This window comes from Mus musculus, chromosome 2 (genome assembly GCF_000001635.26).
Source record: "Mus musculus strain C57BL/6J chromosome 2, GRCm38.p6 C57BL/6J".
Lineage (NCBI taxonomy): Eukaryota > Metazoa > Chordata > Mammalia > Rodentia > Muridae > Mus > Mus musculus.
This window is the reverse complement of record NC_000068.7, coordinates 156,061,999-156,183,894: the sequence shown is the minus strand read 5'-3', so window position 1 is coordinate 156,183,894 and position 121,896 is coordinate 156,061,999. Positions and strand designations below refer to the sequence as shown.

The 121,896-nt window shown below is 42.8% G+C and overlaps 6 protein-coding genes and 1 long non-coding RNA gene across 56 annotated transcripts in view; 5 read left to right on the top strand and 2 right to left on the bottom strand.

Annotated features, from left to right (window-relative positions):
* The first annotated feature begins 3,656 nt into the window (after nt 1-3,656).
* On the top strand, nt 3,657-36,656 carry Rbm39 (RNA binding motif protein 39). Of its 43 annotated transcripts, none has more exons than NM_001362766.1 (20): nt 3,657-4,008; nt 4,655-4,718; nt 4,943-5,015; nt 6,510-6,559; nt 7,438-7,492; nt 9,727-9,798; nt 10,873-11,067; nt 16,145-16,210; nt 16,304-16,357; nt 18,972-19,089; nt 21,014-21,166; nt 21,930-22,067; nt 22,262-22,327; nt 24,654-24,858; nt 25,418-25,495; nt 29,606-29,656; nt 33,079-33,160; nt 34,554-34,659; nt 35,532-35,610; nt 35,704-36,656. In NM_001362766.1, the coding sequence occupies exons 10-20, from the start codon at nt 19,027-19,029 to the stop codon at nt 35,802-35,804; spliced, it is 1,122 nt and encodes a 373-aa protein (NP_001349695.1). In that variant the 5' UTR covers nt 3,657-4,008; nt 4,655-4,718; nt 4,943-5,015; nt 6,510-6,559; nt 7,438-7,492; nt 9,727-9,798; nt 10,873-11,067; nt 16,145-16,210; nt 16,304-16,357; nt 18,972-19,026; the 3' UTR covers nt 35,805-36,656. The 43 variants fall into 43 exon arrangements, with proteins under 43 accessions (NP_001349695.1, NP_001349694.1, NP_001349697.1 ...); XM_030247989.1 differs by having other exon boundaries at nt 3,662-4,008; nt 8,921-9,798; nt 35,704-36,646; NM_001362765.1 differs by lacking the exon at nt 9,727-9,798.
* A 1,444-nt stretch (nt 36,657-38,100) lies between these two features.
* Nucleotides 38,101-39,742, bottom strand: Romo1 (reactive oxygen species modulator 1). 3 transcript variants are annotated; one of them, NM_001164217.2, is made up of 3 exons: nt 39,615-39,742; nt 39,306-39,450; nt 38,101-38,293 (listed from the first exon to the last, which is right to left on the bottom strand). In NM_001164217.2, exons 2-3 carry the CDS (start codon nt 39,434-39,436, stop codon nt 38,185-38,187), a joined length of 240 nt encoding a protein of 79 aa, NP_001157689.1. In that variant the 5' UTR covers nt 39,437-39,450; nt 39,615-39,742; the 3' UTR covers nt 38,101-38,184. The 3 variants fall into 3 exon arrangements, with proteins under 3 accessions (NP_001157689.1, NP_001157688.1, NP_080222.1); NM_001164216.1 differs by having other exon boundaries at nt 39,306-39,436; NM_025946.6 differs by having other exon boundaries at nt 39,306-39,662.
* Nfs1 (nitrogen fixation gene 1 (S. cerevisiae)) lies at nt 39,693-60,258 on the top strand. Of its 3 annotated transcripts, none has more exons than XR_001781173.2 (13): nt 39,693-39,875; nt 40,437-40,528; nt 41,653-41,769; nt 44,083-44,166; nt 49,337-49,489; nt 51,169-51,262; nt 52,108-52,242; nt 55,300-55,457; nt 56,124-56,229; nt 56,803-56,884; nt 57,452-57,576; nt 58,525-58,614; nt 59,568-60,255. XR_001781173.2 is itself a non-coding variant. In NM_010911.2 (13 exons), the coding sequence occupies exons 1-13, from the start codon at nt 39,755-39,757 to the stop codon at nt 59,629-59,631; spliced, it is 1,380 nt and encodes a 459-aa protein (NP_035041.2). In that variant the 5' UTR covers nt 39,709-39,754; the 3' UTR covers nt 59,632-60,258. The 3 variants fall into 3 exon arrangements, 2 of the variants coding, with proteins under 2 accessions (XP_006498960.1, NP_035041.2); NM_010911.2 differs by having other exon boundaries at nt 39,709-39,875; nt 57,493-57,576; nt 59,568-60,258; XM_006498897.2 differs by lacking the exon at nt 49,337-49,489 and having other exon boundaries at nt 39,694-39,875; nt 57,493-57,576.
* Nucleotides 60,259-71,929: 11,671 nt separating this feature from the next.
* Rbm12 (RNA binding motif protein 12) lies at nt 71,930-89,013 on the top strand. 2 transcript variants are annotated; one of them, NM_170598.2, is made up of 3 exons: nt 71,930-72,109; nt 80,498-80,546; nt 85,523-89,013. In NM_170598.2, the coding sequence occupies exon 3, from the start codon at nt 85,545-85,547 to the stop codon at nt 88,521-88,523; it is 2,979 nt and encodes a 992-aa protein (NP_733486.2). In that variant the 5' UTR covers nt 71,930-72,109; nt 80,498-80,546; nt 85,523-85,544; the 3' UTR covers nt 88,524-89,013. The 2 variants fall into 2 exon arrangements, with proteins under 2 accessions (NP_733486.2, NP_083673.3); NM_029397.3 differs by having other exon boundaries at nt 80,466-80,546.
* Nucleotides 71,930-112,054, top strand: Cpne1 (copine I). 2 transcript variants are annotated; one of them, NM_170588.3, is made up of 17 exons: nt 71,930-72,109; nt 80,498-80,546; nt 104,431-104,556; nt 104,653-104,832; nt 104,921-104,995; nt 105,072-105,143; nt 105,241-105,321; nt 105,474-105,563; nt 105,662-105,748; nt 105,880-105,966; nt 106,061-106,120; nt 106,206-106,339; nt 106,442-106,496; nt 107,607-107,658; nt 109,586-109,719; nt 109,860-110,096; nt 110,234-112,054. In NM_170588.3, the coding sequence occupies exons 3-17, from the start codon at nt 104,431-104,433 to the stop codon at nt 110,372-110,374; spliced, it is 1,611 nt and encodes a 536-aa protein (NP_733467.1). In that variant the 5' UTR covers nt 71,930-72,109; nt 80,498-80,546; the 3' UTR covers nt 110,375-112,054. The 2 variants fall into 2 exon arrangements, with proteins under 2 accessions (NP_733467.1, NP_733469.1); NM_170590.3 differs by lacking the exon at nt 80,498-80,546.
* A 2,339-nt stretch (nt 112,055-114,393) lies between these two features.
* On the bottom strand, nt 114,394-118,707 carry Spag4 (sperm associated antigen 4). Of its 2 annotated transcripts, none has more exons than XM_006499540.4 (12): nt 118,243-118,707; nt 117,657-117,761; nt 117,262-117,328; nt 117,029-117,090; nt 116,763-116,806; nt 116,558-116,583; nt 116,332-116,440; nt 116,073-116,148; nt 115,843-115,958; nt 115,357-115,524; nt 114,669-114,758; nt 114,394-114,575 (listed from the first exon to the last, which is right to left on the bottom strand). In XM_006499540.4, the coding sequence occupies exons 1-12, from the start codon at nt 118,313-118,315 to the stop codon at nt 114,417-114,419; spliced, it is 1,095 nt and encodes a 364-aa protein (XP_006499603.1). In that variant the 5' UTR covers nt 118,316-118,707; the 3' UTR covers nt 114,394-114,416. The 2 variants fall into 2 exon arrangements, with proteins under 2 accessions (XP_006499603.1, NP_631890.3); NM_139151.4 differs by having other exon boundaries at nt 114,396-114,575; nt 118,224-118,682.
* A 573-nt stretch (nt 118,708-119,280) lies between these two features.
* Nucleotides 119,281-121,896, top strand: part of Gm39970 — a 3,705-nt gene continuing 1,089 nt past the window's right edge. Inside the window, exons 1-2 of the long non-coding RNA XR_866890.1 lie at nt 119,281-119,890; nt 121,768-121,896. The exon at nt 121,768-121,896 is cut by the window's right edge and continues 31 nt beyond it. This is a non-coding gene — a long non-coding RNA (predicted gene, 39970). The remainder of the gene's footprint in view (nt 119,891-121,767) is intronic.

Below are 121,896 nucleotides of genomic sequence, written 5' to 3'. Positions count from 1 at the left end.
GCTACACAGAGAAACCCTGTCTCAAAAAACCCAAAAACAGAGAAAACAAAACAAAACAAAACAAAAAAACCCTTCAGATCGTGGGCTGGAGAGTTGGCTCAGTGGTTAATCACATGGTAGCTCACAACCATCTGTAACAAGATCTGAAGCCCTCTTCTGGAGTATCTGAAGATAGCTACAGTGTACTTACATATAATAAATAAATCTTTAAAAAAAAAAAAAACAAAACCCTAAACTTCAGATTGTTGCTTTTCCAAGTGCTAGTCCAGCAGGCTTCTCTACCCCTCAGAATGATGCTTACTATGGTGACCAACGAGTTTTAGAGGAAGTGATTTTAGAAGATGACACCAGGTGGCTTGTGTTTATACTCCCAGCATTAGACGGGTAAAGAAGGAAGACTGCCCAGTATTTTAAGGCATGTCTGGCATGCACACTAAGACCTTGACAAAACAAAACAAGACAAAATAAAATAAAAAAAAACCCCAAAATCACCAAATACATAACAACAAATTTAAAAACACACCAAAGTTAAAGCAAAATAAAGTGATGTTTTGGGTTTTTTTTTTTAACGAATTATTTATTTATGTATGTGAGAACACTGTAGCTGTCTTCAGACACACCAGAAGAGGGTGTCAGATCCCATTACAGATGGTTGTAAGCTACCATGAGGTTGCTGGGATTTGAACTCAGTGCTCTTAACCCCTGAACCATGTCCCCAAAGTGATATTTTTTTGATATTTTCTATATGCCAGTTGTTCAGAGATTTTGTATTTCCTCTACTTCTTCTCTCCTAAAAAGTGAATGAATGTTTTATTTATTTATTTATTTATTTATTTATTTATTTATTTATTTATTTATTTATTTTCGAGACAGGGTTTCTCTGTATAGCCCTGGCTGTCCTGGAACTCACTCTGTAGACCAGGCTGGCCTGGAACTCAGAAATCTGCCTGTCCCTGCCTCCAGAGTGCTGGGACTAAAGGTGTGCGCCCGGCTTTTTGTTTTTTGTTTTTGTTTGTTTTTGAGTCAGGATTTCACTAAGTAGCTCATCTTGTAACGGGAACATGAAGTTTAGACCAGGCTGCCTCTGCCTCCCAAGCACTGAGACTAAAGGTATCCACCATCATCTTTGAACTTCGTACAACAATTTAAGGGACTTTCAGTCATCATGTGCCTTGGCCCTTGATTTCTCTTCTACTACCACCCTCATTTTTGTCCTTTGTTTGAGACAGGGTCTTACCCAGCTCAATAGCCCAGGCTAGTATCAAAGTATGTCAGTCAGGTGACCTTGAACTCCTGATCCTCCTATTTCTAGAACATTTGGATCCAGGCTTGCACCTTGGAGTCTGGCTTTAGTAGGTGCTAATATTAAACCTAGAGCTTTGTATCAACTCTATAGACCAGCTATCCTTGAACTCAGAGATCTGCCACCACCCAGCCATAACTTTTCCATCTTTTGAGTAAGACCTGGCTGTCTTGGAACTCCCTCTGTAGATCAGACTGGTCTCAACCCAGAGCTCTGCCTGCCTCTGTCCCCAAGTGCTGGGATTAAAGCATATGTCACCATGCCTGGCCTAAGTCTCAACTTTATTATTACTAACATTTTAATGATTTACTTTTATTTCATATGCATTGACGTTTTGCTTGCATGTATGTCTGTGTCTTGAAGGTGTAGGATCCTTTGGAATTAGAGTTACAATTGTGGACCATCACTGGGTGATGAGAATTGAACCCTGGCTCTCTAAAAGAGCAGCCAGTGCCTCTCACTGCTGAGTTCTCTCTTCAGTCCCCAGTCTAGCTTTTCAAGAACAAATTGTTTAACATACACATACACATTTAACATGCATGTGTTTGGCTTGCATGTAGTCTGTGCACCACCTGCATACCTGATGCCTGTGGAGACCAGAAGGCATCACCAGATCTGCTTAATGTAGTTGTGTGCAGCCAGTGAGTATTGGGAATCAAATCAGTGCTCTTACTCCTTTCTCTCCAGTCCCCCTTCTACCTTTTTCATAGCCTTTTACTGTGTGGCACGCGTTGTCCTTGACTTGGCAGCCCAGGACAGGACTATTAATTAAGGGCTCCTGTAGAGAGATAGAAGACAGAGAGGGGCTTGGTCTGACCTTAGTTAGGCAAGACCACTGCTTATTCAGGGTGAAGGGGCATCCCTGTCACCACTCACCCTATGGTTAACATTCCTATAGAGGAAGACAGGTTGTAGCCCCTTATAGGAGCAGAGAAGTTTCAGTAGTCCACAAGGGAAGTTGGAAAGCCTAATCTTTCAGCAGGAAACTATCAGTGATTTCATGCAGTGTGCCACATCTGAGAGAGAAAGCCAGATCAGCTAAATTTTTTGGAACTCATAAGGCTGACCTCAAATTCACAGAAATCCCCCTGCTTCTGTTTTCTGAGTGCATAACTATAGACAAGCTCTACCAGGCATGCTAGAAAAGTCACCTGCCAACTGTATTACATTGCCAGCCCCAAGAAGTTTCCTGTCATCATTCCACATGCTCTTCCTACTCCTCACGAGCTTTCAGGGAGAGTCCACCTGGACATACATCCCCTGCTAAACTTGGGAATTAGTGAATATTTGCAGTCTTGGCTAGTGTCAAGCTTATCCTTGCTACTAATTATAATATTCCCCCCTTGAGGAGGAATCGGAATATATGGAGAGCTTAATTTACTTGCTCAAGGTCACATTGTTGGAGTGGCTACACCAAGCAAGGTGTGACATTTTGGACCTTTTATACCCTCAATTATTAAGCTGCTGATAGGTTTCCAGACTGGTTTGATATTTTATTTCAAAACGTTTTCTATTATGTAAAAGTGGGAGAAAAAAAAAACCTTCCAATGATCACTCAGCTTCTCTACCACAGAATTAACCACTCCCAAATACACAAAAAGCAAACCAAATAAAATCCAACAAAAATTAAACAAAAGCGGTAAATTCACACAGTCAAAATCCTAGGGAAAAGTGAGGGGACCTTTTAAAGTCACAAACCACCCCGATTCAGAGCCCGACTAAATTCAGGGGTTAGAAAGCTACACACTGCGGTTTCTTCCCAGCCCGGCCACCGCCTCCGGTTTCCAAGGGTGTTGCGAAGCTTCACTATCGAGCCCACATCTAACTGGTGACACCAAACGACAAGAAAATCGTACTTTTTATTCCCATTCCCCTGTGTACAGCTCGTTCTTGTCTGCATGCGTTTTCACCACTGGTGGGTCTGGACACGACTGTCTTAGCCCACAGCCATATGTATTATAATAGGTTGCCTTATGGCGACCTTGACAGCCATCTGTGTGGGAGGGCGGGTGTCCGGGGTGGGGGTCGGCTCTGAGAGGGGAAACCTTCACACCCAGCGAGGAGATGACACCAGCCAGGATGACAGCAACGATGCACCACTCAGCAAGGAATCCTCCCAAAGATTGACAGTCAGGGCACCAACTGTCTTTGCCCGATAGAGGACGCACCCTCGCGAGACTTGGGTGCAGCTCTGGCGGGGGAGTCCGAGAAGCCTTTCGGAATTGGGGGAAGGGAAACTGTGATCATCTGTGGCGCAATCATTGCGCGAGATTGGGCCACGGTCGCCGGGAGCCGCGGTGAGAGATCTCGCGATAGTTCGTGCTTTCCAGTCTGGAACCCGGGGCAGTTTCTCGCGAGAGCCCGTGCTTGCGGCTCCGGGAGACCCCGGGTGTTTGTGTGTGTGTATGTGTTGGTGACTGTGAGTACGGAGGAGCAGCGGCCGCCATTTCAGGGAGCTAGCCGACGCTGTCGCAGGGGTGGATCCTGAGCTGCCGAAGCCGCTGCCCTGCTCTCCGTCGCGGGCTCCTTTAATCCCATTGTTTCTTTTAGATTCGCTTGGGCCTAGACGCCCTCGGGGCCCGATATTCGGGTTGGGCGGTACCGCGGCCTGGGCCTAGTGGCTTAACAGTAGCGACAGCAGCAGCGGCGGCGGCGGCGGCAGCCGACTTCCCGTGGCGAGCACAGGCGCGCGGAAGCCCGCACAGGTACGGGGCGTCGCGGCCGGCGGGGAGTGGGTCGCCTGCCCGAGCTGGGTGCTCCGCGATGCCGAGGCTTTTCGCCGCTTTGCTCGGCGCGCAGAGGGGGAGGGGGCCTTCCCGGTACGGTGGGGTCACCTCTCCTCGGCCGTGCCCTTCATCTCGGGCAAGGACGTCGTGGGCGTTTTTTGGTAGCGGCCGGGACCTCCGTGGGGACCTCGGTCAGATAAAGATCTGTCCTTCCGAGGGCCGGGGCTGGTCGCGACCTCCCAACATGGCGCCCGTGGAACGCCGCCGTGGTACACAACCCCTCCCAGCGGAGGGAGTCTCCCTCCGCCGCTAAAATGGCAGCGCGGGTTTTGTGCGGTGAGGAAGCGCTCCGCTGCATCCTTCCTGGGGGCGCTTTTAGCCGCTCGCGGGCGGGCTTTTGAAATTCGACCTGGAGTCCTGCTCCTGTCTTAGGTACAAGGAACGTGACACTTGGCGTACCCAAGGCAGCCTTGTCTGATGGGCGTCGCACAATTTTAGCCATCGTAGCGCTTTCAAAGGAGTTTTCTCAGGCTTTGAGGATGGGAGATCAAGGGGACATTTTATCTTATTTTATTATTTAGCAGAATTGCAGGTGTACTTACAGGACTGTCTTGTTCTTCCCCAGGCGAGTAGAGAAAATGGCAGACGATATTGATATTGAAGCCATGCTTGAGGCCCCTTACAAGAAGGTGAGAAAACACGCTAGTGAGCTTTAATATATTTCTTAATTTAGCATTATTCACGAAACTACTGCTGAAATGTAAACTAACCTTCCCGGAGCCCTCTTGATTACCTTATCAGAGATGCAATACGTGTAACTTACAAAAGTAAATATATGCTATTGATGTAATAATATTGTGCAGTAGTTTCACTTCAGCGTGATGAATAAATGCCCATCTATCTCTCTTTGTAGACTTGCCTAACGATATCTCACCTCTACTCCCATGAATTCACCTTTGATTCCAGTGTGAACTGTCAATCATAAGGTAGTAATTGAGTGACTTATCGCTGTACCGTGGTCCCCTAGGTAAAATGACTCAACTAAGAATTACCAGCTCCAGTTTGGTATAGCAAAAAGGTGAATGTAGTGGTTTGGGAAAACTGCAGGGGTCCAAGAATAATAAATTACAACCAGTCTCTGGCAAGTAAATCTTAGAAGTCTTGAAAGAAGAAATGGGTGAGATTTAAATTTTATTTTATATAAATAGATATAAGACTGGTGATAGTAAACCTGAATACAGGCAGGTATTGATCTGCTTTTCAGTTAATAATTATTAAGATTCTTGGATCCCTGAATAGAAATTGGCAAAAAAGAGGAAAAAAAACCAAGAAAAAGAACAGAAGAGAGAAAAGAAAAAAAGCAAGAGACAGTATCACAGCTTAGAGTCACTTGATGACTGTTTTACTGCTCTCCATAGTGTTTATTTTTAATTAGGCCCTGCCATAGCTTTTCACACTCAAAACTAGAAAGGAAGTATTTTGGCCAGTAATACAATATGACCCATTTCGGTATCACAGTAAAAGTCAGCACTCTTCATTCTTTGACCAGTTGGTGGTGAAAATAGCAGTGTGCATGCATGCATTGTCACTGGTGTCTCAGACCTTAAGCCTGGTAACTTAGAGATCCTACTATTGGTGATGTGTTCAAACTGTGGAATAAAAACATTGCGCTTAAACCGTTTATAAATAATACATTTGTCTTGGAGTGTAGCACGACCATGTGGTGCCTTTTGGATGAATTCTGATAGCTTTAAATAGTGTAATTTTGTAATGCTAGACTCTTGAAGCCATACTTTCTGTTTTAATGTTTCTTGTCTTAGTTTAACTTGGATATAATTCCATGTAAACAGGTATGGAAGTAGGAAATGTTTAGGCTGGACTGGTGGATTATTAATTAACTTTTCTTGGGTTCTTGGGAGTCAACATTACTAAAGCAGTGTGAATCCCTGTTTGCTTCAGGGCGAGATGTGTGACAGAGGTGGCATCAAGCTCTTACAGTCCCAACCCTCCAACGGAAATGGGCGAAGATCTCAGGAATGGCATCGGTCACAGGAAATCGATAGTGGCTGGCTGCTAGCATGGCCACTTGGGGCTTAGGCAGAAATAGAGCCATGGTACCGACAAAAGGGACAATAGCACATGGAATAAAACTCAAAATGACTTCATGTTTCATAGAAATCTTTAACCACTTCAACATTGTAATTCCGGATGACTTATTTAATACTTAAACAATGTAAGAAAGTAAAATATAACATATTAAATGTGGAAAGATTTTAATTTTTGTTTCTTGATGACTTAATTATTAGCAACAAAGTGGTTAAACGTATACCATCTAAATTTTATAGCCTTCCATGTTAAAGTAAATAAGTAATTAGTTTTAAAATTGTCTTGTATTTTCTTATTCCTATTCCCTTTACCCTTTGACAACTTGAAATGTTACCACTTCGTCCTCATGATGTTCTTCTATCAACCTTGCTTAGGATGAGAACAAGTTGAACAGTGCTAACGGCCATGAAGAACGTAGCAAAAAGTAAGTTTGACTAAGGAACCTGGGGGGGGAACTAACCTTGTGGAAATCTATTCTTGTGGTTAAGCATCAAACTATGGTTTTCTTTCGGTATCACAGTAAAAGTCAGCACTCTTCGTTCTTTGACCAGTTGGTGGTGAAAATAGCAGTGTGCATGCATGCACTGTCACTGGTGGTGTAGAAAACTGCTCAAAACACTTGAGATGAGAAAGTCCTTCAGAATATAAAGCCGTGGACTTTGTGGAATGTAGACTACAGGATATGGTTTCAAAGACCTTCTTGACACTTTGCCCTCCATTCTCCCATGATTCTCTTGAGTTCTGTAATGTTTTGAGTTTGGTAACTTTGGCTTAATTTTTGGAGATGTGATGAGAAGAATCATTGAATTCGAAGACGTTATAGAAAAAGGCCTTGGAAAGTACTGTTTTCATTCACTAAAGGAACCAGCTATGAGTTTCTTTTCTTGCTGCTTAAAGGCTGCTTTGATAGTAATGAAAGCATACTTATTAGTTTTTGATGGGATTTTTTTTTCTTTCCTTGGGCCTTTATCTCTAGTATATCCAAGGAGACCATTAAGAATATGTAATATATTTGAGATCGATGACTAGGTTGAAATAACTACATGCTGCAGACTCAGTATAGAATAAACAGGATCCAATTTACAAGGATGGGGCCTTTTGGCTGTTGTGAAATTACTATTCAGTTCCGAGATTAGTAATTCTTAACATGATAATGGTCATGTTATGTGCATCAAGAGGTCTATGTTTATAATGCCATACTAAAACATTTTGTCATATCATGACCACATAATACTTAATGAGAAACAAAGACAAAATAGCCACTTACTTGATTTTTTTTTTTTTGGCTCTTTTCCTCCTAAGAGCTCAAAGTGCTTCATAATAACTACCTCAGTCATCCTCACAAGAACTTTGTTAGGTAGGTTGATATGATTTCATAAAATAGATGAGAAAATTGTTTGATGTGGATTGCTTAGAATTTGCCAAGCAAAGATTTTGTAATCTAAATGTGGTAAGGGGTTAATTTTAAAATGTGCTTTGGGTGTTGTGGTTCAGGCTTAAAGTTTTCTCACTTAAGAAGAGGCAAAATGATCATAAATTACAGCTGGATTTCTTAGATCCTGTATCAAAAACTGTTAGTAAGAGAAAAGAAAGGTCTAATTTATGGAAACTTTTTTCATTGTATAAGCTTAGGGTGGGAATCACTAAAAATTTCTCACTAATCAAATCCACCAAAGTGGATATTGGGAATAGTTTACAGGGTACATAGCATGCATTTTTAATCTTTTCTGAATTGAGTTTCCTAAAGTTTCAGTTCCATGGTTTTATGGCCAAAAGAAAACCCAGCAACAGGTATTGACCAGTTTATAAAAATTACTCACTTTAGACTCTGACCTAGTGACTTAGAAAAGTTCAAAAGGATGACGATAAACTTGAATGCAAATTTTGCAGTGTTTTCTAATATCACTTGATCCCAGTACTATGTTCAGATTGTACTCTGTATCCTGTCTTAATCACTAGAGATCCCCAAGCTTTTTTTGAGGAGTTAGAGCAATAAGTGCTCACTGAAAGAATGGAAGAGCGAAAGAGCGCTCTGCTGTTCTGCTGTAGTCAGCTGGGCAGTTTAATATAAAAGTGTTCTACGAGGAGCTTTCCTACATACTTCATTTAGTAATATCTTTAAAATTTCCAAAATATTTCTGACTTAAGTTACAGCTGATTTAAATTAGGTGATTGTTTAATTTAGTCACAAAGTTTTTAATCTGGTGATTTGAAAGAACATGCCATTAAAAGTAATGAACATAATGTAGAAGAAAACATTTAACTCTGGGGTAGATGAAACACAAATACCTGTTCTTGTTTTAAGATAATTTATGTTAACCTAAGGTAGATGTCATTTTTATGTGGTTCATGCTAATACTATTGAATTTAAAGCCATTGAATGTTGGAGTTAACTGTTGCTGGTAAGGTAGTAAGGATAGGAAACTACATTCTGACAGGTAGCTAAGTATAGAAACTAATTGTGACTTGTCATACACTGTTTGTATCCCAATAGTAAGGGATCAATGTTTAATGTAACAACCTTTTAGCCTATTTTCTGAAGAGTTTTAAAACTTTAACACTGAGTTTGTCAAGGCCTCCAAGTATCTGAGGTTACCCCTCATGGAAGCATTTGTTACTGTAACTAGTTTTGCAGTCTCAAATCAAATTTCATTTTGTTTAGTCTTTAAAGAATCAGAAAAGGATAACAGTAAAAATGGCACAGTTAAAAATATATTGGCTACTGTGGTGTCGATTATCAAATTTTGGAATAAATGACTTTTCTATTTTTTTTCTTATTTTCCAGAATACTTTGCATTTAAAATTTAGATCTTCTTACATGGAAGAGGTCAAATCCAGTTATAGCAAAACACCTTTACAGCAGAGGCCATATAACCAAAAAGTCCAAAGGCCCAGGGGACCATTTACTTCAATGATGTTCAGTACAAAATTCCACTGCCACTAAAGACTTGGGAAAGTCCCATTTAAGTTGTAACAGGATTTGACTATTAGGATGGAATTTATGACCATTTCTTTAGTTGAAAAATGTTTTCTAATGCTCGAATTTGTTCTAAGTATGTTGGTTTCTTGTAACAATCTTATCTGGGCTTTTATATGGAAGATTGTATTTTCTGATTTCAAAGTATGTTGTCTATTTACCTATCTTGGGTTGCCTTCAGATGTGGGTGGGCATTTGCTTACGAAAAGTCTGGAAAGACATTGAGTAAAAATTAGCTTTTTTTTTTTTTTAACTTTTGGAATAAGGTTGGGGGGGCCTATGAGAGGTAATTATAGGCAGATCGACTCTGCTATCGGCCATCTTGGAGCAGAGCAACACTTACTGTCTCATTTTTTGGGGGAAATGGAATTAATTTTAACCTGATCCCCTAATTTGAAGTAATGTAGAAGACATGGTTTTAGCCATCTCAGAATTCTTTAGTCCTAAGAAGTAGTGTCAGGGTTTAAAACATCAGAGTTGGAATGTTAATTGTTGCCCTTCCTGAGCATTGGAGTTGCTGTGACTACTATATAAGTAATGAGTGTAGCCTAATTTTCTGTCATGTGCTACCTAGCATATTTCTGACAGTCAGGTGGATTATCTTGAAATTTTAGACAAAGTTTCTGCCTCCTTGGAAAGCTCTCCATCTCCTTGTGATTGGAGTGTGGGTTTCAAGATTCCAGAAGGTGGGTGTCTTCATTTTCTATTTTCAATGCACTCTAAGATGACCTGCTTACAGGTTCTCTGAGGCACACCTCAGTTGTTCTTGTGCTAACTTAACTTTGCTTTGATACAAATTAAAGCTCATTAATTTTCCTAATGATGTAGAGTTGTCAAAATGTTCAGATCTCAAACCACTTACAAATGGACATTTTGGTGGAGTAAACATATTTTTAAATAGATTTCAATTTACATTGAAATATCTGAAGGCACCTCTAATTTGGGTGATGATAGAGGTACAGATTTCAAGGTTTAATTGTTAAACCAGTGGGTGAAATACTGTGAGGAACCCAGAAGTGAGTGGAAAGATAACTGGCTTTTTTTTTTTTTTTAAACTTTCCAAGGAAGGAAGGTCAAATTGGTTTAATTGCATCCTACAGGCTTATGTAAATGAGCTTAAAAAGGGCATTTTCTATTTCATAATAGCTTTAAGTGGTTACAGTAAAATCTTGAATTGTGAGTGAATTTTACTGCATTCTTAGGATCCTTATTCTTGTAATCTTGCCCATAAAAAGCAAAATGATATGTATATTGTGTTTTGAAAAGTATAAAACATTCTTAAATGTATACAGTGTCAAGATTGACTTAAACTAAATTGTTAATGGAAAATTTTTTTAGGACAATTACTATTTCTTGATTGTGAACATGCTGTAACATAACCTATAGCCTATAAATCACTATAATACGAGTTGGTCTGTTATGTGAATGGAAGTTAAACTTGAATTTTTTAAAAGTTCAGGCTTGGTTTTCTACTTACCAGCAAGTCCTGTTTCTTCTTTCAAGCTGTAGCTGTCTCAGGAGATGATTGCAAATTCTTCCTCTTAATCCTGTCTCTCAATTAACTATCTTCAGTTAACATGAAGCAAAGGTTGGGGTGTTAAGTCTGGAACTCAGGAATTGTTTTCCCTAAAGTATGATTTTTGTACCTTTGTACAGTGGTAAAAATACATTAACAAAAGAATAAACATTTTAACCGTAGAAGAAAGTATATATTGGTTGGTATTTAAACCAGCATGTAATGGTACATTTTCCCTCCTCAGGAGAAAAAAAAGCAAGAGCAGAAGTCGTAGTCATGAGAGAAAAAGAAGCAAAAGTAAAGAACGGAAAAGAAGTAGAGATAGAGAAAGGAAAAAGAGCAAAAGTCGAGAGCGGAAACGAAGTAGAAGCAAAGAAAGGAGACGAAGCCGCTCACGCAGTCGGGATAGAAGATTCCGAGGCCGCTACAGAAGTCCCTAGTATGTAATTGTTATTAGGACTGTTGTTTCATGTGTTTAGGTAGCAATTTAACTGGAGTAATAGGAATGAATAAATCCTTAATTAAGGATTATGACATTGAAGCTAGTAAGGAAAAAACACAGTATGTAGACTCATACATAAAATGGACAATCTACCAGACTTAGCACCTTTTTCTACACAAGCTACAATTGTATGACAGTCCAAATTCAAACAAAGCAAAGCACTCGAGTACTTGATAGAGAAAGACTAAAGTTTATGAACTGAAAAGTACAGGTAACTAAATCAGTTATAAGAAAATCTTTGCCTCCCAGCACTTCGGAGGCAGAGGCAGGTGAATTTCTGAGTTCCAGACCAGCCTGGTCTACAAAGTGAGTTACAGGACAGTGAGAGCTATACAGAGAAACCCTGTATCGAAAAAAAAAAAAAAAAAAAAAAAAAACGAAAAGAAAATAAAATCTTGGTGTGTTGCTGTAGCTAGCTGAGATTCAATTTTTAGACTCATTGCTCCTATTATTTCTTTCTTTTTTTTCTTTTTTTTTCTTTTTTTTGGTTTTTTTCGAGACAGGGTTTCTCTGTATAGTGCTGGCTGTCCTGGAACTCACTTTGTGGACCAGGCTGGCCTCAAATTCAGAAATCCACCTGCCTCTGCCTCCCAAGTGCTGGGATTAAAGGCATGCGCCACCACTGCCCGGCCTATTATTTCTATATAAGGTTTTAGAGTAAATTGGAAGGGGTTTGTAGATAAAGTTACTGGAACTTATACGCATTATTTAAACAAGTGTATAATTAATTCATTACAGCTGTTAAAAAATAGGCATTTGGCTAGGAATATGATGGCTCATGCATTTAGTGACAACATTCAGATCTTTAAGTTCAAGGACAGCCATAGCCACAAACAGAAACTCTGTCTTGAAAACAGTCAAAAAGCCGGGCGTGGTGGCGCATGCCTTTAATCCCAGCAATCGGGAGGCAGAGACAGGCGGATTTCTGAGTTCAAGGCCAGCCTGGTCTACAAAGTGAGTTCCAGGACAGCCAGGGCTATACAGATAAACCCTGTCTCGAAAAAAACAAAACAAAAAAAGAAAAAAGTCAAAAAAGAAGTTTTTTTTTACCTGTATTAACAGCTTTGTGAAGAAACTGCATTTCTTTTTTTTTTTTTTTTAAGATTTATTTATTTATTTATTATATGTGTGTGCACTCTAGTTGTCTTCAGACACTCCAGAAGAGGGCATCAGATTTTTGTTACAGATGGTTTTGAGCCACCATGTGGTTGCTGGGATTTGAACTCAGGACCTTTGGAAGAGCAGTCAGTGCTCTTAACCACTGAGCCATCTCACCAGCCCGAAACTGCATTTCTAAGCAAGGATTAAATGAGTCTTTAATTCTTTACTAAGCACACCTTTTAAAACTATATATTTTTTTTTAGGTTTATTTTATTTATTACATGTAAGTACACTGTAGCTGTCTTCAGACCCTCCAGAAGAGGGAGTCAGATCTCATTACGGATGGTTGTGAGCCACCATGTGGTTGCTGGGATTTGAACTTCGGACCTTCGGAAGAGCAGTCGGGTGCTCTTACCCACTGAGCCATCTCACCAGCCCCCTTAAAACTATTTTTGAAAGTATTTATGCTTGTGTGATGCCAGGTGCCAGTCAGTCCGTATAGATTTCAGCTAGGCCAAAAGCTTTATTTCCTTTACCCAATATGTTTACAAGATTTAAGTAGTTTAGACTTGAAATTAAAGATGAGCAACTGAATCAGCCACTGAGCTTTTTTGCTAAGGAATATACTCAGCCGGGTGTGGTGGCACACGCCTTTAATCCCAGCAGAGGCAGAGGCCAGCCTGGTCTACAAAGTGAGTTCCAGGACAGCTACACAGAGAAATCCTGTCTCAAAAAAAAAGAATACACTTAAACATAAACTAATGGGCTGGTGAGATGGCTCAGTGGGTAAGAGCACCCGACTGCTCTTCGGAAGGTCCAGAGTTCAAATCCCAGCAACCACATGGTGGCTCACAACCATCTGTAACAAGATCTGACGCCCTCTTCTGGAGTGTCTCAAGACAGCTACAGTGTACTTACATATAATAAATAAAAAAATCTTTAAAAAAAAAACAAAAAAAACCCAAAAACTAATAATAGTCAACAAAATACTAATCAGATACTGGTATTAACTGAAGTTAAGTGTGTTTGGATTCTGGATCCTTTGTAGTCTAGTGTGTGTACCTAAGTATGGGTGCCCCTCTGTGTTTGTTTTTATGGCTTATGTTAATTGCCTTACATTATAGACTTCATGCTGGTAGTACTGCTATGATACTATTTTTATTCTTATTTTCTCTCTCTCAGGAGCTGAGGACCAAACCAAGGCTTTTTGCTTGCTGGGCAAGCACAATAGCACTGAGCTAAATCCCCAACCCCCATGAGACTATTTTTAATTCTGAGTTATATATTAGAAATTTTTTTGTTCCTTTCCTCAAGATTTACAGTCTTTAAGATTGTAAGTTTTCTTAACTGGGGTGAATTAAATAGGGGACAGATGCTTTAAAAATCAGAATGCTAGTTTTGTTTTTTAAAGATTTATTAACTTATTTCAAGAATGTGAGTACAGTGTCTCTACCTTCTGACAGACCAGAAGAGGACATCAGATCCCATTATAGATGGTTGTGGGCCTCCATGTGGTTGCTGGGAATTGAACTCAGGACCTTTGGAAGAGCAGTCTTAACTACTGAGCCATCTCTCCAGCACCAGAATACTTTTTTGAGAAGCTATTATTGATGGCTGCCTTTTATTCAAGTTTGAATTAATTTAAATATTTCTTGTTTTGGTTTAAATTGAATCTCGTGGTGGTTAGCTAGGCAGTTTTATTTTTTTTTTTTAAATATTTATTTATTTATTATATGTAAATACACTGTAGCTGTCCTCAGACACTCCAGAAGAGGGAGTCAGATCTTGTTATGGATGGTTGTGAGCCACCATGTGGTTGCTGGGATTTGAACTCCTGACCTTCGGAAGAGCAGTCGGGTGCTCTTACCCACTGAGCCATCTCACCAGCCCCAGCTAGGCAGTTTTATAACAAAGAGAAATATAATCAGACTGGCAGATGCAGATCTATGTTAGTTCAAGGCCAGCCTGGTTTACATACTGTATTTTTAATTACACCCTGTCTCCAATAATACTTTTCTGTATTATGTATAACAGAAGAGAAAAAATAGCTTGTTAAGTATTTATATGTACTTGATTGGACAGTAATCTGTCCAATAATTGTCTTACTATTATGGATTAGAAAGGCAAAGCAAGAGGATCACTGCTAAGTTTCAGCCCACATTGATTTACAAAGTGAATTGCAAAAAAACTCAGGCTTATGTACCCTATTTAAAAAAAAAAAAAAAAAGTCTGGCCTGGTGTTGGTGGCATACCCCTTTAATCTCAGCACTTGGGAGGCAGAGGCAATTTCTGAGTTTGAGGCCAGCATGCTCTACAAAGTGAGTTCAAGGGCAGCCAGGAAACCCTGACCCTGTCTTGGAAAAAAAAAGTCTGAGTTAGAGGGGACAGAAGAATTTTATTTGAAACAACTTGATTATAAGTTTTTCTTAAAACTAAATGTAAAATTTTAAGAACTTATTTTATTTATACATGAGTGCTCAATTTCCATGTGTTCCTGTATGGCAGAAGAGCATTAGACCCTATTTTTGAACGACAAGAGCCACCAAGTGGTTGCTGGGAATTGAACTCAAGACTTCTGGAAGAGCAACCAGCGCTCTTATCTACTGAGCCAGTCCTCTTTAATGACCATGATTGAACACTATGGGACATGTATCTTATGATCCTTTAAGAAGTAAGCTTTGTCTTTAAAAAGGTACCAAAATTACTTGTATTATGCTTTAATGTGAAAATAACCCTCTTTATTATTTTTTGCAATATTGGTGTTGGTCTGTGGATCAGGTATATTCCAAAACTGAACTGAAACTTCTCTTTGAATCATAAAAGCATCATTTTTTCTTTTTTTCTGAGTGAAATTGTCTTTACATTTAATACCTTCTACCCTAATCAATATAGTACTGTGAATGTTCTGATACTCGCTTAAGAATTACTACATGGAAACTGGGCAAGGTGGCACACATTTGATTTCAGCACTAGTCAGACAGGATCTAGGATAGTGAGTTCTAGGTCAGCTGAAAAGACATAGTGAGAACCTTTTTAAATTAAAAGACACACACAAAATCCTGGGTGCTTGTGGTAGCATACACCTTCAAACCCAATACTCAGAAGGCAGAGTCAGTTAGGATCTCTGAGTCTGGATTATAGTGAGTTCCAGTGTAGTCAAGTCTGTATCCTGCCTTGAGAAGGGGGAGGGAGTGAGGGAAGGTAAGAAAAAGATGAATAAGGGGGTTGAGGCCTGTAATTCAACATTGAAATCTCAGTTTGAGACAGGAGAAAAAACAGTTCTAGGTATTATTTGGATTTTATGAGACACTGTGTCACAAGTTTTTGAATGAAATGTGTAGTGTTTGTGTACATAAAAGTGCATACTTTTTAAAAATTGCTAAACCACTTTGGGATGAGAAAGTACAGAGGCAAGTATTTTTACTGTATTTTTTGTATTTTTAAAGGCTCATGCTCATAAATAATTTGAAAGTAGATATGATGGATTTTTTTTTAGAATCAAAAAGTTGCTGGGCAGTGGTGGCGCACGCCTTTAATCCCAGCTCTTGGGAAGCAGAGTCCAGTGGATTTCTGAGTTCGAGGCCAGCCTGATCTACAGATTGAGTTCCAGGACAGCCAGGGCTACACGAAGAAACCCTGTTTTGAAAAACCAAAAAAAGAAAAAAATTTTTGAGGCTGCAACTTTTGTTCTTTGTACCGTGAACCTGGTCCAGGATAGAAAAACAAGGGCTACAGGTCTGGGATAAGTCATGATTTTTCTAAGTTCTGTTCTTTCCTCTTTATAGTTGAGGTAGAAAAGAAGCAGCATAAACAGTGTTAGAATTGTTGGGGAGTCCATGAACTTGATCTTAGCAACACACCCAAAACCTGTAACTAGTATAATTTGTGTTTTTGGTTTTTTTTTTATTTTTAGCTCCGGACCAAAATTTAACAGTGCCATCCGAGGAAAGATTGGATTGCCTCATAGCATCAAATTAAGGTTTTTAAACATACTTCTGAATTGGTTAAATTATATTTCAAGGAACTAATGTGATTTTTTTGGGGTAACTTGTGAAACTTTTTATCCTTGCAGCAGAAGACGTTCCCGAAGCAAAAGTCCATTTAGGAAAGACAAGAGCCCTGTGAGGTAACTGTTAGCTTTTTTTCTTTTGCTTTTTTAAAATTTTTTTCTAGTAAAGTTCTACAAACCTTATTTTCTTGTTTTTTGTTTTTGTTTGTTTGGTTTTTGTTAAATTTTTTTGTTTGTTTATTTTTGAGACAGGGTTTCTCTGTGTGTAGCTCTGACTGTCCTGGAACTCACTCTGTAGACCATCTGGCCTCCATGTCAGAAATCTGCCTGCCTCTGTTCCCCAAGTGCTGGGATTAAAGGTGTTCAAAAACATTGACCAGCTAAATCCTGATAATTTTAAATAGACTTCATTTCATATAGAATCAATAACATGAAATATTCTCATTGTAAAATAACAATCACAAGTTTTACTGCTTGAAACTGTTTCATGAAAAGTACATTTCATCTTATGTATCTTACCAAATTGAATGGTTATATCTGTTTATGCCTCAGTAAGCTTCCAACTGTATAATGAATAATTTTGCTTCAGAGCACAATTTTGTCTTCTGGTTTACTTCACTAACCAGGTTGACCTTAACTAGAATATGTTAAATTTATTTTCATTAATCTATGTATATGAGGACACTGAAGCTATCTTCATGCACACCTGAAGAAAGCATCAGATCCAATTACAGATGGTTGTGAGCCACCTTGTTGTTGCTGGGAATTGAGCTCAAGATCCCTGGAAGAGCAGTCAGCGCTCTTAACCTAATAAGCCATCTCTCCAGCCCAATGAATTTATTTTTTTAGGCAGGGTATACCTTCATAGTCATAGGAGACTTGGAACGTTCCCTGTGGCCCACCCAGGAAATTTCACTTGCCCGTGCCACGATAGTGTTGGGTTAACTGTATGACCATGCCAAATTATTTTTTTGTAAAAAGATTATTTCATGTTTAGGAGTATGTGTTTCTAAGCATATTTATGCAGTATAACATGCCTGGTGGCCTCCTAGGCCATTCGAAGTGTTAGATTTCCTGGAACTGGAGTGATATTTTTGAACAGCATTTGGGTGCTGGGAAATGAAACCCTGGTCTTTGGTAAGCGTAGCCAGTCCCCTAGTTGTTAAACTTGTTATTAGACGTATTCTAATCATAAAATTCTTTCGGTTTTTCGAGACAGGGTTTCTCTGTGTAGCCTTGGCTGTCCTGGAACTCACTCTGTAGACCATGCTGTCCTTGAACTCAGAAATCTGCCTGCCAAGTGCTAGGATTAAAGGCCTGTGCCACCACTGCCCTGTGTTTTTCTAAATTTTTTGTGGTAGTATCCATTATGCAAATTTTGTTAATTCCTCAAATTTGTCTTTCAGTGGTGAAGGCTTCTGATTGTCACTTTAATATGGAGGAATAATCACTTTGGTGATGTAAGGACAGTTGTTTGCATTTTGGTGTCCTGCAGTCTGATTAGCAAAATGATTTTTCTCTATCAAAGGAAGTAAACTTTAGTGTCAACATTTTGTATATATTTAACTAAGTGTACTTAAAAGTTGACAACTAATTGAAACTTATTATTACTATTATTATTTTTTGGTTTTTTGAGACAGGGCTTCTCTGTGTAGCTCTGGCTGTCCTGGAACTCACTTTGTAGACCAGGCTGGCCTCGACCTCAGAAATTGCCTGCCTCTGCCCCCCCCCCCCCCCCCCAGTGCTGGAATTAAAGCGTGTGCCACCACGCCCAGCTGAAACTTATTTTTAAATTAATGTTTTTCCTGCATGTTTGTATTATGTGCACTATATGCTTGATGGTTTCTGGAGATAAGAAGAGAACTGGAACTGAAGTTTGGTTTCACAATATGCATGCTGGGAATAGAGCATAGCCTCTGCATGACAGCAAATGCCCTTAAATGCTGATTCATCTCTCTAGCCCCTTGGTTACATTTTTACTGAAGTTTATAGGTTAAAAATTACTTCAGTACTGGAAATTAACTTCACTGTAGATCATTTGCCTAATGTGTGCAGTGTGGGCCTCAAACCCCAGAAGAGTACAAATTTGATAAAGTTGTGTAGCACTGATGTAAAAGTGGTTGCCTTACTGGTTTAAAATTTGGGTTTATGCCTACAACAGCGTACAATGAAGCAGGTCTATAAGCCCACAACCTGAGAACTAAAAACAGGAATGAAAAGTTGAAGATAAGGGCTGTAGAGATGACTTCATGATTGTGAGTTCTTGACTGTTGAAAAAGCCTCAGTTCAATTTTAGCACTTAAATGGAATTTCATGGTCCTCTATAATTCAAGTTTTGATGGTTCTGATCTTCATGAGCTTGGAATGAGTACAGTTTTTGTATACACTAAGGAATACACTGGAGACATGTCAGCTAAATATATGTATGTGTGTATACATATAAATATGTGTATATAAACAGGGATATCCAAGGACCTTCTTTGTTTAGAAAGGAATTGGAGCTGGGCTGTGGTGGCAGGCAACATTTCCAGCTTTTGGTTTGAAAGAGAGTCGAGGTCAGGCTGATTCTTGCCTGGTCTACATAGAAAATTCCAGTCCAGCCAGAGTTACACAGAGAAACATTCTCAGGAAACAAATAAGGGGGCGTATTTGAGGACAGCCATAATATATTAGTCCCTATGTCCAAATAAAAAACCTTGCAAAGTTAATTTTATGGGTTTTCTTTTGTTAGGGAACCTATTGATAATCTCACTCCTGAGGAAAGGGATGCAAGGACTGTTTTCTGCATGCAACTGGCAGCAAGAATTCGACCGAGAGATTTGGAAGAGTTTTTCTCTACAGTTGGAAAGGTAACTTCTCAAATATCCAAAAAAGTAGCATATGGTTTCATGAGCCTTCAACCACAGCTCTCACGTGGAGGCAGGTCAAGATCTTGAGTTTGAGTCCAGCCTGGTCAACAGTAAGTTCTAGGACATCAGAGGTTACATAAAAGAAACCATGTTTGAAATTCAAAGCATAAGGATAAAACAAAACTCTTTTCCCCAAAGAAAGCCTTTGAATTTGGCACAATTGGGTTACAGATAATAATCCTTACTTCCCTTTAATTCTCACACACACACACACACACACACACACACATATATATATATATATTTTTTTTTTAATCAGCCAAGTTCACTTATTGGTCTTTGTATGTGTATAGCTTTAGGGTTGACTACTTAGTATTAGAAAACTAGCTAGGTCATTGGAAGGTCTTGTTTTCACCACTGTATTGTTGATATTTTGTGAGTGCAGTTTCTCTATCATATAGAAGACAGTAAATGTTCTGGTCGTCTAGCTTTTCTCCCTTAGGCAGCTTATTTAAGCATCTCCCAGTATTGTGAGAGCTAGTACTCAAGAGAAGAGGTTTCTATATCAGTTATTGCTGAAGTCCTCCAAGCCCTATTTATTTACATTGTACTTGTGCCATTAATAATAAGAACTTACCTTCAAGTTTTGGAATTTAGTCAATGATCACGGCAGTGTGCAATTTTGCACATTTAATAGGAGGTTAGGCAATGTGGCACCTGCCTCGCATTCAGGAGGCAGAGAAAGGTAGGTAGATGTACAGAACGAGGACAGGAACACAGGAAAACCCTGTCTCAGGAAAACACAATGCTAAAAAACGTTAATAAAAAAAAAAAAGAAAGAAAAGAAACAGTAGTAGGAAGTCACTTAAATTTGCAGGACTTAAAATAGTTATGAAATCTTCAATCTGGTTTTTGCATGCCAACTAACTATTGCTTACCACTGTGTTGCCTCAGGCCATTCTCTGCACCTTGTGTGTAATTGGTCCTATGAGGTTAAGGCAGGCATGTTGTTTGAGTTACAGGACAACCTGGCAAAATAATAATCATCATTTATTATTTTGAATCAAAAAAGTTAATCATAAGCTAATAACATTTTCCAAGCCTTCCATGATGGAAGGATTGAACAGGTAAAGCCCTAACACAAAATTTTACCACTTTTCCTCAAAGACAATGCAATAATTTACCTCATTTATTATACGGGCAAGTCTTAGGTGGGTAATATAATCCTAGTAGATGATATCTCTGTATTAATTACTGAGTTGTTTTATTCTTTTTTTTTAAAATTTTTTATTAGGTATTTAGCTCATTTACATTTCCAATGCTATACCAAAAGTCCCCCATACCCACCCACCCCCACTCCCCTACCCACCCACTCCCCCTTTTTGGCCCTGGCGTTCCCCTGTACTGGGGCATATAAAGTTTGCGTGTCCAATGGGCCTCTCTTTCCAGTGATGGCCGACTAGGCCATCTTTTGATACATATGCAGCTAGAGTCAAGAGCTCCGGGGTACTGGTTAGTTTATAATGTTGTGAGTTGTTTTATTCTATAGTCAGTCCAGGAATGTGTTTCTGTAAACCTGCCTAGACTATGCTTAGGAGTGCAGGAAGGCACCATCATGCACATCTATTACTGGTTATTTAGTCTCACTGTGTGGGGTAGCCTAGTCTCAAATTCAGATCCACTTCTGCCTCCTTCAGTGCTTTATTAAAACTTGTGCCAAGATCATATCTGAAATTTCATTCTTGCAACTTTGGAGGCAGAGGTTTCCATATTTATGTGAATTTAAGGCCAGTTTGGTCTGCACAATGAAGTTTAAGTATTGAGACAGTATTTCTGATTATATGTTGAAGAAATTATTTGTGTAGTTTGTACTGGATTATTTGACTACAGAATAGTAATTATAATTAATTTGTTTTCATCTTAGGTTCGAGATGTGAGAATGATTTCTGATAGAAATTCAAGACGTTCCAAAGGAATTGCATATGTGGAATTTGTTGATGTCAGTTCAGTGCCTCTAGCAATTGGATTAACTGGCCAACGAGTTTTAGGAGTGCCAATCATAGTTCAGGCATCACAGGTAACTTGATTTAGAGTTTTGTCATTGAGCTGGATGTTGTACCACTTAACACTAGTGTCAGCACTTAGGAGGATTATGCAGGAGGATTGCCATCCATTTGCCTCAGATCATCTGTCTGACAGATAACAATCTTTAAATTGATTTGGAAAACTAATTGTTGCCAAATGGCAAATCAGTGAGTCTGTTGTTTACATCAATGTAAATCTTGTAGAAAAGAAATCTTGTGTTCAGTGGGTGGTAAGCACCAAGCTGTGAATTGGACTACTCTTAATTTTTTTTTGTCTGTAATTTTTGATAGTACAAAGGTCAGTTGCACTGGTTTATTAGTTTTATATTAATTTTCTTTTTGTATATAACTACTGTATAGATTTGTGTATAGCTGCATATATACTTTAAACTTTATTAAAATGTTAAAATAGAAAATTGTGTGCATAATTTAGATATATAGGTTGGGGTTGGAATGTTTATATAACATGCGCACAAAAGCCTTTCAGTGTAATGTAGGGCCATTAATGACATTCACTATATGGTACAGCTATTATCACCATCCTTTCTCCAAACATTCCGTAGGACTAGACAAACCAGTCTATCCAAAGCATTCTTTCCCTTTCTCTAGTCCAAATGTTTTCTAACTAAGTCTTGTCTATTTGCAATGATAAATGTAAATTGATTTGGGATGACTTGAGTTTCTGCAATACCCTTTTGTTGTTGAATGTATGCCTGCTTTGTGTTACTTTTTGACGTGGGTTTTACTTGTTTATAGGCAGAAAAAAACAGAGCTGCTGCAATGGCAAACAATTTACAAAAGGGAAGTGCTGGACCTATGAGGCTCTATGTAGGCTCATTACACTTTAACATAACTGAAGACATGCTTCGGGGGATCTTTGAACCTTTTGGAAGGGTAAATTTAATACATTTTTCTTCTGTTTTTTTTTTTCCCAGATAGTTATTTCTCATCCAATCAGGGGAATTGGGGGTTTATATGTAAAGCATTGTTGTAATCTATTGAGTCCTAGACAATAAAAGCATAATCTAGATTTTTCAAAACTCTTAACTGAAGGAGTAATTTTGTCTAATTTATGCTTTTAATTCTAGATTGAAAGTATTCAGCTCATGATGGATAGTGAAACTGGCCGATCTAAGGGATATGGATTTATTACAGTAAGTAGTTGTCTTCTGTAAAATCTAACAAGTTTTGAGTATGGTTCATAGGTAATTGGGAATGAAGAATTAGTGTTTTCAAGTGATTTCATTTTTAAGCATGACTACATTTCTTATTAATTTTATGTCTCTGTGTGTACTTTTTGTTTTGATAATGTACATATAAATGCTGGTATTCATATAGTCTAACTTTGTCACATCTGCCTGGATCTGCTGTATTATGTATTTTTATGTCATTTTTTCTCAGTTTAACTGTGGCTATAACTCTCCATGTAGGCCATGCTGGCAAAAACCTGAGATGGCATTTTTTGCCTTTATCATGCTAAGATTAAAGGCAGAATGCCATGCCTGTCTTACACTCATTCTTATCCATGAAAGTCTAACCTTCCAAGACATATCTTACCTAACTTTAGTAGCCAGTCCTAGAATTAAGTCATAGCTACCACAATAGGCATGGTTACAGCCAAGTCCATGATCTTATGGTGTTTACAGACCCATCAGTTAGAAGAAAATTTGGATGTCATGGTTGAGGGGAGAAAATGAAATCACTGGAATGAACAAAAACAACAAAATGAGTTTGGGAGTAGTTTTAGTTTGCTTCTAGAAACAGTAATGTGAGGGTTTTCATTTGTTTTTATTGTTGTTGTGTTTATTTTGTTTTTGGCATATAAACTTGATTTTACTCCATTAAAACAAAGGGTTTTTTTCTTTTAAAGATTTATTTATTTTATGTATATAAGGACATAAAGCTTTTCCCGAACTTAGATATACATAATTTTAGCCTAGCAAAATCTAGGGAGACATGTGGTGTCAAACCTTGTCACTTTAGCTCATTTTGTATTATACATAGCTTTTTGAACACCTATGAGTTTGCTACAATTACTGACCCCAGGACAGTATTGTCTTTTTCTGGATCTTAAAAATTGATAAATGCACAGGAGTTTGGGAATACATAGTCCAGTTAGTAATGTCCTTGTTTTATTCATGAAGATTTGGTTCAATATCGCAGTAACTAGTTATATCAGTACTCATCTTTCATCTGTAGTAACTAACAAGAGGCCAGTAAACCTTCCCATTCCCCCAATCTTGTAACAAGATGGAATTATGTAACTCATACTGCAAATAAATTCGGGGACCTGCTTCCCAAAAGGCATGAGCCATGATATTCTGCAAAATTTGTCTTTTTTATGTGTAAATGTGTGTATGACACTTGTGTATGTTACAAGTGCATAAAGAGGTAAAGGGCATAAGATCATCTGGAGTTGGAATTATAGGTGGTTTTAAGCAACACAGTATAGATGTTTAGAACTGAACACTAGTCTTCTGGAAGAGCAAAACAAGTAGTCTTTTTTTTTTTTTTAAACAATCACAATGTTTATAAACAACAATTAGCCTGTATCTAATTTTTTTTTTTTTTTTTTTTTTTTTTTTTTTTTGGTTTTTCGAGACAGGGTTTCTCTGTATAGCCCTGGCTGTCCTGGACCTCACTTTGTAGACCAGGCTGGCCTCGAACTCAGAAATCCGCCTGCCTCTGCCTCCCGAGTGCTGGGATTAAAGGCGTGCGCCACCACGCCCGGCCACAAGTAGTCTTTAAACACTGAGCCATATCTCCCATTACTGTCAAGATTTCTGGGGAAATTAAAGGTAGTGGAATATATCTTGAGGCCACAAGAATCATTGAATGAGATACATAATAGAACCTGATTTAATCTGTTAGAAGATTAGGTCATAGTCTTTGAGTATATGGCAGAGAAAATAAATCTAGAGATTGAAGGAAAGAAAGTGTGAGAGATAGCTTTGTTAAATTTAGTGGGTGGGCTGATAATGTTAGAAATTTCTAGGAGGAACATGTCCTTTTCCAATCTGGACACTAAAATTTTTTTATAAATTCAGGCTTCTAGACATATTGTTACACTTTAAATCCCAGAAATTGGGTAGTTGGAACTCAAGGCCAGCTGCTTCTTCACAGTGAGTTCCATGCAAAAAGTTACAAAATGACACTTGGCCTAAAAATTAAAAAAAGCTTCAAAGTTCCCATGTTCATTAAGATGTCCTTCATAAAAATATGGTTTAAGCCAGGTGTGGTGATGCACACCTTTAATCCCAGCACTTGGGAGGCAGAGGCAGGTAGATTTCTGAGTTCGAGGTCAGCCTGGTCTACAAAGTGAGTTCCAGGACAGCCAGAGCTACACAGAGAAACCCTGTCTCAAAAAAACAAATCAAAAAAGTAATAATGATCTAATTTTATACATATATTGTAATTTTTTCAGGTATTTTTTGCACTTTCCACATATTAATAAGTTAAAAATTCTGTTGTCTATTCTAGTTTTCTGACTCAGAATGTGCCAAAAAGGCTTTGGAACAACTGAATGGATTTGAGTTAGCTGGGAGACCAATGAAAGTTGGTCACGTTACTGAACGAACTGATGCTTCGAGTGCTAGTTCATTTTTGGACAGTGACGAACTAGAAAGGACTGGAATTGACTTGGGAACAACTGGACGTCTTCAGTTAATGGCAAGACTTGCGGAGGGTGAGTCTTCAATAGAGCTATTGATTTATCATAGTGGTAGAAAGGAAATTTAGCTATGCAAACTACAAAATGGAAAAAAAATACTGTTATATTTTTGGTATTACTGTTTATGTATACATAGTTATCTTTACCATTGTCTTATTGAAACAAATGTCCTCATTTTGGTATATGGAAACACTATAGATTTTTTTTTTGCTTTATATATCACCAGACTCCTTAAGAAGTGAGTTGTGATTATTTTCCTTGGCTTTTACAATTTTTTTAGAGAAAGTTACTATTATTTCCTTTATTTTGTGTGTATTTATATTTATTTTGATGGTATATGAATGGCACAACATGGATTGGGGAGGTCAGAGCACTACTTGAGGGGAAAATGTTTTATCCTTATACCATACATGGGTACTAAAGAGTACTACAGGTTATCATCTTTGGTAGTAGGAAGGTAGGTCTGTTAGTGCAGAGACATATCGCAGACATCCCTTGAGTTTACCACATGAATTCCCAGTATTTGGTTTATCTCTGCTGTTAACATAGTAATTGAAGATTTATTCTTTTACAGGTACCGGTTTGCAGATTCCACCTGCCGCACAACAAGCATTACAAATGAGTGGCTCTCTGGCATTTGGTGCTGTGGCAGGTAGGAATTGAATCCTTTCTAATTTGAAATCATTGTATTTTCACCTAATTCGAAAATATGCCAAATTTTTTTGCATTTCAAAGGACTAACTGAGAATTCAATTCATTAAGTACTTCTAGCATTTTAATGATGGCCAAAGAAGAGTAGGTTTATTATTATATTTAAATACAACCATCCAGAGCACTCTGTGAGACACTATGTATAGATAAATTGTTAGTGTTAATTGATAAAACTCCAAGCATCTGGTAAAATTAAGTTTTGTTAAACATTTGCAATACCAGTAATAAAAAAGTTTTAATTATTTCCCCATGTTTCCATGCTAAAATTTCTTGAAAAGTGACTTAAGGGGAAAAGTGCTAATTTAGCCCAGTTATTCTCTTAGCACTTAGGTGCTTACAACAATCTAATAATTCCCATACCGGCACACCTATGTCTTTGCCTGACCTCTGCAGGCCACAGGCACACACAATACACAGACATACATGAAGACAAAAATCTTAAACATATTGCCCCAAATCTGTGATCTAAGGTTGTATTTCATTTGATAGGCCTGTCATAATTAGAAATATATGTAATACTTAAAGGATACATCTTATCCAGGAATGATGGTGAGGACCCTGTAAAATACCAACTTTGGCATGATAAGGCAGCATTAACATCTAAGGAGTAAGACCCTGTTGTTAAACTTTTATATATTGTGCCACAAATGTCCAGAAGTTCTAAGTATGGCAGTTTGTGTTCTAAAGTTTCTCAAAGTGAGACCTTGTGAGATTTTGTGCCCAGAAACCTGTGTGCTTGCTAAAGCACGCTCAGAAAACAATTCCAACATAAATGATGAAGATGGGAAAGTAAGCATTGAGATATTTCTGCAAATAAGATGTCTTCAGCTCAACACAAGTATCTGTTACCTGTGTTTCTGCTTGTCAGTTTTTTTAAACATTGCCTATTATGATTGATGTTGATCACTAGGCGACATTCTGATTTTTTTAATTGAAGTGAACTGTCTTCAGAAATAATCTGAAGTACTTAATGTTGAGATGATACAGCCAACTGGGTGTGGTTTCTTTTGGAGGATTTCAGTTCTGTTAGCCTCTAGCACAAGTGTTAGCTATATTACCTGTTAGTCTAATTGCAGGGAATCTCACACCCTCTAATGGCCTCTATACACCACACATATGGCTCACACTCATTTGCACATTAATAAAGATAATAAACTAATGATCTAGCCTCTGTAGGTTCATAGTATTAATCCCAGCACTTTGGAGGCAGGCAGGGTGATTTCTGAATTTGTGGCCAAGCCTGGTCTACAGGATAAGTTCTAGGACAACCAGAATGAAAATCTAGGGCAATCAGGATGTCTTGAACATCATTAAAAAGGTGATGATAATGATGATGATGATGATGATCGTAGGCCAAGTATAGACGTGTATACCTTTTATGGTAGCTAATACTTGTGGTTTAGGGGTTAGGACATAGCCAAACTGATCTACATAGTGAACTCCTGGTTATCCTTAACTATGTAGAGAAACTTTGATCTGAAAATGATTATTTAAGGCGGGCATTGTGTAATCCCAGCACTATGGAAGCAGAGGCAGGTGGATTTCTGAGTTCGAGGCCAGCATGGTCTACAAATTGAGTTCCAGGACAGCCAGGGATCTACAGAGAAACCCTGTCTTGAAAAACCAAAAAAAAAGAAAGAAAGAAAGAAAGAAAGAAATGATTATTTAGCCGGGCAGTGGTGGCGCATGCCTTTAATCCCAGTATTTGGGAGGCAGAGGCAGGCATATTTCTGAGTTCCAGGACAGCCTGGTCTACAGAGTGAGTTCCAGGACAGCCAGGGCTATACAGAGAAACCTTGTCTTGAAAAAACCAAGATAGATGAATGAATGAACAAACGAGTAAATGAATGGATGAATGAATGATTGTTTACCTTACTGCTTCTCTTCATTCAAGCTCAAAATTTCATGCAGAATAATTGTTGTAGACATTCATTACACTTGAGCAATCATTCTCACCCGTTCATAGTGCTGCCATTCTTAATTTCTCATGTAGGAACTATAAATGATGTCTCATGGGGTAAGGGCACTGGCTGCCCTTGCAGGGGTCCCACGTTTTGTTCTCTTTCAGTGGATATAGCTGTTTAATTATTTTGATAGAAGATGCTTTTCTTATGCCTCTGCCAATCGAGGCTAATGTGTGTTGTGTTATTATATTCTTCTACATTATGTAGAATATGTACCATATGTAGAATGGCAGTCGACCTGTTTATGTACTAGCATTATATCCAGATACTCATTCCTGAGGCTGGATGTTATTGGATATCCCTGGTCATCCTTCGCTTTGTTTTGTATTTAGTAACTGAGAACCGTCCTCTTCCCTTACTCTCGTGTCTTCTGGACTTCCCTTTTGCTGTCTTTTTGATTTATAGTAGGGATTTAGATTTTTATGTATATAGCCTAAGATGCCCTTGGGATGCCTTCTGTAGCTAACTCTGGCATTGAACTTAATTCTCCTGCCTTTCCTGAGTGCTAGGATTTGAGCAGTGTTCCAAAACCCTCAGATAAAGGAACTTTGCTCTAATACATCTTGTGTAGAATTATAATTTGTTTCTTTTTTCCTAATATATAGTGGAAGTAACCAAAGTTACTTATACTTAATAGCATAAATCCCTGATATGTGTATAATTTACCTATTATGTGTAGAAAGGAAACAGTATTGGTTACTCATATTGGTTCTATTTAGCATACATAAATTAATAATTCACCTCATTTTTAGCCCTGAGGGCCCAACTCTTTTGGTTGGTTGGTTGGTTGGTTGGTTGGTTGGTTGGTTGGTTGGTTGGTTGGTTGGTTGGTTTTTTATATATATGGTTTTTCTGTGTAGTCCTGGTTGTCCTGGAACTCATTCTGTAGAGCAGGTTGGCCTCAAACTCAGAAATTCTCCTGCCTCTGCCTCCCAAGTGCTGGAATTAAAGGCGTGCACCATCACGCCCGGTTGTTTGTTTGGTTTTTTGTTTTTTTTTTTGTTTTTTTTTTGGTTTTGGTTTTCGAGACAGGGTTTATCTGTAGCCTTTGCTGTCCTGGAACTCATTCTGTAGACCAGGCTGGCCTGGAACTTAGAAATCCTCCTCTGCCTCCGGAGTGCTGAGATTAAAGGCGTGTACCAGCAAGCTGGGCTCGGGCCCTAAAGTTTTAACCCAGTGAAATAAATATAAGGTTTAGATTTCCTTATTCATGTCCCAAATTGAATATGTTCATTAATTATGATCACTTTGGAGCAATACAGGATTCTGTTTTTTGTTGGGTTGAGACAAGGTCTCAGTATGATTTATCCCTGTCTGTTCTGAAATTCACTATATACAGATCAGGCAGATTGTCCTCAATGGCTAACATTTCCTGCCTCAGCCCCACTATTGCTTGGGCCGCACCTATTTTGTGCTTTTGTTTCCTAGCTCATGTAGTCTCCTTTACATGTCTGATATGTTTGACATACTTTCCTGTATAGAAACGCAAGTTTTCATAGTATTTGAGAAAATTAACATTGATCAAATTGTGAACCTGTTTTAAAAATCATCGACAGATTAATTCTGTGAAGTTCTTAAAAAGATGTTCCAAATTGTTGGAATGATGTCTTTCTCAGTGGATAATGCTAAAGTTGAAAATTAGTGTACATCATCCTAGCTCTTGAATGTGTGTGTTTGTAACACCTACAGTATTAATATAAGCTTCTGAAATACTGAATTTTTATTGAAATTAAGTATAAAATTTTATTTCCCAAGTACTTGGAATTGAATTCTCAATCAGGGTTTTTCGTATATTTTCTGACTGGTTTGCTCCTTTTTCCCCATTTCCCATTATTCCTAAGTGTGGTATTGTAATGGAACACAACATAGGGTAGAATGTATTAGGAATACAGTAGTAACTTTCTAGCATGACAGGAAACGAAAGGTCCCAAAGCCTTGTAAATGAGGAATGGGGAAGGAGGTTTTGCTGCCAGGTGTTACTAATTTGCTTTAAACAAACCCTGCTGTTGAAGTCCTCTTTTATTAATACTTTCCTGACATTTACCCTGTTAGTTGAGGCTCTTCATTGTTCCTGCACTGAGCTGTAGAATTCTCTTTTGTTATAGATTTGCAAACACGACTTTCCCAACAGACCGAAGGTGAGTTGCTTATATTTTAATCTCTTTTTTAAATACAATTAAATATGCAAAGATGTAATTTGTTAATTATCATATTCATAAAGTTTTGCCATATGTTGTAACCATTGTACTTTAATAGTGAAAGAAGAAAAGATGACATATGGTTACGTTTGTTGTGGATTGCTAGATTTTTTTTCATTCATAGCTTTAGTTGTTTGATTCCTGGTAAAGAAATAGCTTAACATGCTGTCCTTGACACTTCAAAAAGAAAACTAGAACTTAGTCTTATTTTATGGCTTTATTTAACTGTAAGGTTTATATATAAAAAAAAAGTAAAATTTGTTAGCCCACCAGACTTAAAACATCACAGTGTGGGCCTGTTTACTCAAAGGCTGGAGAGGTGGGTCAGAGAGATGGAATAGCTCTGACTGCTCCTCCAATTCCTCATGGTGGCTCGAATAAGTCGCACTGAGATCTTAGGCCCTCTTCTGATATTCATGCATCAGTGCATTCATGTTTCCCTGAGTTTAGAATTAAATGTATATTACATTTTGTGATAATGTTTTACTGATTGGTTAGTACTTGCCTATATTATCAAGCCAAGAATAGGGTTATGAGTTGTTCTAATTACATGCATCATGTAATCATGGCCATATGTATGGCCAATAGGCCATGATTTTATGTCATTCTGAAATCAAGAAAGAAAAACGTATTTTACTCTTCTAGTTGGCTGCCAAATTTGTTTTATTTTTTAAAGATTTATTTATTATGTGTAAGTACACTTCAGACGCACCAGAATAGGGAGTCAGATTTCATTACAGATGATTGTGAGCCACCATGTGGTTACTGGAAGTTGAAATCAGGACCTTCCGAAGAGCAGTCATGCCGGGTGGTGGTGGCGCACACCTTTAATCCCAGCACTCAGAGGCAGACGGATTTCTGTGTTCTAGGACAGCCAGGGCTACACAGAGAAACCCTGTCTCAAAAAAAAAACAAAAACAAAAAAACCCAGAAGAGCAGTGCTCTTAGCTGCTGACCCATGACTCCAGCTCTCCTGCCAACTTTAAACCGTTTATTGGTTTCTCTTTTTTAATATTAAAAATCCCGTGTGAAACATCTCAATTTTAGGTGAGAATTAAATGTGTTTGAAGTTTAAGCATATGGTACATTTGTACTGTTATTTGTAAATGATTAGCAGTATTATCAAAAGTGAAAGATTTCATTATTTGTTTGTTTGGTCTTTAGTACTCAAAATCTGTAATTCCCCTCAGGTGTTTCTTAACTTTTCTTTATACTTTTCTGTATACTTGTTCTGCTTTTGTTTGAGACAGGGTTTTATTGTGTAGCTTTGGCTGTTATGTAGAGCTGACTGGTCTGGAACTCAGATATGTTTTACTCTGGCTCCTGTCACTCTTTAGTTATATAAATTGGGTTGGTTTTTTTTTTTTTATGACTTTCATGTATACTGTTGTGTTTCTTAAGCAGTTCTGCCTTACATTTTAGGTAGCTCTTAGATTATGTCAGGTTATACTTGTTTATAGGGAAGAAATACAAGGAAAGGCTTCAAAAATTAGTAAAAGTGCCTTTATCTTTAAAGGAAATATTGAAGGAAAAGCACTTGTTACACTCAGAATAATTTTTAATGTGGTATTTTTTTGAATAGCTTTGTTCCGTGCTATTTGTCTGATACTTTCTTAGGTGATTATTCAAGTATCTCGATTTCTTAATGCATTATTTTATCCTTAGCTGTTTGTTTTTATGCATTGGAATGGGATTTGGTCAGATAATATGCTTACGGTGAGTTCTATAACAACTGCCATAATATATTTGGTAATTCCCTGAAAATTGGAGTTACGTGAGACCCTGTCTCTAGAATAGAAAAACCACACCTAAAGAACACCAAATAGAAACCATTGCATCACCTCACTTGAAAAAGCAATTGACTATAGACATGTTTGCTTTAAGGTTGAATACTGTTGGGTCCAGCAGTTTCACATTACAATAATCAAACTGTGGATAAGTTGCTGTTTCTGGTTTTACATTTTGCTAAGAGAAATCATTAAAATGTTAATTTTTTTAGGACATTTTTCCTAGTGTACTATACTTGGTCTTTTACATGTTTATTATATGTTGGTTCATATTTTTTTTTAAAAGTTGGACCAGAGAGAGAGGTCTTTGGATTTAAAGCACTTTAGACTTTTGCTTCATTATCAAGGTTTGATTCCCATCAAGCACATCATAGCTTACAATAATATTTAACAGATTTTAGGTTTTCTGGCCCCTGAGGGAAAAATCAATACCTGTGATGTGCTTGGATGCAGGCAAAATTCTCACACAAGAATTTAAATAAATAAATCTTTGGCTGCTAAAAGGTTTTCCAAGTTCTTCATAGTACCTACTATATAAAAACCTAACATATTGATATGTCTTTTACTTAGCTTTTTTTTAAAAAAAGATTTATTTTAAATATGTGAGCACACTGTCACTTTCTTCAGACTTGCCAGAGGAGGGCATCAGATCCCATTTCAGATGGTTGTGAGCCACCATGTGGTTGCTGGGCATTGAACTCAACCTCAAGTACTCTTATCCTCTGAGCCATCTCTGTAATCCCTTTGTATATATTTTAAACATAAGACTATATTCCTGGCAAAGAGGAGATATTAAAGATTTTTACTCTGTTTATTTAGGCTTTCCAACAATTTCACTTTGTATTAATGCTATCATTTCAGGATAAAACCAACCTTACATTTTTACTTTTTTTCTTTCTGGAATGATTTCTGGGGAGGATTTTTGTTTGTTTTTAATAGATTTAGATTGCATATATGTCCTTAAACCCTCATAGGTTTGGTTTCATTTAAGAAAATTGCCTCCCCATGAACTCTTACCTGTGTCAGAATTTGCTTTGTAGCTCAAGCTGACCTAAGAGCTCTGAGACGTTTTGCCTCTATCTCCCAAGTACTGTGATTAAAGCTATATGCCACAGTGCCCCCTTTTAAATATAATTTTTGCAGAAGACAAGGTTTTATATATTAGTCTAGCCTAAAAGTTGGTATGTTGGCTTCGATGACTTTGAACTTGTATTCATCTTGCACCTCCCTTTCTAACTCTTAAGATTATTAGCACAGTGAGTTTATGCGGTGGTTGGTGTCAAACCCAGAGCTTCATGCCTGCTAGACAAACATGCTTGACAAAAGTTCCAATCCCAGCTCCTGTAATTTTTAGGGACATGCATTTGCATCTGAATGAAATGTGTGAGCATTCCTTTCCCCTTCTCATTGTCTAAGTATTTGTACTTTTTGTTGCTATCATAAGTTAAGCTAAAGATGTTTTAAGGTAGTTGTGCTTAGCTTAACTGTTGTATTATGGTAAAGTGAATTTTAGTTAATTGTCCAGGGATACTTACACATTTTCCATGAACCTAATTTTTATTCTTCCTTTTTTAGCCTCAGCTTTAGCTGCAGCTGCGTCTGTTCAACCTCTTGCAACACAGTGTTTCCAACTTTCTAACATGTTTAATCCTCAAACGTAAGTACATTTGTATAATATGTTTAACATTTAGAATATTTCACATTTGAAAAATTATTAAAGTGATGGCCTTTTTTCACTTTTTAATTCCATTTATATTTTATTGGGCACATTGAATAAAATTTAATATTCATGAAATTTCTGTCACCAATCTTTTGCATACACTTGTTTTACCTGCTATGAGTATTTTGCTTCTATGTATGTGTACATGTACATATGTGTCTATCACTTGTGCTCAGGGAGGTCAGAATGGACATCAGGATTGTTGCTGTTTGCTGGTAACTGAAGCTGGTACTCTATAGGAATAACAAGTTAAATTTATCTACTACAGGATTGTTTTCTGTCATAGAGTTAAAACCTAGGCCCCTGAGCCCTGCATGCCAGGCAGTTCTGCCACTGATAAATCACAAGTCCTCTTTTTTGTTGTTTTTTTAAATTCCAACAGGGTCTTAGCATCAATTGTTAGAGCTGGCCTCGTGATCAATTAGTAGCAGTACTGTAGTCCATGCAGGCTTCTAACCTATGATAATTTTATCTGCTTTTAGTTTACCTATTTTTACTAATGTATGATGTTAATAATTTAATAATTTTTGTATATGTATCCCTCTGGCTACATAAGTCTATGGATTCCAAAGTTCAACATTTGGTTACTTCCTCAAAGTGGTTATTAAAAGGGTTTAGCTTGCTGCTTTATATAGAATTCTGGTCATTATAATAAAAAATAAAATAAAAAAAACACAGGTTCTGGTATGTCAGGTTTTTAATTTTGTTTCTTTATGTCTGTCTGTTTGCTTGCATGTATGTATGCCACATGCTTACCTGTATCTGAAGGAACAGAAATGTTACATTTTTATAGATTTTTGGTAGGTTTTAAGTAGCACTGTTGTTTTTAACCAAGACTTAAGTCCTCTGCAAAAGCAACAACTGCTCTTAACTGCTGAGTCAACTCCACAAAACTTACAGTAAACTTGGTAGTAAAAATTGATTACATCTTGTACATCTTTTTTATGTATAACCATTAACATCTTAAATTTAAAAAAAACATGTTTAGGTGTGGGTGGATAGCTGAGCATGTCAAATGCTTGTCATGTTTGCATGAATGTCAACTTGGTATAAGCAGATACATGGAGCAAGATAATTGGTAAGCTAGTCCAGTTAATTTGCTGTGTTTCATAAGGAGAGATACTACATAGTAAAAGGTAAACTAGATGGTTTACTGCGAGTAAAGTTGCTTGCTGCCAAGTCTGAAAGATTTGAATTTGATCCCTGGTATTGATATGGAAGCTGGAATGGATTCTCTGTTTGATGGTCCACATGCATCCCCATGTTCACACACAACGTACTTAATCATTATTTAAATACAATTTCATTATTTTTATTACTTTCATAACAGAGAAGAAGAAGTTGGATGGGATACAGAGATTAAAGATGATGTCATTGAAGAATGTAATAAACATGGAGGAGTCATTCATATTTATGTTGATAAAAATTCAGCTCAGGTAATTTGATTTTTGTTTTTCAAGACAGTGTTTATTCATATAATATGCTGCCGGAGCGCTGGGATTGAGATGTGTATTATTGCGTGTCTTTCTTTTCATACCATTAGTCTATTTAATTGTGACTGTATTCCCCCTGAGGTTTTATTTCCTTTTTGACTTGGTTTTGGTTTTTCTTTGGAGATGGGATTTTTGTGTGTGTGTGTGTGTGTGTGTGTGTGTGAGTGTGTGTGTAGTGCCACCTATCCTGCAACTCTGCAGACCAAGATAACCTCAAACTCAGAGATCCACCTGTTAGTCTGTTTTTGTTTTGTTTTTTTAATTTATTTTTTATCATATATCAGTATACTGTAGCTGTCTTCAGACACACCATAAGAGGGCATCAGATCTCATTAAGAATGGTTGTAGCCACCATGTGGTTGCTAGAACTTGAACTCAGGACCTTAATTCAGTTAGCTCTTTTCTGACTCACCTTCCCATATTCTGGGATTTATTATAGGCCTGTACCACTATGCTTTCTTAGTGTTTATTTCCTGAAAGTGACTTATATGTGCTAGCTAAATAACCAGCTACAAAACAAAGGCAAGTTCAAAATAATGAATATTTGATGAGAGTAGTGTTAACTGATGAGCTAATTTGCATCATGAACCCTGGAACTCTTAACAGCTTCTTTACTCTTTACTCTTTGGGGCCTGGGGAATATAGGGTGAAAAGATCAATGAGAAGATACTAGTTTTCAAAAACATTTGGGGTATTTACCATAAGCTATTAGAATTAATAGTTTCTAAAGAACATTTCTGCAAACATCTAGGATATACTTTTGAGAGTATGTGATCAGTGATTATTTTAATTAATTTTTCTTTTGATAATTTTAGGGCAATGTGTATGTGAAGTGCCCATCTATTGCTGCGGCTATTGCTGCTGTCAATGCATTGCATGGCAGATGGTTTGCTGGTGAGTAACTGCTACGAAGACTTTATGTTGAAACACCAAGTGATTAACATTGAGTAAAAACTGCTTACCCAACTTTTTTCTTTTTGTCAACAGGTAAAATGATAACAGCAGCGTATGTACCTCTTCCAACTTACCACAACCTCTTTCCTGATTCTATGACAGCAACACAACTACTGGTTCCAAGTAGACGATGAAGGAAGATACAGTCCCTTATGTATATAGCTTTTTTTTCTCTTGAGAATTCATCTTGAGTTATCTTTTATTTAGATAAAATAAAGAGGCAAGGGTCTACTGTCATTTGTATACAACTCCTGTTACCTTGAAAAATAAAAATGTTAACAGGAATGCAGTGTGCTCATTATCCCTAACTAGCAAATCCTACTTTATGCAAAGCTGTTCTCTTGTTCTGCTGTTTTAAATGTCCATGTAGAAAATGACATTAAGGATCTATAGAATAGCTCTAGGGGAACAAATGTGCTTTCTGTATAAAGGCAGACAGGTCACGTTTTAATGTTTCAGAAACCTAACTTTTTACACAGCAGTTACAATTCACATTCATGTATTTGGCTCATGGTTCAGCAAAGGTTTCCAGAATCCACATTTAGTGTGTGAAAAGTCTAAGTGGCTGTATGGCTGCTTGGCATTTGATCTTGATTATTTGGCAAGAATGGGATTTCAAAATAATATTTCTCGATGGTAATTTTTTCAATTAATGTCTCTGTAAAAGTTTCTTTGTAAATACTGTATGTTTTAGTGTGTCTTGAGATTCCAAACAAAATGATCCCTGCATTTCCTCAAGGTGGCTGACGTAACAGATTGAGTAAGCAGTCTTGGGCAAGAGATGGGAAATGCAGAAAAAGGTTTTGTCTGGTTGCATATAATCTTTGCTCTTTTTAAGCTCTGTGAGCTCTGAAATATATTTTTGGGTTACTTCAGTGTGTTTGACAAGACAGCTTGATATTTCTATCAAACAAATGACTTTCATATTGCAACAATCTTTGTAAGAACCACTCAAATAAAATTCTCTGAAAAAGGCCACAAGAAAATTTTCGTTTTTCAAATGTTTTCATGTTACAAACTTAAGCAAAGGCTATCACAATATCCTTTGGGTTTCTTTCCTTCTTTTTTTCAAGTTAGTGTTTCAGCATTACATGCCTCAGATCTACCAAAGACTGAATATGTTACTCTCCTAACCTCTGGGCTGCTCGGAAAGGGGAGCTGTGTGTGTCAGCATACATGCCTAGACTAAGCTTATTTCATTCTTAGTGATAGACATCACTGTTGGTTGTCTAATACCACTACTACCAAGTATGTCCTCTCCACTGAAGAAAACAAGTTGCCCCTTGAAAATGCTCTCATCCTTCTCTACGTGTTTATCATTGTCTTTAGCTCTATAGTTTACAAAGTCACAAAAAAATACATAAGCACTACCATTCCTAACTCGACAAAAATAGCACCTCAAACTACTTCCTGGTCCCCAGTTACTCCTTAAAATGCTGAAGTCTTCACTACCTCATTCTTCTCTTTTCTTTTGACACCGAGGTTTCCTAAAGTCTTGACTGTTAAAAGCTGGTCACAAACCAGGAGGATGTCCTCAAACTCAGCTCCTTCTTGTTTCTAATATCCCTATGTTTAAAAAACAATTTCAATGTTTTCTTTATGAACAATGTCTATAAACATTGTTCCTGGATATATGTATACCACATACATGCTTGGTACTTGTGGAGGTCCTCTGGAAGTGAGCTTATAGTTTGTACAACAGGTGCTACGAAGTGAAGCCAAGTACTGCCCCGTCTTTCAATCAATTGGCACAATATGCATTGTAATGAATTATTTAGCCTTTTAGCAGATAGCAACTGTAGGAGGCTGTGGATTGGAACAAGGGAACTTAATTATGAATTCAAAAAAAATAAAGTATGACCTACTTGGGTGTCTAAAGCTTGCCAACCAATATATCTTACATCCTAGATGTATCAAGAGAAAAATAACAAAATTGTTTCTTGAATAAGATGTTCAGTAAAGCGTTTTGAATTGTCAGTTGTTATTACCTAATGACATTCTGAAGATCAACCAGAAAAACTCACCAAGGCTAATCAGGTTTGTATTCTTGGCCATCACAGGGGTAAGGTAACAAAAATTCCTGTAAGGAATTTTGTTAGCAACCTAGATAATTAAAATGTTCAATGCTGAGGCTGGTGATGTTTTTCTGAACTAGACAATCTCATACAATGTGCTGTTAACAGGATACCTGTTAGTAAGCAACTAAAGTTTATTTAATTGGTATGCTGGACAGGTTTAACGACGAGTCTCCATCTTCAGAGTGTTTGGATAAAGTGTGTGTATCAACAAGCCTGGGTAGAGATTTGGTTATTTGTCTCCAGAAGACAGATCATAGTTAGAATGAAACAATTTTGGGTCACCATTGAGATGGGTACTGGGACTACCAAACCTTTGGGTCTAGGATAAATACTAGGTAAAAATAGACTGATATAACGAGAAGAAAACAACTTTATTATTGTACAAGGGTCGAAATGGATGGGGAAGTTTAGGTATTGCAGGGCATCCTAGCCCTAATTAGCATCGTATGCCCATTCCAATGGCCATGAAAGTGCCAAACGTGCCGCCACTCTGCATCATGGTTTTCCCAATGCCGCCCATTAGCTCCCGACCCCGCATTCCGATCCTGAGGAGGAAACCAAGAAAGCAATTTGGGAATACAATTACAGGAATAGAGATTTGAACTAAGTACCCCCCTTTAAAATCTGTTGAATATATTAAGCACTAACAGCTTGACAATCTCATTTGTCATTCTTAAAATGCTACTCTTCCCCACATAGGATTAGCAATGACAAGGAAAATATCTATCTAGGGTCTCTAGGACCTGTGCTGAATGCTGCATTAGTTTGTAGATGCAGAGATAATGAAGTACATGGGCAAGAAAGCAGTCGTGTTTGTGCCTCTATGGTATTTTATCATTGAGTAGCCAGTTTTCTTCTAGATAATTCCTTAGTGTTTTGTTTTGTTTAACCTAGATTGAGTCAAGCGCTGCAATTTATAAACTGCATAAAGTGTAAAATGGACATTACAGACTCGGTAACTACACTTTTTAATTTATTATTTATTATTATTATTATTTATTTTGAGACGGTTTCTCTGTGTAACAGCCCTGGCTGTCTGGAACTCACATTTATATACCAGGCTAGTATCGAACTCAGGAATCTGCCACTCCGTCCAGAGTGCTGGTGGATTTAAGGTGCTCACAGCTAATGCTCGGTGGTTAACTACAGTACTTAGCACTACAATTAAACTAGTGCTGGGTAAATAGTAATTTATAAGCACAGTATCCAAATGTGATAGCAGTTTATCTCAGAGGTAGAATATTTCACTACACCTAATTCTCATCAGGCTTGCTTCATTACATGCAGTTGGGAGTTAAAACGCCATGCAACAATAATAACCCTTCGCTAAGTAATTACGACGTGCCAGATAATGTAAATCATACTAATATGATTGGCTCTTACAAAAGTGGAGGTAAGTGTCCAGTACTCCACTAAACTCAATAACACTGAACTAACAAAGGAGTCAGAAAGCCATTTTGACTTTAGAACTCAGATCCGTAAATCCTGTGCTTTCAACCTCGTCTGAGTGGGCTCTGGAGCCCTCGGAAGGCAGGAAGTTCTGTCCGCGAGGCTCACCTGAGACAGGAGAAGGTGCCGAACAGCGCCCCGGCCGCCATACCCACTGCGCAACCCATGACGAAGCCCATCTTCACGCGGTCGAAGCAGCTGGGCTGGGACTGCCCGTAGGGACCCACGGCCACCGGCATCTGCGGCGAGAGTGCTAGGACAGTGAGGGCCTGGTCACCAGCCGTGGCGTCGGCCAGGGGACGCACAGCAGGGTCACATAGCACCCGGGTCAGAAGCCAGCCCGCGGCACGCCTCCACCACCCTCGCGATGGAGGACCCCGCACGCGCGACGCAGGCCACTGTCGGGCCCCACCTCACCTCGTTCTCCGCTGCGATCGCTCAGCTCGACGTCTCACTCCGAATGCTAGGCGGAGGGCGCTCGCGGTCCGTGGGATCGCTTCCGGAGCACAGCGCAGTTACTTCCGGGAGCATGGGCTGAGGACTTGCAAGCGCCGCGGATGGTGGGCTCTGTGGCTGGGAACATGCTGCTGCGAGCCGCTTGGAGGCGGGCGTCGTTGGCGGCTACCTCCTTGGCCCTGGGAAGGTCCTCGGTGCCCACCCGGGGACTGCGCCTGCGCGGTACGTTCCCTTTCCTTTTCGTTCCCACGGTTTCTGGAGGAGCGAACCCCCTTGGGTCGGTGCTGCTAAGCACTGCATTATTGCGGATCCTACCCGCCTTGTTCCATCGCCCAGTCTCTTAAACCTTCCCGTCGCCCGGTCTCCTATTTGTTTTCGGGAGGGCCCTTACATACTGCTCCGCACTTCCCTTGAGCGGAATTCTCATCCTTCAGTTCTCTCCTGACCAAGTCTTAAAGATGCTAGATGAGCTTCCTCCTGCCGTGAACCTTTGAAGGAACCTGCGCTTTTCACTTTTCTTCTAAATGGCTTTGCTTTTTACAGCTCGTCCCACTCGGTGCTATGTAGTTTAAACATTGCCCCCGACTGCTGCTGCCCGCGCCCTTTCCAAGAACCCTGTGTCTATTACTTAACTCGATGTCTTTCAGCGCGTGTTGTTGTTTGTTTACTTTGACACTGGACCTCCGCCTTCCTTAAATTCACCTCAAAGAAGCTTTGACCATCTGTTGTTTTGTGTGCCCTTCGTCCACGGTTTCTCACTTTGCCACTGCTATCTGTTGTTAGTTGTAGATCATGGCCCCCATTCGCCTGTTCACTCAGAGGCAGAGGCAGTGCTGCGACCTCTCTACATGGACGTACAGGCCACCACTCCTCTGGTAAGGACTAACAGAGGTTCTTTGTAGGGAGGAAAGGTTAGAAGGACAAATTTCACCGACAGGCTAAAATTCATCCGACTTGAGAACTATTAAATGTGCTAGGAAAAGGAGCTGCCAGGAATCAGGAGGCTAAGATGTTAGTTTAGTAGAAAAGGCTTTACTGTTTTTTAGCTACTGACCCTGTCAGATCCTTCCAGTACAGGCATTATAACTAATAGTAATTGCTCGGGTGTTGGAGCTGGACAGTGTGGCATGGGTAGTTTGAGTGAGCTTAAGACCAGCCTAAGCCACATAGGGAGTTTCAAACCTATGTTGTTATTTTGTTTTGTTTTTAATTTTATATATACACAAGGACACTGTAGCTATGCTCAGACACTCCAGAAGAGGGCATCAGATTCCATTACAGATGGTTGTGAGCCACCATGTGGTTGCTGGGAATTGAACTCGGGACCTCTGGGAGAGCAGTCAGTGCTCTTTAACTGCTGAGCCATCTCTCCAGCCCCCTCAAACTTTTGTTTGTTTGTTTGTTTGTTTGTTAAATGTGCCAGGCATTGGTGGCACATGCCTTTAATCCCAGCATGGGGGGCGGGGGCAGAGGCTGGCAGATTTCCGAGTTCAAGGCCAGCCTGGTCTACAAAGTGAGTTCCAGGACAGCCAGGGCTATACAGAGAAACCCTGTCTCAAAAAACCCAAAAAGAAAAAAGAAAAGAAAAGTGTGTATCAGCACACCTGGCAGGCTTATAAATATGAGGTCAGATTCAACTACATAAGACCTTATCTTTCAATAAGTAAATGAAAAAATTAAAGAAAGACTTGTGGGAATTGCAGAACATTGCAGTTTGAAGTGGGCAACCTGGCAGGCTTATAAATATGAGGTCAGATTCAACTACATAAGACCTTATCTTTCAATAAGTAAATGAAAAAATTAAAGAAAGACTTGTGGGAATTGCAGAACATTGCAGTTTGAAGTGGGCATATATCAGGTTGCTATTTGATTAGTGTCTGAGAAGTGGAAGAAAGCAGAGAGTATCTGAAAGGTTGGAAATGCACTGAGCAAGGTTGGCAGGTAATGGTGGCTCGAGCAGGTTCTGAATTGACTTTGGGCTCTGTTTTCTTCTGTTCAGGATCCCAGAGTGCTTGATGCCATGCTCCCATACCTTGTCAACTACTATGGGAACCCTCATTCTCGGACTCATGCATATGGCTGGGAGAGCGAGGCAGCCATGGAACGTGCTCGCCAGGTTAGCACGAAGGACTGTGAGGAGTTCCAGTCAGTGGTCTATGTGACCTATTTCTTTCTTACAGATGGAAATAGCTGTTTTTCTAGAAGAGACTCAGGTAGTAGCTCTGGAATTTGACACTAAGTGTTTAATTAGTTCCCAGCTTCCCTAGGTGACCTCTGACAAATCCGCTCATTTCTCTAAGCCTTGAACTCCTCATCTACCAAGTGGAAAGTGAAATAGTTCATGCTGTATAAGATTATTGGGGAAATTAAATGAGGCAGTGCTCGTAAGGTTAACACTTGTGCATAACTCAAAACACATGTGGAAAGAGTTCAATAAATACATTTTTAAAAATGCATTTCGCGGGTCAATGGGACATGTCCATGGGTACCTTAACACAATGACTTGAATTTGATCCCTTAAATCTCCGTGGTATGTGTAGTTTTGTCTACACCACTTTATGTTCTTGGCTGGTTACACCTGTGTACACGGCCCAGAACCTATCTCACATCCAGGAATAGGAAACCACACACACCACGAGCTGGAGAGTTGGCTCAGCCGTTAAGAGCACTGACTTCTCTTCCAGAGGTCCTGAGTTCAGTTCTCAGCAACAACATGGTGGCTCACAACTGTCTGTAATGGGGTCCAATGCCCAATTCTGGTGTGTCTGAAGAGAGCAACAGTGTACTCACATATTTAAAATAAATAAATAAATCTTTTTAAAAAAGAGCCAGGTGATGGTAGCGCATGCCTTTAATCCCAGCACCTGGGAGGCAGAGGCAGGCGGATTTCTGAGTTTGAGGCCAGCCTGGTCTACAGAGTGAGTTCCAGGACAGCCAAGGCCACACAGAGAAACCCTGTCTTAGTAAATAAATAAATAAATAAATAAATAAATAAATAAATAAATAAATAAATAAGAGAAAACATACACACATCAGTTATTCTTTTTTTTTTAAGATTTATTTATTTATTATATGTAAGTACATTGTAGCTGTCTTCAGACACTACAGAAGAGGGAGTCAGATCTCTCGTTACAGATGGTTGTGAGCCACCATGTGGTTGCTGGGATTTGAACTCTGGACCTTCGGAAGAGCAGTCGGGTGCTCTTGCCCACTGAGCCATCTCACCAGCCCCAGTTATTCTTAAAATGCCTTGGAAAGCTCAGTGAGTGTGTACTCCTAAATCCTCCCCTGCTACCCTAGGCCCAGTCGGTAAAGTGGCCGCATATCCATTAGTTACCTTTAGCTTCTCTCCACTACTGTGCTACTGTGCACCCTTCTCCTCTCTCCCCACAACTCTCAGTGTCCCGCTCTCTGCTCAACCATTGGTTACTGGCAACTTTATTGATAGATCAAAAAGCAACTGGAGGCAAGGACCTTCGGGGTCAGCGAGCGCAGATTCCTGATGAAATGAAAGCCTCAGAAGTGTCCTCTGCATAAACCTGCTGTGGCAGGAACGGCCTCCACCCCAAAGTATATAAATAAGTGCAGAGAACATTGTTTAAAAACAAAACCTGCCATTAAAAATAATTATGCATATGGATGTTTAGTGTGAGTGCGGATGCGCATGCACACAGGCACCATGTACATGTGTGATGCTGGTAGAGGCCAGAAGAGGCTGTCAGATCCCTTGGAACTAGAAATTAAAGATGGCTGTGAGCTACCATGTGGGTGCTGGGAACTGAAACTGGGTCCTCCGCAAGAGCAGCAAGTGCTCTTAACTTACTCAGCCGTCTCTCCAGCCCCCCGCTTTTCGCTTTTATCTAAGATGGCTTGGAACTTCCTGTGTATCCCAGACTGGCCTCAAACTCTTGGCCTCAAACTTAACCTCCTTAGTGCAGTTGATTTGAGGTTTGCACCACCTTGCTTTGTTTGTGCAGAGCTGGAAATCAAACCCGGGCTCCATAAATATTAGGTAAGCCCTCTACCAACTGAGCTACATTGACATTCTTTTTGTTTTGTCTTGTTTTTTGAGACAATATTTCTTTGCAAAGCCCTGGCTGTGGTGGAACTCACTTTGTAGACCAGGCTGGCCTCAAACCCCTGAGTGCTGGGATTAAAGGGGTATGTCACCATGCCTAGCTTACATTTGACACTGTCCACCGGTCTTAGACTGGAGAAAGGATAGAATATCTGAGCCATGACAATCAGTTCCTTTTTATCCCTATCCAGGCTTAAAAGTTATACCTAGTAGGCACAGAGTGTCTTTCCTTGTAGGTGGTTGGTAGGATGCAGTAGATCTTCTCTTGGTCCAAAGCTCCGTCCAGGCTGTATCTGTAGCCCCATCGCTGCCCAGGATTGATGCGCTGTATCTTTGTCTCTTGGCTTTCAGCAAGTAGCATCTCTGATTGGAGCTGATCCTCGGGAGATCATTTTCACTAGTGGAGCTACTGAGTCCAACAACATAGCAATTAAGGTAGGAGGAGGGATGGGGATGTTGTGTGGCCGACAGTTGTGAGGGGTTGTGGGAAGATGGAAGCCAGAAGCAAAAAAGAGAGAACCTGACACTATTTCTGGCTTCTTGGGTTTAGCGATTAGTGCCCCTCTCTCATTTGAACTCAACTACCCATGTCTCCCTAGGTCTTTCTCTGCCTTAAAAAAAAAAATGTGTGGAGGACAGCTTTGTGGAGTCTGAAATCACCATCTACCTTTACTTAGGTTCTGAGTGCCAAACCCAAGGCACCAGGCATGCGTCCTTGACTCCGGAGCCATCAGGCAGGCTTTCCTCAGCCTTTTGCAGCCAAGTCTTTTAGCCTATTGGTCTGAGTTCAGTGTGGCAGTTGGTTAGGAAAGAAGGTGGTTCTTGGACCACTAACAGTTTGGATTTTTTAGGATGCTAGTCCTTTAAAAAAGTGAGTAACAGTGTCCGGCTTAGGTCTCTGTTGCTGTGATAAGACACCATGGCCAAAATCAATTTCGGAGGCAAGTATTTATTTCACCTTACAACCTCGAATCCTTGATGAGATGAGGGGAAGGCAAGGCCTGAGCTTAGGGCAGGAACCTGGAGCAGCAACTGAGATAGAAGCCATGCAGGGATGCTGATTATTGCCTTGCTCCCCAGGGCTCGCTCAGCGGGCTTCCTTTCACCCAGAACCACCTACCAGGGGTAGCACCACCCCCAGCACCACAGCCTCCCAGCACCACAGCCCCCCAGCACTACAGCCCTACAGACCCCCAGCACCACAGACTCAGAGCACCACAGACCCACAAACCCACAGTCCCACAGCACCACAGCATCACAGTCTCATAGCATCACAGACCCACAGCACTACAGCACCAGCCATGAATCATATGTGTGCCTATGCAGTTGTCTTCAGGTGGCCTCATGGGACATGTTTTCAGCCATGTCGATGTTCTAAGATGACTTTGGCTTGCTTGTAGTTGATCAAGGCCACTTTCCTATCAGCTTTTCCTTTCTGAGATCTGTTTACAGAATTCCTCTGCCTTTAGAGGTGATTGTTGCTATGGTACCCTCTGCAGGCCTTTGACTTGGTCACTCAGTCCGGTATTGGTCATCCTATATTTGGGTCATGCACCATCTGTAAGGGAATCTGATGCCCTCCTCTGGTGTGTCTGAAGAGAGCAATGGTGTATTAATATTCATAAAATAAACAAATAAATCTTAAAAAAAAAAAAAAGAGCCAGGCGGTGATGGCGCACTTGGGAGGCAGAGGCAGGCAGACTTCTGAGTTCGAGGCCAGCCTGGTCTACAGAGTGAGTTCCAGGACAGCCAGGGCAACACAGAGAAACCCTGTCTCGAAAAACCAAAGGGAAAAAAAAAAAAGAGAGAGAAAGCAAGCAAGCAAGCAAGCAAGCAAGCTTTAGCTCCCAGTTTCTCATTTACAATTTTTTATCTTTTGAAAACTAATTTGTGCACATGTGATATTAGTTTCTCTCTTTTTAAGGATGTGTTATTTAATTTTTTTGTTTGTTTGTTTTTATTTTTGTTTTTTGAGACAGGGTTGCTCTCTTATACAAACCAGAGGAGGGCATCTAATCTCATTGCAGGTGGTTGTGAGCCACCATGTGGGTGGTTGCTGGGATTTGAACTCAGGACCTCTGAAAGAGCATTTAGTGCTCTTAACCACTGAGCCATCTCTCCAGCCCCCGTATCTTTTTCTTTTAATTTTAATTAAAGGTGTGCACCACATGCCCGGCTTAGCATTTATCTTTTTTTTTTTTTTTGCATTTATCTTTTTTAATTAATCAGTTTGTATGTGTGCATGCATGTGCCACAGCACACATGTGGGGTCATCAGTAACTGGTGGGAGTTGGCTCCCAAGGTTGGATTCTGGCAGTAAGCCTGTGGCAAGTGCCCTCACGTGCTGAGCCAGCATTCCAGCCCATTACTTGTTTCTATGTCTGACTTATTTTACTTAACATAGTGATTTCTGATTCCATTTATTTTTCTGCAAGTGTGATTATTTCATTTTTCTTTTTGTCAGAATTAAGTGGTATTGTATATCTTTATCCCTTCATCTGTCGATGAACATCTAGACTGGTTCCACTTCTTAGCTATTATAAGTAGTTAAGCAGAGCTGGGTGTGACAATGCATAGCTTTTTTTTTTTAACAGGTTTTTTTTTTTTAAGATTTTTTATTTATTATTATATGTAAGTACACTGTAGCTGTCTTCAGACACACCAGAAGAGGGAGTCAGATCTTGTTACGGATGGTTGTGAGCCACCATGTGGTTGCTGGGATTTGAACTCTGGACCTTTGGAAGAGCAGTCTGGTGCTTTGCGTGACCCCTTCATGCCTTCAAAACCAGTACCACCTGGGTGACCCTTACATATTGCCAAGTCCCGCTGCAGCAGGAGTACAACCTTGGCCATCTCTGGAACACAGCCTCTTTGTGCTTTCAGAAAACACTTCCCAGAAGATGTCACCTCGATGATGCTGGTCTCTTCTTAATCACTGCTAATTTCTTAGCTCCAGCTAACCAGCATCAATAGTCCCAGTAATGCAAAGTTTTTGCTTTGGTAGTTCTGGTATCTTGTTAATCACAGCTGATTCTTCAGCCCCAGCTAACCAGAACTACAGAATCTTCACAATCAAAACAGCAATGGCTCTGAAAAGAGTCTTTAATTTTCCCTCTGAAATTTCACAAACCAGGCCTCCATCTTCTGCACTGTTCTCAACATTATCTTCCAAGCTCCTACACAACATCTGACAGAGCTCTTAACAACGGATGGATCTTCAAGCCCAAAGTTCCAAAGTCCTTCCACAGTCCTCCCCAAAACATGGTCAGGTTGTCACAGGAATACCCCACTCTGCTGGTACCAATTTGTCTTAGTCAGGGTTTCTATTCCTGCACAAACATCATGACCAAGAAGCAAGTTGGGCTTACACTTCCATGCTGCTGTTCATCACCAAAGGAAGTCAGGACTGGAACTCAAACAGGTCAGGGAGCAGGAGCTGATGCAGAGGCCATGGAGGGATGTTCTTTACTGGCTTGCCCACTGAGCCATCTCACCAGCCCGATGCATAGCTTTAATCTCATCACTGGGATGCAGAGGCGGGTGGATCTCTGTGAGTTCCACAGCTACATAGTAAGACTGTCTCAACGGCCGGGCGTGGTGGCGCACGCCTTTAATCCCAGCACTTGGGAGGCAGAGGCAGGCGGATTTCTGAGTTCGAGGCCAGCCTGGTCTACAAAGTGAGTTCCAGGACAGCCAGGGTTGTACAGAGAAACCCTGTCTCGAAAACCAAAAAAAAAAAAAAAAGACTCTTTCTTAAAACAATAAATCCCTGCATGGTGATAGAGATTGAACTCTGAAACGTGTGCTGTTCAAAAAGAGCATCTCTCAAATAAAAACAGAAGAGACATCTAAACTAATCCATGTTTATATTGCAAAGAGACGTGAAAGCAACACGAAAAAGCAAGGCAGTGTGACTCCTTAACTGCTGAATCGATTACACCAAACAGTTTAGGTACCAGATGTGAAGACATGTATGTGTAAACAATGTGCTCACCTACCTAGGGAGGCATCATGCTCACCAACACCAGCCCGGTCTCAGCACCAGAGCTCCCTACCTGGGCCAGCCTGCCTGGCTGGTGTCCCTCGGATTCTCCGGTCTCTGCTTCTGTAGGATGCAGGAGCACTGGATCTGGGTAGAGCTCGGTCCTTATACCTATTTATTTAAGCTTAAAAGAAAAAAGATTTATTTGTTTTTATTCTGTCTGTGTGTGTGTGTTTGTGTTTGCCACTTATGTGCCTGGTGCCCTCAGAGCCTGAAGAGGGAGCCAGATCCCCTGCCAAGGGCAGTTGTGATCACCAGTGGATGCGAAGTACAGAGCCCAGGTTCTTTGTAAGTGCTCTGAACTGATGAGCCTTGAGGAGCCTTCACCCCAGCTCAAGCGATCCTCATGTGTGTGCAGCAAGCACCTTAGGGAATGAGTTGTGAGCCTCATTTATCTTTTATTTATTTATTTTGAGACCGTAAGTTCTAATGGTCCTCTGCCCTCAGTCCCCATAGTAGTACCGACTCCAGGCTACTGCACTCAGCTGCGCTGCTTTCCTGTCTTACTTCTCCCTCTGTTCCTTGTGCTCTTTTGATTGTTTGGAGACAAGATCTTACTAAGTAGTCCTGAGTGTCCTGAACTTACTGTGTAGACCAAGATGGTCTCAGAGTGCAGATGCCCTCTTGTCCCTTAATGCTGAGACCGTAGGTATGTGGGCTATACTTGACTATGTTTTGTTTGTTTGTTTGTCCTTTTAATAACATAAATGTTCATTTGATATTTTGGGTTTTTTTTTTTTAATACAGGCCACTTCACTGCAACAATTTTTATGTCTTTTTCACTACATCATAATATTTTTTTTGATATGCCATTTTCTTTTTTTTTCTTTTTCCAATTTTTATTAGGTATTTTCTTCATTTACATTTCAAATGCTATCCTGAAAGTTCCCTATACACTCCCCCTTCCTCGCTCCCCTACCCACCCACTCCCACTTCTTGGCCCTGGCGTTCCCTTGTACTGGGGCATATAAAGTTTGTAAGACCAAGGGGCCTCTCTTCCCAACGATGGCCGACTAGGCCAATTTCTGCTACATATGCAGCTAGAGACAGGAACTCTGAGGGTACTGGTTAGTTCCTATAGGGTTGCAGACCCCTTCAGCTCCTTGGGTACTTTCTCTAGCTCCTCCATTGGGTGCCCTGTGTTCCATCCAATAGCTGACTGTGAGCGTGTTTGCCAGGCACTGGCACTTTTTTTTTTTTTTTTTTTTCAAGACAGGGTTTCTCTGTGTAGCCCTGGCTGTCCTGGAACTCACTCTGTAGACCAGGCTGGCCTCAAACTCAGAAATTTGCCTGCCTCTGCCTCCCAAGTGCTGGCATTAAAGGCATGTGCCACCACTGCCCGGCAGTATTTCTGTTTTTATTAGCCTATCTTTATAGTTTCTCCTGATGCTAAAAGTATCACATGCACCAGTGGGGCCTTGGTCTGTCACATGAAACGTCTTCAGCGTACTTGAGGCTCTGGGCAATCCTGAGCCCTCCCTCACAGAAGGGCTGTTTATGAATGGGATTCATGGTACCAAGGATGCTATGCTTTGTTTTCATTACATTATCGTCAACTCTTAGGGAGTGGCCAGGTTCTACAGGTCAAGGAAAAAACACTTGGTCACAACCCAGACAGAACACAAATGTGTGCTGGATTCCTGCCGCTCCCTGGAAGCTGAGGGCTTTCGGGTCACTTACCTCCCTGTGCAGAAGAGCGGGATCATTGACTTAAAGGTAGGAGCACCCCGGCCTGAGGGACAGGATGGGAGGAGCCTGCCTCCTTCCTGTAAGTCTGTCTCTCCAGTTTTGGGTGGAGCCTAAAGGTTGATCAGTGAGAGTGGAGCATGGATCAGGCCTGGCGGAGAAGATTGTGTTCTTTATGTGTGTGCTGTTCTCCATGGAAAACTTGCCTCTGAGGGATTTTGGTGATCCTCTTTTGTACAGAGCTACTGGACATGAGGGTAGGATGTCAGGGACTTACATCAAAGGAGAGCTCTGGCCTCTTTCTTCCCTGCATTGATGTTTCTTATCACCCGACAAAGGAAGCAGGCTGACTGGAGGTTTAGCTCAGTAGTATAATTCTTGAATAGTATACACAAGGCTGTGGGCTTGATCCCCAGAACTGCAAAAGCCAACATGTTAGTATGGGTTAGATATGGGGGATTCACTCTTAAACTCAGTGCGCTGGAGGCTCAAACAAGAGGATCATCAGAGCCGGGCGTGGTGGCACAGGCCTTTAATCCCGGCACTCGGGAGGCAGAGGCAGGCAGATCTCTGAGTCTAGGCCAGCCTGGTCTACAAAGTGAGTTCCAGGACAGCCAGGGCTACACAGAGAAACCCTGTCTCGAAAAAAAAAAAAAGAGGCTCACCAGAGTATGGGGCTAGCCTGGACTGGAGAGTGACAGCCTGTCTGAAAGGAAAGGCTTGAGTATAGGTGCTTGTCCATGTTTGTACCATGTGATTACGCTGCTCTTACTCCTGTAGCTTTGCAGCAGCTTGAAATCACCTTTGTTTATTTGGCCTAGGTAGGGTCTCATGTAAGCTTTTTGGAGTTTTTTTGTTTTGTGTTTTGGTTTATATCTTTGTCTTTGAAACAGTGTTTCAGGAATCTCAGGCTGGCCTGCAGTGGTTATTTAGACTTGAATGGCCTTGAACCCCTGATCCTCCTCACTCAACCTGTTAGGTGTTGGTATTACAACCATGGCTGCAGGGAGGTTTTCTTCCTCCTTTTAGATTGATTTCATATGTGCCTGGCTGTTACAGGTGGCTATGAGTGTGGCTGTGGGGACTCCAACTCAGGGCTTCTACAACAGCAGCAATTGCTATTAACCTCTGGGCCATCTCTTCAGCCCATATTTCCTTTTTAAAGGTTTGTTTATTAGTGTATATGAGTACTCTATTCACATGTATGACTCTATGACGAGATTATACATGGTTGTAAGCCATCATGGTGGGTGCTGGGAATTGAACTCGGGACTTCTGGATGAGCAGCCTGGCCTTTTTTATAACTTCTAGTTTTTGTATTTGAGTGTCATGCCTGCATGCATGTCTGTGCCTGGTACCCGTGGAGACTAGAAAAAAGTGTCCAGTGCCCTGGACCTGGAGTTACAAACAGTTGTGATCCTCCATGGTGTGCTAGGAAGTAAACATGGGTCCTCAGGATGAGCAGGCAGTGCTCACCGCTGCCGAGCTATGGCTGCAGCCGGAAAGCTGCTGTTATTGATTGTTTTTAAACAGTAACACTAGGGAGTGAGCTCAGTGCCTCACACATGCTCTGTACCCCTGTTAACTTACATGCTTAGATAGGGTTAGAGTGAAAGGCTCCTCTTGTAGATTTAAAATTGCCTTTATTCTTATTTATATAGCTAGCTGTCTCTTGGCATCATATAAACTCCTTACTCCTACATTCTTAGGAACTAGAGGCTGCCATCCAGCCAGACACCAGCCTGGTCTCCGTTATGACTGTGAACAATGAAATTGGAGTAAAGCAACCAATTGCAGAAATAGGTGAGTATGGTAGGTTAGCCTGATCCTTACCACCCCAGGGTCCGTGAAAGGAGCAGGGGCACAGAGTTCTGACATAAAAGCCAAGTGGACCAACGGGAAGAGCTGTGTGCCTTGCTGACCCGCATTCTAGCTGGCTACTATGTGAGGTTTTAGAGTTTAGGGTTTTGTGCCCTTTATGGTTGTTGCTGCTGTCACATTTTATTTCAGTTTTTGCTCCAAATGACAACAACACAGTAAGAAAAAGCCATATCCTTTTTTCTATTTTAAATTAAAAGTATCTAAAAGGAGATGTTGCGTTTGCAAAATCCAGAGTTAATAAGGGAGCATGAAGAATATCGGGCACCGGGGCTGGTAAGATGGCTCAGTGGGTAAGAGCACCCGACTGTTCTTCCGAAGGTCTAGAGTTCAAATCCCAGCAACCACATGGTGGCTCACAGCCATCTGTAACAAGATCTGACGTCCTCTTCTGGAGTGTCTGAAGACAGCTACAGTGTACTTACATATAATAAATAAATCTTTAAAAAAAAAAAAAGAATATCGGGCACCAAAATGTCGTGTGTATTTGTGATTTGGTGTTTTGCTCTTGATTTTTACAGTAATAACAAAGAGGTGGGGAGTTGGGAGGAAGCTAGAGAGGCAGGGGCAGGTGGAAAGACAGGGAGTAGGAGAGGGCACGTACACACATACACACACGTACACATACACACATATGCACACACACATATATATGTGTATACATACATATATATATGTTATCAGTAACTTAAATTATTCATGGTGCTTAGCAAGATTGCTGTCAGGTTACATTCACTATGCTATGTGTCTTCCTCTCTGTCATTCCTCAGGGCAGATTTGTAGTTCCAGAAAGGTGTACTTCCACACTGATGCCGCCCAAGCGGTTGGGAAAATCCCACTTGACGTCAATGACATGAAGATTGATCTCATGAGCATCAGCGGTCACAAACTCTATGGCCCTAAAGGTACCAACCAGTTCCTGCCTGCTTTTTCCCATTCTCAGCAAATCATTTAGCTGGGGCTCAACCCAGTCAAGACTGTGATGGTCCTCTGAGAAGGTTGTACGTTCAAAGTGGCCTGGCCTATGGACGTATCATTCAACAATAGCCAGAAACACTTGCCTCTTTGTAGATCCAAGCAGCTGCTGTACATAGCTGGCATTCTTTCTTGATCTCTTCACCATGTCCTTAAAAGGGACATAGGTATAGATTTGGCTGAGGGAACTGGATTCCATTAATTCGGGTTTTAGGTTTTACTAGACAAACAACGTAAGTACTAACAAAGAACAAAACAGATTTTACTAACTAGGCTGCTATTTCTATGTGCCTCTCCATCTGGCTGCCAAGGGCACTCCCAGGCTATGATTAAGTCTTGTGAGCTCTTCCTGAAGATCTCAGCTCAGACTCTACAGTGTGACTTCATTATGAGCTCTTCTTTCCCTCTCCACCCCTCCCGAGGGTTGTGAGACATAGTCCCACCTGCCTTTGAGTTCGGATTCCTCCTTCCTCAGTCACGGGTAATGGGGCTGTAGACATGTCTGCTGTGCCATGCCTGGGTAGCTTTTTACAGTTGCCTATAAGGACAGCCATACTTGCCCTCCACTCATTTTTACCCAAACTATATATGTTCTGATCTTGCTTTTTCATTTATCACTACATCTTTTTTTTTTTAAAGATTTTATTTATTTATTATATGTAATAAGTACATGATGGGGATCTTCAGACACCAGGAGAGGGCGTCAGATCTCATTATGGATGGTTGTGAGCCACCATGTGGTTGCTGGGATTTGAACTCAGGACCTCTAGAAGAGCAGTCAGTGCTCTTAAACAAATGTCAGCCATTTTACCATATTCTTTAATTCCAATACCCTACAGACAAGCAGATCTCTGTGAGTTTAAGGCCTATCTGGTCTCCATAGTGAGTTCCATCTCTACACAGTCAGACCCTATCTTTAAAAGAAAAAGGAAGGAGGGAAAGAGGGAAGGAGGGAAGGAAGGAAGGAAGGAAGGAAGGAAGGAAGGAAGGAAGGAAGGAAGGAAGGAAGGAAGGAAGGAAGTGGAAGGGGAAGGGAAGGAAAAGGAAAAGGAAAAAGGAAAAGGAAAAAGGAAAGGAAAGGAAAAAGAGGGGGCTGGCGAGATGGCTCAGTGGTTAAGAGCACTGACTGGGGCTGGTGAGATGGCTCAGTGGGTAAGAGCACCCGACTGCTCTTCCAAAGGTCTGGAGTTCAAATCCCAGCAACCACATGGTGGCTCACAACCATCTGTAACGAGATCTGACGCCCTCTTCTGGTGTGTCTGAAGACAGCTACAGAGTACTTACATATAATAAATAAATAAATAAATCTTAAAAAAAAAAAAAAAAGAGCACTGACTGCTCTTCCGAAGGTCCTGAGTTCAAATCCCAGCAACCACATGGTGGCTCACAACCATCCATAACGAAATCTGAAATCTGATGCCCTCTTCTGGAGTGTCTGGGGACAGCTACAGTGTACTTACATATAATAAATAAATAAATCTTAAAAAAAAGAAAAGAAAAGAAAGAAACAAACAAACAAACTTCCTCTTGGTTACAAACTGAGTTCTAGGTCTCTCTAGAATATGGAAGACTCTAAAAAGAAAGCTGAAACAAAGTAAAAAGTACAGCCCAGCGCTGGGGAAGCCCTCCTTCCTTCCCTTTCTCTTTAGGCTTTGTACTTTACCCAAAGCTGGCTGTGGGCCTGGGCCACCAAGCCTGAGCTCACCGTTTCCCAGCAGTGTATTTTAGAGTTTTACAATGATAGCACAAAAGAGCATCAGTGTCTTCTGCAGTTGCTTGGTGTTTCATTGTGGGGACGTTCCATAATGTATTTGACATTCTCCCAACGGTTGCCACCTACGTTTTTTCACGCTTTCTTAAGATTTATTTATTTTAGCCTGGCAGTGGTGGCGCATGCCTTTAATCCCAGCACTTGGGAGGCAGAGGCAGGCAGATTTCTGAGTTCGAGGCCAGCCTGGTCTACAGAGTGAGTTCCAGGACAGGCAGGGTTACATAGAGAAACCCTGTCTCAAAAAACCAAAAAAAAAAAAAAAGTTTATTTATTTTAGGTGTATGAGTGTTTTGCCTGTGTGTACCTGAGTATACCATTTGAGTGCAATGTTCGTGAAGACCAGAAGATGACACAGACTCCCCTGGCCTGGAGTTTGAGCTGTGTGAGCTGTGTCTGGGTTTCTGGGAACTGAACCTGGGTCCTCTGCAAGGGCAGCAAACCATTGATCCATCTCCACATCCCCTAGTGGGCTTTTGCCCTCTTCCTCCTGTCCTCCTCCCCTTCCTCTTCTTCCTCCTTCTTCTTTTTGAGCCTTTTTGTTGTTATTGTTGTTTTTCGAGACAGGGTTTCTCGTGTAGCCCTGGCTGTCCTGGAACTCACTTTGTAGACCAGGCTGGCCTCGAACTCAGAAATCCGCCTGCCTCTGCCTCCCAAGTGCTGGGATTAAAGGTGTGAACCACCACTGCCCGGCAAGCCTTTTTTTTTTTTTTTTTTTTTTATTCTTAGGAAGTTTTATGATTATTTTTATTGTGTGGAGTTTTATGAAAGTATGTGCAGGTGCCTGCAAAGACTCCGAGAGCGAGCAAAGGGCACTGCATCTCCTGAGTTCTGTGACGTGGGTGCCAGGAACCACACACAGGTCCTCTTTAAGAGCAGTGTGTACTCGGTACCAGTGGCCATCTCTAACTGGTTTCTGATCCTTTTGCTCTTAGGAATAGTCCTCATTGTATGCTGTCATTTCTTCGTGCATAGTGGCCGGCTTGGAATCATTTTGGTCATTGATATAGGGTATACCTGCTGTAACATAGTTATGCTGGGGACATTTGCTACAAACTATGCTTTTTTCATTTCTCTTTTTCTTTCCTCTTTTTTTTTTTTTAATTTAGAAAAAATTAACTATAAAACTTGAAATATTTTAATCTTATTTTTTTAAAGTAATATTTTGTTCCATTGTGTTTCTTTTTTTTTTTTTTTCTAACACCTTTTTTTTCCCAAGGGGTTGGTGCTATCTATATCCGCCGTAGGCCCCGGGTACGTGTGGAGGCCCTACAGAGTGGAGGCGGGCAGGAGCGGGGTATGCGGTCTGGGACAGTGCCCACACCCTTGGTGGTGGGCCTGGGAGCTGCATGTGAGTTGGCACAACAAGAGATGGAAGTAAGTATTGGGGAGAGCAGTCCCCTCTCCAAGTTCTCCCCTCAAGCAGGTTCCCTGTTTAGTGACACATTAGCATAAATGAGTCTGATCTCTGGAACAGCAGGGCTAAGGCTGTCCTGCCTTTGAGCAGCTGACATCCTTTGCTTGTAATCCTAGCTGCTCGGAGGCTGAGGCAGGAGAATAATTTTCAGTTTAAGGCCATCCTGGGCTACATAGCAAGACTCAGGATCAAAATTAAAAGTAAAGGGCTGGATCAGTAGGAGTGTTCTTGCCTAGGGTGGGTAAGACCTTGGGTTCAGTCCCTTGTAGATAAACGTAAAATGTACATGTGTACATACAAAATTAATTAAAACCTACTTTGTCAAGGAACCACAGCCCCTTGTTCTGAAAGAGATGGTTTAAAACCCATACATGCCTTGCTTGTAATTAACAGTCCATTTTTCAGTATGTTGCTGGCACCCTGTGTTCGGCTCATAAGCACCTTTTATACACCAGACACTTCGCCCAGTGCTGGAGATAGTGTGGTCTCCACACCTAACAGGTCATCAGATGGGGCTGTTCGATAGATACAGCGTGACTCCTGAGTAGGGAGAAGGGCTTCAGGAGTTCGTTCTTCTGAGCTGATTGCTGGTCACTGTACTTCCTTCTCCCCTGCCTGCTCCTTAGTACGACCATAAGCGGATCTCAAAGTTAGCAGAGCGACTGGTACAGAACATAATGAAGAATCTTCCAGATGTGGTAATGAACGGGGACCCGAAGCAGCACTACCCTGGTATGGGCTCACCCTTTCAGTCTTCTTCTGCTTTGCTTTTTGCTTTATTTTATTTTATTTTATTTCATTTTTTTTGAGACAGGGTTTCTCTGTTTAGTCATGACTGTCCTAGAACTCACCCTGTAGACCGGACTGTCCTTGAACGCGTAGAGATCTGCCTGCCTCTGCCTCCCTTGTGCTGGGGTTAAAGGCGTGTACCACAGACACCCAGCTATTATGTGAGGCTGGAGGATGCCCTCCACTGTACACATGGAGAGTCATTTCTCTTGTCCCACTCTCCTATAGGTTTCAGAGATAGAATTCAGCTCACCAGGCGCATGTAGTAAGGGCTTTACCTGCAGAATCATCCTGGTGCCCCTACTTACCCTACCATTCTGGTTTTGTTTCTGAAATATATTTTGTACCTAAAAAAGGTTTTTTGTTTGTTTGTTTGTTTTGTTTTGTTTTATTTTTGACTGTCCTTGTCTCCTTTATGGTAGGCACTCTGTACCCCTCCACTGTCTCCAGCTCTCAGTCTCCATTCAGACAGATGCTGGGGCCCAGAGTCCCATCACTGTGTGTTCTTTTCTTCAGGCTGTATCAACCTCTCCTTCGCGTATGTGGAAGGAGAGAGCCTGCTGATGGCCCTCAAGGATGTGGCCTTGTCCTCAGGGAGGTGAGTTGGACGGTGTCGACAGAGACCTTGCCTGTCAGGTACCCTGTGTGTCAGTGAGCTTCCCAGTGTGGATAGGACAGGAGCACTTGATCACGATAAAGCTCAGGCCTCAGGTGATGGCCGTGGCTGAGGTGACCGTTCCAGCGGCTCTCCTTGGAAACTGGGGTCTTGTCGGTCCTAGAAGATGTGTCTTTTTTGTTTCCTTTTGAGACAAGATCTCTCTCTGTAGCCCTGGCAGTCCTGAAATGCTCCATATAGACCAAGATCCTCTGGCCTCTGCCTCCTGAGTGCTGGGATTAACTGTGCTTAACTGAAGATGCCTTTTGCAGGGATGAGCTAACAGTTTGGGTGTAAGCCACAAGGGTTTGTTTACCCTCCAGGCTTACATACTGTATTTTCTGCCCTGGCTGTTTTGTCAGGTCCAGTGTGTGGGCTCTTATGCTCTTTCAGTCATTGGTGTCCTCAGTCCAGGAAGTTGTCTATAGGGACCACAGAAGCTGGGTTTACATCCCAGGCTGTACAGGGCATCACCAGGCTGTTTCTTCTGTCCCCATGGTATGATTTCAGGGTGTGTCCTATGGACTAAAAGGATCTGTCTCCATCCTTAGTGCCTGCACTTCTGCATCATTGGAGCCCTCTTATGTCCTCAGAGCAATTGGTACCGATGAGGATTTAGCACACTCCTCTATCAGGTCAGTGAGGTCAGCTGCAGAGAGAGAGAGAGAGAGAGAGAGAGAGAGAGAGAGAGAAGGGGGGAGGGGAGGGGGGAGGGGAGGGGAGGGGAGGGGAGGGGAGGGGAGGGGAGAGAGACAGGGTGTGAGAATGTGTGTGAGTATGTGTGTATGGGGAATGTTTCTGTGTATGTGTGTGTGTATATATGTGTATGAGTGTGGGGGTATTTTTGTGTGTGTGTTTGTGTATGAGAGTAGGTGTGATTATGTGGGTGACTATGTGTGGGGGCGAGTGTATGTAGGGGTGTGAGTGGGTGTGGGTGTGTTCCTGGTTTGTTAAGGTCTTGTCAGAAATTCAGGCTGGTCTTGAACTCTGTCCTGTCTTTGCTCCAAAGTGCTGAGATTACAGGAGTGTGCTCACTATGCCTAGTTTATGCAGTTTGGGGTAATTGTACATGATAGGCAAGCACTCTTCCTGCTGAGCTATGTCCCTGATGAGGGTGTCTGAGTCCTGTATTCAGCTCCTCTGCCCACGAGGTCTAGGGTAGATGGAGGAAGCTTGGTGGAGTCTGCCCCTCAAGCTGTGTTCTCAGAACCCTTTCCCTAGAGAGGCATGGCGGGTCTCCCACCTCCTGTTTACCTAGAGAGGCACTGTGGGTCTCCCAGCTCCAGTTTACCTCCTTTGCTCCAACAGTTTTCATGCAGCCCAGTTGGCTTCCAATTGACTGTAGCCAGAGAATGCCCCTGCTTGCTCTGTGTCTACCTCTCGAGGGCTGGAGATGTGCCACCAACCCAGTCAGGGGTTGAACCCAGGACTTCATGCATGCTAAGCAAGAACTCTATCTACTGAACTCCATCCCCAGCCCTTTCGTTATCTTTTATTTAGTATGTCCTCAGAGAGTATTGGTCAAAACAAAAAACAAAAAGCAAACCTGTTGCCAGGTGTAGCGATCTTCTGTGTTCTCTCAGGTTTGGCATCGGCCGCTTCACTACAGAAGAGGAGGTGGACTACACGGCGGAGAAGTGCATCCACCACGTGAAGCGCCTTCGAGAAATGAGGTGTGTGCGCCTGCGTGTGGACTCTATGGAAGACACCGTACCGCTGACACCTTTCTTGTCCTTAGACTCTGTTCATACAGCCGGAAACCCGAGTGTAAAGGGATTGTAGGCTGTAAAGAGTCCACAAAGCAGGGAAGTTGACCTCCTGTCTTCTTGTTCTTCAGAATATGTTTTAAAACTAGGCTTTTGTATATAGCATAGAGGTTGCTTATGTATCATCTCTAAACAGCCTGGGTTTGATCCCCAGTCCCCAAAAACCAATGGAAGGTCAGTGGTAGAGTACCTGCCAGGAAGACAAAACTCAAACCAGGGATCTTGTGCATGCCTGATGTTGTGAGCCGGAGACTGCAGTAGGAAGATTGTGCATAAGTCCTTTTCTGAGAAACAAAAACAAAGGGTGGGACTCAGTGACACTGAGCAAAACTAACTGGGGACACGGAAGCACCAAGCTCAGTACTGGTGTCAGGCTTGGCTCTGCAGAAGATGCTGCCTCGTGTGTGTGTGTGTGTGTGTGTGTGTGTGTGTGTGTGTGTGTGTGTGTGTGTGTGTGTGTGTGTGTGTGTGTTTGTGTTTGTGCACATGCGCGACTCTGCGTCTCAGCGTCAGTGGTAAAAACAAACAAAGAAATGTTCACAGTCATCACTCCCACCATGCACAAAGTAGGTCATTACCCACAATCTTCCTGGGTGCTCAGGCCTGAGATCTAAGGCATCCTTTCAGGCTAAAGCAATAAATAGTCTTCCTGATGCTAGAAATTAGGAAAGGCCTGGGACTGAGCAGGACTTACAGAAGCTAGAAGAGGCTTGTTTGTCTCTTGTATTGGGGTTCACCAGGGCAAAAGGCAGAGAAGCATCAAGGACAGAAGGGAAATGATTGATCAGGGCCTGAGAGGCAGTGTTACCTGCTGCTTCCTGTCTAACCCTCACTCACTCAGTGCCTCTTCTCTTTGGCAGTCCTCTCTGGGAGATGGTCCAGGATGGCATTGACCTCAAGAGCATCAAGTGGACCCAGCATTAGAGGAGTGGGCTGTGACTTTGTGCTGGCCTGGCTGTTCTGGCCTCACTGATCTGTGCACAGCCAGGAACCTCACTGCCTGACGTGGTCCATGCTCAAAGCAGATGGGAAGCTCTGCAGTGACTTCACCACAGAATGTTCTCTAGTGAAAGCTGAGGCTAGCTTTCTTAGCCTCGGCTCCTGTGTAGGCATGTATTCCGTAATCTTCCTCAGGAGTTCTTCTCTTGCCTGGCGTGGCCATTCTTATCTGAGGGCCTGGAGGCACTGCCTTGTTACTGCCACAGGGAGGACCTACCTGTGCAGAGATGGAAGAACTGGAAGAAGGCTCTAGGTTCAAAGACTGCTTCTCTGTGAATCATTACTCTAGCTGCTCAGCTGAACTGGCGCCATTAGGGACTGGCATAAACAAACTTTATTTTAACCTTTTTTGTGGCTTTGAAAGACATCTCTTTGTATCGACTTCAGCTGAAGAACACCAAGTTGTATTAAAGTCTTGTTTCCTTTGGGGTCTCATCTTCTTTCCTCTCTTTTGACTTAATGTAAGTAGAAATATCCATGACCCCAATCATTATTCTAATAATTTACTTAATTCATTAAACTTAATTCAATAAATTCCCATTTCCTGTCCTGATCCTTGAATTTTTGAGCATCTGGAGAGAACTCTGCTGGAGAACTGTAGACCTTCCTTCCACCTGCCTTTCTCAGACAACTCAGTCCACTTGCTTTTCATCCAACAGTTTAAAGGATTTCCAGGACACACATTTCATTCTGGGTATTGGGATGCACTGGCTCATAGGACCAGGAAAGGCACACTGTCCTCAGTGAGCTTTTATATTAGCGGAGAGATAGAAACTCAGAAATAGAGACTGTCATATGTGGGACAGTGCTACGTGAGAAAGGAGAGTGTTTCAAGGCAATAGTCGGGAGAACCGTGATGATGGATGCTCTTGAGAAGCTGCTCAGGGCCTGTGCGAGCACACCATGGAGAGCCAGTGCTTGCTGAGCTGGACAGAAAGGAGCAGAGAGAGCTGAAGATAGAAAACCCAGAAAAAACGCCAGGGGCAGTGGTGGCACACGCCTTTAATCCCAGCACTTGGGAGGCAGAGGCAGGCAGATTTCTGAGTTCGAGGCCAGCCTGAACAGAGTGAGTTCCAGGACAGCCAGGGATATACAGAGAAACCCTGTCTCGAAAAAACAAAAAGTGTGTGTGTGTGTGTGAGACTCACATGTACATATGGTTCATGTGTGGAGGTCAGAGGACAGTTTACTAGAGTCAGTCCAGCTTTTACATGGGTTTTTGGGATTGAACACAGGTAGTCAAGCTTTATAGCTAGTAGTTTTTACCTGCTGAACTACCTCACTGGCCCTGGTTCACATATGTATGTATGTATGTATGTATGCATGCATGCATTTCTGTGATTAAGGGAGTTTATCACCATGTCTGGTCCTGGTTTACTTCCTTTTGAGTGTAGTTGCTTCAGAAATTATTTGCACAGAATTCACCTCATGTTTTCATGCTTGCAGGACAAGCCCTTTATCAACAGAGCCATCCTTCCAACTCTTCTGTTTTTTAAAAGGAGTATCTCACTCTGTAGACTGTGATGGTCTCAAAGTTGTGACAATTTTCTTCTTGAGCTTTGTCCCATAAGCTTGACATGAGCTAAGACATGAGCTTAATTCTCAGAACCCAGGTAAAAGAGCCAGCATGGTGGCTTGACCCTTCTACCTCAATGCTAGGGAGGAGGGAATAATGGGATCCTTACAGCTTGCTGGCCAAACTGGCAAGTTCCTTCATAGAATTTCAGTGAGAGACCTTGTCTTAAAAAATAAGGTGGAAAAAGACGAAGGAAGACACATTGACTTCTGGCCTCCAAACACACATACAGAGATGCACACACACTTGCACACACAGCTACATAGGCAAGAAGTGCAGAGAGGTGGCTTAGTTGTAAAGTGGTAACGACCAGCTGATATGCACCTAAGCATGCCTGAAGTGCTGGCCGAATCCTTATTACTTTAGTATCTATATGCATACACATAAATATATGTATATGTGTCTTAGTCAGGGTTTCTATTCCTGCACAAACATCATGACCAAGAAACAAATTGGGGAGGAAAGGGTTTATTCAGCTTACACTTCCATACTGTTGTTCATCACCGAGGAAGTCAGGACTAGAACTCAAGCAGGTCAGGAAGCAGGAGCTGATGCAGAGGCCATGGAGGTATGTTCTTTACTGGCTTGCTTCCCCTGGCTTGCTCAGCCTGCTCTCTTAGAACCCAAGACTACCAGCTCAGAGATGGTCCCACCCACAGGGGCCTTTCCCCCTTGATCACTAATTGAGAAAATGCCTTACAGTTGGATCTCATGAAGGCATTTCCTCAACTGAAGCTCCTTTCTCTGTGATAACTCCAGCCTGTGTAAGTTGACACAAAACTAACCAGTACAATATGTAAAGGGTACGTTTCATGTTTGTTTTTTTTGAGACAAGCTGTCACTATATAACCCTGACGTCCCTGTAACTTGCTTTGTAGACCAGGCCTCTGCCTCCCTGTGTGGTGTGTGTTTGGTATAAACGCACACATATACACATGTATATGAAATGTATAGGTCTGTAGGTTTGCTTTTATTACTATTACTATTATTATTTAGTTAGTTAGTTAGCTAGTTAGTTTTTTATGAGACAGGGCTTCTCTGTAGCCCTGGCTGTCCTGGAACTCACTCTGTAGACCAGGCTGACCTCGAACTCAGAAATCCCCCTGCCTCTGCCTCCCAAGTGCTGGGATTAAAGGCGTGCGACACACAAACTTTTAATCCAGATCTTGAGGCACACCTTTTATCTGGGTTACTACCTCATTTCTGTATCATCTGTGCAAGCAGAAAACTTCTCAAACAAATGAAAGGAGGCTACATTGGATCGTGGCAAAGGCAATCTCAGCCAGTGAATCAGTTTCCAGACTTGAGACAGTTTGCAGTCCCAGAATCCCTTGAATGAAGTGATGGCCAGGTTCCCCTGCGTAACGACCTTCATAAGACACCTAACAGCCTTTTACTGTTATCCTTTTTCCAGTTCTTCCCCAGAGGAACCTATGGCCTTTTACAAGGGCAACTGTACACTGGGGAAAAGGAAATAATCAGACTTTCCGGGGTCTGCTGGATACTGGTTCTGAATTGACACTGATCCCAGGAGATGCCAAGAAACATTGTGGCCCTCCAGTTAAAGTAGGGGCTTGTGGAGGACAGGTGATTAATGGAGTTTTGACTGATGTCTGACTCACAGTAGGTCCAGTAGTTCCCAGAACACATCCTGTGGTCATTTCCCCAGTTCCAGAATGTATAAAGCGATAGATATACTTACAAGTTGGCAGAACTTTGGGGTGTGGGTGAGACATCATTGTAGAAAAACAGGGCAGGGGTGGGGGGAGGAGGTATGGGAAGTGAAACAGTCAGAGGGTGGACTGGGACGGGGATAAAGTCTGGAGTGTAAAAAAAAAATTAAATACATTTTTTCAAAAAAGTTGTCAGAATTCTCACATTGGTCCCCTGACCCGTGGAGTGGGGGCTATTGTGGTTAGAAAGGCAAAATATAAGCCTTTAGAGTTGTCTCTGCCAAAGAAAATAGTGAATCAAAGATGCTATTGTATTCCTGGAGGAATTGCAGAAATTACTGCCATCATCAAGGACTTGAAAGATGCAGGGATGGTGGTTCCCACCACATCTTCCTTTAACTCTCCTATCTGCCAGAGCTGAAGACAAATAGATCATGGAGAATGCCAATTGACTATGGAAAACTAAATCAGATAGTAACTCCAATTGCAGCTGATGTACCAGATGTAGTTTCCTTACTTGAGCAAATTAACACATCTCCTGGTATATGGGATGCAGCTATCCACCTAGCAAATGCCTTCTTCTCAGTACCTGTCTATAAGGACCACCAGAAGCAATTTGCTTTCAGTTGGCAAGGCTAGCAGTATACCTTTACAGTTTTGCCTCAAGGATATATTAACTCTCCTGCCCTGTGTCTCAACTTAGTTAGAAGGGATCATGATCATCTGTCTCTTTCACAAAATATCACATTGGTGCACTATATTGATGACATTATGCTGATTGGACCATGTTAGCAGAAAGTAGCAATCACTTTGTACTCATTTGTAACACACTTACTTATCAGACGATGGGAAATAAATCCAACCAAAATTCAAGGACCATTTACCTCATTGAAATTCTTAGGAGTCCAGTGGTGTGGGGCATGTAGAGATATTGCTTCTAAGGTGAAGGATAACTTATTATACCTGGCCCTTGCAACTACCAAGAAAGAAGTATATTTAGTAAATCTATTTGGATTCTGGAGACAGCACATTCCTCATTTGGGTGTGTTACTCAGGTCCACATACCAAGTGACTCAGAAAGCTACTAGCTTTGTGTGGAGCTTGGAACAGGAGAAGGCTCTTCAATAGGTCCAGGCTGTTTTGCAGGCTGCTCTTCCACTTGGGCCATGTGGTGATTTGTATATGATTGGCCCACAGAGTGGCACTATTTGGAGGTGTGGCCATGTTGGAGTAGGTGTGGCCTTGTTTCAAGAAGAAGTGTATCACTGTGGGGTGGGCTTTGAAGCTCTGCCCATGTGGAAGTGTCAGTCTTCTCCTGGTTCCCAGTGGAACAAGATATAGAACACTCAGCTCCTTCTATGGCATCATGTCTGCCTGGATGCTGTCATAGTCATATTCCTTCTATGATGTTAGTGGATTGAACATCTGAAAATGTAAGCCAGCCACAATTAAATGTTGGCCTTATGGGGCTGGCGAGATGGCTCAGTGGTTGAGAGCGCCGACTGCTCTTCCAAAGGTCCCGAGTTCAAATTCCAACAACCACATGGTGGCTCACAACCATCCGTAACGAAATCTGATGCCCTCTTCTGGAGTGTCTGAGGACAGCTACAGTGTACTTACATGTTGGGAGCCGCCCCCACATTCGCCGTCACAAGATGGCGCTGACATCCTGTGTTCTAAGTGGTAAACAAATAATCTGCGCATGTGCCAAGGGTATTTTACGACTACTTGTACTCTGCTTTTCCCGTGAACGTCAGCTCGGCCATGGGCTGCAGCCAATCAGGGAGTGATGCGTCCTAGGCGAAATATAACTCTCCTAAAAAGGAGACGGGTTTCCGCCATTCTCTCTCGCTGGCATCTCTGGCTCTGCGCGCCCTGCGCTCTCTCGCTGCCTAAAGATGTAAACAATAGAGCGCGCTCTGCGCTTTAGCGCGCCGGAGCTCTGGCTCCTAAAGATTATTGAAGGGGCTTTCGCTTTTGGGGCTGGGGGTTTGCGCTCCTAGCTCCTGAAGATGTAAGCAATAAAGTTTTGCCGCAGAAGATTCTGGTCTGTTGTGTTCTTCCTCGTCGGGCGCGCGAACGCTATTAAGAATTGGTGCCGAAACCCGGGACGAGAAAAAATCCGGGAAGAAAAAACCCGGGAGGAAACTCGGGACGGGAGTTTCACCGGCGCAAGGAAGATCCCTCATTCCAGAACCAGAACTGCGGGTCGCGGTAATAAAGGTTCCCGTAAAGCAGACTGTTAAGAAGGATTCAACTGCATGAATTCAGAACTTTTCAGCTGGGGAACGAGAGTACCAGTGAGTACAGCTTTACGAGGTACGCCTGGCCTTGAACTTTCTAAGGAAATTCAAGACAGTCTATCAGAAGTAAAGTGGAAAATAGCTTTATAAGATATGTTTGGCCTTGAACTTTCTCTAGTGTTAGAAGCCCTTTTGTTCCTTTTCACATGTTATCAAGTGGTTAAGGCAGGGCGGATTCTGGATGAAGTTCAGGACAATCTATCAGAAGTAAAGCGGGGAGAGAAAATAGGAGCAAAGAGAAAATATGGTTCACAAAATAAGTATACAGGCCTTTCCAAGGGTCTTGAACCCAAGGAAAAGTTTAGGTCAGGTAAGAATACCTGGGGAGAGATTGGAAGGAAGGAGAAGGAAAAAGAAAAGAAAAAAGATCAATCAGCGGAGGTCTCTAGGAGAAGGAGCCTATACTCATCACTAGGTGAGCTCAAGGAGCCAGTTCTTAGTAGTTCTGAATCAGATAAAAAGGCTATTAGGGCCTGGAAGGCGCTCTCCCGAGCAGGTGAAGCCACTGGACAATAATGACAGAGGCAGGCTCTTGCAGCCTACAAGGTCTTATTGTCCACCCTAGAGTTGTAGATCAGGATTATAAAGGGGAACTTCAGGTTCTCTGTTCTTGTCCTCAAGTTGTCTTTTCTATATCACAAGGGGACAAAATAGCTCAACTAATAATTTTGCCAAGCCTACATGGCTGTTTTTTCTTCCTCTGGTATTCCTAGAGCTGCCAGAGAGATTGGTTCTACTGAAAATGATTCTGATTACTTAATAATGCCTTTAGATTGTTGTCAAATTTTATCTACTCACGTAGGGGTAAACCCTCGTGGCGTCAGGCCATTACAGGTCTGACAAATGGATGTCACACATATTTCCTCCTTTGAGAGAAATCAATATTTACATGTTTAGATAAGAAGAGATCACCTCCATACCTTAAATGATTTTCAAAAGCTGTTGGGAGATATTAATTGGCTCAGACCTTTTTTAAAGATTCCTTCCGCTGAGTTAAGGCCTTTGTTTGGTATTTTAGAAGGAGATCCTCATATCTCCTCCCCTAGGACTCTTACTCTAGCTGCTAACCAGGCCTTACAAAAGGTGGAAAAAGCCTTACAGAATGCACAATTACAACGTATTGAGGATTCGCAGCCTTTCAGTTTGTGTGTCTTTAAGACAGCACAATTGCCAACCGCAGTTTTGTGGCAGAATGGGCCATTGTTGTGGATCCATCCAAACGTATCCCCAGCTAAAATAATAGATTGGTATCCTGATGCAATTGCACGGCTTGCCCTTAGAGGCCTAAAAGCAGCAATCACCCACTTTGGGCGAAGTCCATATCTTTTAATTGTACCTTATACCGCTGCACAGGTTCAAACCTTGGCAGCCACATCTAATGATTGGGCAGTTTTAGTTACCTCCTTTTCAGGACAAATAGATAACCATTATCCAAAACATCCAATTTTACAGTTTGCCCAAAATCAATCTGTTGTTTTTCCACAAATAACAGTAAGAAACCCACTTAAAAATGGGATTGTGGTATATACTGATAGATCAAAAACTGGCATAGGTGCCTATGTGGCTAATGGTAAAGTGGTATCCAAACAATATAATAAAAATTCACCTCAAGTGGTAGAATGTTTAGTGGTTTTAGAAGTTTTAAAAACCTTTTTAGAACCCCTTAATATTGTGTCAGATTCCTGTTATGTGGTTAATGCAGTAAATCTTTTAGAAGTGGCTGGAGTGATTAAGCCTTCCAGTAGAGTTGCCAATATTTTTCAGCAGATACAATTAGTTTTGTTATCTAGAAGATTTCCTGTTTATATTACTCATGTTAGAGCCCATTCAGGCCTACCTGGCCCCATGGCTCTGGAAAATGATTTGGCAGATAAGGCCACTAAAGTGGTGGCTGCTGCCCTATCATCCCCGGTAGAGGCTGCAAGAAATTTTCATAACAATTTTCATGTGACGGCTGAAACATTACGCAGTCGTTTCTCCTTGACAAGAAAAGAAGCCCGTGACATTGTTACTCAATGTCAAAGCTGCTGTGAGTTCTTGCCAGTTCCTCATGTGGGAATTAACCCACGCGGTATTCGACCTCTACAGGTCTGGCAAATGGATGTTACACATGTTTCTTCCTTTAGAAAACTTCAATATCTCCATGTGTCCATTGACACATGTTCTGGCATCATGTTTGCTTCTCCGTTAACCGGAAAAAAAGCCTCACATATGATTCAACATTGCCTTGAGACATGGAGTGCTTGGGGGAAACCCAAACTCCTTAAGACTGATAATGGACCAGCTTATACGTCTCAAAAATTTCAGCAGTTCTGCCGTAAGATGGACGTAACCCACCTGACTGGACTTCCATACAACCCTCAAGGACAGGGTATTGTTGAGCGTGCGCATCGCACCCTCAAAGCCTATCTTATAAAACAGAAGAGGGGAATTGAAGAGATTTTACCCCGAGCACCAAGAGTGTCTGTGTCTATGGCACTCTTTACACTCAATTTTTTAAATATTGATGCTCATGGCCATACTGCGACTAAACGTCATTGTACAGAGCCAGATAGGCCCAATGAGATGGTTAAATGGAAAAATGTCCTTGATAATAAATGGTATGGCCTGGATCCTATTTTGATAAGATCCAGGGGAGCTATCTGTGTTTTCCCACAGAATGAAGACAACCCATTTTGGATACCAGAAAGACTCACCCGAAAAATCCAGACTGACCAAGGGAATACTGATGTCCCTCGTCTTGGTGATGTCCAGGGCGTCAATAATAAAGAGAGAGCAGCGTTGGGGGATAATGTCGACATTTCCACTCCCAATGACGGTGATGTATAATGCTCAAGTATTCTCCTGCCTTTTTACACTAACTAGGAACTGGGTTTAGCCTTGATTCAGACAGCCTTGGCTCTGTCTGGACAGGTCCAGACAACTGACACCATTAACACTTTGTCAGCCTCAGTGACTACAGTCATAGATAAACAGGCCTCAGCTAATGTCAAGATACAGGGAGGTCTCATGCTGGTTAATCAACTCATAGATCTTGTCTAGGAACAACTAGATGTATTATGGCAAATAGCTCAGCTGGGGTGTAAACAAAAGTTTCCGAGATTGTGTGTTACTTCCATTCAGTATGAGAAATTTACTAGGACAGCTAATTTGTCAAAAAGTCTTTTTCAGTATATGTTACAGAATTGGACGGCTGAATTTGAACAGATCCTTCGAGAATTGAGACTTCAGGTCAACTCCACGCGCTTGGACCTGTCCCTGACCAAAAGATTACCCAATTGGATCTCCTCAGCATTTCCCTTCTTTAAAGAATGGGTGGGATTAATATTATTTGGAGATACACTTTGCTGTGGATTAGTGTTGCTTCTTTGATTGGTCTGTAAGCTTAAGGCCCAAACTAGGAGAGACAAGGTGGTTATTGCCCAGGCGCTTACAGGACTAGAACATGGAGCTTCCCCTGATATATCTATGCTTAGGCAATAGGTCGCTGGCCACTCAGCTCTTACATCTCACGAGGCTAGACTCATTGCACGGGATAGAGTGAGTGTGCTTCAGCAGCCCGAGAGAGTTGCACGGCTAAGCACTGCAGTAGAAAGGCTCTACGGCATATATGAGCCTATTCTAGGGAGACATGTCATCTTTCAAGAAGGTTGAGTGTCCAAGTGTCCTTCTCTCCAGGCAAAACGACACGGGAGCAGGTCAGGGTTGCTCTGGGTAAAAGCCTGTGAGCCTAAGAGCTAATCCTGTACATGGCTCCTTTACCTACACACTGGGGATTTGACCTCTATCTCCACTCTCATTAGTTGGGTGGCCTATTTGCTCTTATTAAAAGGAAAGGGGGAGATGTTGGGAGCCGCCCCCACATTCGCCGTCACAAGATGGCGCTGACATCCTGTGTTCTAAGTGGTAAACAAATAATCTGCGCATGTGCCAAGGGTATTTTACGACTACTTGTACTCTGCTTTTCCCGTGAACGTCAGCTCGGCCATGGGCTGCAGCCAATCAGGCAGTGATGCGTCCTAGGCGAAATATAACTCTCCTAAAAAGGAGACGGGTTTCCGCCATTCTCTCTCGCTGGCATCTCTCTGGCTCTGCGCGCCCTGCGCTCTCTCGCTGCCTAAAGATGTAAACAATAGAGCGCGCTCTGCGCTTTAGCGCGCCGGAGCTCTGGCTCCTAAAGATTATTGAAGGGGCTTTCGCTTTTGGGGCTGGGGGTTTGCGCTCCTAGCTCCTGAAGATGTAAGCAATAAAGTTTTGCCGCAGAAGATTCTGGTCTGTTGTGTTCTTCCTCGTCGGGCGCGCGAACGCTATTAAGACTTACATATAATAAATAAATAAATAAATCTTAAAAAAAAATGTTGGCCTTATAAGAGTTGCCTCAGTCATAGTTTCTGTTCACAGCAGTAAATCCCTAATTAAGGCAGAAGTTGGTATTAGGTGTGGGGTATTGCTGTGATAGGCCTGACCATGTTTTTGTTGGGAGGAAGGTAGATTTTGGGGATTTGGATTTGGGAAACAGTGGAATGGTTTAAGTGGGGCTTAAAGGGCTATCCTAGGAAGAATATGGAAGACATAGGTGCTGAGGGTGATTTCAACTGTGTAGATATGGCCCAAGAGGTTTCAGTGAAGAAGAATTTCAGTATGTGGCCTAGAGACTGCTCTTGTGATATTTTGGAGAAGAATATGTCACTTTTTGCCCTTGTATGAGGAGTCTGGCTGAGGCTAAGGTAAAGGGATTTATATTAATTACATTGACAAAGGAAATCTCAAAAAAGCCCAACTTTTTTAGAGACTTTGTTCTCTGGGAAAGTCTCATGAAGAGCATTTTGAACAAGCGTAGCAAGCTTAGAAAGGAAAAAATATAAAATATCCGGTTCAGGTAGGGAAATGGAGCTGAATCCCTTGTTCAAGCAGATTAAGGGCGTGGTGACCTTGGGGCTTGGTCCTACCCAGCTAAGCTTATTGTTTATTCATTTGCCATTTAACACAGAATAGTTCTATTATATTAGGCATCATTATTACTGGGTTATTGACTTCTCTAGGACTTTTAGTCTGGAATGAACAACAATTCAGAAATGGAAGTCACAGGCTTTTGATCCTGATCTTAAGGCACAGTGACTATGAAAAGCTTAGGTCCAGACAAGGAGGTACACACCAAAATTCCAGGAGATAGAGGCAAGAAAATCTCTTTCTTTCTCTCTTTCTCTCTGTCTCTCTCCTCTCTCTCTCCATCCCTCTTATTTGCCCGCGCGCATGCGCTCTCTCTCTCTCTCTCTCTCTCTCTCTCTCTCTCTCTCTCTCTCTCTCTCTCTCTCTCTCTCGCACACACACACACACAAAATCAAGGGGCAGAGTCTGGTAGAGCCTAGGTCTCCCTGTATAATCAAATACTGGGGATTATAGGAAATATTGAAAGATATTTTACTCTTTTTATATTTATTTTTATTAATGTCTCTGTGTGAGAGTTTGTACATATTAGTGTCGCTGCCTACAGAGGCCAGAGGAGGGAGTCAGATTTGAGGCTGGAGTTACAGGAGGTTGTGAGCCACTCCATGTAGCTCATAGAATTTAAGATGCCAGGAAGAGCAGTATGAGCTTTTAACCTTTGAGACATCTCTCCAGCCCCATGGCAGAAGAATATTTTCTCTTCCTTCCTTCCTTCCTTCCTTCCTTCCTTCCTTCCTTCCTTCCTTTCTTCCTTTCTCTCTCTCTCTCTCTCTCTCTCTCTCTCTCTCTCTCTCTCTCTCTCTCTCTCTCTCTCTCTCTCTCTCTCTCTTTCTTTCTTTCTTTCTTTCTTTCTTTCTTTCTTTCTTTCTTTCTTTCTGTGTGTGTTTAAGACAGGGTTTCTCTGTGTAGTGCTGGCTGGTCTCAAACTCAGAAATCTGCCTGCCTCTGCCTCCCAAGTGCGGGGATTAGAGGCTTGTGCCACCACTGCCAAGCAGGATTATTTTCTCTTTCTTTCTTTCTTTCTTTCTTTCTTTCTTTCTTTCTTTCTTTCTTTCTTTCTTTCTTTCTTTCTTTCTTTCTTTCTTTCTTTCTTTCTTTCTTTCTCTTCCTTCCTTCCTTCCTTTTTCTTTCTTTCTTTCTTTCTTTTCTTTCTCTCTCTTTCTTTCTCTTTCTTTCTTTCTTTCTTTCTTTCTTTCTTTCTTTCTTTCTTTCTTTCTTTCTTTCTTTCTTTCTTTCTTTCTTTCTTTCTTTCTTTCTTTCTTTCTTTCTTTCTTTCTTTCTTTCTTTCTTTCTTTCTTTCTTTCTTTTTTGGTTTTTCGAGACAGGGTTTCTCTGTATAGTCCTGGCTGTCCTGGAACTCACTCTGTAGCCCAGGCTGGCCTCGAACTCAGAATTCGCCTGCCTCTGCCTCCCATTTTTTTTTTTTTCAATAGTCAAAAAAAGGTTCAAGCTTTTGCTTCTTGGTGCGTTTAATCCTCAAGACAGTTCTGCAGTGAAGGCATTGTTTTTCTCCCTTCACGGGGGTCTCCAAGAGCCAAAGGAGCCTGTACTTTAAAAGCTCTGCAAGGAACCTTGGACAATAGCTTCAGGTCTGACTTTGCAAACAGCTACTAAAATACCGGGTTCACCACAAATACCTGCAACTTCCGAGCTTTTGCCCCCACCCCAAATCCTCAGCGCGCCTGCGTCTCCCATCAGGTGACGTCGGCAGCGGCGCCCCGCCTACTCCGGGAACGCGGAGCGCCGGAGCGGGCGGGCGGCCATTTTGTGAAGCGGCTGTGGAGGTGTTGGCTGCAGTGGGCTCCGGGAAAGCCGTTCGGGCTGGGGCTGTCGGCCGCAGGGCTGAGGCACTCGCGCGGGGGGTAACTCGGGTCTGGGTTCTGGTGCCGCGCAAGCTCTCCCCGGTAAGACTCCCGCAGCCCCGGAACGGGCGGGGCTGTGCGGGGCTCGAGCCGCCTCCTTGGTGCCTCGGGGCGGGGCCTTCCCAGGCCTCGGAGCCCGCGGCCGCGAGCGCCCAACACAAAGGGTCGCGGCGGGGCTGCGGGGGTCCTGGGGCGCCGCTCACGCTCCGGGGCCTCCGAGGATGCGAAAGGTGGAGTCTGCGTGCCGAAGTGGGAGCAGGGCCTTAGCGGGGATGCCCGGTGGTCCTGAGAGGGGAAGCGGCCAGCATCGGGTGGCCTCGCGGCCTGCGAACTACCGGGTCGGGGGGGGGGGGATTGCGATGAAAACGCCTGCACGCTTAGTGGGGAAGGCTTCGTTGGCTTTAAGCGGGAACGAGGTTTTAACTCTCACCTCTGCCCCGAAGTGAAGAGGTCCTAGTGGCCTATGACCTGCAAAAGTGGACTACACTAGGGACATTCCTATGGGGAGGAAAGGTGTCCTGGGAGGCTGGGAACCGGTCGCTTTTAGGGCCTGGAGGTGCAGGGATTGCAGTGTATAGCTTCCTAGGTCTAGCGCTGAGGAGGGGCTTCCTAAGTGTAGGTGATTGGAGCCGCCCTGTAGGTCGGAGAGGCTTGAAGAATTGTAGCTAGGATGGCTGGTCCTTGATTCCCAACTAGGGGAGGGGCTGCTATCTGCAGCACCTTTGGGAGTTGGAGGAAGGAGGGTGGGTGTCTTAGATAGCTTACTTACTGTCTGAAGGTTGGCGGCGCCACTTTGCAGCCGCGTAAAATAGAAGGAAAGGCATTTTAAAGATCTACAGGTTAGTATTGGGGTATGGACTAACGTAGCAGGTTGGAGTGCCCGTGTTAGTAAGCGAGTTAGTAACCTAAGTGTGTGTTTTATTGGAAGTTCTAAGGAGTCCCCTGTGGTTTATTCAAGTGCTAAAGATCCATTCATTCTGGTAGATAAAGTTGCGAATTACAGGCTGTGTTGCAGAAGTATTCTGGGTCCTAAAGCCTTCTTGGCTCCTAGATTCCGAGATGACTGAGTGTGTGCAGTTGGCAGAAACCATTTTATTGTGTACGTTAAGATTTAAGTTGATGCGAATCTTATTATATGACTTGGTGGGAAAAAACTAGGATGGATGGCAACTCAAGGGAGAGACTATTTCTTTCAGGGCTTTTTGGATAGTTTGAGCTGTAATTTTTGGTGAACTTCAGTCTTAGAAACAAAAATTGTCCGGGACCTTGTTAACCATTGTATACTGTTAAAATGTTAAAGAGCGTTTGCAGTTGGAAAAAAATCCTACAAAAAAATCTTTATTTAAAAAAAATAGGTAAATAAAACTGATGTACTTGTTTTTGAAACTTGTTGCTTTTGATGAGATGGAGACTTTTGGATTTGTAGAAAGTGATTGTGGAAGAACTGTTCACATAACTTCGAATATAATTTTGGAAGGAAATGAAATGTTTGTGTTTAGGTGATTTCACAAGGCGTATTGGATAGTTTATCAAAACGTGTTATATTTTTATATCACCTTGTGTTTGATTAAATGTTGGTCACTGTGGATTGTAATGTATAATTTTATGTTCGGATCTGAGACCATCAAACCACTGTGGTGGTTACTGCTCTAGGCTACTAGTTATATACTTTAGGCTTCTTTTACAATTTTGTGGCATGTTGAATGTTTTGATTGGTTGCATATTGAACATTTGGGAGTTGTTGGTACAGTTCTTAGGTGTAAAACTTATTATATCATTAAACTTCTGTTTTATACTGTGTGCCAGATGCTAGACCCCACTGCCAGTCAGAAAGTCCCACTTGAGTTTGCAGAGAGCTGCTGTGCTGTTTGGATCTTGGGGGTTTGCTTGTTTGTTCCTCACTGGCCATAGGATCTTGTAACTTAGACTCACATTGAACTCTTAAGTTGGTGGAGTCACTAGTAACAGTTGACTTTTGATACTTAGTTAGAATACATGATTTTTTTTTCTGAAAATGTAATTAGTTTTACATTCTATACTAATTTCTAAATCTCCCCCTAAAATGCAGAGTCCACCTTAAAAATCTAAAACCTAGCCTACAGTTTTTGAGTGAGTAGGTATTTGCCTGTCTTCATGCCTGGTGTTCTCAGAGGCCAGAAGAGAGGGGGTCGAATCTGGAGTTACAGAAGGTTGTGAGCTGCCTGCCCTGTGGGTGCAGGGAGTCATGGAGCCTCTGGAAGAGCAGCCAGTGATCTTAACCACTGGGCAGATTCTCCAGCCCTCTCCTCTACATAGTTGTAATAAATACTAATTAAAATGAGTGCTCACTAAAAGTTGTAGGCAGACTAAACAGAAAAGTAATTTCACTTGTAGTTCCAGCAGCTTTACTGCCAACCACCTATGTACCTTTGGTTTGCAGAGTTTTACGTTTAAAGCTAGCTTTTAAGACTAAAAGCCATAGTGAAAGAAAATGTGGTTACTTAAGCTAGAAGTAATATTTTTATTTTGAAGTATAAATGAATAAAAATTTATTTATTTCAAGACAGGGTTTCTCTGTGTAGTCCTGGGACTCTCTGTGTAGACCAGGCTGGCCTTGAATTCAGAAATCCTCCTGCCTCTGCCTCGAAAGTGCTGGGATTAAAGACCTGCACCACCACTGCCCGGCTAAAAAGGATATTTTTGTTGGTATCATTAATAACAGTATTAAATTTTTTTGGCAGGAGGAACATCTTATTTACAAATGTCTTGATTTGCTGCCTGAGCACTAGATGAGAAATTAACATGAACATTCAACATTTTACATTTTATCAGTGTCAGAAAAATGTATTTATAAGGATGGTTCCAGGATCTGAAGTGTGTTTTATCTGATAATGGGGGGAGGGGGCAAACTTAAAGGGATGAAGCTGTGGTTTCATGATTTCTTTGGTGATGGGATTACACTGCTGATAACATTGTGCCCATTGTAAATAGAGGCTTTGTTGCTGATCTTTGAGGCGAACCTTTAAGAGGTTGTTGGGATTTTTGTTTCTTTTGGATCTTAAGTGTGTGGTTCTGCTTTGCCCTGATTGTTGTCAGGTAAAGGTTGGTGACTTCACAACATGAAATTTACCTTCTCAGTGTTGATTGCCAGAGAGAGTGGAAATACTGGAGTTTTAGTTTGTTCCTGTTCTTTGTAACTAAAAGGTTTGTTGATGAACATTTTACTCTGAAGTTTCAAATAATTGGAATGGCTAGTAAAATAAATTTATCTTGTTAATATGCAAGTACTTACCATTTTTCCCTGTTTTCTGTTGTGCTGAAGAACCATCTGTTAGGAAATGAAGTGAAAAATGCAGTAACGCAGCTTGCTGTCTTAGGGCTTCTGAACTGTGTGGACTTGTGGCTAACTTTCTCCTGGCCTGTCCCTATATTTTATATGTAGATAAAATGTTTATAAGACACTCTCTGTTGTAGTCCAGACCAACCTCAAACTTTTTTTTTTTTTTTTTTTTGAGGCAGGGTTTCTCTCTGTAGCCCTGGCTGTCCTGGAACTCACTCTATAAACCAGGCTGGCCTCGAACTCAGAAATCCGCCTGCCTCTGCCTCCCGAGTGCTGGGATTAAAGGCGTGCGCCACCATGCCTGGCCCAACCTCAAACTCTTTTTCTTTGTCCCTCTGCCTCTTAAATGCTAGCATTACAGGTGCGTTATATCTAGCTACAGTACCTATTTATATATTTTAAGAAAGGGTCTCATTGCCTGCCCCTGCCTCTATGCTTGTTTTGGACTTTTTTGTATTTTTTTTTTTTTTTTTTTTTGAGATAGGATTTCCCTGGGTATCCCTGGATATGCTGGTGCTCTGTAGATCAGGCTGGCCTTGAATTCAGAGATCTGTGAGCCTCTGCCTTCCTTGAGTCCTGGAATTAAAGGTGTGTAGCCTTCTCCTATCACTTTTTTTTTTAATAGAATTATTTTAATTATGTTTTTCCAAAGTTCACCAGAACTCAGGTGAGCGGAATAGATTTTTAAATTTGGGATCCTGTGTTCAATTAGGATCTAGCTCACATTTTAACACACAGGAATAAACAGGCTCTGGGAAAACAGTGCTGGCTCCGTTCATTTGTGATCGTGGGGCTGGAGAGATGGCTCAGGAATTAAGAACACTGGGTACTCTTTTCAAAAAACCAAGGTTCAATCCCAGAACTTAAACAGCAAGCCACAGACATTGTTAACACCAGTTCCACGTGATATGATACCCTCTTTCTGGGCTTTGTCAGTACTGTGTGCGTGTGATACACAGATATGCAGTATCTAGGCAGAACATCCATACCTGTATAACAATACTTTTTTTTGAGCTAATAAAAATTATTGGTCTTTACAAAGTGAGATTTGAGACAAAAATGCTAGTTTTCAGTTTCCATCTGACTTACTTGTGAAGGAAGAGCCGTAGTTAAAAAAAGGTACTGGTATTTAGCCTTGATGTGTATACTTTTCCTTGGTGTGGGGATGCTTCTGATGGTGTTTCTTGTATGTAGATTGGCTCTGTTCTGTAAGTTGAACACAAAAGTTAAACTACACGTTTACGCAGATCAGCTGGGCTTTCAACATTTCTCCCCCCCCCCTTTTTTTTTTTTTTAAGATTTATTTATTGTGCCGGGCGTGGTGGTGCACGCCTTTAATCCCAGCACTCGGGAGGCAGAGGCAGGCAGATTTCTGAGTTTGAGGCCAGCCTGGTCTACAGAGTGAGTTCTAGAACAGCCAGGGCTATAAAAAGATTTATTTATTGTTATATGTGAGTACACTCATCAGGTCTCATTAGAGATGGTTGTGAGCCATCATGTGGTTGGTGGGGATTGTACTCAGGACCTCTGGAAGAGCAGTCAGTGCTCTTTAATCACTGAGCCATCTCTCCAGCCCTCAACATTTCTTAATGTAATAAGAATTTTCCTTATTGTTAATGGTTTTGGAACCTTGAGTATGACTGGCTAGCCTAAATTTGACCTTCTCAGGATGGCCGTGGGGTATCTTCTTGTGTTTGAAAGGGAAAAAAGAGTTAGGAAACTCAGTTCTCTAATGTGTGGGAGACGTGCCCAGGCCCATACCTTGTGTTTGTTCTTACTTGGTTTTTCTGCTCTCATTACATTACATCCTGGCTGGACTTGAATTCACTATGTAGTCCATTCTGATTTCGAACCCAGGCTTCTCCTGCCTCTTGCTCCTGAAGCAGTGAGGTTACAGGAATATAGTGCTACACCCTGTTATGCCAGACCTTTCAAATTAGAATCTCTAATAGGTGTCAGATGTTTAACACAAAAATTAACTAGAAAATTACCCCGGCTCTTACTTAGCTCCTAGTGCTGACCTTTTATGCAGTTAGAGATAAGTATTGCAATAATTATTTTTGTTACTTTATTTAAAGCAAACCTTCTGTTTTGTATTTCCCTTTATAACTAGTTATGGAAGCTGCTAGATATAGGTTTTATTTTTGTTTGTTTTCGAAACAGTTTCTCACTGTTCTTGTCCTGGAACTCATTATAGTCCAGGCTGGCCTAAGACTCAGATCTGCCTGCCTCTGGCCACGTGCTGGGATTGAAGGTGAGTGCCACCACTCCTGGTTCAGAGAACCAAGACTTAGGTTAGGCTGTGAGATGCTGCATGGGAGTGAAGGAACTTGCCATAAAGCTTGACCATCTTGTTTCCATCTCTAGGACCCACATGGTGGAAGCAGAGGACTGAGTCTCCAAGTTGTCCTCTGACTTCCTTGCACATATGCTGTGGCTTCTGTGACCCACAGATATACTAACTAAATAAATGTAATTAAGTGGAGAGTTGTAAGAAAACAGCTGGCTAGGTTCAGAAGGTAAAGGCCAAAATCTGGGTGACCTAAGTTTGCTCCCTGGATCCCACATGAAGGAAGAAAGATTCACCTCCACGGAGTTGCTCTCTTGCCTCCACACAGTGTTGTCTGGCACATGTGCATACCTTCACAGCGTATACATGTAGACAATAATAGTTGACAAAAATCTGTATTAGGACAGATTTGTATACACCATGATAAGGATTAATGTAGTGCTCTGGCCTTTTAAAAGCTTGGGTTTTTGTTGCAAAACTCACTTTTGTGTAATATTTTAAGTTGTTAGAATATTTTTCCTTTGTCCATTAGACAAGTTCAGAATAATACTTGGGATTTTTTTTTAATTGTTTCACCTTTTGGTGATAAAAATTATTACTGTGGCTTACTTGATCTCAGAGAATATTAACAAAGTGAGTATCAATCAGATAATAAATAGTTTTGTTGCTAATCTTTGTACCAGAGAGGGGCAGGGTTTTTTCTCTTTCTCTGAATTTAGAAATAACCTGTCTGAGGCAATGGTTTAATGGGGCATGAGCTGGGAGATAGAGATGGAACCTGGGAAGTTCCGTGGGCCAGCCAACCTGGTGTATTGCAGCCAGAAAACAAAAAAAGAAGCCCTTTCTTAAGGTGGAAGGTTCAAGTACTAAGACCCAAGAGTCTCCTTGACTTCTACAAGCACACAAGAGTTTTTTTTTTTAATCATTAATTTTTTAAAAAGATTTATTTTATGTATATGAAACACCATTGCTCTCTTCAGACACACCAGAAGAGGGCCTCAGATCTCATTACAGATGGTTGTGAGCCACCATGTGGTTGCTGGGAATTGAACTCAGGACTTCTGGAGGAACAGTCAGTGCGCTTAACCACTGAGACATCTCACCAGCCCTTAAATCGCTATTTTTTAAAATGATGGCACATACCTATAATGCCAGCATGTGAGACCTTCCCCCAAAACAACACCTTTCAGTGGATCATGGTGGCACATGCCTCTAGCACTTGAGAGATGGAGATAGGAGGATCAATAAAGGCCAGTCTCAGCTACTTACTGAGTTTGCAGCTAGGTTGGGCTGCCTGAGACTTGTCTCTAAAACAAAACCAAACTGGTGTAGTTGAGCTAGGAGGATCACCAGCCTGATTTAAAAAGTAGAATAGGACTGATAAGATGACTCTACTTGGTGCCAGCCATAATGGTCTGAGTTTTAACTACGACCCACATGGTAGAGGGTGAGAAGCAACTTTTAAGAGTTGTCGTCTGACCTCCACATGCACTCTGTGGCACAGTGTACTTAACATACACAAAACATGTACATATAATAAATTAAAAATAGAATATTGAGCAGAGGGTTCTGCTCAATAGTAGGTTTGCCTAAAATGTGTTAGGTTTTTCGTTCAGTCTGGGACTGCTATGATATACGCCCCCCGCCCCTGAAAAGGTTAAAAAGTAAAAGTACATTTTAAAATGACCTTTTAAGAATAATTATAGGGCTATAGAGAGGACTCAGCAGTTAAGAGCATGGGCTGCTCTTCTCGAGGATCTGAGTTTGTTTCTCTGCACCTACTTGGTGGCCTACAACTGTCTGCAGTAGCAGTCCCAGGGGATCTAAAGCTCTCTGGCCTCTAGACGCCAGGCATGGACATGGTGCACAGATATAAACACAAGCAAAAACCTGTACACAGAGATTAAGGTTAAAAGAAATTAGTTGTTTGGTATATATGTTACTTGTGAATTGTTAATAACTTAACTAGTTTGGAAATAATTACCCTGAGAGATAAGTACCCTGTTACCTGTGTGTGCTTTGGAAAGTGTCATTATATATTAAGACATTTGCTGGAAAAATACTTTTTTTGTGAGACGGGGATTTGTTGTTGGCCTAGGTTGGACTTAGAACTTAGTATGTAGCCCAGGCTAGTCTTAGACTTAATAGTAGTATTTTAGCGTCTGCTTCTAGAGTACTGGGGTTACAGTTGTGCTTTAGATAATTTTTAAACAAGTTTTTTTGGGGAATTACGTTCAAATAAATCTCTCCAAATGTGTTGAGTATCAGTAGAATTAGTTCTTAGAGTTTGAACTTGCATTTCAGTTGTTTTGTGATCTATAATATTATGATGCAGAGGTAATCTATTTGAAAGAGTCATTGCGGTGATGTCTGTGAGTGTCCCACATTGATGGCAGTTGTCCAGGAATTGTTGTGCTTCTTTTTCAGAAGTTTGTGAGACTTGTTGATAGACCTTTTTGGATTGTACAAATGTTAAGTGATAAGGCAATTACTACCTGAAGTGGAACTTTAGTACTGTTTTAAATTAATTTTTGGCTATTTTATGGCATATTCTTGATAAAACTACCTGATGGCGTTTTCTTGATAGAATGATTTTCAGACTCGAAAGCAACATCAAATTAAGAATATGTTTGGGATTTTGGTGTCACTTTTCTTAAAAACAAAACAAAACTATATATTCTTCGAAATACTCTGCTGGTTTCTGACTCTTCTTCATAAATACAGTTCAGTGTGGCCTGTGCGTGTTGTTTCCTGCATTGATTTTTGCCTCCATTTATTCTCTATTGCAGTCTAAAAGTTGGTTTTAATTGGTTGCCCACAGGATTGACTTGGCCTCTGCTTCTTAAGAAAATACATCTCTTGTTTTACAGGTAAGAGATTTTGAATAGGTTCATTTGTATACAAAATAAAATGTGATACCTTAAGCAGTATGAAAATAGGTGTAGTAAACTCTGTGTGTGCTGGTGTGTATGTGGGTGTGCTTACTGAGCGATGAGAGTGGGAGGAATCGTTGTTTCCTGAGAGTCTATTTTATTTATGTATATGTTTCTTACTTCTAGGTAGTGAGCTCGTGCGCCATCCCCCATAGCATTATGATGATACAGATTCCATTTCTTCTTGGCATGGTTACTTACAGTCCTAGAAATACAGGTGTAGATGCTAGGTTATGGTTTGTACAACACAAATTTTAGACCTTTTGTTGGAGGGACCAAGCTAGATAGGTTTAAGATTTGCTTTCAACCAAGTACTTAGTTAGTAGCAGAATAGCAGATATTTCTTTGTATTTTTCAGAACCTAAGATGGTTTAGGAGTAGATCCTGTACTCTAGCCTTTCCTAGCTGGCACTCTTAGGTTATTAATAATCGGGATGTTTTCATTGGGTTCATTGTACCGACTTTCAGCAAATCTCTTAGCAATATGGCTTAGAAACTTACATGAATGTAATTTAGGCTTGTGTTCTGGGGACCATTTTAAGGTTTTTTTCTCTTTTCTTTTCTTTTCTTTTCTTTTCTTTTCTTTTCTTTTCTTTTCTTTTCTTTTCTTTTCTTTTCTTTTTTTTTCTTTTTTTTTTTTTTTCCCAGACAGGGTTTCTCAATGTAGCCCTGGCTGTCCTGGAACTCACTCTGTAGACCAGGCTGGCCTCAAACTCAGAAATCTGCCTGCCTCTGCCTCCACCTTCCAAGTGCTGAGATAAAAGGCGTGTGCCATCACTGTCCGGCTCTCATCTTACTCTTTTTTTTTTTTTTAAAGATTTATTTATTACATGTAAGTACACTGTAGCTGTCTTCAGACACTCCAGAAGAGGGCGTCAGATCTCGTTACAGATGGTTGTGAGCCACCATGTGGTTGCTGGGATTTGAACTCTGGACCTTTGGAAGAGCAGTCGGGTGCTCTTACCCACTGAGCCATCTCACCAGCCCCCTCTCATCTTATTCTTAAGTTATAAACTAAAGCATTTTTCCCCCCTTAGGTTTTGAACACCTGGCTTACCTATGATACTACCCCTCATAGAAAGTGATGAAATATTTTTTTGAAGTTGGCCATAGTGCCATTATGATTTGCACATAAACATGTTTCAGATTCAGTAAGGGATGTGAATTTGACTCAGTTATTTGGAAATGTGCTGATATTCTTCCATATTACAATGCTAAATAGAAAATAGAAGGTCTGTTGGTGATGATCTTTGTTGTGTATGTTATTTTTTTTTAATAGTTGTGTGTGTGTGTGTGTGTGTGTGTGTGTGTGTGTGTGTGTGTGTGTAGGAACTGGCACTTGCAGTGACACACGTGTGAAGGTCACAGGGAAGTTCGCAGAAGTCGGTTGTTTCTTTCTTCCAGGTGGACTCCAGGGATCCAACTCAGGTCACTTGAGCCTTCTTCCCAGTCCTCTTGTTGACTCTTACAGACCATACCTAAAAAAGCTTTACTTACCCACCCCACCTCTGATTCTAGCGCCAGTCCGTCATTCTTGCTTACATTTGAAAATTGCTTTTTATCTTTGTATATCAGTGTAAGAATATGGAATCAGTGGTAGAGTTTGCTTAACAAGAACAAAGCTCTGGTTCGGTCTGCAGTGTAACATAAATTGGATATGGGGTAGCACATCCCAGTGCTAGGGAGAAAGGAAGGAAGGAAGATTCTAAATATATAATGTGGCTGTATTTGATTTATGAACTTTTTTCAGGTGTATAAACAATGAGATGAGTTTTGTTGTTTTAGGCTGTCAAGAGTGGGGTGCACACCTTTTAATCCCAGCACTCAAGAGGTGGAGGCAGAGGCAGGTGGATCTCTGGGATTTGGAGGACAGGCTACTTTCCTTAGGGAGTTCCAGTGCTACAATGTAAGAACATTTCAGAATAAATGAGAGAGAAGGGGAATCTGTGTTGAAAAAGAAAAAGGAAAACCAAAACAACTGTCAAAACTAAACAATATATTTCTATTTTGTATATAGTAATTATAATATTGTTGATACAATTAGATTTTATTACAGTAAATTGGAGTTCATACAGTATTTGACATTGAAGAATTTCTTCCATTTATTGTGTTAAGTCTTAGAGCTTATAGCAGGAAGCCTTGTTCCTTCTAATGTTCTTACTTGAGAAATTATTAAACCAGATCTCAAGGAATTAACATTTCCCTGAGCACTCAGAACCAGCTTGATATTTAAAACTTGATTGATCACATTAGTTTCAAATGATCATTTTTCCAATCCCCAAATTTTAATTCCCATTCTTTTAAAAGTTGTAGATGCAATTAAAATTGAAATGGAAATCCTGTCAGGTACTGGAATGGCAACAGGAACAACAAACAAATAAATGGAAATCTTGAAATCAAATTTGGACCTGGGAGAAACTTCTTTAAGATTTCTTTTAAAATATTAAAACTATTTTTTAAAAAAGATTTAATTATGAGTGTTGGCATGTCTTTGAGTTAGTAATATGCACATGAGTGCAGGTTCTTGTGCAAGCCAGAGGAGTTAGATCCCCTGGAGCTGGAATTAAAAAGCAGCTTTAAGCCTTCTGACATGGTGCTTGGAACTGAACTCCCTAGATGAGCAGTTTGAGCTCTTAACTGCGGAGCTATTTTATTTTCATTTCATGTGTATGAGTGGTTGCCTGCATGTATGTATACGTACCTGGCAAGGCCAGAAGAAGGTGTTGGAGTCCCTGGAAGTGAAGTAATAGGTGGTGAGCCACTACATGGATGTTGAAAACTTAACCTGGGTCCACTGCAGAAACAAGTGATTTTAACCATTGAACCATTGCTCCAGGCCCTCTTACTATTTTTGAAACAGTCTCATGTATCTCAGGTTGGCCTTATGTAGCCAAGGATGACTTTGAATTGATCATCCTTTAACTAATAGTGATAGAATTACAAGTATATGCCTCCATGCTCAGTTTATGAGGTGCTGGGATTGACCTCAGAGCCTCATGGATACCACGCAAGTATCAACTAAGCTACATTTCCAGCCCATGTTACTACTTTTTGTGTTTTGAGACAGTGTCTCACTATGTAGGTCTTGCTGGCCTGGAATTCACTGTAGACAAGGCTGTCTTCAGACTCACAGATACCTGCTTGCCTCTGCCTCCTGGGTGCTGGGATTAAAGGTGAATGTCACCACAGCCAGATTTGTCTGCCTCCTGAGTGTTGCTAATAATAATAATAATAACTTTACATACATGAGTATTTTGCTATGTATAGAAGTGTACTGTATGTGCCTTGGTGCCCAAGGAGGACAGGAAAGGGCGCTCCTTTTTTCCTGGAGCTGAGAGTGGTTGTGAGCTCAGCCTCAAACTGGTGTTCTCTTAACTGCTCAGATGTTTTTTCCAGCTGAGTGCTATTATATTGTAATTTTATAACTATTTATTTGTATGTTGTGTGTGTGTGAGAGAGAGAGGGAGGGAGGGGGATTCTCTTTAGTGGATAGGTCCTAGGGATGGAACTCTTAAGCATTTATTAGCAAGTTAAGCCATCTCATTGAGGCTCCCTTCCTCTCCCCCTTTTATTTATTTATTTTTTTGAGACAGATTTTGCTATATAAAGAGATAAGCAACCAGGTTCAACAGGAATTAAGTTGGGTTGGAGGCCCTAATAGTGAATTGTGCATTAATCTGTATAATTTGTGGTCTTGGTCTTGAATTCCTCCTGCCTCAACTGCTCAAATGCTGAGATAATTGATACTCGCTGAGCATCTGTGGTGCTGGGGGTGGGTTTTGAGCTTTATGAGTGCTAGGCAAACATTCTACCAACTGATTTATGTTCCTGCCCCTGTTTTGTTCATTTGTTTGAGACTGAGTCTCACTATGAAGCCTTCCCTGGCCTGGAGCAAATGGCTTCAAACTCACAGAAATTGGCCTCCTAAGTATTGGAATTAAAGACTTATTTCACCATGCCTGGCCCCAGTTGTCTTTTTTTTTTTTTTTTTTTTTTTGGTAAATCCAGAAAGAGAGAAAAGGAGAGAGTGTGTGTGCATGTGAGTCTGTGTGTACAGGCAAAGGCTGGAAGAGGATGCCAATTCTTCTGTCATTCTGTGTCTTATTATCTTGAGTATCTTTCATTATACTTGGAACTAGACTTTGAGCTGGGGCTTCTAGCTAGGGTTTCAGACATATATAGCCATACCCATGTAGATGCTGGGAATAGAACTCAAGTTCTTGTGATTGTACATACAGGAAGTTCTTACCCTGAGTCACCTCTGCAACCTCAGATAGTTCTTTCTTTTACTAAAACTATAAAACATGTTAAAAGTTGTACTATGAAATATGGAATCTGTTACCATTTGAGATTTTTTTGTGCTAAGGATTGAGTGTTTGAATGCTAGGCAAACACCTACCACTCTTCCTTTGGAAATATGAACCTACTTTATGGTTTGGTATTTGTAATCCAGGAACATTCCAGTTTTTTGTTTCTTCTGGCTTTTGAGATTGAGTCCTAAAAGGTATCACTCTGATAACTATGAAATTATAAAGTTTATATGGAAGATGCTAAATCAGTTTTAAATAGTAATTTTGCTGCATCATTTACATGATTCCCCTATAGAGTTTTTGCACATTTATTTTATATCTTCCTGAAGGCTTAGTGATCTAAATGATGTGTATTATGACTTTTCTGTCCTTAGTTTTTCCTGGATCTTTGGAGTATTAGACTGAACCTCTTTATAACTATTGCCAAAATGAAAGTCTTTAGAAATTGAAATTGTTCAGATCTTTTAATTGTCTAAATTAAAGACATTGTGATAGCTTGAGGGACTGTTTGTGGGTTAATGTGGTAGCTGGTCATTCTTGCAACTAAGATCTTGGTTTCATAATAAGGAGTCTGACATGGCCGTTGCCTTTTCTCATCTGCAGGTGTGTGTGGTTTCAGCGCAGCATGGCTGTGGTCATCCGTTTGCAAGGTCTCCCAATTGTGGCGGGGACCATGGACATTCGCCACTTCTTCTCTGGATTAACCATCCCCGATGGGGGCGTGCATATTGTAGGGGGTGAACTGGGTGAGGCTTTCATCGTTTTTGCCACTGATGAAGATGCAAGGCTTGGTATGATGCGCACAGGTGGTACTATTAAAGGGTCAAAAGTAACACTATTATTGAGTAGTAAAACAGAAATGCAAAATATGATTGAACTGAGTCGTAGGCGTTTTGAAACTGCCAACTTAGATATTCCGCCAGCAAATGCTAGTAGATCAGGACCACCACCTAGCTCAGGGATGAGCAGCAGGGTGAACTTGCCAGCAATAGTACCCAACTTTAATAATCCTTCGCCAAGTGTAGTAACTGCTACCACTTCTGTTCATGAGAGCAACAAAAACATACAGACATTTTCCACAGCCAGCGTAGGAACCGCTCCTCCAAGCATGGGGACTTCTTTTGGGAGCCCAACGTTCAGTTCAACCATTCCAAGTACAGCTTCTCCAATGAACACGGTCCCACCGCCACCGATTCCTCCAATCCCAGCGATGCCATCTTTGCCACCGCTGCCATCCATTCCCCCAATACCAGTTCCTCCTCCGGTACCAACATTGCCTCCTGTGCCACCTGTTCCTCCCATTCCCCCAGTCCCTTCGGTGCCACCTATGACCACACTGCCTCCTATGTCAGGCATGCCACCCTTGAATCCACCACCTGTGGCACCTTTACCTGCTGGAATGAATGGCTCTGGAGCACCTATCGGTCTGAACAATAATATGAATCCTGTGTTTCTGGGTCCATTAAATCCTGTTAACTCTATACAGATGAATTCTCAAAGCAGCGTGAAGTCTCTTCCCATCAACCCTGATGATCTGTATGTGAGTGTGCATGGAATGCCCTTTTCTGCAATGGAAAATGATGTCAGAGAGTTTTTCCATGGGCTCCGAGTCGATGCAGTGCATTTGTTAAAAGATCATGTAGGTCGAAATAATGGGAATGGATTGGTTAAGTTTCTCTCCCCTCAAGATACATTTGAAGCTTTGAAACGGAACAGAATGCTGATGATTCAACGCTATGTGGAAGTCAGTCCTGCCACAGAGAGACAGTGGGTAGCTGCTGGAGGTCATATCACTTTTAAGCAAAGTATGGGGCCTTCTGGACAAGCCCACCCTCCTCCACAGACACTTCCAAGGTCAAAATCGCCCAGTGGGCAGAAAAGGTCAAGATCAAGATCACCACATGAGGCTGGCTTTTGTGTTTACTTAAAAGGGCTACCATTTGAAGCAGAAAACAAACATGTCATTGATTTTTTTAAGAAGTTGGATATTGTGGAAGATAGTATTTATATAGCTTATGGACCCAATGGGAAAGCAACTGGTGAAGGCTTTGTAGAATTTAGGAATGATGCTGACTATAAGGCTGCTCTCTGTCGTCATAAACAATACATGGGCAATCGCTTTATTCAAGTTCATCCAATAACTAAGAAAGGTATGCTTGAAAAGATAGATATGATTCGAAAACGACTTCAGAACTTCAGCTATGACCAGAGGGAACTGGTGTTAAATCCAGAGGGGGAAGTCAGTTCTGCCAAAGTCTGTGCCCATATAACAAACATTCCATTCAGCATCACCAAGATGGATGTTCTTCAGTTCCTAGAAGGAATCCCAGTGGATGAGAGTGCTGTGCATGTTCTTGTTGATAACAATGGGCAAGGTCTAGGGCAAGCATTGGTTCAGTTTAAAACTGAAGATGACGCACATAAATCTGAACACTTACACCGTAAAAAGCTGAATGGGAGAGAAGCTTTTGTTCATATAGTTACCCTAGAAGATATGAGAGAGATTGAGAAAAATCCCCCAGCCCAAGGAAAAAAGGGTCTAAAGATATCTGTTCCAGGTAATCCTGCAGTACCAGTGATACCTAGTGCAGGGATGCCTGCTGCTGGAATTCCCACTGCCGGGATACCAGGGGCTGGATTGCCTAGTGCTGGAATGCCTGGTGCTGGGATGCCCAGCTCTGGAATGCCTGGTCCTGGAATGCCCGGTCCCGGAATACCCGGTGCGGGAATACCTGGTCCCGCAATGCCTGGTCCTGCAATGCCTGGTCCCGCAATGCCTGGTCCCGCAATGCCCGGTCCCGCAATGCCCGGTCCCGCAATGCCCGGTCCCGCAATGCCCGGTCCCGCAATGCCCGGTCCCGCAATACCTGGTCCCGCAATACCTGGTCCCGCAATACCTGGTGCTGGCATCCCCAGTGCAGGAGGAGAAGAGCATGTCTTCTTGACTGTAGGATCAAAGGAGGCCAATAATGGGCCACCATTTAACTTCCCTGGTAATTTTGGTGGGCCCAATGCCTTTGGGCCACCACTCCCCCCTCCAGGATTAGGGGGTGCCTTTGGTGATGTTAGGCCTGTTATGCCTTCGGTTGGAAATAGTGGTTTGCCTGGCCTAGGACTGGAAGTTCCAGGTTTTGGAGGTGCACCAAATAATATAAGTGGGCCATCAGGATTTGGGGGGATCCCTCAGAACTTTGGAAATGGCCCAGGTAGTTTAAATGCTCCTCCTGGTTTTGGAAGTGGACCCCCTGGTCTTGGAAGTGTTCCTGGGCATTTGAGTGGGCCTCCAGCCTTTGGGCCTGGGCCTGGGCCTGGCCCAATCCATATTGGGGGTCCCCCTGGCTTTGGAGCTAGCTCTGGAAAACCAGGACCTACAATAATTAAGGTGCAGAACATGCCTTTTACTGTATCTATTGATGAAATTTTAGATTTCTTTTATGGTTATCAAGTAATTCCAGGTTCAGTATGTTTAAAATACAATGAAAAAGGTATGCCTACAGGTGAAGCCATGGTGGCCTTTGAATCTCGGGATGAAGCCACAGCTGCTGTCATTGACTTAAATGATAGGCCTATAGGTTCAAGAAAGGTAAAACTTGTTTTAGGGTAGCCGTTCACATCAGTTCCTTATGGGGTATATCTTTATTTTGCTGTGATTAATGCATCCAGATTGTTTTCCTAGTAGTTCCAGGTTAGAACCTGTGGATTGTTTCAATTGCAGATAGATTGGTTTCTATAACACAGAGCATTGGTTGGCTGTTTTACAACTCACAGAATAAACATTGCAATTTGTTACAGTAAAGCTATCTGGAGAGAACACAAAAATAATTTTGGCATACAGTAGAGACCATTTGTAATTCTCGATGATCAAGGAATCTAGATTGGTTTTCTTTTATACCACATGGGATGAAGAAAATTGAAACGTATAAATAGAAACGTGAGTAGAGCTCGTGGAGGGGGCTCATGCCAGTGATGGCATTGGAAGTTGGCTACTTTTGCCATTTGTTTTAAAGCTGGACATACTTGCTTTGTTATAGGGTCAAAGCTTTGTCTGAAACCTTCATTTTCTTTTAAAATTGAATAAAGTCTCTGTATCCAGATTCATTGTATGTACCTTTATTGCTTCTGGAGGGTTCTTGCTGTATAGACGGCCCTGCTTCAGTGTTGCTGCTTCATCTTCCTAATTGACCACTTGTAATCAGTACACCATTTTGTTAGTTTTTCATTAATTTCTAATATAAAAACTCCACACTTGTGGTTTGTGCTAAATAACCCTGAACTTTGTGATTAATGTCACACTTATGATTGTGTGAAATGACTTTGACCATAAAAATAAACTATGGAGTCCTCTACTGACATTATTTGGTTTGACCGCCAAGTTTTATTTAGTTTAGGGAGTTTAAAATTTGTTCATATTGTTTGGATGACAATGAAAATCAGAAACCACTTAGTAATCAGTGTTTAGGTATTTGATTTGAAATCCTTTACTGTGATGGACTAATTTAGCAAATTGTTTTTGTCCCAATTTATGTGAATTTTGGAACAAAGAGATTCATAGGAAAGAGCATTGTATTTCGGAGTATAAAACTGAAATGAAAGTGGTAGTTTTGTTAGCAGTAGTAGTGCAGAATGAAAGATCCTTAAGTTGGATCATAGGTTGATGTGTGTTTAATTCTGTTAATTTGGAGGCTTTTTGGTGCAGTTGTTTGATCATGAGCCTGTTCACAAAAATTCTTTATGCAGAGTCTTAAGTATCAATGTCAGAAGAGAGAATTGAGGTCACTCCGTGCATTTTATATTCTTTTCCTTTTGGCAATCAGGATACTAAGATAGAATCTTCGGTTGGCTAAATGTCCTTTCCCTTAAAAGCATTTGGTTTTTCACATCTTGTTCACTGACACCTTACGGCTCTTTTTCTAAATTTAAGATGCTTGAAAGCTGTTTCACATTTCACATGACATACAGAATTGGAGATTGATGAATAATAACGGGAAATAAATAGTATCTTTCACATAATGTAGCTCTGGTTTCAAACACCAATATCGAGAAGTCTGCATTTATTTTTAAAAGAAGCATTTCTCACATACATTATATATATTATATATATATACATGTATGTATGCGTGTATACACATGCACACACAACTGTATGTATGTATGTCTATGTAGTGCCTTTTTTGTGTTCTGAGGGAGTGGTACCCTGAGGTCTCGTCGTGTAGTTTTAGAGTTAAGAGTGGCAACAGTCTCGTGTGTGGAAAGTGTGGAAAGCCTCTCCAATACTGCGATGGTCTTGGAGGAGAGACAGTATGGTGGTCTGTTCAGGGAAAGGGTTGTGCAGGCTTTGAAAAGTGGCTGCATTGTGAATCACTTGATAACTCACAAACACAATTTGCTTGAAAGATAGCTACTGCCTCAAAAAGCAATATGTTTATATGTGATGTTCTTTGTTAAGGAATCATTTCTCGTTTGAAGACATAGTGTGAACGCTTCAGAACTGTTTTGGGCTTCTTATTCCAACTGCAGGTTTATTTTCCCCATTGGAAACTGACTATATTTTAGAAAAAATGATTGTTGGAAGGTGAAAATTTTTTATCCTTTCTCACAATTTATTTTGGTTGTATCTTCGTACATGCTTATTAAATATTTCATACACTCAATTGCAACTATTTTGTTATTTCTACATCTTAGATAAATGCTAAAAAGAAAAACTTGGTTCTCACTGTTCATTAAATAAATTAAGAAAATAGTGTTGGTATAGAAATCAGAGAGAATTGTGTTCCGCATCCCTTGAATCACAACAGAGCTTGTTGTGAAATGTAACTAAATGCTCTGCCCTCTGGAACTTGAGTTTGTATGTTTGAGACAGACCTAATTGCTAAGTATATTGTTTTATCTTGTTTGGGCATTGAAGTTTTAGTTTTTGTTTTTGTTTTAATAACCATGAAAATGTGTTCTATCAAACTATTCATACCTCTCGTCAGACAATTTTTTTTTCCAGAACTAGTCTTGATATAGATTTGCATTTACGTAATTTTTCCATTTGTATGGTTATGAAGGCTTTGTAAAGCTTTGCTCAAAGTGTGTTTGTAAACACTGTCAAGGTATTCTCAATTTCATGTGTAAATTTTATTGTCTGTTTTCGGTGACTTACATTTATGGAAAAGAATATTTCATTAGGCTTAATTTGTTTCTCCTGAGTTTTTATTAGTGTTTATTTTTCTTTTGGTTTTATAGGAGTAGAGAAACCTGCAAATGTATTGTAAAATAAGCAAATTGTAAATTTTTAAAACGAGTGCCCGACTTAGCTCATAAGCATAACTTGGAGGTGTTGCCTGTGTTTATACTGTCTGGATGTACAGTTCTGTACAGTGGCTGCTGTAGGCTCTGTCTTAATGCAACAGTGTTACGTGAAACGTAGTTCCTGACTTGTTATTTTACGTTGCTAAAGCATTGACAATTAAAGCTGCACTAGGAAATGTCAACCTTACAGAGAGTAATACTTAGTGTAGCGTAGGTCAGTCTTGATCTGCTTGATGAAAATCTAGGCGTTCGTACATATATGGAAGTAAGCAAGCACTCGTGGTTTTTAGGTGGAAATACTCACCTTGCACAAAAATGAGGAAACAAAAGCTAACTCAAACTTCATTTTCCTGAACTCTGTGATTGATGACGTGTGTAAAATAAAATGCACTCAGTTTGAAAGCGTTGGAAAATGAGTGAAGACCGTAATCTGTCCAATGACTCCCAGTCTGTGCTCTGGGGACGTTTCTGGCGGTGCTCACTGAGTACCTTTCCCACTCACAATTGCCATGTGTAAGTTATTTTACTTCAGCTGTTTTACTGGCAGTTCTGTAGTCCAAACTTTTGAAATCAAGTACAGCCAAAAGGCTGTTGACAGTGTGACCACAACATTGCCAGCACATCCTACTTTGGCATCACTTAGCAATTTTTGTTTATAAAGAAGAAGTCTTGGATACTGTTCAATAAACTTGTCACAAAATAAAGGCTGATGCTTTAATGCTTTAACTGCACAGTACTTCTTTGAGGTATAATACCACATTTTGGGTTTTTGTTTTTAAGTCAAAATATTTTGTGCCTTTGGAAATGTGGATTTGGTTATCTTAGAGGTAACACTTGTTGCTTATCCTTGACTTCTAATGCTGAAGTATGAAAGAAGAGGATGCCTTGGGACGGCAGGGAGGAAACTTGATTCTAGGTCAAATCTGTGGTATCTTCGTTTTCAGAATTTCATTTTATTGTGTGTGTTTTGTTAGCTAAAGGCTTTGTTAATGTGGATTTGGAAAGAACTTGAGGACCAGATGCTGCTCCTCACCAGGGGTCTCCAAGGGTCTGTGGACTCTGATTTTCAAATACTGGTTGCAGTGGAAAAGGGCAAAAGCTTGGAGTAGGTTTTTAATTTCACTCACTGAAGCTTGGTGTTTGTATTCCTGTGTGATGGGTTTGAGGTGGGGAGGAAAAAGTAGCCAAAACAATTGCTGCTTTGTGACATTGGTGTTCTGGGTTTTGTCCCTTTCACATTTGTTCAACTTAATGAACTATTAGTAAACAAAGTTGTCCTAGACTGCTGGTTTTAAAGGCCAGGTTAGAGTTGCTAGTATTTGTGGGCTGTTTCTTACAACCATAGTTGTTGGGAAATGCTCGTCATTTTTATCTTTATCATGTAAGAGTTTAGCTTGTATTTAAATATCCTATTGTGTTAGCAAGTCCAAGCAGGCAGTCTGCTACTGAGCTAGCTGCATGTCCAGCTTTAGAAGAGCTTAGACTAATTCCAGACAGCAACTGAGAGACTTCATTGATTGTATTGCCCAGGCTACTTAGAACTGGACTCAGGCATTCTTCCCACCTTGGCTTGTGGATTAACTGGACAACAGACACAGGCTACCTTGTCTAAGTTTTTAAAAAACTGACAGTGTTGAGTAAGCATTTGCAAAATGATGGCGTGACATCAGCAGCTCTGCACACATAGACAGGGGTGGACTTGGGAGAGATCCTTTCTGGAATTTGTTCTTTTCTGCTCTCTAGCATTTTATGCAAGAAAGTATATCAGATACATATGTCACCATCCTCCCCAGAGTATTTTTTTTTCCTTAAGGAGATATGGTAGGATCTGAATTTATAAAGCGTTGCCTTTTCATGTTAAAAAATAGTTATTTTTTAATATAAAATCTGATAGGGCATGAAAGGTTCCTGTATAATAGCTTGAAGAGTGCTGTGCTAGCACGTTGGCAGTGGGGACAGTTCTATGCCCAACAACATAAGCACGTGCATCTCCTACTAAATGCTAATTCTTAATGTGCTCTTCTGGACTTAATTGTGATGTTTTGAGCTACGTTGTGTGTGTCTGAGAATCAGAAACATCCTTAAATGACGTTGGCTCCTTTTCTGGATCAACAATAACAATAAGCAACCAGTGCAGCATGCCATGCTTTCTACGTACCATTCTGCTACTGATGAATCCAGGAGAAGTGACCCTGAAGGAAACATTTCAACCTCAGGTACAGGACAACAACTTCAAAAGCACTGAGGCTGTATAGTAGGGGAGAAGTCACAGCCATGATTAGCCTTTGATGTCTGTTGGGACTCTGGGGGTTCGTTAAAGGTTAGGACATAAAACTCAGCAAATAGTTGCAGAGAAGTGGTGAATGGGGTAGAGTATTGACATCCCCGTGTCAGACATCTAGACTCTGGCCTAGGGAACAATTATTTTAAGTTTTTTTCAATAATCTGACAACCTATTTTATTTTGGAAGGAGGAAAGACAAATACAGATATTGGCATAGCCTGACTCATCCCAGGAGTTTCTGCCAGCTCCTTCATGTTTCAGTTTCTGCTGCCGCCACCACCAGTTTTCTCCTTTTGCCTTCTCACATGTAAATGAATCTGCTGGAAACCAGGGTGATGAATGTCTTGGTGAACTGTAGCCCCCTGACAAAGAGCATTTAAGGTTTGATTGCAAAGAATAGTTAATATGATTCATAGCAAACAATAACCACATTGTGCTGCTACACACTGGCTGTGGTACAGCCTAATTCCAGCACTCAGTCTGGTCTAATTCAGTCTGGTCTGCATGGTGAGTCCCAGGCCAGCCAGGGCTAAATAGTGAGAACTTGTCTCAAGAGGGAAAAGAAAGGCTGAAGGAGCTGAGCCACTTGAATAGCCAGAATACCAGCCTGTGCTGCTGCTGAGTCTCTCATGCCTTCTTGCCCTCTGAGGTGGGCCTCTGTCCCCTACTCCCTCCACATGGTAGGTTGCAAATGGAGGTACTGCATCTGTAATTCCCTTTAGCCATGTGATCTGTCTGAGACCAGTGGTTATAAACTTGCTCAGGTGGCTATTTACCACTTTGCTTCTTTGGAACTCAACTTTGTTGATCATCATACACTTATGTTTTCCCCTAACTATAACTCAGCCATAGCTATATGCCATGCTAACAAATTTTTGGACAGTCTTTTTTTTTTTCCCCTCATTTTCCTTTTGGTTTTTCGAGACACGGTCTCTCTCTGTGTAGCCCTGGCTGTCCTGGAACTCACTCTGTAGACCAGGCTGGCCTTGAACTCAGAAATCCACCTGTCTCTGCCTCCCAAGTGTTGGGATTAAAGGCATGCACCACCATACCCGACATTTTTGGGCAGTCTTATGTGCAGGGCACAACAGGATTTAATGATGGCAAAGCAAATAAAAATGCCACAGGATTTGAGTAAAGACTTTCCTGGCCAGTTAATGGTCAGTTAACTCGTGTGGAAATAAGTTTGTGCCTATAGAGTAGTTTCTCTGTTGAAATTTTATTAGTTTTTCCAGACAGAACTTTTAAAGGCTGGTACTTAAAATCATCCTCCACATATCCCAACCAAGTGAGTTCTGAAGCCTGTGACATGCATCATGAACAGAGGCTCTGGTCCACTGTGCTGACCGAGCAGCATGCACACTGGAGAAGCAATGCTTTTTTTGACAATGTTCTTTCCCTGGTGATGCTCAGGAAGATATTCTGGTATTTATTTTCATCCTCCATGTCTAACAGGCACCAGATGTGTATGTTGTAACAGGTTAAGGTGAAAGCAGAAGTTCACTATCCTCGAAGATAGCTGCTTTCTGAGATGAATTTTACCATACACGTGTTTGATGAAATCCCGTTAAGTTTGGAGTCCTGTAAGTCCTTCATTGCTGTTTCAATGATAAGGAGATTTTGATAGATATAGACTTCTGTTCCATCTGTATATAAGGCTAGTTTTTATATGTAGGCCATGGAGAGGTCACATAGTAGGGGCCTATCATAAGTGGCAACCTAGCTCTGAGACTGGACTGGACTATAAAATGGGAGCTAATGACAGAATGGGACAGAGAAGTTCCTTTTGGTTCTTGTGACCCATGGCTTTGTTCTGTAGAAGAGGATTCAGATTATTCAGTGGTAAGTGTCTATGGTTCTATGACCCCAGCTATTCCATTTCTTTTGGAAATTGGTATGAGTTTGGCCCCGAAGAGAAACTTAAGAGTGTTTGACTTGGCTACTTTGGTGTCTTCCCCACCCTCTTGAGTGCAGTAGAATAGAAACCCCACATTGCTACTCAGAAGAGAGTCATTGTTTTCTAGCCTGTGCCCATCCTGCCATTTAAGTCCTAAGTGTCCCCCAACCATAAGGATCAGAAGGGGTGCTACACCAATACCCAAAGGCACATTTACTTACCTGTGAGCACTAAAGAACAGTTAGTATATACTAGGCATCATGCCAAATAAGAGGCCCTTGTTGATCACTCTTAGTGTAACCTGAGCCCCCAGAGTTGCTATGAGTGCTCCCATTTTATTGATAAGTCTACAGTGTTGGGACTTAAGGTATGAGCTGTGAACCTACACAACTACAATCTTCATGGATGCTCTCATGCTTCATAAGGTAGCAAGTGCCTCCTCCCTCGACGGAAGGATGTCAGGTGAGGCTGAATTCATTAATAGTGGTCACGTGATTGGTCCCCAGTCTGTTAGGGAAGAGCCTTCCTAATGCTCCATGAACTAACTGAGGTAAACATGGAGTAGCGAGCACCACCCACCACCATGTGGTAGTGACCAGACACAGGACGTAGTGGGCAGATGAAGTCTGATAAGAGGATGTGTTCAGAGTCTCTGGGTGGGGAGCAACTCCATATCCAGTTCTCTCTGGGCTAGGTTTTCTACTATAAAGGTTCAAGGATGGGTGAGATGTGTTTGGCTTTGGGGAGATCTATGGAGATGCTGGAATTGAATGAGTGGTTTTCAGATTTTTCTGACCATCTCCAAAAGTTAGGAACCTGCTGTATTTCCTCCCCACTTACGTTCTTGTGTGCACACTTTAGGCTTTGCAGTGTTGCCAGATTCTCTGTGACTCATAGGCTTAGAAGTATATGGGTCTAAATAAATTTCATTGTTTGAAATTTCAATTCATGTGCATAACTTTTATTAGATGCGAGTCATGTATGAATAAAGAATGTCACTTGGAATAGAAGAACTTGGACTTGGTCATGTTGTAATTGGACCTTTAATAACAGCTCTTGAGGGATTGAGGCAAGGGGGATCTAGAGTAATAGGCCAGCCTGCTTTATAGATTGTCTCAAAAGAATTATTTGAGTCAGTTTGTGACCTGTGAGGAATGTCTTTGGAGCTGCTGATTGGAGAATTCTAAAGTTAGAGGGAGATGCAGGGGTAAGAAGAGCAGCTGCCTTCCCCATGGCCCATGCAGACATGAGAAAGGACGAGCAGTGCTGCTGCTGTCGGGTATGGGAGAAGGGCTATTCTATGGGTGGCCGGGCTTCACTTGGGAGCCTCTGGAGGATTTCCTGATTGGCCTCCAAGACTTGTTCCAGCATCTGTGAGCTGCTCCATTTTGCCAAGGTAGGCAACAACAGGTGTGAGCATGACTGTGTTGTCTGAAGGAATGATGCTGCTATACAGAGACTGACCTACTACTTGTGGGCCCTGCTACTTCTGTACCATGACTTTGGATAGATAAAGGGAGGTAGGGATTGCAGGGTTACCTGATTAAGCTCTTGAGTATGAAGAGGTTCATATAACTCATGAGCCTGAAGGACCAATAAGTGAATTTTAGGCCACTGGCAACTGAACTCACAAGGAAAAAAAGAAAATCTGCCCTTGGACTTAAGAAAGGCAGTTAGAGCCTGCTAATGCTGGGAAAAGAACATAAAAAAAAATGAGGGGCACATAATTTTTCTATTACTGAAGAGAGTCCCTATCAACAGTGGTTGCTGGAGACCTTCCAGGGAAAACCAGGGGAGGGCAGCATTTAATCTTTCCTTAATCTTGAATGTACCGAGGCTACTTGTTCACACGACCCTTTATATTCGTTTAAGTCTGGTCCATCATTAAGTTCAATGATGCCAGCTTTCCTGAAGTTTTTATTGTATATAGGTCTGTGGTGTGTGTTAGCTAGGATGTGTTGGCAGAGTTTGTGACCTACAATCAAGCATTTGGGAGGTAGAGGTAGGAAGATAAGGACCAACTTTGGCTTTCTTGGAAGTTGGAGGGCTTTGCATGCTCTATGAGATCCTGCTACAAAGAGTTTCTCAATTGGCAAGGTGGGGGAAAAACATAGAATACAGTTGTCCATTGTAGATTGAATGCCTCCAAAGAAGTTGAGTGCTGCTGTGGGGGAGCTTGGAAAGGCGGTGATGGCTAACATGCTGTTAATTCCAGCACAGGTCCTAGGTCCCTAAGAGTCCTGCACATATTTGTTACATCAGTCTTCGGAGCTAATCATAGCCCTCTGGAAGCCAAGGAATCTGAGACAATTATTTTGCACACGTTTTATAGGCGGGACACTATCTGGTACAGTAGCGTCTTGTGGCCAGGAAGAAATAGTAGTCTTGGTGTCTGCTCACTGTTAGGAAGTCCATCCTTTTGTCTTCTTCAGATAAAATAGTGGATATTTTTTTTTCCCCCAGAGGAGAAGAGAGTTTGTAATTCAGAAAGTTCTAGGCCAGGCATGAAGGCGCATGCCTTTAATCCCAGCCCTTGGGAAGCAGAGTAGGTGGCTCTCTGCAAGTTTTAGGCCAGTCTGTTCCATATAGCAAGTTGCAGGCCAGCCACTGCCACATGGATGTCTCAAAAAACAAAGTAATAAGGAGGACTTAGGAGCCTAGATATTTGTGTTCTTGCCTGATGGCCACATCCAAATCCTGCCTTTGCTCAGCCTGGGGTCACAGAATGTGGGTTAATCACTCAATCCCATTCCATATATGATATTGCAGACTATGAAACTGAGATTGGGTTTTTCATTTGGTCTAAGACACATTTTCATTATGTAAAATCTTGGTTGACTCAAACCTTCAATCCTGCCTCAGCTGGCACTGGAAACCTGCACTATCATGCCGAGCTGTGAGTCTCTGCTTTAAGAGAGGAGATATATATATATATATATATATTTGTATTCTGACATGATATGAGGCTTAGAAAGCTCTGAGGTTGGCTGTGAGAGGAGAGGCAAAAAACAAGGAAAATGGGAATGAGCCTCCCACCCCCATGTGATTGTGAACAAGACAGAAGAGGTTAGAACTCAAGCTAGACATTATCATCTGAAGCTGTACTCGTCCCAGATGGAAAGAGGAGATAATAGAATGTGCCAGAAAGCTCACCTTTCCCATGATGGGTTTAGCTTTAGTCCAGGTCACCCTGAAGTCATTTCTTGAGTCATTTTGAAGGTCCTGTAATTGATTGAACAGGGATTCTTCTGTACACAGAGATCTAATATGTATAAGCCAGACCTCTTAAATGAGAAAGTTTATTTTCTCTCAGTAAATCACCTTGCTGTGATATTCAGGGAAGCTGAAATGAAAGCCTCACGGCAGTAATAGCACTATATGAGCAGTGCGTCTGGGTAAAGTCTGTAGCTGTTGGCTGTGCATGGTAGGCACAGGCTGCAGTCTCAGCACTCGGAAGCCCAAGGCAGGAGGACAGCCTGAGCCATCTGAAGAGATGTCTCAGAACAGGTGGCATGTAGCTGCTGAGAAATGATAAAGTGCACCAAGAGTTTCAGGCATGGATTTCCAAGCGAGGATACGCTTAGAGGTAGATTTTAAGGAAGACTTGAAAAGCTACAGATTACAGATAATTTAAAGGAAAATTATAGCTGTAGATAGGTATGATGGTTTTCAGCTGCAATCCCAGCACTTGAAGACGGATCAGGACAGCAAGGTCTCATGAGTCATGTCAGGGTGGGGACTAGGGAGGTTGCTTAGAGATGGACCACTTGAGTCACAGTCTTGTGGCTCAAGCTGGGGTGAGCTCTTCCAGCTTTTACTCCCCAAATGCTGGGATTGTAGACTTGATTCTTAGTGGCCAGTGAAACTGCAAATAAAAAAAGGAAATCTGAGCAGAAAAAAAAAAAAAAAAAAAAAAAAAAACATGGGAACCTTTTTGAACAGGAACCAGTAACATTTAGACTAGAAGGCAGGCCAACTTAATATCACTGAGAGTTGAACCTTGTATGCTCCTTTGCACACAGTGGGCCCACAGTTGTATGGTTGGAAATAAGAGTAGACCCTCTGAGGCAAAGTCCTACAACAGCAAGGAACCTGGTCATCCTTCCATAGAGTTCTGGCCTTCCTCAGTCAATACCAACCGCTCCCTGGGGGAGAGGACACCAGAGATTAGTTTTTGCCAATTGTAAAATGAATAAATTGAATCAATAATATTTTTATCCTTAATATTCATCTGGATTTCAGGTATTAATCTTTTTAGTTGCTGATTGATTTTCTATAAAAAATAACTGTCCATTCTATTGATGGACTCTAGGAGTGTTTTGGGCTATAGTGAACACAGCTGCTGCCGTGCACATTCTGTAAAGTTTGGTGGCTATAAGGTCTTCCTTTAGATTACAGTTTGCCAGTGGGATTACACTTGGCTCTGTGTATATTTGGCTTCTTGACAACTTGGCCATTCTGTTTACCAAGGTGGCACATTCAATGTTTTACTAATTCTTAGGATTCTTATATCCTTTGCCAAAATTTGGCCTTGGTAGTCTTATATTTAGTTTTATTTTGCCTTTCTCTTGTCATTTATGCTGTGGGTCATTTCATTAGCTTATTTCTTACTCATGTTTATGGGGTGTCTTTGAATCTTTTGCCTATTTATTTAATTAAATTGGTTCTCATTGATATGGAATTATAGGAGTCTTGCATTGAAATTTTATGGTTTGATTTTTGTTTTCATTTATTTTTATTGTTGAGGATTGAACCCAGGGCTGTGTGTAACTAGGCAAATACTCTCTGTCAATTATCAGCACAATTGTTAAAGGATGCAAGATAGAGAAGGTTTATTAGTATGCATTCATTCAGATGAAAAGGGCCTGATGTTATTCATTCCAATAGTTCATCAAATAGCTATGAGCACCAGCTTCCCACACTGAGTACTAGTACTGTGCATTTAGAGAGTACTTAGTGCTAGCTCTAAGGAACCCACATTTAAATGGAAGAGGAGGGGGAGGCATTTGTACTTTCTCCATTGACTCAGTTACTGAGTATTTACTGAGTGTCTGTTATAAGTAGGGTAGCTTGCTGTCCATGGGAGAAGACATGGTACAAACACGCTGAGCTGGAGAATGGGCTCAATCCTGTGGGTGAATCAGAAAGAACAGCCCAGTGGGAGCACTCTTGGGTGGCTGGGTGACTCTTTACGCATGGGTTAGATTTTATAGACCATTGTAAGAGCTATAGATTGGAGTGGCTTTTTAAAGTTATATTTAGTGTTGGCGACATTGAGGAGCTGTGGAGTCCATGTGACAATCTGATAATTTGTGGGTGTCTCCTTCCACTGTCTGGGCCCCAGGGATCAAGCTCTGGTGTGACGGCAAGTAACTTTTTACCCACTAAGCCAGCTTACAGCCACAGAACTTTACCCACTAAGCCAGTTTACCTGCCACAGAACTTGGGTGGGATTTTTTTTCTTTTTTGGGGGGTGGGATTGGTGTGTGTGTTTGTGTACCTGTGCATGTCTGTGCATTGGTTTGTGCGTGTGGTTACGTGGTGCCTGTGGATACCAGAAAGGGGCACTGGAGTCCTTGGAGCTGGAGTTGCCCGACATGGCTGCTGGAAGCTGAGCTCTTGCCCCGCCAACTCTCCAGCTCTCAAACTTGGCTGCTATATTGAATGCACTGGGAAGCTATCCCAGGGTTCTAAACAGAAATGACATGATCTGCTCTTCATTTAGCTAAGAAACACAGAAATGGCTACATAGTTACAAAAACCTGATAGAGGAAACCACTGCAGTTATCCAAAGACAGTGAGATCCTGCTGGGCAAGAAGTCCTACGGGGAAGCTTGTCAGAGCAGAGCTGTGGATGACAAGATACTAGGGAGGATATTGGTTCTGCCCATCCCAACTGAAGGAGCTAAGGAAAGTGGCAGACTAAAAAAGGTCTTAACAGTTTGAGCTAGAGAATTCAGGGTTAACCACAACATGCCACTACTCAATGCTGCAGAAATTCTCCCTCGGAGAGATCAAAGTAGCTTGCTAGAGAGTTTGGTATTAAATGTAAGGATCATTGGGCAGTTATATGGGATTTTAAATGAGAGACTGAACACTGGCTATGTAAGGCAGTATTGAGAGGAGGAAACCCCTAAGGGTCAGAGATGTTACAGCTTGATGGTTCTCCAGCTGAGTAGTCGATACTTAAATGTGTGGGCTAGCGCTGAGTAGGCAGCTAACAAGACTCTGCAGATGTATAATGTTGAAAACAATGAAGTGCACAGATTGTAATAGTCCAGGCATGGCGCTGCATAGACCTAACTCCAGCACTTAGTAGGGAGAGAGGTCAGAGTATCCAGAATCTAAGGTCAGATGTCATCCTCATCTGCAAAGTGGTGATGCAAAGCCTCAAAATATAAAGGGGGCGAGTATAGAACATAAGAAGTTCTTGATTTTATCTCATTTCTCCCACACCCCTAAAAGCAATATTGACATGTTTCTGTCCTCTGAGTATTACTTGTACGTGTGTGTATTCAGATCTGTCGCATATATACTTCCCTAAGTAAAACGTTTAAAACTGGGTTACACTTTTGCTCGCTATATAATCTAGTGCTTTCAGGCAGGCAGTGTGGAGGACACACGGTTCTGCCTATTGAGCGGGTGCCGTACCCCTTTGTGTGTTTGCTAGGGAGCCCAGCCCCACCTAGCTGATGGGCCTTTGAGTTGCATTGAGTTTCTTGGGGCTTTCTGCTGTTAAAGCATAGTGAAAAGAGAAACAAACACTGCCCCGGGGAGCATGAGGGGATGACAGACATGGAATTCGGTTATGATGGGGCAAAAGCTGTGGGCTGTTGAGCCTCTTAAGAGAACCAGCCATCTGAAGGTTGAAAGTCTACATGCCTCTTGTCGACTCACCTTAGAACACTGCGTCTGCCAATCACAGTTCACTTGGGGTTGTTGACTGCCTCCAGACCATGAGCTCTCATGCGCAGATGGAATTGGATCCTGGGAAAGCAGTAGGCTTTCTGGGTGGGAGTGAGAATACACACACCTGGCTCAGTTTGGCTACAGACTCTTGGATGAAGAGTAGTGAGGATTTCCCTTTTCGTTTGTGCAGGGGGTTCAAGTACTGAGGGTGACTCTAAAAATGCTGTGGGTACTGATCTGGGTGGGAGACTAGAGCCGGGGATGAAGTTTAGTGCCAGATGGTTGCCTGGCATGCTCAAGGCTCTAGGTTCAATTCCCATTCCATAAAGCCAACAACCAACAGGAAATGTAGGGACCAAAGCAAGTCAGTATAGGCTGGGAAGCATCCCAGGAAGTACTGTTGGGAAGCTGGGCTCCTGAGGCAAGCAAGGAATCTCTGTGTGCACTTGATGTAGATGGACCATGTCACCTGCACATCATTGTGGGCTGCAGGAGGAACTACATTGTAGTCACTCTGGTGACTCATAAAAGGTGATGATGTTTCTGACCGAGGAAGCAGGTGAATTGGAGAGGTTTGTTGCTGCTTGAATTTGGAGACAGGAGACTACTCTGTCTGAGAGTTTGGGCTAGAGATGGCCTTTTGAATTTTATGTAACATACGTATCTGCATGCTTGGGATAGAGCAGTGCACAGATACATTCTTCCTCACACAGGAGGTTTTCGTCCTAGTGCTAGAGACAGTAACCAACATATGTAGTAAGCTAGATACTGGTGTGAGAGGCACATTTGAGTCTGCGATGTGTCAGTGGTGCTAAGGTTTGCATTTCAGACTGGCAGGCAAGACTTAGCCAGTGTAACACACGTGATGATGAATGAGCTTCATGAGAGAGGAGACGGCGGGCCTGTGGGTGATGAAAACAGTTCTACCGGATGCTGCAGGTCTTTGGAATAGGAATCTGGTGGGCTTGAAGAATGGTGAAGGCCAGAATGAGTTCTTGAGAGAACTGACGGGAGGTGGTGTTCAGAGGACCTGGGAATTCAGGTCGTACATCAGCTCACTGTGCGGCTTGTGCTGTTTCTACAAGTGGTGGTCCAGAGTGTGAGGTTCAGCAGGGAGGTTCTGTTGTCTTATGTTTAATTAATGTATATATGTCTGTGGACTAAAGGCATGGGCTGAGCAGCAGAGCTCCTGGAGCCAGAGCTGCGCAGACTGTTGGAAGCTGCCAGTGTAGGTGCTGGGAATTGTACTCGGGTGCTCTGCAAGAGCAAAACATTCTCTTAGCTGCCTCGCCATCTCTCAAGCCCCTTTGTTTGCTTTTGACTTGGGATCTCATGTAATCCAGGCTGGCTTCATACTCACTTTGTACTCAGGCTGGCCTTGAACTCGTCCCTTCCCTGTGTTTCCCCGAGAGCTAGAATTACGGTGTGAGCCACAGTACGTTTTCTGTTTTTTGAGGCAAGATCTCACTTTGTAGCCGTGGGTAACCTGCAACTCTGTATTGTTACCTAAGGTGGCCTTGCATTTACATCAGTCCTGCTTCTGCTTCCTGTGTGCTGTGATTTCAGGCTGTGCCACCATGCCTGGCATGGATATTTTTGCCAGGATTAATTTGGTTGCTATATTAATAGCCTGGTGGGGTGGAGGTGGGAAGTGGAAATAGGGATGGCACAGGTTAAGAGACCAGCTGGAGAGGCTATTGCTGTTTCTAGGCAACATAAATAGTGGCCTGGAGTTGATGACAAGGAAATCGTGCGGGAGTACACTTGAGCAGCAGATTCAAAGCACCCGTGGAGGGGGCGGAGCCCAAGTGCAAGGTTCAGGCCCCAGGGTCTGGGGAGCATCATTATTGGCTGTTGGGGAGCAGTGAGTGATGGGAGTGAGATCAGTTACTCTCTGCAGTGGCTAAGGCTAGAGCCCCAGGTCCGGACAGCATTGCTGAGGTTAAGGCCACTTTCAGAATAAGGATTGATTTTTGAGCCAGAGTTTGGTGTCACAACTGCGTCCTGTGCTATTGAGCTTACTTGGAATTCAGGAGTGTGCAGTATGCAGTTTTCCCAGGCTGGGAACTATAGTCAGTGAAAGGTGGTGGAGATGCTCTGATGCCTGACTCAGTTCTTTCCCCCACAGATGGCTCATTGCGTGACCTTGGTCCAGCTCTCCGTGTCCTGTGAACATCTCATTGACAAGGACATTGGCTCCAAGTCTGACCCACTCTGCGTCCTTTTACAGGATGTGGGCGGGGCCTGGGCCGAGGTGAGATGGGCCTCAAAGGTTAAGGACATTGAGGGAGGTAGCATTATGTTTGAGGTAGAGGGTTTGTCACTGATGCTGAGTGACCTGTTGCCACAGCTTTGCCGGACTGAACGTGTTCGCAACTGCTCAAGCCCTGAGTTCTCCAAGACTCTGCAGATAGAATACCACTTTGAGACTGTCCAGAAGCTGCGCTTTGGAATCTATGACATAGACAACAAGACACCAGAGCTGGGGGATGACGACTTCCTGGGGGGAGCTGAATGTTCCCTAGGTCAGGTAAGTGGTGTTGGGGATGTCCCGGACAAGCAGGACCCCACCCTGCCCGAGACAGGTGCTGACAGCTCTCCTACCTCGCTTTCCCCAGATTGTATCCAGCCAGACGCTGACCTTACCCTTGATGTTGAAGCCTGGGAAGCCTGCAGGGCGGGGAACCATCACAGTAAGAACTAAACCCTGGGCGGGGAAGCCGTCCCAGTAATAAAAGTTCATGAGACGATGCAATGTTCTCTACCTAGGTTTCAGCTCAGGAGCTAAAGGACAGCCGTGTAGTAACCATGGAGGTGGAAGCTAGAAACCTAGATAAGAAGGTGTGTCTGGAAGGAGACCCAAAGGAGCCAAGCATTACAGAGGGCTGATGCATGGCTGGCTCCTTAGTCTCATAACTCTGGTCTCTGGCATCTGCAGGACTTCCTAGGGAAATCTGACCCATTCTTGGAGTTCTTCCGGCAAGGCGATGGGAAGTGGCAGCTGGCATACAGAACCGAGGTGACTCCTGGTGTCAGGTGGCTTGGCAGAGGAGAGAGACTGCAGGGGTTGGGATTAGCAAGTTTGGGAACCGAGAGAAAAAGCCTGTTGGTGGGTAGAGCGGTGGGAGCTCTTCATGGGCCAGACCAGAGGTCTCTACTCTCCACCCCCAGGTAGTCAAGAACAACCTGAACCCTACCTGGAAGCGCTTCTCAGTCTCTCTGCAGCATTTCTGTGGCGGGGACCTCAGCACGCCCATTCAGGTGAGCAGTTTCCTGACAAGGATCGAAGGAAGGGGTCCTGGGAAGAGGCTCCGTGCCTGTCGTGCATCTCCTTTATCCACACACACGCCCCCTCTCAGGTGCGCTGCTCAGACTATGACAGTGACGGCTCACATGATCTCATTGGTACCTTCCATACTACCTTGGCCCAACTGCAAGCAGTCCCGGTAAGTGTTGACTGTTGGTAGTGCTTTGGTGGCCTGCAAGGCTGCTGCCCAGAGGGAGGTCTGGAGAGTGAGGCTTAGGTCCTCGGCTAGTGCTGTGGCAGGTGTCTTACTTTAATTTGTCTCCCCACTAGGCTGAGTTTGAATGTGTCCACCCTGAAAAGCAGCAGAGAAAGAAAAACTACAGGAACTCTGGAACTGTCCGTGTCAAGACTTGCCGGGTAAGATGGTGACCCATGTGACCCAGGCTCTGAGCTCTGGGCTCTGTGATGCCAGCCCCCTGTTAGCCCTGTCCTAACCTGGCTTCATCTGCAGGTGGAGACAGAGTATTCCTTCCTGGACTATGTGATGGGAGGCTGCCAGATCAACTTTACTGTAAGTAAATGGGAGTGCCTGGCTGGGGCAAGTGAACCGGCCTTAGACTGAACAGCCTTCACCTCCATTCTCGCTCTTTCCCCAGGTGGGTGTGGACTTCACTGGCTCCAATGGCGACCCATCCTCACCTGACTCCCTGCATTATCTGAGCCCTACAGGAGTCAACGAGTATCTGACAGCTCTGTGGAGCGTGGGCAGCGTGGTTCAAGACTATGACTCGTGAGTCCCTGGTTCAGACCATTCCACTCCCTCTATACCCTTCAGCTTCTACACTGGGAAAATCCTCCTGCTGCCTCTTTTACAATTCATTGTCCCCCACAGAGACAAGCTATTTCCTGCATTTGGTTTTGGAGCCCAGGTGCCCCCTGATTGGCAGGTAAATACTCTTCTTCCCTTCCTCTATTCTCTCTTTGGTGTCAGGGTCCTAAGTCCAGAGTCTGTGGTAAATGTGTTCATTACTTGGCATCAAATTCAAGGAGAGATGCAGGGATCCATTCTTGCAAACAGCTACACTGCAAGCTCAGGGCTAAATAGCTCCTGTTGGAATCCTGGCCTATATCAGAATGCCCATGTTTGTATTTTGTATTTTGGGGGCTTGAACACAGGGCCCTAAACATGCTAAGCATGCACTCTGCTGAGCTGCATATGGACCCTGAGAGTGTCCTTTTTCTTGGCCTATACAGGGCTAGGGGTGCTCCTACACAGGTGTCTCAGCAGTTGAATTAGTAGTTGCTTCTTTTCTAAATAACCAAAGTTCAGTTCCCAGTACCCACATGGGAAGGTTAGCTCCCTATAACTCCTGCTCTAACGAGAACCCAGTGCATTCCTCTGATCTTTTTGGGTGTGCACACACACAGACATCAACATAAATAAAAAGTAAACCTCAGCAGGGCATGGTGATACACACCTTTAATCCCAGCTCTCATAAGGCAGAGGCAGGCCAATATCTATGAGTTTGATGCCAGCCTGATCTATGTAGTGAATTCTAGGACAGCCAGAGCTACATAATGAGACCCTGTCTCAGAACAACAAAGCAAACAGACAGACGAACAGACAAACCCAAACTCTTTGGTGAATGCGCTGGTGCGTGTCTGCATCCCAGCCCTTGGGAAGCAGCACAAGTGAATCTCTCTGAGTTCAAGGCCAGCCTTGTCTACAGAGACCATGTTTCAGGGCTTGTGGGGGCAGGAGGTGTGTGTTGGGGGGAGGGGTCAAGAGGCTGGGGGGGTAGATGTAGGAAGGATCTCATTTTTTCTTTTTGTTTGTTTGTTTGTTTATTTGTTGGTAAAGCTGACCTTGGTATGCAGTGATCCTAATGCCCCTCTGTGCTGGGATTAAAGATGTGCACTTCTCTGCCCAGCCGTGTTTGGCTCACTGTATAACTCAGGCTAGGTTTAAACTTGCAGTCTTCCGGTCTTGGTCCCTGTGTGCTAATATGAGAGGGTTGCACCCCAGCTTGGTTCATTGTTTTTCATCTTGCCCTCAGGTCTCACATGAGTTTGCCTTGAACTTCAATCCCAGTAATCCGTATTGTGCAGGTAAATGCTTCCCTCTCCAGGATGGAACACTTCCACGCCTGATTTCTGAAATGTCTTGGGACAAATTCCTTACCTCTGTATACTTTGGTTTCAAAATAAAGCTAAAATCTCCTGGGCCTAGTGGCAGAGCTACTCAGCAGGCTGAGGCAAGGGAGTCAAAAGTTCAAGGCTTGCTGGGGCAGATTGGTCTCAAAATAACAGCATGGGCTGGGCGGGTGACCATTGTGCTAAGGATGGAATCGAGAGCTTTACATATGTGAGTAAGCACTGCCCGCCTACGCCGAGTCCCCAAGCACAGTACACGATGTCCTGTGTGAGCTTCCCAGGCCGTTTTTGTGAAGACCCGAGATTTGTGGCTTCCTAGCACTTCCACATGACGCCAAGTGAAAGTGAAAACTGATCTCACCTGACCTTGCTCTTTGTTTTATTCTTTTTAATTAGTATGTGTGTCTTAGTATATGTTTGAGTACAGAGGCCAGAGGCATCAGACCCCTGGAAATGAGTTACAGATGGTCGTGAGCCGCTGGCATGAGTGCTGGGAACCGAACTCGGGTCCTCTGCGAGAGCAGCTCAGGGTCGTAGCCATGGTTTCCATCTCCTTTCAGGTTTTCCATCTCCTTTCTGTTTTAGGACTCACTGTTTAACTAACCAAAGCTGGCTTTGAACACCAAGTATCCCTTCCTGCCTAAGGCAGGCTTGGTGGCAATTGCATTATCTATAGAGCCATCGCTGGCTCAGATTTTTTTCCTTGAATTAATTATTATAGTGACTAGGTTGGCCCCCATCAGTGTTGTACTCAGTATCATTCACATTGCCCCTTACCTTAAACACTTAAGTGTGTTTCCTAAAATCCAGGACCTTCATTCTCTTGTTGTTAACTAGTTCTGTTGCCGGGGATTGAGCTCAGCCTGGTGTATGGGAGGCACTTTACTTTACCACAGAGCTTTATGCCAGCCCCTTATTGCTTTCATTAATTTGTGGTCCGCATGATTTTATTATGACTTCCTTTCTTTTGCATATGTTTTGAGTCAGTCTTGAAGCTCACACTAGCAAACTGTTATACCTCCTGTCTCCATCTCCCGCTGTTGAGGTTCTATAACCTCATGTGTGTGTGTGTGTGTGTGTGTGTTCTGTTTGCATACATGTATATCACTCTACTTTGTGCTTATTTCACCTCTAGCCTCTCCTCATCGGGCCTTGTTGCTCGTCCCCTTGCCCAGTAGTATCCCAGTCTGCTTCATATCACATGTTCCATGAACTTACCTGTGGGCCCCTCTCTTTAAGAACTTTTCTGTCCCACATGGTCCCCTTTCTTTTATAACCTCCACATACATTATACACACACACACACACACACACACACGTATATATGTACATATATATTTAAACCAAATTCTTTGTCCTTACCTTAGTCTGCCAAACCTTTCCCCTTTTTGAAACAGTCTTTCTATGTACCCTGGCTAGGATGGCCTAGAACTTTGTGGGTTAGACAGGCCTAGCTCGGTGGTTCACTCCTTTAATCCCAGCATTTGGGAGGCCAAGGCAGGTAGATCTTGGGGGTCAGTTCACTCCCTCCATCTTTACAAGGTTTGTGGATGTAGCTCTGGGCTTGTGCAGCAAGCGCCTGGCCTGCTGAGCCATCTCTCTGGACACTCCTCTTCAGCTTCCAAAGGACTGAGCTAACCAGGCTCAACTACTCCCCAGCTCAGAAGCTAACTCTTATTCTGAGTTTAATTCAAGACGTTATTTATAGCAAGTCCTATCTCATCTGCCCCTTAGTTTCATTTGTTGGATAAAGTTGTATCCTGAGGAACAAGTGTGAGACATTTCCAGGTTTCTAAAATTTTTGAGCCAAGATGGGCTGATTTTAGGTCTAACTTAATCCCATGAGGTCTAAGGTCTAAGTATTTTCTGCTTTTCTCTGTAGGCATCCAGGGTATCGTCGATGCCTACCGTCAAGCCCTGCCCCAAGTTCGTCTCTATGGCCCCACCAACTTTGCACCCATCATCAACCACGTGGCCAGGTTTGCAGCCCAAGCTGCACAGCAGAGGTCGGCCTCGGTAAGAGCTGTGGACGGCAGTGGTGCCAAGCTGGCAGGACCGTGTACAGGGCATCTTGGCAGTGGGAGTGTGCACCTGGTTGGTTGGGAGGGGGTTAGGAAAGACAGTCTGCCTAAGTATGTGAATGGACTTGCCTCTAGCAATACTTCGTGCTGTTGCTTTTGACTGACGGTGCTGTGACAGATGTGGAGGCCACATGTAAGGCAGTGGTGGACGCCTCAAAGCTGCCCATGTCCGTGATCATCGTGGGTGTGGGCGGTGCGGATTTTGAGGTCATGGAACAGCTGGATGCAGATGGTGGCCCTCTCCGCACGCGCTCTGGAGAAGCAGCGGCCCGAGACATAGTGCAGTTCGTGCCTTATCGACGATTTCAGAATGTGAGTGGACAGGAGGTGGCAGGGTAGTATGGGTTTGAGGGCCAGGAGATAAAGCCTTTTCAATCAGTGTCTGGGAAAGGAGTAAACCAGGGAAACTTACAGGCCCCCCCTCCCTGATCTCGCCTCTCTTCTGGCAGGCTCCCCGGGAGACACTCGCACAGACCGTACTCGCCGAAGTGCCCACTCAGATGGTTTCCTACTTCAGAGCCCAAGGCTGGGCCCCGTTAAAGGCACCTCCAACCCCAGGCAAGGGCCCCGCACAGGCCCCACAGGCATAGGCACCCGTGGAGGAGTAGGCTCCAATCAGTCCTCAGCCTGCAGCCTGCTCCATCCTCAGGGCAGGGACCAAGCGTGCACATTCTTTCCATTTCATAGTTGATACTTTTATATGTACTGCTGCTGCTGCTCTTTGACATTGCCTGCCTGCCTGGCACCTTTTCATTCAGGAAAGAAAGACTAGTAAAGATATCACTCCTTTCAAAATTATAGACTGCTAGAGAGAGCCACACTTGCTTTGACCTTGGGCTTGTTGAGTAGATCCCTTTGGTCTAATAACCCCATTCAAGGATTATGTTTATGTCTATTCGCTTCAGTCACATACTTTGAAAAGACAAAGTTTGAATAATTAAGTAAACTTGTGGTTGTCCTTTCCTCCGGGGCGAGCTGAACTGGGGCTGACTATGAACACGATGGAAGGTGCTACAGTGTAAGAGGTAGCAAATGAGAGAAGACAATGTTTTAGAGTAAGGGCTGTTAGACTTCCTGTGCTAGCTCTGTCCCTCTGTTTCTTGGGGACATTTGTGTAGCCCAGGCTGGCCTGCAGTTTACCATCCTGCGGCAACCTTAGAGATGCTAGAATTACAGGTGTATGCTACCGTGCCTGGAGTATAGTCTTGATTTTTTTACTTTTTTAATATATGCTCTCATATAGCCCAGGCTGGCCCTACATTTTGTTGCCAAGGATAACTTGAATTCCTGCTCCTTCCTATTTGAGCTTCCCAAATGCTAGGATTATAAGCATGCCTCAACAGTTGCCCTTTACCAGCTCAACAGTTTGATAGCTTTTTTTTAATATAATGAATGATTTAATGCATGTTCATTTGGGGAAAACTTTATAGGACACATCCTAACCACTTTGCCCAGACTGCCTTTTACATTTTACAACTCAAGGTCCTGGAGTAGCTGGAACTACAGTTCAGTGTCTGGTTTAGCAAAACTGGTTTTGTTTGCAGACTGGGGGGAGGGGAGCTCCTAAATGCAGGTATCAGTATTATATAAAAATAGAAAATGGGAACAAAGATTGGTGGCTCATGGTTATAATCCCAACACTCAGAAGTCTGAGGCAGGAGGGTTGCTCTGAGTTTGATGTGAATTTGAGGTACACGAGGAGTTTCAGGTCAGACAGAACAACTTTAAAAGCAAACATGTGTGCTGTTTGTATCTGGTTTGCATTTATATTGGGTGCCTTATCCACCAGAACTTACTGCCTCCTCTTTTTCATTATCTGTCCTTTTGTAAGAATATACCAGAGTTTAGCAGTTCCCTTCCCAACAGAGATTCGATTTACTGTGATTACACACATTTTTGAAGAGTTGGTTTTTCAGTATGGAAATGAGAGATTGCAGGTGATATTTGCAGTGTTAGCAGTTATTACAGGCTGCCTTCTGTAGAGGGGTGATCTGACCTCTGATAACCTGTGGGTCACCTTCCTTCCCCAGATCTCATTTCTAGTTTCCATTTATTTCTCTATATTATTTCATACACATTTCCTTCTCAGTAACCTGTTCACAAACTGTATGTTAGAGCTTTTATTTTGTTCTTGACATGTTGAAAGTATTTTTCCCTCATCTGTTACTGTTTCATGTTTTTATATTCCATATGTAAAATTATTTTTATATATGTTACCCTTTTAAAAAATATATCTATGTATCAATAAAATTAATATATCCACCTCCTCAGTGGCCGCTCTTGTTGTGTTTGGTGCAGGTTGTGTGTCGGGCCTAAGGCGGGCTGGAGTCGGGCTTTCTTTGCATGTATTTAGGGGAATCTTCTACCACACCTGGAGTTTGAGGGCAGCCAGAGCTGCAGAAGCATAGAGGGGACATTGCAAGTTGCTCACTGGGTACAATGTTTGCTGTATAAGCCTAACAGCCTGAGTTCTACCCATAGGAGCCATGTAAATTCTACTCGTAGGAGCCATGTAAAGGCAGGAAGAGAGAACTAGCTCCAGAGTTGTCCTCAGGTCGCCACTCTAGCAATGGTGTGCACATACATGTATTTAAAGTTCCTGTCTGCAGTCCTAGCAATGCAGCGGCTGAGGCAGGAGTACCACCTTTAGCTTACTAACCCTGGGCCACACAGTGAATTCCAGGCCAGCCTTGGAGGGAGCAAAAAAGTAATGCAGGAAAAGTTTTAAAGATTGTTTCTTATGGCGGAACTGCCCTTTGTGTATGTGTACTGCGTGTGGACTGAAACCGAGACCGTGGAGGGTTTTTGTTGTTTGTATTTTCTGGGCGTTGGTGTTTTGTGCGCATGCGTCTCTGTGTGAGGGTGTCAGATCCCTTGGAACTGGAGTTACGGTGGGAGCTGCCGTGTGGGGGCTGGGCATTGTATCCTGGTCCTCTGAAAGAGTAGCCTGAGCTCTTAACCACTGAGTCATCTCTCCAGCTAAAGAACCATGGACCCTCACATACTAGGCAAACCTGTGCTCTGCCAGCTCCATCACTAGGCTACACTGCCAGCAACTCTTTTTTTTTTTTTTTTTGGTTTTTTGAGACAGGGTTCCTGGCTGTCCTGGAACTCACTCGAACTCAGAAATCCGCCTGCCTCTGCCTCCCGAGTGCTGGGATTAAAGGCTGCGCCACCACGCCCGGCCAGCAAGTCCTTTTTATTATTTTTTTTCATCTCTATTTTTTGGAGACAGTTTTACTATGTAGACCAGGCTGGCCTCGTACTGAGAGATCCACCTGCCTCTGCCTCCCAAATGCTGCGATTCATGGTATGTCCTACCATGTCCAGCTTTTAGTTCTATTTCATGTTTTTGGAGACAGGTTCCATGTAGTACTGACTCTCCTGGCTTCACCCTTGCATAAATCCTGCCTCTGCCTCCTGAGTGCCAGCAGTACAGGCATCTCGGCACCACCATGTCAGACTTTAGTGGAAGTATGTTCCCACATTTTTTGTTGTTTTTATTGATTTTTTATTTTTTCAGTTTTTCGAGACAGGATTTCTCTGTATAGCCCTGGCTGTTCTGGAGCTCACTTTGTAGACCAGGCTGGCCTTGAACTCAGAAATCCGACTGCCCCTGCCTCCCAAGTGCTGGAATTAAAGGCGTGCGCCACCACGCCCGGCTTCCACATTTATTTTGTAAGTGTGCACATGTATGTTCCACCGTACACATGGAGGTCAAAAGATGACCTATGGGAGTTAGCTATCTGTTGTATGGGTCCCAGAGATTGAACTCAGGTCATTAAGACTTGGTGGCAAGCCCCTTTAACCCACTTGAGTCATCTTAATGAGCCCTTAATTTTTTTTTGTAACATTTAAATTATTTGGTGTAAGTGCCACGGTGTGTGGAGGTCAGAGGACAGCTTTTATGGATTTGGTTCTTCCACCATGTGGGTCCCAGGGATTAAATTCTGATTGTGAGCTTAGTGACCTTTCCCTGCTGAGACAAGACTTCTCACCAGCCCAAACCTCAGGGTTTGCTGTTAGATTTGTATGTATTTGGATGTTTTGTCTTTTTCTCTTCACATACCACATGTATGCCTACTGCCTGAGAGGCGAGAGGGGGCATCGGATTCCCTAGAACTGGAGTCACAGGTGGCTGGCAGCCACCATGTTCGTGCTGTGGAGTATACTCAGGTCCCCTGGAAGAGCAGCCAGTGAGTGCTCTTAACTGCTGAGCCACCTGCTCTGTCCCTTTCTGCCCTTGGGAACTCTGTCCCTAGCAGGAACTGAGGGTAAGAAGTGAGCACAAATATGCCTTCGGTTCTCCAGTGGAACGGGAGGCCTCTTGAGGAAGGCCCAGTCTGGTACTTTTCACTCGTACTTGACTGAGGCAAGTTTCCTTCTCTGTGTGGAGGATCGGGTTGTGTCATTTACAGTGTAGAATGTCCACAGCACCTTCTCTTGCATATGTAGACACTAAACAACTACTGCTACTATGTGACTCTGGACTTTGCCAAGCAAAGGGGATGTGTTGAGTCCTGTCACACTGCTATACCACAGGCAGCAGGGGCGCTGCCAAGAGGTGCGCTCCCCGCACCAACGCACTTTTCTTTAGCACAAACCTCCATTCTACTCCAACCATCGGCATTTTTAATGGGGTCCCCCTGTGACCCCTGTGGCATTATCGTCTGCCCACTCTGAGGTCCGCACACCATGAGCACGGACGCGATATAAGCACGTGAAGCGGGGATGGCCCCAGTTGCTTAGAATCTGAATCTTCACCTTGGGGAAGGCAGAAGGAGGATCATTCTGGGGAGACAAATGGATCATGCCAGTGACTGCCCTGTCACCATTGTCCTCCCCATCCTGCCCGGACATCTCAGCCCCCAGAGAGAAACACACCTGGAGGTGGAAAGTCTGAATTTCAGATTTCTGCACATCAAAGATGAATTTCCCCAAGAACACTTCAGTCTCGTCATCAGCTTGGAGCCCCTGGGGGATGAAGTGTGTGGAAGAACAGTGAGGCCCAGAGGGAGGGAGAAGGGAAAGCCAACTATTCCACAGTATGCGTGCTCAGGCTTAGGTTCTCATGGTAGGGTGTGTAGTTTGGAACATAGGCTTAAAGAAACCAGTGATAGCCAGGATGTCCTAGAACCAGCGATGCTAAGTCAAGACTGTTAAAGTCAACCTGAGCCGCATAGAGTGAGCCTGTCTTAAGCAAACAAATTAGGCTATTAGAAAGATGTTAGCAGGGCTAGAAAGACTGCTCTTACAGAGGACCCTGGTTGGGTTCCCAGCACCCCCACCCTCATGGTGGCTCACAACTGTTCTTAACTCCAGTTCCAGAGGGAACACCTGACTTCCTAGGGCACTGAGCATACCCGTGGTTAAGTTGTGTGACTGAGCTTGTAATCGCTCATTGTACTTCATAGGTCTTACAGGTGCAATGGGATAATATGAGTTTGGCAAACCATACCTAATATCTGGATGTGGTTATGCTCATTTATAAACCTAGAGCAGCCAACAACACACCACTGCCTCGTGTTCCTGGTCAGAGTTCCCCCACCTCCCTGCACTCAACCCCACTCACATAGACTGCAAAGTCCCGAGGCGCGCTGCTGGCCCCTCCGGTGTGTGCCACAGTGGGTGGAGGATGCTGCAGGGTGATGTCGCTTAACTGCACATGACCTGGCAGTCGGATCACCACCTGGCCTTTATCACCTTCAAAAGCCCAGCAATTTCCAGGGAACACATCTGGCTGCAGGGGTTTGGGCAGACCGTCAGAACGTTAAGACAAACCCAGAAGACCAATCTTAGGGCCGCTGCTCAGCCCAGAGCTCTGCCGGCTGCCCTGGTTTCTGCCTAGCCAGACGAAGCAATGCTGGGTCTCTTCAGTGTTAAGTCCAGATTCTGCCTGGTTGGCGCCCTACCATAATATGCCAGATTCTTCTTCCAGTGGGGAGTGCCTCCTGGAGCCAAACTGACCTGGGCTCCACTCCTCCCTGCACCAGGCTGACTCCTGTCCCCAGCTCTTGCCCCTTGGTACTGTCCCCAAGCCCTCTGGCTCCAGGCCCACCTCCAATATGACAGAAGGCGGGCGGGCATAGTTCCAGAAGCTCAAGCGGTTCCAGAAGTAGGCAGTGTTCTGGTCCTCGTAGTCACTGGACGTCTTCTCCAGGTCGATGGAGGCTCCTGGAACAGGCACAAGTCAATTTCAGGGGCTCCTACTGGGACTTCTCAACAGCGCGGTAGAATGGCTGTCTAGGACCGTCACTCCAGCTCTTTCCACATCTCTCTGTGTCTTACCCACAGAGCTCAGTGCATAGTCAGGTTTGCGCACGAAGTCTTCATTCAGCCTCTGGAACACGAGCTTGGCCACTCTCTAGAAAGGCAGAGGGTGACCCAGGAGGACTGTGAACTAGCTTATAGGCAGGCCTGCTTCTCAGTAACTCGATGCTCTGAGGTAGGAACTTAAGGGCCTTGAGAAAGATTCCCCACACTGGGACCCAGTCTTCCAAGTGAACACAGCTAGACCCCTGAGCCTCCCAGCTGGGCCATAGCCCACCTCACTGTGGGCTGCACGAACGCTGGACACCTCCTTGTGGAGTTTATTCAGTTCTGCCTGGAGCTGCTGCAGTTGCTGGCCCTGGGAATGCACGCGGTGGTGGTATTGGCTGTAGTTGGGAGGTGGGTACCATGCAGTTAGCTACCTGTCCCTGTGCATTCCTCTCAGAAAGCACCCACAGAGGCATTGCCAGTGTTGCCCAGGCCTGCCCCAGCTGCCCTTTCACCTTAGAGTCAGCATCTCCGTAGGTTCCTGTGGAGGAAGGGACCAGTAAGCACCCTTCTCTGTCAACATTGCCCTACCATTCTTGGTTGGCCCATGGGGATTTATACTCAGTGCTTCCTACACTGCCCCCATCCCAACAGCCCAGGGATGCCCCCCACATACACACAACCTCACCCCACCTGGAGACATAGGTCTCCCCAACTCACGTTCTCCAAAGGAGGGATCAGGTACAGGAGCCCCCACCAGAGTGCTGGAGGAAGAAAAAGAGGAAAGGTGTCCTCTGATGTAAGAGGACAAGGAAGAAAGCAAGGAGTTGGGGTGAAACCTAGGGCTGCCGGAGCACACTCGGGAGACCAAGATGGGGGGGGTCACTAGAATGGGCTGAAGGCCACCAAGACGGAGTTCGGGGGGGGGGGGCTGGACTTGGCCCCAAACCTGCAGAGCTGGGTCCCAGGGAATCGATGCTCCTCACCTGCCAGAAAGATGCTCAGGAGCGACACAGCAGTGAACAGGAAGCGGATGGAGCAGATTTCCCTAAAGAACAGGAGTGGAAGCTGCTGCCTAGAGGCCCTGAACCACTCAAGCCTCGACCGTGGGGGTCCTAGACCCGCCCAGTTTCTGGGAACTCAAGCAGATCTGGATCTGCTCTAGCCTGGGTGGGGCCAGCCCTGCTGCCCTTCCCTGAGCCCTGCCGTTCCCTCTGACCTGCACACACAGACCAGCCCATCGACTGCCAGGGATAACACCATGCTCAGCACCTGAAAGAGGAGGCCTAGGGACGGAGACCGGAGAAGCAGCTCAGAGAGGGTGATCCATGAAGGTGAGGTAGTGCAGGTTCAGAAGGGCTCAAGAGAAGCCGGGGTGGGGACTGGGGTGGTGCGGAGGACAAGAGTCTGGGGCTCAGGAGGCAAGGGTCGTTTGGGGAAATGAGCTGAGGCTGGACACTAGGGCACAGGCTCGAGGAGGAGAACTGGGAACAGGGGCGGGGGTCCGAGAGCAGAGGTCAAAGGGCATCTGGGCTGGTTTCTCTGACTCAGACTCAGCAGAAATGGGGTTCTGAGTGCCAAGGTCAGAGGGGATGGGGCTGGCCTGGCTCGTACTCAGGAAGCTCTTGGACACCCTCGGGGTAGGCATCTCCTGCCTCAGATCCAGGATCGGGAGAAGGTTGAGTTGTTCCTCCAAAACTACAGAAGATCCAGACGGTTCTGCAAGAGCCCAGGGCACCATTGAGGTTTTGTGCACCACAGGCCCGCTCTTCCCCTCGGGGCCCGGGCGCAGGCTCCTGACCCTAGTGCCAAACAGCTGGGCAGCCTCTCAAACAGGCTTTTAGTCCAGGCCTTTGCCCCAGGTCACACTCCCTGCACACGCCCAGACCCGGAGCTGGAGAGTCTCAATCAGTGGAAACCGCCCCCCAGTCTGAGTCCCCGTGCGGCCGGACTAGGGTCACACTCACGCCGGCCCTGCGGCACCTCCTCAGCCATGCCCAGGCACAGGATTTCCTCCGCCCCCTCCCGGGACCGGCCATGGCACCGAGCTCGCCCCCGAGGGACACGTGTCGAGCACGTCCCCTCGTGAGCCAGGTCGGGGCTTCTGCACCCAGGTCCGCGCCGGGCCCCGCCCCCGAGCCCGCCCCGCCCTCTCGCCCCCGGGTTCGACCCCGCCCGCACCCGAGGCCCCGCCCCTCACGGTTGCCGCGCCACAGGCGGTCTGCCCATTGTGGCTCCGAGGCGCCAGCTTCGGCCGAGAGCTTCCTGCCCATGTGTCTCCTCCGGGCATTCCTGGGCTTAAGGCGGGCTCACCACAGCTCGAGCCCCGGGCCCTTCTGCCCTCGGGCTCCCCGAGCTCCGGCCCAGCGGACCGGCGCCCATTGCTGTCCCCCGAAGTCGCGCTGTGGGAACTATTGCTGTTCTCGCTGTAGAAGTTGGGTGTGTGATTATGAGAGGATGCGGCCGAGCCTGAGCGGGGGCTCCGCCGCATCCTGACCTGGGCTACCCCTCTGGGAAGCCGAAGTCGCCGCAGCCAAAGCCCTCGGCCCTTCCTCAGCTGCCTCGCGCCGCAGGGTAGCACCCTGCGTGAGCCCCGCGGCGGCTCGGCCGACCCTCCCGCTGCTGTGCTGTTGTCACCGTCACAGAGGAGCCGCGTCACAGAGCGCCCGTGACGTCACTGGGAGCCAGCAGCCCATCCCCCTTTCCTGATACATTTTTGTTCATGGTTTGGGTGTGTGTGTGTGTGTGTGTGTGTCCATCCAGAAGTTGATCTCTGCTGCTGTCTTCTCCTGCTCCCCACCTTAGCTTTCGAGATAGATTCTCTCTTTCTGAACCTGGGGCTCACTTTTTTGTTTTGTTTTTTCAACTAGGCCCCAGCGGTTCTCAATCTTCCTAATGCTGCGACCTTTAAATACAGTTCCTCATGTTGGGTGACCTCCAACCATAAAATTATTCTCATTGTTATTTCATAACTATATTTTTGTTGGACTGGAAAGGTGGCTCAGCGGTTAAGAGCACTCACTGCTCTTCCAGTGGTCCTGAGTTCAATTCCCAGCAACCACATGGTGGCTCACAACCATCTGTAATGGGATCCGATGCCCTTTTCTGGTGTGTCTGAAGACAGCAACTGTGTACTCATATACATAAAATAAATAAGTCTTTAAAAGAAAACCTGTAATTTTGCTACTGTTATGAATAAACTTTTGGAGATAGAGGTTTGCAAAGGAGGTCCCGACCCACAGTTTGAGAACCATTGAACGAGGGCTGGGACGACTCCATGGTTCCACTTGTCCCTACTCCCACAGAGCTTCAGTGACAGGCAAGTACCACAGCACCCTCTGTTTATGTGGATTCGGGGTTTACAAGCAAGTCCTCATGCTTAGGCAGCAAGCGTGAGGTTTATCCACTGGGCCATCTCAACTCCTCCTCTCTGTTCTGAGTCACGGTCTCTTACAAGTTTGACTAGAGAGCTAACCAACGGGTCCTAGGGATTCTGCTGTTTCTCTCTCTTCAGAGTCGGGATCACAGTCCCCTGAGCTCTGGTCTGTCGCTTTTTACCTACAGTGCTGGGTATCTGCACATGGGTCCCCGGGCTTCCGCACATTTTATTGATTATGACATTGCCCCAATCTCCTATGTAATTTAGACAAGAGGTTTTGCTTTGATTCTTTTGCTAGCCTGGTACTGGATATATAACCCAGGATGGTCCCGAGTCAGGACCATACTCCCGGTACAGTCTCCCAAGCCTGAGACTATGGGCATGTCATCATGTCCATCATGACCAGCTACAATGGCACCTAGATTTTGTTCACTTCTGTATCCTGCAGTACCTAGACGGGTCTAGCCTGGTAAGTGCCCTAGTATTTAGGGAAGCAGTAAATATTAGGAAGGAACAGAGCATCATCCAACACACTAAAACATTTATTATGGCCCCTCCTATTCACTTTTAAAACAGAGTCTCACTATGCAGCCAAAGCCAGTCTGGAGCTCAGATCTGCCTGCCTCCCCCACCTCCCAAGCTCTGAGGTAAAGGCATGTACCACAACTCCCAGCTGAGAGAGAGACAGAGGGACAGAGAGACAGAGAGACAGAGAGAGAAAGAGACAGAGACAGAGACAGACAGAGAGAGAATAAGCTTTAAGCTCGGCAACAAGTGCCTTTACCTGCTGAGCCATCTTGCTATCCTAGAACCACATTTTGAATAACTACATGCTTGTATCTAATTAATGTCTGTACCAGGAACAGCAACAATGTAGTGCAACCTGCAAGATTTACACAGGGAGTCTGTCAGCTCCCGAGGGAAAAGGACTTACTTCTCTGAGATCATGTTGCATCACAGGTTTGAATTTGGGAATCCTGACCCAGCAAGGTGGTAGCACACTTCTTTAATCCTAACACTATGGAGGCCAAAGTAGAAGGATCTCTGAGTTCTGAATTCAAGGCCAGTCTAGTCTCCATAAAGAGTTCCAGGACAGCTAGAGCTATATAAAACCACAATGACAAAAACAGAATTCCAAAATCCTGCACCCACCCGGTGTTTTTCTTCTCACATCACATCTTACTTAGAATGCTAATCAGCTTGGGGAAGTGGCAGTTCTTAGAGGCTGAGGTATAAAGACAGTCTGTTCTGCTAAGCTGTGTTCCAGTCCAGAGGAGGTTCTTGTATTGTACCAGGCTCTAGAGAGGTGACATTACTATGTTTCATTAGATTCCATAGAGCCCCGGAGGCAAGCAAAGCAGGAAGCCCATCTGACCCTGCCCTGGGTCTGTTCGAAAATTCCACTGGATTGCAGTTTCTCTGACAGAGGAAGGTGAAGCCTCCTCAGCATTTAAGTACCTTGTCATTGTCACCTAACCTGGATCTTACTTGAAAAGAGAGCGACCTGGCAGGAGAGATGGCCCAGTGGTTCAGAGCACTGTCCTTGAGGACTGAGTTCAGTTCCCAGCACCCACATGACAGCTCACAGCTGTCTGTAACTCCAGTTGCTGAGGATCTGGCGCCTCTCACAGACATGCAGGCAGAACACCAATGCACATAAAAAGAAATAAATCTCAAAGTAAAAAAAAAAAAAAAAAAAAGCAACCTTGGACCTCCTTAACCAACAGTACAAAGGGAGGTTTCCATGCCTGGCACTAGAGATTTTGGTAGTCTTTGGCTCTTGAGAGGAGCATTATCACCCATGTCACACACACACAACATTCACATGTATAGTACACTTCTTTTTTTGGGGGGGGGGGGTGGGTTCAAGAAAAGATTTTCTCTGTGTAGCTCTGACTGGCCTGGAACCTGCTATGTAGACCAGGCTGGCCTTGAACTCAGACAGATCTACCTGCCTCTGCTTCTCAAATGCAGTGTTATTAATATATGTGTTATTATTATATGGTTATTATAATGTCTTAATATAATTCTGTGTTATTAATATATGTTAAGTAAGCTTATAAAATATGTTTCCCTATGACGTTTTCAAGCTTCGTTAGTGTAATTTCTCTTTCCTCCTGCTGTGTTACCCTCGCCCCCCAGTTAGAATGACCTCCTGTTTTTCTCCTTTTCCACTTTAGAGCACCCATGTCCTATTAGAGCTCCCCCTTTCTACCTTCCTGCTTCTGTGGGATTTCAGGCTATGCACTCAATATAGACACATTCATTATGTTTTTGTTGCTGTGATAAGACTCCATGGTCAAGGATACTTCCAGAAAATGAGTTGATTTGGTCTTATGATTCCAGAGAGCTAAGAGGCGTCATGGCAATGAGGCACGATTGTCAGCAAGCAGCAAACAAGGCAGCTGGAGCATCCGACGCAGCGCACGGAAAGCTCTTACCTTCAACAGCAAACACAAAATGGAGCAAACTAGA

Bases quoted from the DNA above. Each gene is read 5' to 3' on its own strand.
- Romo1 (NM_001164217.2), bottom strand. From the start codon at position 39,436: ATGCCGGTGGCCGTGGGTCCCTACGGGCAGTCCCAGCCCAGCTGCTTC. The intron at 38,294-39,305 runs GTGAGCCTCGCG...TTTCCTCCTCAG, and splicing joins GGCACCTTCTCCTGTCTCAG to GATCGGAATGCGGGGTCGGG.
- Nfs1 (NM_010911.2), top strand. From the start codon at position 39,755: ATGGTGGGCTCTGTGGCTGGGAACATGCTGCTGCGAGCCGCTTGGAGG. The intron at 44,167-49,336 runs GTAGGAGGAGGG...GTCAACTCTTAG, and splicing joins CCAACAACATAGCAATTAAG to GGAGTGGCCAGGTTCTACAG. The intron at 58,615-59,567 runs GTGTGTGCGCCT...TCTCTTTGGCAG, and splicing joins AAGCGCCTTCGAGAAATGAG to TCCTCTCTGGGAGATGGTCC.
- Rbm12 (NM_170598.2), top strand. From the start codon at position 85,545: ATGGCTGTGGTCATCCGTTTGCAAGGTCTCCCAATTGTGGCGGGGACC.
- Cpne1 (NM_170590.3), top strand. From the start codon at position 104,431: ATGGCTCATTGCGTGACCTTGGTCCAGCTCTCCGTGTCCTGTGAACAT. The intron at 104,996-105,071 runs GTAAGAACTAAA...TTCTCTACCTAG, and splicing joins CAGGGCGGGGAACCATCACA to GTTTCAGCTCAGGAGCTAAA. The intron at 106,497-107,606 runs GTAAATACTCTT...TCTTGCCCTCAG, and splicing joins AGGTGCCCCCTGATTGGCAG to GTCTCACATGAGTTTGCCTT.
- Rbm39 (NM_133242.3), top strand. From the start codon at position 4,668: ATGGCAGACGATATTGATATTGAAGCCATGCTTGAGGCCCCTTACAAG. The intron at 24,859-25,417 runs GTGAGTCTTCAA...ATTCTTTTACAG, and splicing joins AATGGCAAGACTTGCGGAGG to GTACCGGTTTGCAGATTCCA. The intron at 35,611-35,703 runs GTGAGTAACTGC...TTTTGTCAACAG, and splicing joins GCATGGCAGATGGTTTGCTG to GTAAAATGATAACAGCAGCG.
- Spag4 (NM_139151.4), bottom strand. From the start codon at position 118,533: ATGCGGCGGAGCCCCCGCTCAGGCTCGGCCGCATCCTCTCATAATCAC. The intron at 116,584-116,762 runs GTGAGTTGGGGA...CTTCCTCCACAG, and splicing joins TGATCCCTCCTTTGGAGAAC to GAACCTACGGAGATGCTGAC. The intron at 114,576-114,668 runs GTGTGTTTCTCT...TTGTCTCCCCAG, and splicing joins TTCAGACTTTCCACCTCCAG to AATGATCCTCCTTCTGCCTT.